Genomic DNA, 108,220 nt, shown 5'->3' on the forward strand with positions numbered 1-108,220 from the left:
TCCTGTCACACTGGTACTACAGGAACGTGACACAATATGACAACTGAATGAAGATGATGTTGGACTTCTGCAAATGGGTTTCAAAATGTCCTTCTATACGATTGATGAAGTAAACATTTATGTGTGCTGTGTCATTGAGGTCGCGTGTCTGATTGCGGCTACGTATTATATGCTCGATCACGTTTGGCCTTTGGAAAAATACCCTGGGTTGAAACATGGAGGAATCATCCTCCATGGTTGAAACGTGACAATTTCTGAGTTATCATCTTTTGATTGCAACAGCAAATTCTATAGTTTTCTTGCGTTTATATGGATATCAAGGAATGTAAAAAGAGTTGCCAATTGAACGGGAGGGTACACATTTTGGTAATTACTCCAGAAAAGTAATGGCCTTAGAAACGTACTTTGTAAGAAGCACTGTAATCTGTTGATAATAGGGCTAAAACATTTACACAAACTTTTTTTAACATTTGCTTGCCATTGGGGTTGACCATATAGTTCATGAAAACGTTTTTTTGGTAAAATGTCATTAACCAATTGCGAAACCCATGTTGTCATCCCCAACCATTTAGGCCTATGGCCCAATACTTTTGCCCGTTACATCCACGACTCTGGTTGCCTTACTGCTGTCTTAGAATAATCACTTCTCTCTCGCAACAATAAACAGAACAAACAGTCCCGCGAGATGATGTGTCAATTAAAGCATAGAGCAACCTTGCTCTATGATTAAAGCGATCCAAGACTTCAACAGGCACGGGGGGGGGGGGGGGGGGGGGGGGTTGCGACCCTCGTCGTAAAACCACTAGTACAAATACATTGTACGGACAATCTTGATGTTCAATGCAAACCACAAATTTACGATGTCAAAAAACTGACGGCGGAAATTACCGTTTTGGGGCCCCTGGCTAATCAGACATTCAACAGTTCGGTTCTTCGTGGAGTTTGTCACGATTCCCTAATATTTGACTATCAGCACCAATGCAAACTCGCCACCTTTCTCTTTTTGTATTTGCGGAAAATTTGAAGAAACGCATGATCGCTCGTTGACATTGCAATTAGTGGCCCCGACATTGTGTGTGCCCTAAAGACAGTGGACACTGTTGGTAATAATTGTCAAAGACCAGTCTTTTCACTTGGTGTATCTTAACATTATGCATAACAAACCTGTGAAAACTTGAGCTTATTGGTCGTCGAAGTTGCGAGATAATAATGAAAGAAAAAAAAACCCTGTCACACGAAGTTGTGTGCTTTCAGATGCTTGATTTCGTGACCTCAAATTCTAAATCTGAGGTCTCGAAATCAAATTCGAGGAAAATTCACTTCCTTCTCGAAAACTACGTCACTTCAGAGGGAGCCGTTTCTCACAATGTTTTATACTATCATCAACCTCTCCCCAGAATAGTGAAAAACCAATTACAAATGTTGCATTGCATCGATGCCAGAACAAAAATGAATAAAACGCTCACTGAGCGATAAACTCCACACATGAAATTATAATATTATTTATTTCTCATCAAATTAATATTAAATTTCAGACAGAAATGTTATCTCAAGGGATTTTTCCCACTTCTGTAACGTTCCTTTAAAGGCTGAAGTATTTTATTATTTGAGTGAGAAATTACCCGTTTCTCAAAAACTACCTCAGAGGAGCCGTTTCTCACAATATTTTAACAGCTCTCCGTTGCTCGTTATAGCCTATACCTGAGTTTTTATGCCAATAATAATTGATTTTGAGTAATTAACAATAATGTCCAGTGCCCTTAAAGGCGAAAAACCCAGTTCTTTTATCTTCACAACAGTTCGATTGGTGTACAAAATTATTTTTACCAGTGCCACAAAGATTGGACATGACTAAAAGGCAGTGACCACTAGTGGTAATTACTAACAAATAATCATGTCAGCATAAAAACTTACTTGGTAACAATCGAGAGCTATTGACAGTAAAAACATTGTGGGAAACGGCTCCCTCTGAATAACGCTATTTTCGAGAAAGAAGTAATTTTCCACTAAAATAAATTTGATTTTGAGACCTCAAAAATTAGATTTTGAGGTCCCGAAATCACTTAGCATCTGAAAGCACAACTTCGTTTGACAATGGTGTTTTTCTGCCATTATTATTTCGCAACTTCGACAAATTGAGTTCAAATTTTCACAGGTTTGTTATTTTATGCATAATTTTATGTTGAGATACTACCGAGTGAGAAGACTGGTCTTTGACAGTTATCAATGGTGCCCATTGTCTTTAAATGCAAAGATTCAGTCACGATGGGGAAACCGTATATTATAGGTTGGAGTCAGAGTGGTTATGGCACTCAGGAGCGTTGTTACTACTGTCATCATCATGAAGCAGGGTTGAAATTATTATCCTCCGGACTTCACGTCACGTATGCAAAAAGTCAATAAAGAGAAAGTGTCTGGAAATTGAACCCTCCCCGCCCCCTCCAACGACAATTGTAACAACGTGATACTATCCCTGCATCTCATGTTTTTTTCAGTCTTTTTTTTTAAAAAAATCTCTCTTGGAATTATTTTGTCGAGTTCAAAACAGTGTTATTTTGGGGGTACATTCTGTATTATACTTCTGAGCCCGTATTCAAGTGACCACGGCTTCAGTTTACCTCCACCTATTAAAAGTTCCTGTCTGTCCGATTCTGGCCCTTTTCGAAACCACGGCTTCGGCTTTGGATTCAGCTTGAGGTTCCGTCCTCTCGTGTGAAGCCCTGAGTGCAAACGCAAAGCAAGCTTTTAATTATATTGTCAAAACAACCGCGGGCCAGGCTTGCCTGAGCCGAATCCAAAGACGAAGCAATGGTTTCGAAAAGGGCCTAATATTGAACGAGGAATTTTCAATAGAGGGAGCTATCACTATCAAAAGTATTTTCAAGATGGCAGCCCACATGGTTCGTCAAGTCCGTGGACTCTGCAGAATTTTTAACGTTTTAAAAGGAAACTGCGATGTTCCACTACAAAGAATTCGCCCCCATCGCTTGGTAGCTAATATTTTAAGTAAGTAAACATTTGAAGTCGGTACTTTTTCATTTATTTTGCATAAAAAACTCTTTAAAATCCTCCTTTACATGCCACCAGGGCACAATTTCATAGCGCTGCTTTAATTTAAAGGCAGTGCCAGTGGACACTACTATTGCCATTGGTAATTACTCAAAATATTTATTAATTAGCATAAATCCTTACTTGGTAACAAGTAATTGGGAGAGGTTGGTAGTATAAAACATTGTGAGAAACAGCGGACGAAACAGCTCCCTCTGAAGTGAAGTGGAGTAGTTTTCGAGAAACGAAAGAAGTAATTTTCAACGAATTTGAGGATATTCTTCCGTATGGTGCCACCACTTTTTCATTCGATATGAAACAATATAATATATAATTCTAATTTACCTCGGTGTGATATCCCTTTTTGTAAAAATTAGTGAAAAAGTGGTGGCGCCATACGGAAAGTTATCCAAAGTTTCCATGTCACGCCACCACTTTTTCATTCGATATGAAATAGTATATTATCTAATTTACCTCGATGAGATATCCCTTTTTGTTAAAATAAGGGAATTGAAAAAGTGGTGGCGTAATACGGAAAGTTATCCAATAATGGTCCAAAGACTGTTGCTTTGATAATTATTAATGGCTAGTCAGGTCCTTGTTATTGTTATTTTTGTTCCTTGTCGTGTCCAAGTCCTCGTCTGTCACAGGGAAATGTAGAAAAGCAGTATGCTTTGAAACCTTTGTAGTTATACCTGCATCCATGTTGGCTAGCATGTTATTTACACTCGATATTATCTTTGAAATTTCTATACATGTTATTGTTGAATTATGTGGCATCCATCTTTCCATAATTATACTCATTGTTATTTGTTTCAACTGTATGTTTCATAGTGAGAAATAAATGTGGATTGAATTGAATAATACTACTAAATAGGAAATATTTTGTTATCCTGCCACCAACTTTTCACTAAATTTTAGTACCAGAAGCAAAAGAAAAGAAAACGAATAGGCCTAGCTAGATGTTGTTTTTTTTTTTTAGAGCTACCGCTAGATACTAAATTTGTTTCATAACATTTAATAAAAATTGAAGAATTTGATCAAGCCAAATTTCTTGTTTTGTTGTAATGTAGGGTCAGGTGTTTCAGTTGAGTCCAGAAGTGGAATCCCATCTCTTACCTGTTTATCATCAAGAGGTTTGCATACGGATCCAGCCAAACAAGAACAGGAACCAGACCAAGTGCAGAGGTCCGATCATGTAAGTTAGGCTGTACCTAGTGTCTTAATATTACCCCCCGCACTAAAATAAGAAATGCCACCTTGTCCTCATTTTAACGATATTATGTTTACACTTCTAAATGGTTGTTACGCGTCTATGTACTCACACCTTCTAAGAACGTGTACCGGTACTTGTGTTACCAAAGGCAACATCAAAGAGGTGAGTTCCTGGCAAATTTTCTGAGGTGTCCAGGCATCGACCTAGCGGGCACACAATATTTTGCGAACAGTGTAGCTGTGTTCTGCTGACCGAGTGCTGATGATGCAACTGTAGAGGATTTCACCATATACGGCATGTGACTGTGTTAACAATGAAGTTCATTCATTCATTTTAATTCAGTTCTTTTTTTTGTCTCAGATCATTGCCCGGAGAGGCCCAATTCCAAATTACATTAAAAACAATATCATCTAAAAACTTGTAGGCGAGTCTGCGGCTAATGCAAAATTTTGTTTGCGCGCTAAGTCGATGAATGGACACCTCAGAGTTTGTTGAGGAAATTTACCAGTAATCCTGAAACGAAAGTAATTGGGGTTGCATTTTTTCTTATCTTCTCTAAACAGCCTGTAGCTGATCTAGATGATCCTTTCAAGGAGCCAGTTCAACCATGTATCCTCTGTCAGAATCAAGTTCCTCTTTCCTACAAGGTAATGTCAAACCATTGCTCAAAACTCGTTTATTCCGCCAGGCTTTTTACTAGACTTTTACGTGGCCTTTTGCCGACTGGTTTTATTTCTGTTAATTGATTTTAACTATTGTTCTCAGAATTTTCAGTGTAATCACCAGTTTTAAATCTGTTTAAATTATTGTTAATTTATCTGTATATTGTTGTAATGTGCATCTGTACATATTTTTTATGAAACTTGCGCATAATAAATGAATAAATTATTATTATTATTATTAACGTCAAAAAATCATCCAGTTAAGCCCGATTCGTACTTCCTGCGAATGCGAGGGCGATATACAAATTTTCATCACAAAAAAAAACCCAGTTGAAATGTGTTCAACTCTTGCTAAACATTCACAGCAAAAACTGGGCTGTGACATCAAAATGTACTTTGCATTCGCATTCGCAGGAAGTATGAACCGGGCTTAGCTGTTTACATTCTAGCAATAAGTTGTGTTTATCTTTTACAACGACCAACATATTACAAATGTTGGGCGACAGATTTCTTTTCATCGGCTGCCCCCAAACTATCGAATGAACTGCCATCTGACATTCAACACTCTCAATCCATTGATATTTTTAAGCGAAAAGTAAAGACTTTTCTTTTTAATCTTGCTCTCAATTGTGCTCTTGGTTTAAAGACACTGGACACTATTGGTAATTGTCAAAGACCAATCTTCTCACTTGGTGTATCTCAACATATGCATAACAAAGCAAACCTGTGAAAATTTGAGCACAATTGGTCGTCGAAGTTGCAAGATAACAATGGAAGAAAAAACGCCCTTGCTTTATTTTGGGACCTCAAAATCTAATTCTGAGGTTTTGAAATCAAATTAAATATTTTAGTGGAAAATTACTTTTTTCTTGAAAACTATGTTACTTCAGAGGGAGCCATTTCTCACAATGTTTTATACTATCAACAGCTCTTCATTGCTTGTTACCAAGTAAGTTTTTATGCCAGCAATTATTTTGAGTCATTACCAATAGTGTCCACTGTCTTTAGTAAAGACTAGTCTTGCTTTTAGTAGTGCTCATGGTTTAAAAAATTAAAATGGTACCTCAAATCTGCAGTTTGTCCAATCACCACTTTGTTTGTTTCCTCAGAATGTACAGTTACTTTCACAGTTTGTATCTCCGAACACTGGTAAGATTTATGGTCGACATATCACTAAACTGTGCTCCTATCAGCAGAAACAGGTGTCTAAGGCCATCAAGAGAGCCAAACAGATGGGCAAGTACCATTTTAATATATTATTATTATATAATTATTTTGGTTTTACCCATATACACCGATGTGTATTTAGCCCTGTATACTCGGTACTTTCTCGAGCTCTGTCGGAAAAAAAGCACAGGCAGATTTCTGAGTATACAGTGCTAACACACACCGGTGTTTATGGGTAAAACCAAAATTATTATTCCTTATCGCCAATGTAAATTTCAATCTCTTAAATCGTTGCGGTACCCGCTGCTAAAATGAAGGATTCAAACTAGATGACCCGTTCAAGGAGCCAGTTCAGCCATGTATCCTCCGTCAGAAACAAGGGCCACAACCATGACTTGAACTTTCGCGCATTATGGCGCTTGTAGGAGGCTTAGTACACCCGTGTTAAAGTATTTTGATGCAATTCCATTTCAAATGCATCTTGTTTTTACATTATCACCTTCAACTGCTTACTGCGTAATTTAAGAGCATCGATGTGTGACGTCAGATTTTCAGTCTAGGTTTTTGCTAACAATCTAAAGAATGCTTGCACCAAGACTAACAAAATATAATAAGTGCACAAGCTTGAACTGTCTTCTTTCTTTCCCCTCCAGGTTTTATGCCATACATGTACAGAGAGACAGTCTTTCTCAAAGATCCCAACCTGTTTGATATCAGATACACCGGGAACGTAGATATTGCGATGCAAGAACCCTCGGATCTCATCCAGCCCGAGATGCAAGATGCAGATAAAGAAAGTGATGATAAGAAGTGATGGCTTTGGGGAGGAGGGGAGAGGGGGACGTTGTGAGCTGAGCCCAATTTCATAGATATGCTTAAGCAGAGGATTATGCTTAGCAATTTTCTGCTAAGTGAAAATAAGCAGAATACCAGTCACATTTTGTACGTTTAAAATGGTATTTTAGCTGGTGACCTTATTCCAATAATAAGCTTAGTTTTGTTTTGTGCTTAAACAGATGAAATTGGAGCCAATGAAAAAATAACTGGAATCTTTGTGTTTAATACAAAGAATGACGATCTTATGCCTGCTGTCTGGTGAATTAAAAATGGAGCACCTAAATTGTTCATGTGACAATCCTTTTACAAACAGGCCTCGACCAATCCCACTGAACCCTCCACTGGGCCAGCTCTCTTGACAGAGAAACAGAGTGAACTGATACTATAAACTATAGGCAGGAAATACCACATACTTTGTACAAAATTGTAAAGGAGGATTTATTGTTATTATTACCAATGTAAGACATTCTGTGTATCCTTAAAACCAATGAAATTCATTAGTTTTTAATGAACCTTCATTTGACAGAAAAACCATGGGAAATAATACTTTAGTCTACTAATAGACTAGGGCAAGTTCTTTGTACAAAATTGTAAAGGAGGATTAAATTTTACTAATGTAAGAGATTATACTGTTTGGTCTTTAAATTGTTTTTTAAAAAACCGGTGTAAATATTGACTGTAGGCGAAAAACCTGGATGAATTTTTTTTTTATTATGAATTTTTATCAATGGGACAGGCCTAGGGAGCTACTAGAAGCAGAAACCACTGGACACTTTTGGTACTCAAAATATAATCAGCATAAAACTAAACTTGGTAACAATTAGCAATGGAGAGCTGTTGATAGTATAAAACATTGTGAAAACAGACTCCCTCCGGTGTAGCGTAGTTTTTGAGAAAGAGGTAATATCTCTCCTAAAAAAAAATTGAATCTAAAAGAGACTTCAGGCCTCAGGAGCCTTTTGTTCAGGCATCTAAAAGCAAACACAATGTGCAACAAGGTTTTTGTTTTCCTTTAAATATTTTCTTGCAAATTTTATGACCAATCGAACCCCAAAATTTGTTATTTTACGCAAACTGAGAAACACCAAGTTAGAAATTGGTCTTTGACAATTACATGTACAAAAAGGTGTCCAGTGCCTTTAGGGCGAGGAACTATGTGCATGGACAAGAAAAAATTACTATTTCTTTTGTGATACCAAGTGTAGATGGATTGCACAAGACGACATTGACCACCATCTTTGATGAAACTTGCATGCCTGAAAGGCTTTCATTGGCTGAGAGTTGTGTAATGAGTGTAGACGCGTGCACTATTGTTTATCTTCAAGTATGGCATTCCATGATGCTGTGTGCAATCCATCTATTATAGCCCTACTTAATTTCTCCTAACCAAAATTGGACTGCTCAAAATATTGATATTTAAATTTATGCCTAGGCAATTTTCAAAACCACAACATACAGATAGGAACAGCGGTCGATTTCCCAAAACTCTTCCTAACTTGAGACTAATCTTAGGAATTATGACGAGTCCCAACCCTGCACTGTAGCATGCAGACCTTAAGATTAATCCCAAGTTGGGACGAGTTACTCATCCTAACTTGAGATAAGACGAGTCCTAACTCTGTGAAATCGACCTCAGGTGACTTAGGCGATTTTGACACCCCCCCCCAGTGTTTTCGTCCTCCATTGTAAATTAACATCACCATATTGTGGGGGGGGGGGGTTCAGAATCACATCAACACTGGTTTGGGTCCCAAGCGCCTGATGAAAAATACCCCTAAATATTACTGATGGAGCCCAAGCTGAACCCGTGGTTTTGAAAAGAGGTGCTCGGAAGTTTTAACCATAAAAGAATGCACACCACTTCAAAAATATTACTTTGTATAATAAAAGAAAGAATAGTTTTTTTAACTCAACAAATTCCAGTTTGAAAAAGACATTTACATCTGATGCAGTGTCACAATGTCAATATAAGGTTGAATAAGTTCAAAGCTATTCAGTCAAGGTTTTCCAGGAATTTTATCATTTGACTTTCTGTAACTTTAAGACCCAAGCCCACTGGCATGGCATCTGAGTTGGATTCAGCACAGGAAAAGTTATGTTCATTCCAACACCCTTGGGCCCCACCTTCCACTGCAGTTGGGTCTTCACTCCAAGCATCGATACCGTACTCAGTTTATTCGGAATCGGTGCTCCAAGAAACAGACGGTTGTCCACTGGCCATTCAAGAACTATAGCATAGACCGACTCTACGAGAGACCCATTCAGTTGAGAGGTGTACCATATGTCAGTGGTGTTGGTGTCGTTCTGTGCACGCCATGGTTTGGACTTGTAGATGGCCTCGCCATTCACTTTCAACCAAGAGCCGACCTGCCGCAGACGCTCCTCAAAGATTGGGATGATCCGCCCATCATGAGTTGGTCCGACATTTAAGAGCATGTTTCCTCCACAGCTTATTGTCTTGGCCATTGAATGAAGCAGTTGTTGTGTGCTTAAGAAGTCGGAGAGATGGACGTTTCGACGATAGCCCCAAGATCCCTTGTCCACCGTCATCGCATTCTCCCACTTGTGTTTCTGCAAGGTGCCGGGGTTGTAGCGATCATGACAAGTGAAGAACCCGCCATGTTTGCAGACAGTTCCGTTTCCCCAGCGATCGTTAACAACCACTTTGTCTTTGATAGGGCTGTCGTTGTAAAGCCATGCTAGGAACCCAGTGCTGTTCCAGTACTCCCAGCCTGTGATCACCTGAAATCCATCGGACCAGATGAGATCAGGCTCATAGTTGTTCACAAGCTCGTGTAACATCGGTGTTGAGATCTGTTCGGGGTACAATCGTGTCGAGAACTTATTTGCCACGTCTTGAAGATACAGAGGATGATACCACGCGAAGAGGGAGTGATACAGCCCAAAGTGGATTTGAGTCGTGCGTTTACGGATGGCAGTCGCCATCTCCCCAATCAGATCTCTCTTCGGACCCACATCCATCGAGTTCCAGTTCCATGAATACTTAGATGGCCACATTGCATACCCCTCATGATGTTTACTGGTGAGCACAAAGTAACGCGCCCCTGAGGCTTCGACGATCTCTGCAAACTTGTCTGCATCAAAGAGTTCAGCTCGGAAAGACTTCGCGAAATCGGCGTACGTGAAACCCGGAGGATAATTCTGCTTCATGAAATTCACGTAAGCCGCCACGTCATTTGTCCAGTAACGCCAGAACCACTCCGAGCCGAAACTTGGTACGGAGTAGAGGCCCCAGTGCATGAAAATGCCGAATTTAGATTCATCATACCAGGCAGGAAGGGGTCTTGAATCCAAAGATTGCCAGTTGGGCTGATACTGCTGGTCAGAAGAATAGACGAGCAAAACTTGGGAGAGTAAACTGCAGAAGAACAGTGCCAGGAATAACCCTCTGGATTTCATGACTGAGGGCAACTGAGCGGCCATTACTAAATTTAGCAAACACCCCTTTAGCATATAAGTATCAGACGGTTGTGTCCTTCATGAAGCTACGTTGTCACTTTGCAGTTACAGTTTTGTTACACTATACTTAATACACCCCATCCCGGTATGACAAGGCGCAATGTGGAAAATAATCGAATACAGCACTATGTTGTGCTGCATTATTCAATAGAAATAATTCACCCCGCAGTCATTCTATGAACAATATTATAACCAACTCACAGTCCCGTTCACTAGCACCCCAGATACCCATTGTTTACCTGTTCAGCGTTCACGCTTCAGTGAATTCCTACTTCCTTACACTTACTTCTGCACGACCAACACATTTTTATTGAAGGCGTAGTAGTTGCACCGCGCCACCAACGTCAAGCCCAAGCCAGGGTCACCTGTTGTCGGTCCTATCCGATCCAATGACAGTCTTGTAGTCTTGGGCTTGACGTGGGGGCGCGGTGCAACTAATACAGGCTTTGGATTACAGTGTTTTATTATACTTTTGTAGATCCTGGCCATCACATTATGGTTGGTTGTAATTTCCTGTGCCCTTATTGTTAGTCTTACTTAGTATTTTTGTAATTGTTCAATGGCAAAAAAAAAATAAAGAATAAGAATAATATAAATATAGAAAAATATAATAGTGGACACTATTGGTAATTACTCAAAATAATTATTAGCATAAAACCTTACTTGGTAACGAGTAATGGGGAGAGGTTGGTAGTATAAAACATTGTGAGAAACGGCTCCCTCTGAAGTGGAGTAGTTTTCGAGAAAGAAGTAATTTTCCACGAATTTGATTTCGAGACCTCAATTTAGAATTGTTGTGTTGGTGGTGCATGGTGCAAGTATAAGGAAGTAGGTATTCACTGAAGCGTGAACAGGTAAACAATGGGTCTCTGGCGGGCACACACGGGATTGTGAGGTATATATTATGGAGCTATAATATCATTCATTAGAATGACTGCGGGTAGATTTTTTTCTTTTGAATAATACAGCACAACAATGCATTTAAGCTGTTTTCATATATTTTCCACATTGTCTATTGTCATGTGCCCAGCCAACCGTGATGGGGGCTGAACTGTGTACGGTAGTGTAACTGTCAAATGAAAACAATTTTGTACTATAGCTTCATCAAGGACACAACCGTCTGTCAAAGACAGAACCGTCTGTCTAAAGCATAAAGGGGTGTTTGCTAAATTTAGTAATGGCCGCTCAGTTGCACTCAATCATGGAATCCAGAGGGTTATTCCTGGCGCTGTTTTTAGGCAGTTTACTCTCCCAAGTTTTGCTCGTCTATTCTGCTGACCAGCAGTATCAGCCCAACTGGAAATCTTTAGATTCAAGACCCCTTCCTGCCTGGTATGATGAATCTAAATTCGGCATTTTCATGCACTGGGGCCTCTACTCCGTGCCAAGTTTCGGTTCGGCCCGGTTCTGGCAATACTGGAAAAACAACGTGACTGCTTATGTGAATTTCATGAAGCAGAATTATCCTCCGGATTTCACGTACGCCGATTTCGCCAAGTCATTCCGAGCTGAACTCTTTGATGCAGACAAGTTTGCAGAGATCGTCGAAGCTTCAGGGGCGCGTTACTTTGTGCTCACCAGTAAACATCATGAGGGGTATGCAATGTGGCCGTCTAAGTATTCATGGAACTGGAACTCGATGGATGTGGGTCCGAAGAGAGATCTGGTTGGGGAGATGGCGACTGCCATCCGTAAACGCACGACTCAAATCCACTTCGGGCTGTATCACTCCCTCTTCGCGTTTTACCATCCTCTGTATCTACAAGACGTGGCAAATAAGTTAACGACACGATTGTACCCCGAACAGATCTCAACACCGATGTTACACGAGCTTGTGAACAACTATGAGCCTGATCTCATCTGGTCCGATGGATTTCAGGTGATCACAGGCTGGGAGTACTGGAACAGCACTGGGTTCCTAGCATGGCTTTACAACAACAGCCCAATCAAAGACAAGGTGGTTGTTAACGATCGCTGGGGAGATGGAACTGTCTGCAAACACGGCGGGTTCTACACTTGTGGAGATCGCTACAACCCCGGCACCTTGAAGAAACACAAGTGGGAGAATGCGATGACGGTGGACAAGGGATCTTGGGGCTATCGTCGAAACGTCCATCTCTCCGACTTCTTAAGCACACAACAACTGCTTCATTCAATGGCCAAGACAATAAGCTGTGGAGGAAACATGCTCTTAAATGTCGGACCAACTCATGATGGGCGGATCATCCCAATCTTTGAGGAGCGTCTGCGGCAAGTCGGCTCTTGGTTGAAAGTAAATGGGGAGGCCATCTACAAGTCCAAACCATGGCGTGCACAGAACGACACCAACACCACTGACATATGGTACACCTCTCAACTGAATGGGTCTCTCGTAGAGTCGGTCTATGCTATAGTTCTTGAATGGCCAGTGGACAACCGTCTGTTTCTTGGAGCACCGATTCCGAATAAACTGAGTACGGTATCGATGCTTGGAGTGAAGACCCAACTGCAGTGGAAGGTGGGGCCCAAGGGTGTTGGAATGAACATAACTTTTCCTGTGCTGAATCCAACTCAGATGCCATGCCAGTGGGCATGGGTCTTAAAGTTACAGAAAGTCAAATGAGAAAATTCCTGGAAAATCTTGACTGAATAGCGTTGAACTTATTCAATCTTCTATTAGCATTGTGACACTGCATCAGATGTAGGCCTAAATGTCTTTTTCGTACTTAAGAGAATATGTCTTGAAATTGGTTGACTTTAAAAACTATTCTTTCTTTTATACAAAGCTAGATTTTTGTAGTGGTGTGCATTCTTTATGGTTAAAATTTCCGAGCCCCCTCTTTTCAAAGTCACGGCTTCAGTTTGGGCTCCATAGGTACCATTTGAAAAACTTTTTGGGGGTATTTTTCTTCAGGTGCGCGGGTCTGCATGACCCCAAACAATATGATACTCTCTTTTGCATCAGTTTCATTCAGCTGATGTTAAAGGGGCACACCGGCTGAATTGGGCTATTTTGGGCTAGAAAATAAACTAAGATATGACTTCAGATGTCTTCCAGGATTGGAGAAGAGCAGTCCCTAACAAAAAAATCATCAAATTTATTCGGTTTTGAACATTTAAAAAAAAAAACCGTGTAGAGTCGCGTGATAGTTTGTTCCAAAAAGTGGTTAGACTAATCACGTGACCTTCCGAGTTAGTTTTACTTCCAGCCGTATAAAAGCTAATTCGCTGAACCATTTTAAATACTTTTGTTTACAACTATTCATGAGTATATGACAAAAAAGGCTACGTATTAAGATTATGGATACAAATCGTTAATAATGGTCAAAAATCGAACGTAAGATGAACATTCCTAGGGACAAAAACGCTCAGAAGGGGAGTGGGCGACAAAATCGCCTAAGTCACCTATTACTATAATATGTGTATGCCGTTGTTTTGAAAATGGCCGTGGCATAAATTTGAATATAAATATTTTGAGCAATCCAATTTTGGTTAGAAAAACTAAGTAGGGCTAAATACTATAGATGGAATGCACATAGTGTCATCTACTGCTATGATGATAAACAATGGAAAAGTGCACGCGTCTACACTCTTTTGCACAACTCTCAGCCAATGATTCCTATTCGTGAACGCGTGCACGTTTCATCGAAGATGGTGGGCAATGACGTCGTGTAGTGCAATCCATGTATACATCCTTGGTAATCACAAATAGGTGATTGCCTCAGTTTCTAACATGCAATCTTTAGACCGCAATGTTAGTATTTTTGTAATTTTTCTTGTACATACCCTTAAGGCACTGCACACTTGCTAGTTGTCAAAGACCAGTTTTCTAATGTTGGTGTTAATACTCATACATTCATAGAATATCAAACCTGTGAAAGTTTGTGCTAACTTGGTCATAAAATATGCAAGAAAACAAATGTTCTTTCAGTTGTCTGAATAAAAGGCTTCATGCCTGATTTTTTTCAACCTATATGGACGAAGACTCGGGCTGTAACTTTGTATGTCAATCCCCGTCCATTATGTACCTTTGACCTCGAGTCCTCGCATTCATTTCACATGGAGACTCGCAAGCAAATCTCACGTTTATGTATACAAACCAAGTTCACGTTGCTGGGCGCATGCGACCTGATCATACGACCAAAAGTGCAGCTGCCAAAAGTTACCTCAACAAACTTACTGTGTGCTTAAACCAATCAAATCATAGATGTAAAGCTTACGTCACTGCACGTTTATCCAATGAAATAATAATTGTCCTGTCCAATGAAATCACTTCAGTGTTATATTGCGGATTCACCGGGTTAAACGTGCAGTGACGTATAGTACTCTCTTAAAGGAACACGTTGCCTTGGATCGGACGAGTTGGTCTATAAAAAAGCGTTTGAAACCGTTTGTTATGAAATGTATATGGTTGGAAAGATGTTTTAAAAGTAGAATATAATAATTCACACAAGTATCACTCAAAATTGCACGATTTTCATTTTACGTCGCGAATCAACACGGTCGGCCATTAATGGGAGTCAACTTTTTGACTCCCATAAATGGCCGACCGTGTTAGTCGACGAGGTTAAACGTAAACCACGCAATTTTGAGGCATATTTGTGTAGATCATTGTATTCTACTTTTACAACAGCTTTCTAACCATATCAATTTTATAACAAACGGTAACAAACGCTTTTTAAAGACCAACTCGACCGATCCAAGGCAACGTGTTCCTTTAATGTATAAAAGAATGAAAAAGCACTCTTTCAAGAGCCATATGAAGGACAACTATTTTTTGAGTGGTCTTCCACTCTTTTAGATTGAAGTTTGCATCTGTTTGAATGATTTTTTACTCTGTCCTGGAGTGAAACCCCTCTAAAAAGTAAACAAAAAACACCACTCTTTTTAAAGAGGCGTAATCTGAGGGACAGCTCGAAGTGTAAAGAGTGGCGTTTTTCACTCATGAGTGTTTCAGATATAGCTCGGTAATTTACTAACTTTAACTGTTCTACAATTTAAACACTGGCTTGCATGAAATACTATTTGTCCATACACTTTACTTTTTGGTATCGTTTTGACTTCAATCCTAACCTCAAATCAGCTGTTAAAATTACTCACTGAAAGTGATATTCAAATTAATTTTTTCTTCGCTTGAGTGTTTGTTCACTTAACTCTTTCAACGTTTAACACTAAGTTAAATGCGCAATTCAATGTATATACAATTATATCAATGTTCCGCCAGTTATATTAACTTTCCTCTATATCCTGGAGGTTTCTCTCATTGAAAAATCTTGCTTCGGGTACCCTTCCGTATAAGGGGCCAAGAAAAGGTTTTCCAGACTGCCCGGTCAATATGGGTTGCCACTCTAATGCTCTCGCTCTTAACACGCACCCGGTTCTAGTGCCGGTGTACTTCATCGGGTTGTCTCGCGGACTGTTACCCGGTCTCTGCGGCAATCTATTAGATGGCCGTAGAGACCGGGTAAAAAGCATATGAAATAATAACCAAAACTATGCCAATATACATGTACATATAATCTTAACTTCTGCCACAAAATATTACGTTGAATCAGTTTGCTAAAACCATCAACCTAATTCAATTATAAATACATGTACAGAGTTAAAAAAAACCGAAGCACTGAGCAAATTGTAAATTCCACGTTCTACTTGGTGGTTAAGAGAAAACAATCTCTTTCTTGAACATGTAGGCTCTTATCATGTTAAGACAGTGAACTTACGGCCATTAGCTGGAGACGTACTCTGGAGGCTAAGCGTTGCAAACGGAGGTGTTGGATATTAATTGGAGGCGGAATTTTGGCACTGTAATTTGCAAACTAGAAAATCTTGGGATAACATTTCACCCCAAAAATAGCCTACTGCTACTGGTCTGTCTGATATTTTCAATCATGTAAAGCTATGAAATTGACACATTATCAATTAACAATTTCTAAGTTATGCTAATACATGTATTTCAGAATTCATTCGAATAAAACAGATCTTCTTGTTTGCTTCGCCATCTAGCAGTGCAACTTCTTATCTCGTTGTTTGTTTTCATACACATTTTCAGATGTGCCTTTGAAGGTTAAGAAGAGTCGTGAGCTCCAAGGCCTACAGTCTAACATCAACAAGTCAGGGCACCCTACACTTGATAAGGTATAGTAATGTTTTGCAAAATATACTTCACCTTTTAGTTTGCCTTTAGAGACAATTCATTTTTGTATAAATTTGACAAGTATGAAATTGGTAATTTTATTACTCTAATTTTTCAGTGAAAAATATGCATTTGCTGTCACCTGTCCATAGCTGCTTGGTGTTGTTTTAAAAGATGCTGTACTGGTAATGGTCGATTCCTGTCAAACATGCTCGGGATAGGCTTGATTTGATTACAAGTCCAGCCTGTAAATTTAGAGTTGCCCTCCATATAGCTATTCACAATTTTTACAGTTGCTCTTTGCTGCTGCCGAAAGAGCTTTTCTCTCTTCAGTGAATGTATCATAAGGTGGCCAATAACACCTGTCACATGCACGGTACAAATTGGAGACGGCGGAGACCTTTAGATGAGCTTTTCCCATTTATTTGCACTCAGTGTATAACATAACACAGGTGAAACTATAATTAACAAATACATAAATAGCTTATTAAATAACACGAAAAATGCACATTATTAAACAATTAAGGGAGGGGAGACAAAGGCGAACCATATCAGCCTAACAAAAAACAACTTTAAATGCAGAACGAGATACAGATTGGTTTTGTACAAAACTATATTTTTTGTGAGTTAATCTGTAATTACTTCTGCTGAAAGACACTACATAAAATTCTGGATGTGCACATTACACAATGAATACTAATTATAAAACTCATTACGAAATAGAAAGCAAGCAATTTACAAAGTACACAATTATTCTTGTAAGTGTTATTATAAGTTAAACATTCAACTCGATTCTTAAATTGAATGTGAAACTTTTTGAATCGCATGACGTAAAAGTTTTTGCGTACAATGGACGCTGTTTTAAGGAGCTGTTAATTTGGCTGAACCATGGTTGAACTACGTAATGATCAGACTCCCATTTGTTTCAACAGCCCTAAACCTAACCTTAAACTTGAATAACACTAACCCACTCTGCCGGTCTATATGGTTATTGGATGGAGAAATTCTGGGAGAATTGTTTTTTCTTTTTTACATTGAATAAAGAGTCATTCTCAATATTGTACTTCAAATTAAGAAGTCACAAGTGTTTGTTTTTTTGTTTTTTTAATTGGAGACGCAATTTTTAACTGGAGACGCAAAATTTAATTGGAGACGCAAATTATTAGTAATGTGGGACACTAGATGACGGTCAATTCGTGCACACTGCGACAAACCCACCCGTACTCAGCGACCGACACTGACTGACGTTCGTTGACGATTATTTGTAATTTTGTGTTTTCTGCCGTGCGCACGCGCACGCGCACGCAGCTGTCAGAGAGCCACACACACACAGCTCCGTTAGCTTGCTTGCTGCATGTGTGTGTGTGTGTGGAGAGTCGGTGTCCAGTCTTCTTTTGAGTTGTTGTTGTGCACTATGACCTACCCAAAACATCGCACGACCTCCACACAAACCATAGCCATATAAACTTATAATAAGATGGAATTTGGAGAAGGAATAACATGCAACCATGTATAATCAAGTTGAAAGAGCTTGCAGGGATTCGCCTGCCATTCTGCTCCTTGTGTGTGTTATTCTCCTGCTATCCACACCTGCCATTGCCGACATTCACCGTGCAAAAACTCACACGGGAAAAGTTTCACCGTACCCTTCGAGTCAACTGAGATCCAACCGTGAAAAGTCTGGCACGGACGGTGTCGTCGTTGGCGATGACTCGGTCGAGTTGGAAGATGGCTCGATAGCAATTGATGAAGGATACGAGGCATGGGTTTTCGCCTTGTTAGCGACTACACTAGTTGGGATGACGGGGATTTTTCCGTTGTTATTACCCATAGATGTTGGACCAGCCACCACTAACAAAGGTGATTAATTAAGTTTCTAAGATTATTTATATTTTTATACCAAATAAGTTAATAACTTTGATTTTATTACCACAAAAAAACAAACAAACAAACAAACAAACAAACAAACAAACATACTAAAAAACTTACTTATTTTCCTTTCCCCATTTTTTAGTACTATAGTATTTTTTTAGTAGTACATTTAGATCTTGTTCATGTTCACTTTAGTTTAAATACTTTATAGCTAGAGCATAGCTCAAACTTGGGGCAGGGTAAAGTGTACAACCTTTTGTAAGTTAACAATTCGGACACCCAGTTTTTAAATTTCCAGCAAATCTGGAAACCCTTTTTTTAATAATCCTGTCCAAAACCTTGTCTTTAGTTAAATGCTTTTAGGTAAGTGAGGCTGGGACTTGAGTTTAATTACTTCTATAAAACTAACTAAGGTTATGGGGAGCCTTATATTTTTGAAGAATCAATATGGTATTTAAGAACAAATTGTGTACCCTATTTCCCAGTTCCACTTTTTCACTCATTGCTACATCGAACATGAACCAAAAGCAATCTCCTTAAAATATTAAACAAAAAAGTGGCAGTCAGATTACACAATTTATCGGGTAATATTGTAGCAGCATGTTCTATAATGACGTTTAATAATGCATTGGTAACTTATGATATGGAATATTTAATTCTAATCTGTACAAATCTAAGTTAAATATTTTAAAATGTTAAATTTTTAATTTAAAATGTTATAAATAAATGAATTGTAAACTAGGACAAGAGTATTTACTGATGTCTGTTTAGTCATTCATGAACTACTAAACTAGCCAAGGAGAAAGAGCATCAATCGTAATTGTACATAAATTGTAGTTTTCTTGAAATTGTTTTTGTATTCATGTATAGAGATAAGGAATTGAGATTTTGAGACCCTCAAGTTTTTGACATTTGAGTTGACATTTGACATTATTTCACAGCTACACAGTGTGGGCCCTATCTGTTCTTAGTCATAGGCCTGTGTACATTATTTCAGCAAACACATGCCATGATTTTTGTATTGCGTTGTACTGCAAATCATTTGCATACACACTGGCAGTATGTACATGTAGAGAAAGAAAGAAGCTCAGTGCTTTTGAGTGTTTCCCTATTGGAATACAGAACATTCATAAAATATACCCCAGACAGTTTCTCTAACTCCTATTGGTGGAGAGCGTGTCACGTGGGGGTGTTTAAGCGGTTGATAATGACCTGCTGGAGCTGTTTATAACTGACTGGCTTCCGCGTGTCGGGCGCGCAAGATTATCACGCGAAACGCAGTTCATAGCAATTATTAGTAACAGTGTGTAATCTATTTCTAAGCGCGCACGCGTACACACAACCCACGGCCATTAAACAGAATCATTCTTCACAAGGTTCTTGAAAAAAATAAATTCAAACCTTGAATTTTCAATTGTCAAAGTGTCTATAATTATATATTTTTAAACGTTTTTTAACGAAAGGGCATGGATGGGAATAAAAGAGTAGTGACTCGTTCTTAAACGTCCGTTTAAAACCTTGCAAGGTCATTGCTGTGCGATTAAGGCCCTCGCCTTCGGCTCGGGCCTTTTATTTATCACACGGCAACAACCCTGCCGGTTTTAAACGGCCGTTTAAGAACTCGTCGCTACCCTTTTATTTCCTTATTTAACAACTTAGACAGACAAAACTACAAAAAGACAATAATTGCAAAATACACAGAGTGAGTAGGCCTACTGGATGGCAGCAGAGTTTAGGCACTCTTTATTCCTTATTTTGACTGCTGTCATGGCTGTGATCAATATGATTTTGTGGCGAAAAACCTCATTAATTGATAAGATTTGTACAGCTGGGCTGTATTAAAGTGCCCTTAAATGACCTTGCCCTCTCAATGATAAAATTCCAGGCCTGCCCCTGCCCTCCCTTTTTCAATTCAGATCTCATCCAAGAATGTGAAGTCTGAAAGTGACACTACATTACAGTGCACAATGTTTAATCGCTGGTTGAGTCGTAGACAAAGTTTATAAAGTTGTGAATTCATGCTTTTTCTGCTGTGTGATTTCTGACACTCTCTCGCTCTATTCATGTATTTCCACTTCACTGCTTGTGTTACACTTAGGTACCTGTTCATGTTTGTTGTCACTTGGCCTTCGAGAAAGACTGTGCTAGCTAGAGATGGTTGAAATGTCAGGGCATTGACTCTTTTTTTTTGCAGTTAAATACCATCTAGGTCCTTTTTGTTGGTAAGCAGTTTGCAACAGCTAATTGACATTATTTTGGTCTCCAAATTTATAAAGAGTGGACTTTGGCAGATTGTTTTGGTTCTAGCGAACAATTTGAGTAGGCCCTATGTGTACACAATGTGTTTTCATACAGATGGGTCATCCTTTTTAACACAATAACACTTCCTTTGTTTGTTTAGATGATCTTCCCTGTAGAGGGGAATTCGGCAAACTTCCACAAGGGGTTACAAATGTACATCATGCATCATAGCATTGTCCTTTCTCTATGGTACGTGTACATGTAACTGCCAAACTATCAGCAGCCAAAATCTCTCCCAGTCTCTCATAGAGCAAGCTGGCTCTATGACACAAAGATTGGTTTAACATCTATGATTATGAATTGCATAATTGTGATTCAGTTAAACTAGACGACTAAATACCTATCTAGTCATTGTGAAACCAGTGGTATGCATGCGTATACACCAGTACACTTTTAAAACTATGTAGTAACAGTGTACAGTTTCAGGCCTCAAGATCCCACAGCACCCACATCATTTTCCGCGGTAACCTATATAAAACAGATGCTAAATGCTATGGTGCCCTACTGCAAGGTTCCAACATTAGTACATGCCATAAACCATGAGAAAACCTTAAAAAATTACAGTTTCTGATAGAACTTTAGAATTGCCTGCACTACATAGTACAAGAGCAACATTTTTTGTGCCACTTCAAGAATGAAACTCAAGGCATCGGGTATTACACTTTTTTCATGACTGTAGGCCTGTAGGCCTAAACTGTACGGTGTACAGTTTGGCTGGTTTGATGACAATTGACATTTAAAACAAAATACATTTGATTTTCTCTGTCTTCAAACCCTGGTCTGTATCACATAAATATGTCCAGTATGTCACATACACAGTACACAGGTCCTTTCTCTATGCTCCACCATAGAGGTGCCTTTCTCCGTGCTTGTGTGTATGATACATTAAAATCAAACTATGCCATGTCAGCATTTTGATGAAGTCTGTTCCTTGACGGCCAAACAACCACTAAATAACCCAGCACAGATTTCCACTGCACATCACTATAGCCATATAATATCCACACAGGCACACACATCTTCTACAACAAAACAAAAGGTCAGAGATCTACTTCTTGCGCTGCAAGTTGTCCACCTAGTTTTAAAAACTGTAAATTGAATTTACAGATGTTGCTAATTCCATACTTGAATGAGAGGTCAACGCTGAGGGTCAAAACTCAGGAAGGACTTACTGTTGTTTGGTCTTTGGGAATATGTTTCATGAGGACTGCATACCATTGGTGGTAGCAGTGTGGCAGTTGGCCTGGTGTTGATCTCATGTGTCAAGGACATGGTGTGAATCTCGGAGCGAGGCCACCATTGTTGGACTTTTTCCAAGCTTGAACTTGCGTTCATAAATGCAAAATGCAATATCTGCAACTTGGCAGCTTGTGGGTATTGTGTGTTTGGTTAAAGCCATTGGACCCTTTCGGTAAACAGTATTATCCAAGGCCCACACTTCTTGTATCACAACTTCTATAAAATAACAAACATGTGAAAATTTAGGCTCAATCGGTCATCGGAGTCGTGAGAAAATAACGGGAAAACCCACTCTTGTTTCCGCGCGTTTCGCCGTGTCATGACATGTGTTTAAAATAAATCCGTAAGTAAAGCATTTCACCATTACCCTCTGTAAACCCTGTAAGTTATTTGTAAATCTATGAACTTTTATTTTTTTTTCTGTACCGAAAGTGTCCAATGGCTTTAAATGTCTACGTGTGTTTTAATGCAAAATGCGACAATTTTAGATTTCCTTGGAGCTTTAGAGGACTTCCATGTAGACTAGCTTGAATTTCGCCGGACCTCAGGCCAGTGATTTTAGCGTTGGGCTAGTATTCCTTCCTCCATGGTAAACTCATGCTGGCGGTCTTTTGGTATACCCAAACTTGGAGTCTCACAAATATTGTTAAATTCTGTTGATAATAGAAAGTGTACTGTAAACCTACCATTAAAACAGTTGAAGTAAATTTTCTCTTACTGCTTTATCATAGGGCCTGAAACAGTTTAAGGCCTAGACAATGTTAAACTCTGTAGAATGGTTTTGATCTTCTGGTCTTTCCTTTTATGTAAATCTGGTCCTGAAAATGTTGAACTTCTGTACAGGCCTTGGTGTCTTGTGGATTTCCCCCCCCCCCCCCCCCCCATTGCCCCAACCTCAAATTCAAGCCCGGGACTAACCACTACCAGCCTGTGGACTACCCATGGCATTTTTAGCAGTTTTTCTGTAGTGGCTTTTCGAAGGTGACAAAACCTGCTGTACGACCAAACACTTGAAACCTGCATCTCTTGACCCATGCACACTATCCACCCACAGTAGCGCCAGTTGTCAATGCCAATCTGTTTAATGAACCATCAACCTTTGAGATGCCCTCTTGTTCTGTTTTTTTTTTCCACGGGCGCACCCCACTAAATGAGGAGAAAACTGAATGTCAAGCTCATTAATTTGTTGTTTGTATGCCTTCAAACTATTCTATTAGACAGATTTGAGAATCCAAGAAAAGGGATAGGCCCTTATTGTACAATTGTGACCTGGCGTATTGACTTTCAACTTGAGGCCTGAAATAAATGGTCAGACTGTTAGGCAAGAGGTGTTGGGACATTCTTGAAGATCGATGCTCGGATGTTTGAGAAATTGCTTGTTTAGTGTTGTTTTTATTTGGAGGGTAGGGTAAATAACTCGTCAGGCACTGGGACACCCTTTATTCCATTGAGCAGAGGATTAAAGTTCAAGAGTCAATGAATAATTTCCCCTTTACTGTAAAAGGTGCGAGACTTCTTAGTAATTTTCGTGTATTTATAAATGTTTAGCATTTTGCACTGTAAGCTATGTATGGGAGTTTATTTAGTGGCGTTCACCCTTACTGGACAGTCTTCCCAGTCAGTGAAGGATTTCCTTGTATAGCAGAGCAAAATGCTATGCAAAATGTGTCAGGTGCTTCTCAAAAAATTATCATTTGCTACTCTATATTAGCATTCTGTGTGCACACAATTTGTACTCGGTTGTACTTTGTTAATGAAAAAGTGTTGGATGAAATCTTTCCCTGCAAGTACATCTTTTCTGATGACTTGGCAAACAAACTTTGAGTTTCTGCCCATCAATTACCCTAATCAGATTCCTCCCCCTTCTCTAATCAAGTTCAGTTCTTGCTCATTTAGGATCTTGATCCATGGCACACTCTCAGCATCCGTCTAATCTAAAGCACCACATTCCCATCCCTTCTAGTTTTGTAAATTCTGATTATTGTAAAGTTATTACCCAGAATTTACAGCAAATTAATTAAATTAAACAAACACCCCAGACAACTGGGCCTATGTACATTGTACATGTTTAAAAACAAATAAACACCCCAATTAAACCCATCACACATCACTTTATGGACTAAATAGTGTTTTTTTGAGCATTTTTTGATGGTAGTTTAACAGGTAGTTTAACTTAATGGAGAGAACACTCTGGTCATGATTCAAGCACTCTGTGATACCTCACCCCCTATACCCCAACCCAACCCAGATCTTTGCTGGGAACATCTCCCCCCTTATTCTTTGCTGTGTAGATTGAATTCAGTGGTACAAGAAAACCTTCAGGAACATTCTTATCGGCTTCGGAGGGTAACTGTTTATGCCTGGGTTTTTTTAAGAAGAATTCTTGAAAGTTTTGATTAAACTTCAAGAATTTTGCAAGTCAAGATGTTCGTGCTGGGTCACAGCATCGACCTCCATGGTCACAGCACCATCACAACAGAGGTAGTTACAAGATCTGTGGTGCTCCGCAGCTGTTTTTGGCCCAATTGTAATAAGACACCTTGAGTTGTCACGTAGGCCAAATCTATTTATGTGCACGTCAGACATCTGCTAGTGCACAGTGGTGGTGTGTACATTTGTACATGGACATGACTTACAAATGGTACACAAATATTTTTTATATTATAAACCACAAGGGAAACTGATGGTAAATTTTGAAATGATTTTGGGGGTTATGAAATATTTTTTTAATGAGATATCGCCCCACAAGGACAAATGGCCACTTCCAGGTGAGGGCTGTGATTAAATCGGATTTGCGTTATCGACCCAAATAAACGGTCACCAGGGACACGTTGCCATCCTACTCCTGGAGCTGAAACAGGGTTACCCCCTTCACAGAAGGTAGTTATAAGGGTACAAATGTTATGTAGGCATGGGTATTCCACAATAGGAGCCTGGTTGGAAGAGCAGATTGAACAACCTTTCCAACTTTTTACCAAGCAGTTATGGTTAAGTGCCTCGCTCAAGGGCACAAGTGTCATGACTGGGAATCGAACCCACACTCTGCTGCTGAGTTTGGGTGCAATGAACTATATGTAGACGGCTCGGCAATGGTGATATACATATTGTTTACACAGCCACCTTTTGATTTCCCCATTTCCCTAAGTATTTCCACTATTCATGTGGACCTGCTTCCTACTTGTTGATGTTCATATTTGGAAGAAGCTGTGGCGAACAATGTTCATGTCAATCGCCTACATGAACATTGTACATTGATAGATATTGGAAGCAGTTTACAGTAAGTTGTTTTGGAAAAAAAAGGAAATGGCTATTGGACCAAGGGAATTAAGGTTAGATAAGAAAGTACGTGTACATGTATGTATCCACTGATTGAGCTACCTAACCACATAAATTGAGTAACAACACCTTTGGTAATTGTCAAAGAACAGTATGTCTCATTTGGTGTATCCCAACATACAGCATAAAATAACAAACCTGTGAAAATTTTGGCTCTTTTGGTCATCGAAGTTGCAACTTGTGTGCTTTCAGATACATAATGAAAGCCTTTTTTTTTTAGTGAGAAATTACCTTTTTATTAAAAACCATGTTAATGCTTAATGTTACTTCAGAGGGAGCCTTTTCTCACAATATTACTATCAACAGCTCTCCATTGCTCGTTACTAAGTAACCAAGTTTGTTTTTATGCCAACAATTGTTTGAGTAATTACCAATAGTGTCCAGTGCCAAATAATGCATGGATGTTGGTGAAAGTGCAGTGTTCTGGAGTCCAGACAGTTCGATGATGGCTTATATAAACAGTGACTAGACTCTAGAAACCCATCCAGGAAGTTCAGCTGTGACTAGTTTGTTCCATGTTGAGACTTGAATCCTCATGCTCCGATGCATTTTTGCACTTTAGTGCCATGTCTTGTACAATTATGACAAACTTTACAGACTTGTATAATCTTGTTATGGAACAATAACCAGTGCAAGAGATTATAAAACAGGTCTTGTCCTAGTCTTGGTTTCAGGTCTGAAGTCATGATTAGTCATACAAAATGTCTCGACTAGAGTCTCGTTTCAGTCAGGTTGGCTCAGTGGTTTCTGTCCCTGCCTTTCACCTGTGTGGACCCCGGTTCGACACCCGGACTGGAGCCTTGCTCTAAAATTTAGTATGTTTTTTATCCTGGCCAATCGTGTATTTTAATACCTTCCGATTGAAACTAAGAGTGAGCCACAGTTGGTTTTGTGAATTTGATATTAAAGCAACACGTTGCCTTGGATCGTTTAAGTTGGTCTTTGAAAAGCGTTTATGCATATGTTTAGAAAGATATTTTAAAAGTAGAATATAATGATCCACACAAGTATCACTCGAAATTGCGTGGTTTTCCTTTTACCTCGTCGACTAACACGGTCGGCCATTTATTGGAGTAAAAAATTTGACTCCCACAAATGGCTGACCGTGTTAGTCGACGAAGTAAAAGGAAAATTGGAAATTTTGAGGCGTGTTTTTTTTTTGTGTGGATCATTGTATTATACTTTTACAACATCTTTCTACCCCCATGCATTTTATAACAAATGGTTCCAAACGCTTTTCAAAGACCAACTCGAAACCGATCCAAGGCAATGTGTTCCTTTAATTGCCACAAGGTATATATGGTACAGTAATGCTTCCTACTGTATGTCAACGAACTAGACATACAGGTGTATATCTATTGTTGTACACTACACGTGTATATAACCTTGCTGTGGTTTTTAAAATCACTATTAAGGTTGGCACAAAGATAAAACCACAAAAACAAACATTGCTAACCCCTGGGATAAAGTAAAACTTCAGATAAGGTGTAAACTCACTCTGCCTATTGTATTTAAAATTTAGTCATTGTGATTATGTAAACATTAAAGACTTGCTATTCAGTATAAGTTTGACTTACTATTTCACTCAATCAATAATCAGTATTCAGTAGGGAAAGATTTTGTCAAGAAATTTTAATAGATTGTAACCAGGGAGAGTTTAAGGAAAGGCCTTGGAACAATTTTATGCAGGTCTGATCAAATATTGTTTTATTTCTTAGAACAACAAATAACAATTTGTTACACTAATTTGACTCATGTATAGTTTAAACCCGATTCTTAAGGCTACCAGATAATAGGGGCAGTCTGTAAAACACAATAATTATAGAGAAAACATTATTACTGATTAATAAAAAAACCTTAACTACAACTGGTTCAGCGGAATATTAAATCTTCGTCTTCGTCTAATATTAACGATCTTTTGACCACGAAGATCACTGCATTACAATCAAACAGTTATAATCCGTACAACTATAGATACTTTAAATGGGAGTCAACCATTTCTTAGTAAACCAATACGTGTACGGGAGTATTAACTGCAATTCTAAACATTGTAAATCTAGTACATGCACGAGAATTTCTAGGACCACAAGTTGCCTCATTATAACTTATAGTTTACATAAAACTCTCCACATACTGATAGTTAAATATTCCGTACCTTCAATAAATAACAGTGTCGTAACGTTGGTGGAATAACCTTGTCTATATGAGCTTCACGTCACGGTGGTCGGCATTTTAACTGAAGACAAAAATATATGCCAAACATTCTGATAATATTGTGAAGTTTGTGGAAAATGTGGAACATGGAAAATAGTAATTTGCCGAATAAATATTTATCTGAAGTCTTTTAATGTTCTAGAAATTACCGGTATGGCCTACATCATTTGTAACTGGAAATAGCTTGACTGGTATTCGATACAAATCCTACAAGCGGGTCATGAATTTGAATTTACTTAATAAATGCACAAAAGAATATGTTCAGTGCTAACTAGATGCAATCTTAAACATGTGAAACAAATAATGCCGTATTTCTCTAGCATTTCCACTATTTGGACATTCTAATATTAACAAATTTATGGCAATTAAACATTACACATTGTATTTTCATTGCAGCGTTTCTGAAGGTTTGTTACAATAATTATTTTCTACACTTTAACTCACCAATTCATCGCTTGAACACTATACTGTTACAGGTGGTAGGAGCATTTATTTAAACTCAGTCCCCAGAAGTCGCAACTCATAAAACGTACTTGGCTAACTTAACAACTAAGGAAACGGAAACATACACTTTTCTACACTCACCGCAACTTAGCCTAGTATTTAATTGACGGGAGTGGCATTAACGAACAACTTAAAATACTTCAAGTAAGTAATCAATGACCGCAGCTTGAGGTCAGCTGGTTACAAGATGTTAAATTTGCATCGGGGATAAAGAATACTAATTTGGGTGTTTACCCATAGACAGATGTGTGTTAGCAACTGTATACCCCATACTTACCCGATTCCTGTGGAAAAAATACAACCGGAATACTACTACTTGGGTGGGATTCGAACCCAAGACCCTTGCAATTCAGTCTTACCAACTACACTACCAAGATTGCCCGGTATCTTGAGGCAGTTCGAAACCTATGTTTTGCCAGAGGGTACTGCGATGATCCAGCAATTTTGTTCAGGCATAGAATTTTATTGTTGAGAGGCAAAAAAATGAAATTGACCATCACTTTGATTCTTGTATTTTGTTATAAATTTGTATACTCTTAAAGGGTTTTCCATTTTGGTCAGCTTTCTCTTTGTATTATTTTACTGGTAATATTCTCAATCTGTGCTGTTTGAATAATGGTTCTTATCTACTGATTATAATATTATTACTGCTTTTATACACAGTTAGTCTTAATCTAAAATCTGAGACTTAAAGTACAAAGGCCATGATGCATGCCTTCATGCACAGTGATGTTCTGTGGATTCCACACTGTCCGACCATGGAGGTAGAAATACCTCCATGGTCCGAGTCTATATAAGTCTCGATTCCCAGTGGTCTAAGTCTGAATATGACTCGTGAGTCATAAAATAGAACGATTTCGTCCAGTAGTTTTGCAAAGCAAAAGTTTTAGACTCAACTAATTTTCTGCACACTCAATGCTAATATTGACTCAAATTGAGTAGGAAGTGATGACTTTTGAGTAGCAACTGACACAGTTTAGGTAGCATTTTGCTTTGCTATACAAGGGAAATCTTTTGTTGCATGGTATACCAAGTCTGAGTCTACAAACAACTAATAGAATTCTCAAGTCCTTCAGTTAAGTCTTGGTGAAAAATGTTCTTTTTCCTTTTCACTAATTATTGCAATTCCCCCATTCTGCACACAATATAAACATGAACCACCAAACAATGGCGGGCACATTACACTTGCACTAGTCTTGCTCAAGACTAGTCTATCTGCGATTTTTTACAACAAAATTAAACTCTTAAAATCAGGCCTGGAGTTACACAGAGGCCATGGTCGATTTTGCCCCAGGTCTAATGGCCTTGGTGCCCCAACAAAAGGTACCATAGACTTCAAGATTTACCAACGAAAATGTCCGTGAAGAATACAAATGGTGTGGATGCTCTCCCAAAGATTAAATTCTAGGCCTGTAAAATATGCATGGATAGAGTTGGGGCTGCAATGATTTGTCTCCCCACACATGTGAGAATGTTTTTAATTTGTCACGTCACAAGCACAGAAAAACCTTTGTTTCCTAATTGCAGGAAATTACAATCCGTTTATTTCTGTGTATTGTTATAAACTTTTGCACAATGTGTCTGGTGAGGCAATTATCGATTGACAAAACAATCCCCTTACACATATTTTTACACTAGATCAATTGTGTGGTATTGAAAGTCAACAAAAATATTTATGACATTGATGCTGTTATTTTTAGAACAAATTTGATTAATATTTTTTGTCTAAAATAAATCCTATTGTTAAAAAATCAATAACACAAAACTGTTTTTGATATCTACAGTAGTACAAGGTTATATCATATGCTTTTTTATTGTCACTCAGAAAAACATTGTATTCAAAACAGTCAAATGCCTCATCATATAAATAAATATTTCATCATATAAATCAATATTTATACTAAGAATTTTTCTTTTTTGTTTACAAGCTTTGTAATTCAACAGCAGTTACAAATTTTACAGAACTAGGTCAATTCTTTGCTAAGCTAAGTTTTGCTGGGAACCAGTTGTGCACAGCATACACCTTATTACATTTTAGCTTGTAACATGTTTCCCCTAGGAAACCATATTCTGTGCTGATCAATTTGTTGACTTGTGCAAGCACAAAAAAATGCTGGTTAGCAAGTTCAAGTTTGCAAAAATTTTGTTTTTATTATCATCATCCTTTGGCCTTTGAAGGAAAAGTAGAAGCAGCTGTGATGCCAGGTTGCTCTATTCCTAATGAGTTGTTGGGTTTCAGTTAGATTGAGATTTGTGCCTTTTGTGATGGTTTTCATAAACTTGTTAATATCCGGTATCCTTCTCATTTTTTAGTAAGCTGTGTATTTTATGTCCTCATAAAGATGAGTAAGATAAATCTTCTCTTTCATGACTTGGTGTTTCTTCAAATGAAAAAAGTTCAGTTTTTCTGGCCTTTATGCTTCGTTTTGAAAGGGCAGGGGTAAGGCACCGAGGCATTTTCTTCTCGGTAAAGGGCACCCGATGAGGAAAATGTAATATTTTACTGGAGCATTTCAAGGGCACCAAGGCAATGACCAGGGGGCATTTCAAGGGCAAAAGGCCCCCTAGTCTCCATGAAGTATCAGGCCTGGTTTACATGTACATTGTTAATTTGTTTCAGGACGTTTTTTGTCGTTTTGACTCAGGCGGTCAATTTTACAAAGAGTTAGGACTAATCCTAACTTAGGACTAGTCCTAGGAGATATTAAATTAATTAAATTTCCGACCTCGATATATAAAGACTAGTCTTAACTCTTTGTGTAATCCACCCCATGTCTGTTAAAACAAATTCTGGTCCAATAAACATTTTGAGCAACAAGCCCTGTGGTCTTGTGGGTTTTTCCCTGAATTAGTTCACCAATGTGCGTTTTTGTAAGAGCAGTTGTAAACGAGATGTTCTTATCATTTGTATCTTGCAGAAGGAGCAGCCAAATTTAAGTGTCTACTAAGCTTTGCAGTAGGAGGGCTTCTTGGGGATGTTTTCTTTCATCTGTTACCGGAGGCTTGGTCTCACGTGTCACCAGGTAATAAGAATATGATGCATTATAGAAGAGCAATTTGTTTTCTCTTTCTTAAAGTGTTCATCCAAAAAGGGTTTGGGGTCTGGGTACTTTTTGTAGAATTGCCAGTATTTAGCGTTATTTAAAGGAACACGTTGCCTTGGATCAGTCGAGTTGGTCTTTGAAAAGCGTTTGTAAAACTTTGTTATAAAATGCATATGATTAGAAAGATATTTTAAAAGTAAAGTACATTATAATGATCCACACAAGTATCACTCGAAATTGCGTGGTTTTCCTTTTAAATACCTCTTCAACAAACATGGTCGGCCATTTTATGGGAGTCAAATTTTTGACTCCCATAAATGACTGACAGTGTTAGTTCGCAAAGTAAAGATTAAAATCACGCAATTTCGAGGCAAATGCGTGTGGATCATTTTATTCTACTTTTAAAACATCTTTCTAACCAAATGCATTTTATAACAAGCGGTTACAAACGCTTTTCAAAAACCAACTCGAACGATCCAAGGCAACGTGTTCCCTTTTTAAAAACTTGTTAAATTCTCTACCAATGTATGTTGGCGGTCTACTTATTTTTGTCAATATCTTTGAGCGCCGGCCTTTTAATCAGGAGGTCATTGGTTCAAATCCGCTTTAGTAAATTTGTCTTTGTTCGACCCAAATTCATTTAAAATTTACCCAGTCAGTTTCCTTTGATGTTTACTATTTATTATTATCAAATGTCCGATTTGCAGATGATCATGCTGGCCAGGTCAGCATTGGACTTTGGGTCATCTTTGGCGTATTTGCTTTCCTCGTCTTGGAAATGATGTTTGGAGACAACGAAGCTGAAAAGCAAAATACAGAAGTAAAATTTAAAATAATAGGAATTTTAATATCAAAGAACTTTTTTAGGGACATTGATGTTTCTTTTACTGTTACCTTTATTAGGACTGTTACTTTATTCTTGAAGAGGGGGGAGGGGTTTACTACAACATTGACACCGGGGTCGTGGGCCTCGGCTTCGAGACGAAGCCCAAGCCAAGGTTTGAGAAAGGCCCCACGTATGGTCTCATTCCTACTTCAACCTGACATTTCTTTTTTGGCCCTCAGAAAATCAGCGAGGTTGTTTTTTTAATTGCCAGGGGGAAAAAAGTATGTAAAAGCCCACAAACATGTACTATACATGTAGGGAGGCCCTTGTACTCAATAAAATGTCCTTCTTAAAAGGCCAAGTTTCTTTTTGATTATGTAGCCTAGCTTAGTAAACTCTTTGTTTTACTTGCACCAAAGGAAGTTTTAGTTGCCAAAGTTTCAAACATGTATTGTCCAAACGTTGAGATTTTATAAGAGTTTATTTCCTGTTGCGTTAGGCATACATTTTCAATGAGTTTCACTTGAATTTGGGAACATGTACACGCACTCTAGTTCCACCATACCAAACAGGCTTGTGCAATTTTAAACCAACTTTTCTCCTCAAAATACACAGAACGCAAACCCTCAGGGAGAGAAGCCTAAAACTCACGACCCAGAAACATACCCACTTCCAAATAAGTCAGCATCGACCTCTGCTCCAGCCCTGGGGAACGGCCACATCATGCCGAAGAACAATAGCAAGTCCCGAAAACGAAGGAAAACGCAGGAAAATGGAGACGTCAGGAGCAAGGAAAGTGAGAGCAATGGGTGGAATGCTTCGAACAGACACGCCCTCAAACATGATAACAACAATCACAATGGATATATGCAGTCGGTGGAGGATCATCAAAAAGTAGAATGCAAAGAGTCCAAAGTCAAGGTAAGATGTTAATAATATTTTTTTTTTTTTGCCCTCAAATAGGCCTATATATATATTTTTTTATTTCTTGTTTAAACCGACATTCAGGCTTCATTTGTTTATTTTTCTAACACTGATGTGATTTAAGCACTGTATATAAAATATAGCGAGACAGTTCTCTAAAGAATAAACTCTACCTGGCAAAGAGATACACACACGGTGTTAATGCAAACATATTAAGCACTGTATGCTCAATCCTTTAAGAGTTTTGTGAAAAAAATCCACAGGCAAATCACTTGGGTGGGATTCGAACCCCTGACCTTTGCATTGCTAGAGCAGATGTCTTACCACTATAGTGCACTCGACCACTGAGCTAAGCAGGTGGCTAGAGTCAGCGTGAACCCCAAGTTTAAAGGCACTGTACACGTTTGGTAGTTGTCAAAGACCAGTGTTCTCACTTGGTGTATCCCATCATAAGCATCAAATAACAAGCCTGTGAAAATTTGGGCTCAATCGGTCATCGAATGTGCGAGAAAATGATGACAAAAAAAACACCCTTGTTGGAGGAATTTGTGTGCTTTCAGATAGGAATAAAAGATTTCTAGCTAGAAGTCTTTTATTATTTTAGTGAGAAAATACCTCTTTCTCAAAAACTACAATCCTTCAGAGGGAGTCGTTTCCCACAATGTTTTATACTCTAAAAAGCTCTCTAATGCTTGTTACCAAGTCAGTTTTTAAGTTAATATTTGTTTTAAGTAATTACCAAACGTGTACCTTCCCTTTAAGCAGCGGGTAGTGCAATGATATACCTGGCAAACTGATTGCGCGAGTATTGGAACTTCCAGGACCAATTTAGGCCCTGAAATGCATTTTAAATCAGAGATCACCCAGTAGTATACATTGTCTGGTAAAAACAACTACAGGCTAGTAAATGTCATTTCCCAACTTTGCCCTGTGGCTACTAAAAACTGTGCAACCTTCTTGTTTATACACTCATCTGTCTTCCTTTTCAGATGTGAATAAATACATTTTTAAAATGTATTAATTTATTTTTGAGTGTGTTAATGTAATTCCTTTGTACATTAAAATGGTTCATCAGAAAGACACATGACAATACATGTTTAAAATCTGGGTTACTGAAACTTCCTGGGGGCAAGTAAAACGCGTAGTTGACTAGCCCCGTGAGCTGCATTGTAACAAGCTTTGAGCTTGAAATATTACGTTACAAAGCTTCCTGAAGTTGGTCTGAGGAGCAGAAAAGGGAACAAGGCTTCAGGCTAACGGCTTCACTAAGTGTTGTTTCACTTGTTACCTCTGTAATAATATGATCATCTTCAGCGAACGAAGGAACCTCATAGATTTTAACAATAACTGGAAATTTACTTACAGTTACGCCTTTTTGACATTTTGAGATCCGAAAGGTTACCGTGCCCTTTAAAAGAACAGTGTGCCCTAATGTGAATTCAGGATGGCTCGACACCCTCGGAGATTGCAAGTCATCCATCATTAATCAATACAAACTCAAGAGTAATAATCGAGCATCTGGGTAGAAGGAAGGGGTTTGATAATGATGTTGGCTGAGCCTCGTTGACTACGCGATGGCAGAGTTGGCCTCAAACCTCTAATTTACGCAGGAATTATGGGCTCTGCTGCATTATGTTTGCCCGCGAGTTATTGCGCATTTGCCTGTTGTCCCTCTGTGTTACGCTTGTTCTCGTTGAGCAGACATCTTGTCGTTATGGTGGGTGCATTATGTTTTTTTCATACATGTCAATTTGTCAAACAGAATTAAACCTGCCTTTGACGAGAAATGTAATAAAGAGAATCACCTTGCATCAAGCACCTTAGAGTAAAGTATTTTTAACGTGTGAATGAACATACTTAAAATAGTTTGAGTTTGTTGGTATATTTTTAAAATCACTTTTTGTTTTGTACCTTTTACAGCAGTTTTTACAATGCTGTTAAGTACCTCAAACCAAACAATCTGAAAATATTTTGAGTTGATTCATTTGTTAATGATTTTGGGGTTGAACAAAGAATTGACTAGAGTGGGATTCGAACCAACAACCTCCGGATTAACGTGCCAGCGCTCTACCAACTGAGCTATTCATTTGTTGGTACATTTTGTTTAAAGGCAGTGGACACTATTGGTAATTACTCAAAATAATTATTAGAATAAAACCTTTCTTGGTTACGAGTAATGGGGAGAGGTTGATGGTATGTATAAAACATTGTGAGAAACGACTCCCTCTGAAGTGAAATAGTTTTCGAGAAAGAAGTAATTTTCCATGAATTTGATTTCGAGACCTCACATTTAGAATTTGAGGTCTCGAAATCAACCATCTAAGCGCACACAAGTTTGTGTGACAAGGGTGTTTTTTATTTCATTATTATCTCACAACTTTGACGACCAATTGAGCTCAAATTTTCACAGGTTTTTTATTTTATGTTTATAAATGTTGATATGTGTTTACACCAAGTGAGAAGACTGATCTTTGACAATTACCAATAGTGTCCAGTGTCTTTAAGTCATTTTGCATTTGCACTTTTAAAGGTTTTTTCCAATGGTTGTCATTTCTATTAAGTACCTCACACCGGACAGAAAGTATTGTTTAACATGTGAACGGAAAATATTTTTTAATTAACCTTTCAAGCCTTACATTTTCGTCAAAAATTTCTGCAAAAAAGGTTACCTAATTTTCCTGTGCATTATTTTAGTGAAATTTAATGGTTATTAAAAAAAAAATACAATATTAATCAACTCAAATAAATGTATTTTTTAAAGCCTTTATGTCCATTCAAATGTTTTCTGCTTGGTGCACTTAAAAAGTTACAACTATTGGAAAATCTGCTAAGGTGATGGATGCAAAGTGGACCTCTTTATTGTTGTTTGAATTTAAGTTTGTACCTTGGATGGTATTTGTATTCTTTTCATTCAAACAGTGTAATTGTTTTATTCTTTAATATTATTTAAATAGTTTCTTCCCATCAAGAATAAGTGAAAAACATTTGGGGAGGTGGGTGGTCATTGAAGGCATTTAAAATTTAATCACCCAAAATCTTAACTGGAAACAACTTCCACAAAACAAGGCCAACATTCCCCCCACGCATTTTTGTTCATGAATAAAATTTGGTAAAATTGTTGAGAGAAAAAAAGCTTTGTGCAATCAAAACTACTTGACTCCAAATATATATATTTTTTAACAGCAGAGTAAAATTTGAATGGCTGTTCCAATCCTCCCCTTAAAGCCATTGGACACTTTCGGAACTGAAACAAAATTAAAAGTTCACAGATTTACAAATAACTTACAGGGTTTACAGAAGGTAATGGTGAAAGACTAATCTCTTGAAATATTATTCCATGAAATGCTTTACTTTTTGAGAAAACATTAAAACAATATCAATTCTCGATATCAAGAATTACAGATTTATTTTAAACACATGTCATGAGTGACGGCGAAAACGTGCGGAAACAAGGGTGGATTTTCCTGTTATTTTCTCCCGACTCCGATTACCAATTGAGCCTAAATTTTCACAGGTTTGTTATTTTATATATAAGTTGTGATACACGAAGTGTGGGCCTTGGACAATACTGTTTACCGAAAGTGTCCAATGGCTTTAAAGGGATGCTGCAGTGAGTTCAACTAAAACAGTTAATTTTGCTGTCATTTATTTCTGATGTATTGAACATCAATAAAATGTGTTTTGTTTATTCCCGACATATCTGACTTGCGTAATTAGCGAATAAGTCACCCCCCCCCTTTTGTGGATTGTTACCGCCCCCCTACCATCGACGTCACGTCGGGAATTCAAACGTATCGTCGGCAAAAAGAGTCTGGTCCCTAACTACATGCGCCTAGGTACCAGGCCACACAGTGCACACGTCTCTATATGCACGGGGGCCCGACGGCTTGGGTTACCGACATGACGTCACGTTTATGCAAATGAAGGCTCCCTTTTAGGGGCGGGTTGGGTTCCCCTAATATCTTGAAAACCATTTTTAAAATACTAGCGCATTTAATTTTAATCGTTTAAATGAATAAAAAAAACACTGCAGCCACCCTTTAAGAAAGAACACTCATCAGTTCTATTGGATTGAAAGGATTGAAAGAAAGAAATCCAAATAAAATTCCATTCCAAGAGGAGTTCCTCTAACACGCCTTTAAAACAGAAAGCTTCTAGAAGCGTGATAACATCTTGTTTGCTCGAAGCTGAACGTCTTCTCACACCCCCTCCCCTCCGTCCTCCTTACTCCTGCTAAATCAAACACCATATCACTAGACAATCTCTCTGCTTTTTTCTTCTCTTCATTTTCATTAAAGACACTGGAGACACCTTTGGTAATTGTCAAAGACCAGTCTTCTCTCCTGGTGTATCTCAACATATAATGCATATAATATAAACCTGTGAAAATTTGAGCTTGATTGCTCATCGAAGTTGCGAGATAATAATGAAAGAAAAAACACCCTTATCACACAAAGTTGTGTGCTTTCAGATGCTTGATTACGAGACCTCAAAATCTAATTCTGAGGTCTTAAAAATCAAATTTGTGGAAAAATATGTCTTTCTCGAAAACTGCGTTACTTCAGGGGAAGCTGTTTCACACAATGTTTTATACCATCAACAGCTCCCCAATACTCGTTACCAAGTAAGGTTTTTATACTAATAATTATTTAGAGTAATTACCAATAATGTCCAGTGCCTTTAAGGCTTCATATTCTGCCTCCCTGATTCACCTCACGTTTCCCAAAGCTTCCATTTGTTATACCCCAATGATGCTTCCATTTCTTATACCCCAACGACGCTTCCATTTCTTATCCCCCAACGCATCTCTGCACAGACAGATCGTGACTACACACAAATGGCCTCAACTATTCAAACAAACAGGAAAAGGTCGAGCGATCGATTTTTCCATTTGGAGAGGTGCGGGGACGGCGGTGTGTGCAGGTCGTCACTTGTTCATTCTGAGTTTATTCAGGATTCTGGATTGAGGGCATGAGGTTGTTTGAGCGTGCTTTCATGCTCTAAATCACGCTCTAATTGTTTTTGGACGATGTCCATGCTTTGAATTTAAGGAGACGGTTTAGGTGTCTTTCCTTTTGACTGATTCTACTGATTTTAGGAAATGTACACAGCCAGAAATTAGGGGGGAAAATCTTAAGTTATTTTTGCTGACGTGCCTGTTTTGAATTTAAAAGAGATTGTATTTCCATTTGACTAGTAAATGTCATTAGTAGTTTTTGGAAATGTGTACAGCCAGAAATTATAGACAAAATAATGTTTTCTTACGTGTCTACTTTTGTTATACCTTTGGTAGTTACTCCAAAGATTAATGACCATAGAAAACTTTCTTTGTAAGAAGCGCTGCAGCTGTTGAAAATGTGTACCATTTTTGAGAAACAGTTCCCTGTACCTCTGTTGCCCACTGGTCATTTCCTTGCTGCCCTTCTTCATAGAGGTGCCTATTACCAAGGCAAACATCAGCCTTGGTGCCCTTGCCCCTTCAAAAGCTTTACGCCTGTTACAGCCCAAAATTATAACAAAATTGATACAAGCTAAAACAAATCAACAATTGTGATAAGGTTTTTGCCTGCCTCTATGAAAACATAATCTGCATAAAAAAAACACTAATTTATGATTTTTTAGTATTGAAATATTCATGGAGGTTTGCTTTCATTATACAATACTGGGCCGCGGCAGAAAAGGCGTGGTCACCCCAACTGTGTTTGCTCTCATATATGAATAACGCCATATATAATATTTATATGCTATCAGTCATCTGACTCACCGTCTGTTGTCTCTTTTCACTCATCTACTCACACAGGTCACAGGGTACTTGAATCTTCTTGCCAACTTCATTGACAACTTCACACATGGCCTGGCCATCGCAGGAAGCTTTCTCATCAGTAAAAAGGTAAGGAAACTGAGATCCAGCCAGACAAAAAGGTGTTGCAGACAATCCCGGCCCTATCTCGCTCGGACCCGCCCCCCAGTTCAATGTTGGCTCTCATTTTTAATCATGCTGATGTTAAAGGCACTGGGGTTGGATTTCACAAAGTGAAAGACTAGTCTTATCTTGAGTTAGGGCGAGTTACTCGTCCTAACTTAGGACTAGCCTTAAGTTTTTAATATCTCCTAGGACTAGTCTTTAGTTAGGACTAGTCCTAACTCTTGGTGAAATCGACCCCTGGACACCTTTGGTTATTATCAAAGACCAGGGTCCAATTTCATAGAGCTGCTAAGCACAAAAATGTGCTTAGCATGAAATGTTTGCCTTGATAAAAACAGGATTTCCCATCCAGATTCTTACGTGATTGTCAAGATAAGCATACCAGCTGAATACCAGTTACTAGGAAAAGCAACAAAATGGCAATTCAGTTGGTAATCCTATTTTTATCAAGGAAGAAATTTCATGCTAAGCAAATTTTCGTGCTTAGCAGCTCTATGAAATTGGGCCCACGGCCTAATTTCATAGAGCACTTACGCACAACAAGTTGCTATGCACAATCAAGTTACAATGTATGCTTACCAGAACATGGTTACCGGCCAATATGACATTTGGCATAGTACATGTACAATCTGTGACTGGTATCCTGCACATATTTGCTTAGCACAAACTTGTTAAGCAACATTGCCTGATTAAGCAGCTCCATGAAGTTCGGCCCAGTATTCAAACTCCCATCATATACATGTATGCATAAAATAATAAATTTTTGAAAATTTCTACTCGATTGGTCATCAAAGTTGCAAGGGAAAAATGAAAGAGAAAATACCCTTGTTGCACAATTTTGAGTGCTTTCAGATGCCTAAATAAATACTAATGGACTTCAGTCAGGCCTGAAGCCTTTTATTATTTGAGTAAGAAATTACCTCTTTCTCAAAAACTACATTACTTCAGAAAGAGTTGTTTCTCACAATGTTGTATACTATCAACAGCTCTCCATTGCTTGTTACCAAATAAGTTTTTATGCTAACAAATATCCAACAGTGTCCAGTGCCTTTAACAATATTGAAGGGGGGGGGGGGCAGAACGGGAATGTTAAGTTTCACATGGCCGAAGCATTTCGGCTGTGATTGCACCGAGAGAAGAAGGTGTTGCTCGGCTGATGCAGACAAAACAACTGCCATCTCAGACTTGAGATCAAGTCTAATCGACACTCTGCATCCATGTGGACTTCCCTTTTGCCTGGGGATTGTTTTGATTCATCCTATTTATCTAATGCTGTTTCAAATGGAATGTCAATTTCTACCCTTGGCTGCTTGCTTTCAATGCAGACTTCGTTGTGGATTCTCTCTGGGGCCCAGTTTCATGAAGCTGTTATAAAAACAGAAAATACTGCTCAGCAAATTTCTCTGCTGAGAAAATGGGGACCAGTCACAACAGTGTAAAACTTGATGCAATTTTGTCTGGTAACCTATTTCTGTTAAGTAATACTTGTCTTCCCCAGCCGTGACACTTGTGTCCTTAAGCAATACACTTAACCATTGCTTCGTCCTTCGGATGGGACGTAAAGCCGTTGGTCCCGTGTGTTGTGTAACGCATGTAAAAGAACCCAGTACACACTTATCGAAAAGAGAAGGGGTTTGCCCTGGTGTTTACATGTATATGCGACGTAGCACCTTGTAAACCCTTATAAGGTGCTAAATAGTTGGGTCTCAGAATTCATCACTGTAATAGCCTATCTTTCTGGAAGTTTGTATTTATTTACTCAGCGCTTGAGTACTTGTTTGGTAGATACATGCGCTGTATAAGACTTTGATGATATTGTCTGTGCATAGCAAGTTTTTGTGCGTACTTACAGGCTTTTTAAAATTTGACCCTGCATACAATGTTAACACTGCTAATGTAGTTCATGTTATATTTGGGTTTTTTTCCTGTAATACACGTTTTTTTATTAAGTGCAGCCAACAGTTTTTCTCTTGATACTACAACTCTTTCAATGTTTTAATTGTGAATGTTTTCAAATTTTCTTGTATAATGATTCCCTGAACTTTTCACAAATATCTTTAATTAAAGGGTCTATGTACTTTTTCTAACACAAAACACAATGTCCACAGATTTACATTAAACTTACACAGTTTGAAGATTACGATAGTAGAAAGCTTCCCTTGAAATTTTACTTACTGAGTTGCAATAGTTTTTGAGAAATGAGTAAAACAAATAATTTTCATCTCAGTTTTAGCATGTAAAAACGTATAACCAGTTATGCTATGATTATGGTATAATATCATAACTGGTTTATGGGATTTTACATGTTAAAATAATTTTCGTCTTCCTGAGACAAAAGTATTTTGTGACTTGTTTTACTCATTTCTCAAAAACTACGCAACTTCAGTTAGTAATATTTGAAGGGAAGCTTTCCACTATCATTATCTTCAAACCCTGTAAGTTTAATGTAAATCTGTGGACATTTCGAAGAAGTACCCAAATCCTTTAACGGCAGACTGAACCTTTTGGTTATACACTTTCATTTTATCGTGGTCCTCAGTCTAGGTTTCTCAACTTGTTATTCAAGGTTTTTAGTGTTTTCTTTTCACCTATCAATTATTTTCAAATTTGTCAACATTTTAGTGCGTAGGCCTAATTTATCAAATTTTGTGGAGAAAACTAACTGATAATAAAAAAAAATATTTTATTAAAATTTCAAAATATTGTTCAGACCCCTGTACTGTAGGTATTACAAATGTAAACATTTATTCATTCTAGCAGATGTTTCATAAATGGTTTAGATTTCTAATATCTGAATATTTTGATCCCTCTACAGTGTGGAATTTTGACAACTGCTGCAATACTGCTACATGAGGTTCCACATGAGGTAAGCCTCTAGTCACATAATGGTTGCTAAGGCCTCTTCTGTATATAGGGTGCGTTCGTTAAGCTTCCCTGGGTCTACCCCGCGGTGCTCACTCAGGTGAGCCCCTGACAAGAGCTAATCGAACGACCACTTACCGCTCTCGTAGTGATGCCGTTTACCTGGGTCCAGCCCCCAAGTGACCCCCTCCACAAGCAGGGCACTGGGGGCTGACCGGGTGAGCCCCTGGAATGACGTCAAAAGCTATTCGAACGCACCTGGGCAGACAGGGGAGGACCCAGGGAAGCTAAACGAACGCACCCTTAATAGTGGATGTACATATGGCTAGATCACCATGTTAACATGCATTGAAGCATAGGTTGTCATTAGCAACAGCCATAGCTGCCAATCCCTTCATGTTGCTTATTTTACAAGCAAGCAACTTTTCAGCTGGGCCAAATTTCGAGGCTCTGCTTTAATACCATTTAAGCAAGAGAATCGGATGCAGGGAATTCTATGTTATGTCAAGGGTATTTCACATGTTAGCTGGGAATTTTGGCTTGTGCGCGTGCATGCTCCACGTTAGCAGTCATTCTTTGCTTTACAGCTAGCGCAGACATTTGATGCTACCCTCCTGCAAGCGGAGAATGGCGATCGTAAGCATAGAATTCGGCGTTAAGCAGAGCCCTCTCTTTGTAAAAACTGCTGCAGAAACCTGAAAAACAAAGTCCACAGTTATAGACATTGGACACTGTTGGTAATTGTCTAAGACCAGTCTTCTCACTTGGTGTATCTCAACATAATGGATATATATGCATAAAATAACAAACCTGTTATTTTATCTGAGATCAATCGGTCGTCAAAGTTGCGAGATAATAATGTTGTCCAGTGCCTTTTCACAGATTTGTTTGTTATTAATACTGGCTGATCACATAACACATCAACATTGCTATTTAGTCAGCTCTACCAATCCTGTATAGTACCTTTAAAGGCAGTGGACACTATTGGTAATTACTCAAAATAATTATTAGCATAAAACCTTAATTGGTAACAAGTAATGAGGAGCTGTTGATAGTATATTAAAACATTGTGAGAAAGGGCTCCCTCTGAAGTAACATAGTTTTCGAGAAAAAAGTAATTTTCCTCGAATTTGATTTTGAGACCTCAGATTTAGAATTTGAGGTCTCAGGTCTAGAAATCAAATTCAAATATTTTAGTGGAAAAAATTACTTCTGTCACAAAAACTCTGTTACTTCAGATACACCAAGTGAGAAGACTGGTCTTTGACAATTACACAAGGTATCCAGTGTCTTTAATCTGTTGTGTGAGATCAAAGCACCTTGAAGCATTTTTATTAATTAATTTGGAGCCAAATAAAGATATTATCGTTTTCATTCTTTTTATTCTTTCACAGATTGGCGATTTTGCAATCCTTTTACGATCTGGATTTGACAGATGGCGTGCAGCTAAGGCCCAAGTCTGTACAGCCACCGGGGGTCTATGTGGGGCCTTGCTGGCCCTCATGTCTGAGTCTGCTGAGAAGGCAGGTAAGAGTCAGGGTTGTCAGTTAACCTACAAACTGATATAAACATTCACCTATACATGGTAAATGATAATGGCCTGTCTGTAAACGTTCTTTTTAGATGGATTTTGCGTGGAGCAAGTTTTAGCAGGGGACTTAAGTTAACTATAGTTGACCATTGGGCGATTTTGCCTAGTACCCGGGGGTCGATTTCACAAAGAGTTAGGACTCATCCTAACTTAGGACTAGTCGTACATGTATGAGATATTAGAAGCGTATGACTAGTCCTAAGTTAGGACCAGTAACTCGTCGTAACTCGAGCTAAGACTAGTCTTAACTCTTTGTGAAAACCCACCCCTGAACATATTTCATGCATAGGTAACCATGGAACATTGATAAGTGGTTGACAAAATGGTCGCTGCTGGAACTTGTCCATTGTTCTAGACTGGTCCCCTGTTCCTATCAGCAAGAATAAAGACAGGCACTGGTCTTATAGGCACAATGATTTCATTGGATACAATGATTTATTTTGGATAAACGTGCTGTGACATAAGCTTTCCTTACATCAGGGTTATGATTGGTTCAAGGTGATGTTGTGTCGGCTTAATACACTTTCGATCGTCTGCATCCAGCAATGGCAAGGCTCCTCACTATATTTCTGAACTGCTTCAAGTTTACACTCCATCAAGGAATCTTCGATCAAGTTCCATGCTGCTCCTCATTGAACCCAAGTCTCGACACTCATGGGGTGACAGGTCTTTTTCTTCAGCCGCGCCACGCATCTGGAACTCTCTACCACTTAATCTCCGATCTTGTCTTTGTACCGCAAAATTCAAGTCTCCTCTCAAAACTTATCTTATGTCACAGGTTTTCAATGACTAATTTTGTTGTGTCTGTTTTCCTATGTGTTGTGTTTTTGTTTTGTTTTTGGTTTTACTGCGCCTTGAACACCCAGCAGGGTGGATATAGTGCGCATTACAAGTCTTATTATTATTATTGTTATTATTATTATTCATTATTATTTTTATTATTATTATTATAATTATTAGCGTGTACATCATGTAGTGTTGTTTTATACACTTAGTAATGAATTGAGTGTGAATTGAATGCAAATCTTGATGTGAAAATAATGCGAGGTCAAAGGTTCTTCATAAAGATCCAGAAATTCCATCAGGTTGGGTGGCTGATCGTCTGCATGCAGCGAACGTGTGCATAATAATGTGTACATCATATAGTGTTGTTTTATACACTTTGTAATACATGTATGTTTACTAGTACGTGTGAATTGAATGTAAATCTCGATGTGAAATTAATGCGAGGTCAAAGGTACTTCATACAGATCCATAAATTCGGTCAGACTGGTTGGTACCTGGAATAATTCACGAGCCTCAAAGTGTGACACCAGATGTTCAGGCTAGGTTTATGCCCTCTGTCATTCAGGCTTGTACAGCTTTACATTCAGGTTTAACCACATAAGGGCAGCTGACAGTGCCACAACAGTTAATGTTGCATGAATTTCAAACATTAAATAAACCTTGATATCAAAAATAATAATAATAATAATAATAATACAAATTTATACCGCGCTTAATACTACGTTTCTACATATTTTGCTATCTGCACTACCGTTCTACAAATGAAACGTTTTGTACATTTTTTGTATCTGGCCTATACGCTTCTTCCTTCGAAACAGAATAGAGTTGACTTTTCCGTTTTATTGCATCACAGGAGACAGTGCAGCTTGGATTCTACCATTTACCTCAGGGGGGTTTCTGAACATTGCCCTAGTGACTGTTCTACCTGATCTACTTGAGGAAACAAACCCAAGGTAAGAAACCTTATTAGCATAATGAATTTACATGACAAGATGTAGATTGGTCAATTTTGGTCATGTGATGTAATACCACTGTAAGCCATGCCCACTTCACACAAACTGGTTCCAGTGATTAGGCCCTACCTGAAGCCCATAGGAATTGCATTTAGCTACAATGTCGATTTTGGACCTAAGAGTTTACATTAGTTTTTCAAAGACTTGATTTTTTTCCAGAATTATTCGTTTCCGTCATAAAGAAATGCCTTTGAACGATGACAAGCGTGAAATTGGTCAAGTTACAAACAATTGTATGCCAGCTTTGGAGCCTGTGTCCAAGGGAGTCCCCCATATGGGAAGTTAACATGGGCTGAAGCAGGGTGATTCAAAAGAGGGCGCTATCACAAGGATTGTACACAAGTAGGACACAATCTCCTGCCATACAGGCAGGATAGGGGATTGTCCTCAGCGTGTGTGCTCTATTGAAAATATTAGTATAGGCTGAAAGAAGTTGTATATTTGGTTTGCGGTAACACCATGTTTGTATCTACTTGCCAGGTAGAGTTTGTTCTTAGAAAACTGTCTTGCTTTATTCTACTGCCGCGGAGTAGATAATCGGAGGTTCGGGAGACTTCTCAGTTCTGAAAAGAACTGTCCTGCTTTTTAACTATTACCAGGGCGGATGGTGTAGAAAATAGACTGGACTACTACTTTAGCTTATAGGATCGTAATTAACTGTACTGCCGTGGGTCAGTTCTGAATTGGTCTCAACGTTTCGACTAGCTTGCTCTAGTCATCGTCAGGAGACTGGAAAGACTGAGAGAAGTTGTTTCAAAAGAGGGCGCTTTTAGACAGAATCTCCAGGGGGGGGGGGGTGCTGAATCTACTGCCACAACAAAAGAAGTGAAAACTTTGGGTGTCCTGCAGGTCATAAAGAAAGAACCCTTTCTAGATGAGCAGATACATATAGCATGGAGGAAGAAAACCTCCATGCATATGGGCAATTCCAAGCAAACATGGACAGGAAACCAAAAAATAAACTTTTTGTCACAACTTTCTTTCCACTTAGAAGTTATAGCAAACATATGAAACCAATTTATCTTTAGCTGTTGACAAGGAATGAACCCAATTTTTCCAAATAAGAACTCAGCTTGGGCTCCATGTAGGCGTGGCTACATTGTCTGGAAAACTGTAATGCGACTGACCGTAATGCGACTGACCATGGTTTTACCATGTATACCTATAAGTTCAAGTTGCTGACCATTTATAAGTATCCTGTTGGATACTCATGTATAAGAGTTGTGTGTTACATATAGGAACACTTTCGCAAGCTCCAGAAATGCGACTGATCGTAGAGGTGCCCATATAGTTAATAGAAATGTTTGTAGAGTTTATAACTTGACCTTTTGATTGACATGATTGTGTTATTTTATAATTTACATTCTTTCTTTTCAATAATTGGTGATCCTTTTGTTTTTATTTTCCAGAGAGACTGTGAAACAAATCCTGTGTCTTCTTGTTGGTATTGGCATCATGGGAGCTGTTAATCTAGTGGTCGATTGAACAACTTGGTTTAAGGCGTCATTTTAACCCTGGTTAGTAGCAGTTTAGTGAGGTTTACTGTTTATGATTCTAGTTTTATGTTAAAGTTAGTATCGACAGAGTATTCTTTTTTAACCAAGCTGTCCTTGCCATAATTTAGTATGCTTATAAGAACCTACTAACCAATTAAGTCTAAACCTGATTGTCATAACTAATTATCTTCTTTACATTGTCATTCTAAAAAAGTTCGAGTGACTAACTGCGGAATTATTTTGCAAAACTATTTTGGAGCTTTTTGAACAATCATTGTCCTTTAAAAATTTCAGTGACAGACTAAGAAAGTGATTTACGTGATTTGAAATTTTCGTGTGGAAAATTAAATAGACATTTATCGTGATTTGCAAAACCTGGGCAGTGAGCCGCGGCTGAAAGTATGCCATCGAATGCTTGAACCGCGGAACGCTTAGACTTGCCTCCATTTGAGCTGAATATGCCTCAAAAAGTTGAGACTTCAACACTAGTCACAACTAATTTTTAGTTCCAAAGATGCATTACGGCAATCGTTGCCGCAGACACAATATAGCAAAATTCCTTCTGAGAAGATTGAAGGATTTATCACTGATGTCTGATTGCGTGTTTCGTAAGTAAATTATGTTGTCGTGAATAGTTGCGAGCGACACAATTGGCTAGTCAAACAGGTAGTCGCGACTTTTTTGATAGTAGTCGATGAGTTTTTTTTGTAGTAGAGGTGGCGCACGATTAACCGAGTAGTTGTGGCTCGACTAGACAATGGCCTCTGTAACCATCATTTAATTCCAGAAAATCAAATGAAAATCAGGAAGTTCAGGCCGATGTCGCATGCAATTATGTCCTCTATGCAATACTATCTGGAGGACACTATTGCATATGCAATAATGTCTGCCGAACGGTTTTGCATATGCAATCGTGTCTGCCCGGACGCTGCTGCATAATGCAATTGTGTCCACCCAGACACATTTGCATATGCAGTTGTGTCCGCCCCATGCAAATCTGCCTTGCAGTAAATTAAACACCCTTGGTCGACGGAACACGTTCGCCATTTTTTTTACAAGCTAAGTGCATGTTGACATGGGAAATGTTCGGCCGTTGGGTATTCCCTGCAATCATAAAATACGTGAATATTCATGCTGCATATACGTAGGTTCAGTGCATGCACCCTCGCTTGTACATGTACATTAATGTACATGTCCATCGGACGATGTTTGCATAGCCCCGGACACGATTGCATATGCAAAAGTGTCCAGTATTGCATGGCAGACATAATTGCATCTGACACCGGCCATCAGTCATTTTTAAAGTATAAATCTTAAAACATGTTTTCTTGCTCTTATCAATGAGGGCCATCCACTGGATTTGTACAAACATGTTTTATATTTTTGTTTTTTGTTTTTTTTTGATAAATAGGAGAAATTTCACAATTGATGCAAACTGCCACAATGAAATAAACTAATAAAGGTTAACACTAATTTAATGTAATATATCACTACTTCTGCGACAACCTCTTTTTTGTAAAAACTTTAAGTTTGTTTTTGTATCTTATACAAGTTTACCCAAAAGAAGGCTTAAAACCCCCCTTGGTAAGAGGCTGCAACAATAAGACAAATATTTGAGATTCAAATTATTAGGTGGAGTTGAGGGTACATAGGTATTGGTTTTTCTCTTTAAATAGTCTAGATTGTAGGATTGAGGGAAACATGCAACCAGCAAGGCTTTAAAAAAAAAATGCAGTAAAAAGCTGTTGGAATGGCTTTTAATTCTACATAATCTGCAAAACAAGAGTGTATGGTGGGAAGGACCAGGAAGTTTAGTTTAATTGCGCGAATAACTTAGGATTTACTACTTTTTTAAATATAAATATTTTCTATTTGCCATAACCACATTTGTTTTTGCTACAATCTTGTTGTGTAAAAAGTTTTAGTTGCCACAAAGACTTTAAAAAGCCATTATACACTTTCGGAACAGAAAAAAAAATAAAAGTTCACAGATTTACAAATAACTTAGAGGGTTTACCGAAGGTAATGGTGAAAGACTTCTCTTGAAATATTAGTCCATGAAATGCTTTTCATTTTTCAATTATCAATTCTCGTTATCGAGAATTACAGATTTATTTTAAACACATGTCATGACATGGCAAAACGTGCAGAAACAAGGGTGGGTTTTCCCGTTATTCTCTCCCGACTCCGATGACCGATTGAGCCTAAATTTTCACAGGTTTGTTATTTTATATATAAGTTGTGATACACGAAGTGTGGGCCTTTGGACAATACTGTTTATCGAAAGTGTCACAATATTTTTGTATATTTACATTTGCCTTAAAATGTCTGGGTTTTTTGTGGAGGTTTTATTAATCATGTCCAAAAAAATTATTTTGTCTTAACTCGCAAGTATAAATAACAATGATAACAGTGTGATTTAAAGTTTAAACTTGAATTTATAATTTTCTTTACAAAAATCAACCATAACAAAATTGTAGAATATACAATTAAAATCCAATCTTCATATTAAAATTAGTTGCTCGGTAATACATTTTGTGTTTTGAATAATGGAACAATTTAAGTCTCTCAAAAACAGTTTTAGAAATTTCATGGAGCTGCTCACGCAGAAATTATTGCTTACAACCAAATTTCTGCTAAGCACCAATAAGCAAGATACCAGTTACAGATGCTGCATGTAAAATGGTAATTTAGCTGGCAACTTATGCTGGACAGCATAATTTTGTTGTGCTTAGCAAATTTTTATGCTAAGGCAGATCTATGAAATTGGGCACAGATCTTTAAAAATATGTTAACTTAAGAGTTGGCTGGCTAGACTTATTGAATACAGAATATTTTACTGCAACTGTGTATTGTTGATTTTAGTTTTTTGTGTACTTACAATAACACGCTGTGTGTATGGGTTTTTTTCGGTGCCTTATTGTAAAAGTATGGGGGCTTTCAAATTTGTTGGTGGTTTGAGGATTAATTGTTCATGTAATTAGTAATGTACTTAACCTCAAATAAGTCGTTTACACGTTTTTCATGCACAAATAATGGAGATTGGAAAGATTGTTGTGTGTCAAGTTTAATAATAATGATAATAACCAGTTTTGCTTTTCACACCCGGAGGGCATTCCAAAGCGCTTCACATTATTACCCCTGGTCACTGGGTTTTAAATCACTCCTTAAACCATCTCAGCTCCCTCTCAGCTCCCTGGTGGGGAGTATGCAGCCTGTGCAACATTAATATGGGCTACTCGGGTAATTCAATCACAAGAACCATCTCTGCCCTCACAGATACCCATTTACCCCTGGGTGGAGAGAAGCAATTGTAGTTAAGTGTCTTGCTCAGATAAACAAGTGTCACGACCGGGTTTCGAACCCACACTCTGGAAAACAGAAGCACCAGAGCTCGAGTTCAGTGCTCTTATCTGCTCGGCCACGACACCCTACGTTTACCAGATAATATTGGTTGTAACATGATGTAACTATTCACTCTAACCCTCCTACTGTTGGTGTCATTTTTCAGGGCTTTGACCAACCATTCAACTGCATGGGTTGTGTATAAAAAGGTAGAACTGCGCACAGAACTATAACTTTGATTAAGTGTTACATATGAAGCGTGGAAGTGGGTTCCAGTTTCACAGAGCTGCTTAAGCACGAAAAGTTGCGCAATAAACATATTCTTACCTGGGGCCAATTTCATAGAGCTGCTTAAGCAAAAAAAATGCTTAAGCACAAAAATAGCTCGCTTATTTTACACATGTTACTGGCCAAAATTTCATGCCATATACATGTACATTCCTTGTGACTGGTATTTAGCTGTTGTTTACATAGCATAACAATTGAGTGGACTCTTGGCCGGTAATCTGATTTTAGTAAGCAAGGTTTTTTTTTGCTTGAGCAATCTTTTGTGCTAAAGCAGCTCTATGAAATTGGGCCCAGAATAAGGTTATCAGCCAAAATACCTTGACACATATACACTCTGTGATGGGTAACCTGTTTATTTTTGCTAAGCTCAAAATTGTGACCCTGCTTATTTTTGCTAAGCACAATATTGTTAAGCATGATTTTCTACTTAAGAAGCTGTAAGAAATTGGGCTCTGTGAACAATGAGGTCCACACAATGCAGAGACTTGAAACACTATGTGGACTTACACACATCCACACAGTGTTTTTAACTCGTTGAAAAATGTGGGGTGTTTTTTTTCATTAGGTTCACAGAACAAATGAATGTCAACATAATGTACACAACAAAGATGTGGGTGTACATTAATGTGTAATGCACTCATCACATGATTGGTTGCGGATTATCAGTTTATCTATGGTTCCAAACCATAGTGAATGATATTAAATGATCAGACAGTAGGAGGGTTGTAGTGAGTTGAAAAAAACCAATGGTGTCCGAAGAAGAGAATATACATTTGGCGTAAACTTAAAAGTAGACAATGATTTCAACAAACGGGGTAGGCCACAGAATAATAAGACAAATGATATCTTGCTAAATTACTTAACTTTTATTTGCGATTAACAATGTAAATATAAATAATAAATAAATAAATTATATATTTTGTATAGATACAATGCAAATAAATGCTATTGTTACAATAATTGCAGTGTTGCCTATAGCCTTCATTGAAAATTGAAATATTAACCCTTATGAATATGAAATCTATACTACTTACTCTTACTACAATTGGGTAATTGTTATAGCCTTTATTAAAAATTTAAGTACTTTTTTATATTAACCCTGATGAATATGAAACCTATAATATTCTGTTACTACAATGGGGGGGGGGGGGGGGATTCAATACTGGGGGGGGGGGGGGGTTCCATCCTTGGATGCCTGATACACCATGTTCTGTAGTTACCCTCCAATCGTAATTGATCATGGTTGAAAATAAATTTATTTATACACATTGCATAAGTGGATGCATGTGAGCGTTTTGTCTCAAAATAGAATCGCGGGTGAAATTTGGACCATTCCATTTCTAATCTGGACTATTCCATTTTACTTATTTGTCAAAACCCGTTGAGCCTTTGAAAGAGTCCAAACACAAATTAAAGACTCTAAATAATTTTTGTATACAAATTGCTTAGGATATTAGCATATTGGTGTTTGTTACCCGCCAATTTTGACGCACGTGATCATTACAGCACTTTTAGAAACAGTATGAAATAGTTATTGCACGATTTAACTTAAAAATTAGTATAGTATCATTAGTCGAAATAATATCATTTATATTTCCCAGTTAACCAGTGCTATTATAGGCCCACACCCAATGTAAATATCTTTACAAAATATAAACATATTTTTTTGGTATAAAAGGCTTTCCAAAATTACACCAACTTGGTAAATTGGCTAGAAGGGTGTATTTTCATAAAAACCACGGTTATTCAATTTTAAATATAAGATTTATTTATACGTACCTTTTGTAAAAAGTACTCTCTTTTAAAAATCTATATCAAAATTAATTTACCCTGTGAGCTTTTCAAAGCCACGTCATTTCTGCAGTTAGACTCGTTTCATGTATCTTGAAATCTTCAAACCAATGCCTGATCTCAAATAAATGTAGGACTAGGAGCCTTTAGCGCGTAGAATTAGCTGAAGTCTCTTTTGACGACTGCATCGAGACTTGCGACAGCCAGACGCATTTCATCCAAAATGGCGACCACCCGCAATGGATTGTCGTTTAGGTCATCAGATGGCGGTTGAATGTACTGTGGTTTAAAAAAAATCAAAGTGAAAACCATCTAAATATTTGTGATGCAAATTTATGCACAAACATAAGAATGAATCGCAGTCCAACTTAATTTTGTTTTACTTTTACGGTAAGCTTTTTAGAGCTACACCGCAAAAACTGAGTCCATTAAAAAAAAAAACATAGGTTTGTGAAATAAAATTAATTTCCGCAAAACAATTGAATTTGTTTTATTTACTCAAAATAATTATTAGCATAAAAACTTATTTGGTAAACAGCAATGGAGAGCTGTTGATAGTATAAAACATTGTGAGAAACGGCTCCCTCTGATATAACGCAGTTTTCGGGAGAGAATTAACTTTCCACGAATTTGATTTCGAGACCTCAGAATTCGATTTTGCGGTTTCGAAATCAAGCATCTGAAACTTCGTGTGACAATGGTGTTGTTTTCTTTCATTAATATCTCACAACAAGACCAATTGAGCTCAAATTTTCACAGGTTTGCAAGTGGGAAGACTGGTCTTTTACAGTTACCAATAGTGTTTAGTGTCTTTAAAAACCAAATGATGATTCTTTCTTCGGTATCAATATGTGACAACACCATGCTGTCTATATTTTAAACACCGCAGTTTTGCAGTGTGGGCTTCATAGAAGAAGTTTCCGAGAGGATGGTGTTTTATAGGCCTACCTTTTGGTTTGCCGAGGAGCATGGTGAGTCCGTGCTCGGTGCCTCGGTAGGGCTGCCAGGGCTGGTCGTTGGTTTGAAAGTCTCACATGTTTCGAGGTCCACTATCTAAAATTTTAACAAGATTCTGAGTCCACATTATAATGTTTTGGTTGTTCACACGTTTATATAAATCTGCTTTGCTCAATGTTTGGATTGGAAATATTGAGCTGTCGCGACAGTTTAGTATGTCGGTCCTGGAGTCAATTTGTGTGTGAACTCCTCCCAATCTTCAAGGATGCAGCCGTCGATTTCATAAAACTCTTCCTAACTTAAGATTAATCTTAGGACTTAGGACGAGTCCCAACCCTGCACTGTACCATGCAGACCTTAAGATTAATCCTAAGTTAGGATGAGTTACTCGTCCTATAACTCGTCCTAACTCGAGATAAGACGAGTCCTATCTCTTTGTGAAACCGACGGCGGGATTGGTAAGGATGAAAAATATTGCTGTTTATTTTTGATCTGAAATCTTGTTGATTGCGAAGTTCATATAATGAGAACCATTTTTTCTTTTCTTTGAAGTATTTCCTTCTGTGATGGAATCACACTTGATCAAACTGTATCTGAAAAGCCTACACAAAACATGCAACAGCCAGCCGATCTCGGTTGTTGCAACCCAAAGTAAGGCAATGTGTTTACATGCTGAAAATAAGTTGATGAGTCCCACAACGTGTTTAGGCCCAATTTTCACAGATTTGTAATGTCATGTATATTTCGGTTTGATCACACACACAATTAAACTGTTGGTGACTTTTTTTGTTGGCTCCATCATTCCTAAGAAAAAAACCTCCTACCCTTCTCACTCGACTAAACTGCGTCAACGTGGGCAGTCCGGTTTCCCAGTGGTTTCTCTCCATGCCTTTCACCTCTGTGTACGTTTGAGCCCGGACCAGGGCGAAATTTCATAGAGCTGCTAAGCACACAAATTTGCTTAGCCTGAAAAATGTTCCTTGATAAAAACAGGATTAGGCCTACCAACAAAATTTCAATTTGTTGCATATTGCTTGTTACTGGTATTCAGCTGTTGTTTGCTTAACTTAAAACAACATGGACATTTGGTTGGTAGGCCTATATTGTTTTTATCAAGGAAGAAATACAATGCTTAGAAATTTTAGTTGTGCTTAGCAGCTCTATGAAATTGGGCCCAGATCCTTGCATGTGGGTTAGGCTTTTCACTCCCTAACTCTGACTACTTTGGTTTTCCCTATGATAGTAGTTTTTTCCTCCCACGTTTGTCTCCTTTACAAAAAGTGTGTGTGATGTTTTCATTATAATGCTTTGCCGACTATATAATACAGATTCAGAAAGTATTTGCGAAAAAGTTTAGCATTCGTACTTTGCTATGCAAGGCTGTCACTGAGGCGTCTGTTAGTTGCACGAGGAACGAGCCACCGTCGGCTATCTCATCCAACTCGTTCACGCCGTCTGCAAGCTCCAACCAACGGCCAAGGGTCGCCACATCGCACACAGCACTCCGCAGTTGTGTCAACGCCTGTTAAAACAGAGAGAAAGTGGTTTATCGATATAATGTACATCAAGTAATGTATCACACGGGAAACTGACTGATATGTTTTAAGTAGTTTTGGGTTTGAGCAATATGGAGTTGACCGGAGCGGGACATGAACCAACGACCTCCGGATTAACGTATAGCCCACAGTTTCTTTAACAATAGAGGCACGTGCAAAATATTAACATGCAACAACACTGGTACAATAAAAGAACACTTTGGGAACTTTGGTAAGTTTGGTAAATTGGTTTTCAACGTGAACAGGGTTTCGGCTTGTTTGAGTTATTGATTAGTTATACAAAATAAGTGTCTTACGCCAATGGATTCCGTCAGATTGGTAGCAGAAGATCGAAAAGTTTCTTGAAATTCTGAGATGGACTCGTAACTGTATTCATAAACTTCCTGAAAGGGTAAAACAAGGTGTTTTAAATATCAACAATTTATAACAATATCAAAAATACATCTGTTAGATTTTTATTTTTTAGACTATAAAAGTAATGGAACAATGCTCACAATTTAACTTTTTGTCCAGTGAATTTATCTATAGGCTTAAGCTGTCCAGGTCTTGCTATCATGTTATTTATTTTATTTATTTATTTATTTTAAATCTTGAGACATACACAATAGTTACAAGTTGTACAGGAGAAAATGATGGCTTCGCCATCACGAGAAGGGTCTAGTCAAATTTTTGACTCCCATAAATGGCCGACCGTGTTAGTTCGCAAATCAAAAGGAAAACCACGCAAATAATTGTGAGGCAAGTTTGTGTGGATCATTGTATTCTACTTTTAAAACATCTTTCAAACCATGTATTTCATAACAAACGGTTACAAAACGCTTTTTATAGACCAACTCGTCCGATCCAAGGCATTTTTCCCCCTTATTATACACATGTATATGCAGGGCTCGTCCTTTTTTTTAGCCAGACGTATCCAGTCTAGTAAAAACTGATGCTGGCTTCCATCTTAACTTGCCTTAACTTTTTCCCTTTTTTTAAGATGTGAATAAAACAACTTTCTGATGTGAATGATAAAACTTTTAACATTCAATCTGTGGATTTATACTCAAACCGGCTCAACTTACTTGTTTAGATGTGAATAAAAAACGCATTAATTTGTTTTTGAGTGCGTAATGTCACTTCATTCGACCCAACTGGTTGTGATGTCTCATTCTTCCACACAAGATACATTGATGACAAGTTATGTTTACAATTTAGGCTACTCAAACCTTTTGGGCCAAGATCACAGAGTTGACTATCCTGACTACTGTATAAAAACCTGAAGGGCAATGTCTGACCAAACCCCCCCCCCCCCCCATCTTAGTATCGCCTTAATTGTTACCTGACACTCCGTGTATATTTCGTTGACGAGATCACCCAAACCTACGACGTAATCGCTGTACAATTTATCATCGATTACGCAATGTGCGTCAGCAGCGGGGCTTGGCGTTTGCCCGACGGGGTTCCCGAGCACATTTGCCCCGGTCTGAATCAGCACTGCTAGGGTAAGACATGCCGGAATGATGCCAGCAAACAAGCAACCGAATTGCTTGGGGAGATCTTTGTTTCTACTGATGTGCATTCTGAAGAAATCGAGCTGAACAAAATATCAAATTATTGATAATTATTTTTGGGGAGTTCACATATAAAATCATGTTAAATTTTGAATATTTTCACTTGTTTTCAAATGACATAATAATTGCTCTTTTCAGATCCATGATAGGCCTACCTACAAGAGATATATTTAAATGGTGTTACCGCAAACCTCTCTTGGTTATACTTCCACCATGCAAAGTTTCAAATCCTATCTGATATAAAGGTTGGTTATCAGTGACAATCTTTATAAAGGTGTTAAAACAATTAAACATACAATCATTACACAAAAGTTACATCAATGATAACAAAAAGTTTCAAATGTGTCTCTCCCTCTCCCTAATCGACCGAGGTTGGAATCATGATCATGATGAGCTTTTCCCGTTCTTCTCTATCCCTCTTTTAAGTTGGGAGATCAGTTTGAAGCACCCCGAGTCAGTGTCCCTTGCAACATGTTTCTTCCCTATTTCTCCTTCCATGTTTTGGTGACCTGTGCCCAGTTTCATTGTGCCAGTTTCATGGTGCCCCGATCATTTTTTTTCTTAGCAAAGAAATTTGTCAAGCTGTGTTTTCTGCTTTTAAACAGCTTTGAAATTGGGTCCAGGTGATAAGCTGAGCGACAGATTCTTTGATGTTTCTGTATGAGTGCCCTATGCTGTTGTATTTATCTCTTTCTCTTTTGTCTTCGGATTAACAAAAAATAATGTGCTTTTGATCGCTGTAACCTTTTTGATAACTTTTAATTTATAAATTTGGAAGAAGATGGTTAGGTACTTTACCTTTCAGACGGGTTGATTCGTTTTCTCAAGATGTAACGTTGGCGCACTCTGGTTCTTTTCTCAATTCAAAATTGAATTCTCGTTCAAAAGTTTTATCTTTCTTAGTTTGTCAATAATTTTGTTATGCAGAATAAGTATGTTGTTCTTCAAGGTTGTTCTCTGGGCGTTTGAAGGATGTATGCTGAACTCCAAAAAGATCTGGACTTTTATAAGGTTGAACTTGTCCCTAAATAAGGAACTTGGTTTCGTCACATCATTCCCAGAAGAAGGTTGCAATACCTCACGGAAGATGGTTCGTTACCTGGTGCTATTTCATTGGACCAGGAAAAATTCCAAGCCTTTGTTTCAAAACTATTTTTTTATAAAGTAAACCACAAATCAACACGCGGTCTTTTGAAACAATCTGTTACATGTGGAAATGCCATCATTGTGTGTGTTTAGATGAGTAAACTAAGTCCATCCTTTGGTTTTAAAAGATGATAAAAGTCAGTTTTTGCCTATTTGACCACAAAATTAAAGTTCAAATTGTCAAAGGTTTGGACCATTATTCTCTCGCAACATCGACGACCAATTGAGTTGAAATTGCCAAAGTTTTGTATTTTATGCATGTTGAGATACACACCAAGTGAGAAGACTGGTCTCTGACAATTACCAAATGTCCAGTGTCTTTAAAGGGAAGGTTACCAATCGTAATGACAATACAAACATTTGGTTATAAGTCTGCAGCAGATTTTGATAGTATAGTTATAGCAATTTGAGAAACATTTAATTCAAAGCATATGATGTTGTTATGTGACAAAATTATATAGGTTTATGGCCCAAATTAATTTGAATCTGAGAAGCGTTTACTGCTGCAGTAACGACTCTCAGGTTTTATATTCCTATTACTTTTAGGGGGAATATTCGCTCCAGATCTTCGGCGATGTCTCACAAACGCCCTTGAAATTTTCACATGTTAAATATTTTCTGTTAAAATTTCTCAAAATAATTATTAGCATAAAACCTTACTTGGTAACAAGTAATGGGGAGAGGTTGATAGTATAAAACATTGTGAGAAACGGCTCCCTCTGAAGTGACGTAGTTTTCCGAGAAAGAAGTAATATTTTCCGCAAATTTGATTTCGAGACCTCAGATTTAGAATTTTGAGGTCTCGGAATCAAGCATCCGAAAGCACAAACATTCGTCTGACAAGGGTGTTTTCTTCTTTCATTATTATCTCGCAACTTCGACGACCAATTGAGCTCAAATTTTCACAGGTTTGTTATTTTATGCATATTTTAAGATACACGAAGTGAGAAGACTGGTCTTTGACAATTACCAATAGTGTCCAGTGTCTTTAAACAACTGTATATAATTAGGCACTGGCCTGTGTGTTAGTTGCCTTTTCGAAACTGCCTTTCATTTTCTGTGGAAAGTGTGGAAATCATTATACAGCATATTATTTTGATGACCAATTGAGTCAACAATTTCACAGTTTTGTTATGCATGTGTTGGCGGGATATAGGCCTACATCAAGTGAGAATACATGGCCCAATTTCATGGCTCTGCTTACCGCCGAATTTTGCGCTTATGATCGCGATTCCCCGCTTACGTGCAAGCGCCGAATTTCTGTGCTAGCCCCGTAATGGCGTAGAATGCCTGGTAACATGAAGTACGCCACCACGCGCAGAAGCCCAAATTCGCTGCTAACCCGTGAAATACGCTTGCCGTAAGCACGGAATTCCCTGCTTCCGTAAGCACCGATTCTGTGCTTACGGTAAGCAGAGCCATGAAATTGGGCCCTGGTCTTTGACAATTCTTAAAGGTGTACAGGACCTTTAACTTTGATGGAGTTTCGGAATGAGTTTTCTTCCACTGCTCAAGTCATTAATCATTTTTTAAGATGGATGTGAAAACCATCTTGTCTCATCAATGCTTTCAATTTCTCCCTACCCGAGTCCCTCAAAGTTGTTTTTTAGATACACTTCCAGAATAATTGTAAACACAGTTTTTAGTTTTGTGAATATTAAAACTATTAAAGAGAATAACAAAGTGTTCTTTCGTTTATACAACAACGGTCATATATCAGCCTATATTTAGCCCGTCTAATCAGAACTAAGAACCCCAAATACCGTTGTAAGTTATACTGTAATTGTGTCGTACGTGTTATTAGATCAAAATCCTTTTATTGAACCTTGTTTAACCATGGTTAAACCTTTATGTAGTTATCTACCGTAATAGTTAGTATTTATTTATTCATCTATTTAGTGCTGTTATCCTGTTTTGTTTTGTATTGTTGTAACGGGCACATCCACCACAAGACTCGGCTTTTAGGATGATGCATCCATGTGAATGTGGAAATAAATGTTATATTGATTTATTGATTGAGTGATTGACTGATTGATTGATTGATTGATTGATTGATTGATTGATTGATTGATTGATTGAATGATTGATTGATAAAGGTTGTAATCGTTTTATTATAGGAGATCCAGTCATCAAAATAGGTTGAATGGTAATAGACACTGCACGTGCACGTTTCAAATCCATAGAGACGTTTCAAAATAAACTGTAATAAACTTGTGTGGAAGAAATCCTGTTGCGAAATCTTCAATTGATGTGAATTAAGGAAAACTTTCCGTATCTTGCCACCACTATTTCATTCGTTATGAAGAAAAATTGTATCTTATTTTACTCAAAATTTCTGTTTGTTAATTGAAAAAGTGTTGGCACGGACGACGATTGATACGGAAAGTTTTTTCTTAAAACGAGTGGTGGCGCCCTAGGCCCCGTAGTTTGTTATTCGACTGGTCGACATGTCTAAAATAATGAGAAAGTTTGTGTGTGTGTTGAATTAGATAGAAGATCAATAATTACATAACAGCAGTAAACACAAAACAGAATAGAGTAGTGTGTACGGAAGATGGGGATAATTGCTCCGGATATGATGGTGAGTGACCGTTGTAACCTTGTAAATTCCGTGAATTTTATTTCAAAGTGTGGTCGAATGTTTATGATTATGATGAGGCTCCTATCTTCCTTTTTTAGCCGTGGGAGCCTAGTCGTGAAACAGTGACAGATTGCCTGGTGGGGTCTGTGGACAAGATGGAGTTTTAGAAACAAGGAATTGAAGACGGATTCCAACTAAAAAAGAGGGAGATTGTTACGTTGCACTGCGTGCGCGGATTGGAGGCAAGGAAGTTCTGCTGCACATCACAGTGACAATGGCAGCAAAGCTTGTGAAATGGTAACAATAACATGTTTTTTTTAATTTGCATGGATCGGCATCTTATTCTTAATCTTATTTTCTTCCTCCATGGTGGTCCAAAGTACTTCTAGAAACTATGGCTCTACCGTGAGGAGCTTTATTTATAGTTTCTAGAAGTAGGCCTAGGTCCAAAGAAGAGCCTGAATTGTAATAATAGGAATAATATATCATCATGGATGTTGGGTAGAATTAGAAGAAGAGAAAATTCAGGCTGATAAGTCAATTTGCAGGAATGTTTACACTCGTCAAATCTCATCACTGAAAAATTTGGAAAAGTTTCAGCTTTCAGTTGCGTGCCACCACTTTTTCTATCGATATGAAATAATATTATGCTGTTGTCAATGGGTTTTCAGTGGGATAACAACAGGAAAATTGTTCTTAGTAAAAAACTATATGATTTAAAAAAAAATCATCTATCCAAGTTGAATATGCAGAAGCTAGTATGGCGTGCAAAATAAATTTAAAAATCTCATTCGATAATAAAACAAATTTAATTACATTTTTGTCCAAAAACATATCGCTACTTGATTAGAATCCGGAGATATCACAAGGCATGTAAGAAAACACCGCAACCCCCTTGAAGCACAAACACTTCAAAAAAATCTGTTTTCCCCCATTTCAGACCAGCAATGTTTGGTTTCAGGAGTAAGAAATCAATCTGTTATATTTTCTCTCTAATGTGGACATTATTTATTACGTTTATCAGAATTTATTATAGTCTGCCGTTAGGCCTAATAAAACAAATTAAAAAATCATTTTCATTTAAAATATTTTAATTTTTTCCCCATATTGGCACACCATGGAATCCCAAAAAGCAACCACATCACGTGACCTATCGACAATGTAGTGACTTAAGGATAATGAAACTCAATCTAGCAGATGATAATTTTGTTTCTATTTTCCAGGTTGGATGATGTTTTTTAGACTCATTTGATTGTCGGCATAATAATGCACTTAGTGATTTATGCCCCAAATCAATTATTTTATTATGTTTGAGCATTCTCTGACAGGAAACTTTATTCTCAGCATGATTAAGCCTGACAAAAATACTGTATACAGACTGTAAATAAACAGCAGAGCTTCTATCACTGGTGGAGCTTGCACAGTCTCGAGGGATCACAGTTTGAGTTCGAAAACATATGAGGGTCAGTAACATATGACCTATGATAGTATCTAATTGACCTCAATGAGATATCCTTTTTTGTAAAAATGGGTGAAAAATTGGTGGCAGGATATGGAAAATTTAATCGAGAAATTCCACAATAATATTATTCTGCAGTTTGAATTTCCAGAATAACAATTGATTTATACATGGTGGAAGTAATAAACTCAGTAACTGCTGGCAGCAAGGGCGCTGTTTTACTCTGGGGTTTTTTCAAACCTTTTGAAATTGCATATCATCATTTGAAAGGAGTACAGCGCCCCAGTTTACTGGAAGTAAAGTAGGCCTAAATATATCCAGAATAACAATCAAGACCCATTTTCATAAAATCAGTTAGCACAAAATGTTTCTAAGCACAGAAAGATCTAGGCCACCGTGTTGAGCTTTAAAATGGCTCTCTTTTAACATCCACCTCATTATGACGACTGTGATGGGACCGATGTTAAAAGAGAGCCATTAACAGCTCTTGAAACAAGGTGGGCTAAGAAAAATCGTTCTTAGCATTTAAGCAGGTTTTTGTGACCCAACATTCCCAACTCAATTCTTGCTCAGCAAAAAAATTTTTTTTTTATTAAATTAAGTCCTTGACTCTGTGCTTTTGAATTTGACAATTTACAGAATAAATATATGCAACTGCCAGAGAAAAAGACAACAATGGCATCTATACCAATGAGGCAGCTACCTGAACGATCCAAAATCTATAAACCTGGAAACAACAACGAAGAAAGCGATGATGGATCGAGTGCCATGGAAGACTCGGGAAACGAGAGCGTAAAAGAACAAGGTTTCAGGAAAAAGGTTGGTATGCTTGATGTTCTCCCTTAAAGACACTGGACACTATTGGTATCTTTCTTGAAAACTGTGTTACTTCAGAGGGAGCCGTTTGTCACAATGTTTTATACTATCAACAGCTCTCCATTACTCGTCAGGCCTACCAAGTAAGGTTTTATGCTAATAATTGTTTTGAGTTATAATCAATAGTGTCCACTGACTTTAAACAGATAGCCTGCTGGCCAAAACATCCGAGGACCGGTCACAATTCACTCCAAGTGGTGGTCCTGCTAAATAGTTCAGTGTTGAAAAGCATCACTATTAAAGATGCTATGTCAGATTTTTGGCCCCAAACATTAAAAAATAGATTTTTTTTTTAATGAATGGTTTTTCACAGAGTATCACCCGCTCTAACGAAAACAAGTTTAACTTTTACTTTTAATGGTCAGGAACCATGACAAAAATTTAAAACGATTTCTATAAAACACATAAGAATTGGTCACGTGATATATTGTCGGGGTCCCAAATTTTGAGCCCTTTATTTCACTGCTACTAATAATTGGCGGACTTTTTCGAGCAATGGCTCAAATGAAAGCTTGTAACTTTCTCAACCCCCCCATCAAAATACCTATTGAATTTTAAATCAAAATTTTTGGGTCATTAATCGGCCAAAAATCTGACATAGGATCTCTAAAAGGGTCTGTATAGGCCTTTTACGTTTGGTAATTACTCTGAAAAATAATGGCAATCAAAACTTGGTAAGAAGTATTGACCCCTTGCACGCGCAACACACGCGGCGACTGATGCCACGCTCACCATGTTGGTGGTCAATAGGCTTACGTATAAACGCCGCGTCACCTAAAAATGCGCACTTCACTGAATAACACACGTTGACATTGACCACCAAAATGGCGCATCCAAGATTATTCTGATGATGGCGTCAGGTGAAATGGGTCAATACAGCAGCTTTGGATAGTACGTACAATGCATTTTGAAAAAAACTTTTTACTTCGGAGTTCTGGGGTTATGTAAACAAGATATCACTTAATTTGTTATCCCCCAAAATTTGAATCTGAGAAGCGCTGCTGAGTTACTGACAGTTAGGCCCTATGTTTCTCAGATTGTGTATACATGTACTGTAGTCCAACTGCAGTTTTTTTTTCCTTCGTGGACATAAGCGCTCCAGATTTTTGGAAAAATTTCCAATATTGCGATCATCTTTTGAAATGAATTTTTATGTTGTATTTACATATTAGGATTAATACAATCAAATGGTTCCACAAACCGAAGCCTTGTAAGGTATAGACGATGTGACCTATGTTTACATTTAAACTGCCCTCTATTGACAAAACACTGTATACGTCATGTTTCACCAGGCAAAAAGACGCGTAGTCATGGTAAGATTGCATACACTTTCTACTGTTCTAGCTGGCTGCCAAAACACAAAGGTTTTGCCCGGCGGTATGTGCGCGAATAATGTTATTGTTTTCGAGTGACATCAGAGGTCACATCATCTATACTTTGCCTTCAACACACTGGCCAAAACATCACAGGCGATGTCACAATTCTATCCTTGTGGTCCAGCTGGCTAGTTCAGTGTTGAAAAGCGTCCCTATTTTATGAAACAATAAACATTGTAATTAATAACTTGAATTGTGTTGTTCAGGTAAGAATGCCTTTAAAGTGCTTAATTGTGCCAAACATCTTTGTATTTGAATGTAATTCTACCAAAACACATGATTTTTCATGAGAATAAATTTCTTATAGGCCTAAAGGCTGCTTAAAAATCACAAGCTGTGACAAAGTGACCTTGAAACAGGAAGTTTCCCTCCAAATTTACCAAACTCATTGGCCGACACCAGTGTGTCAAGAAGCGCCGGCTGCCGCATTTCGCCGGCTACATGGACTCTGACTTTTGCTGCCGGCTATTTTTTTTGTTTTTTTGTTATTATTTTCCCCAATTTTGTTTTGCCTCCTCCAATTTTCCCTTGTTAAATTACTGTCAACGACTGGAAAACTAATAAAAAGTACAAGCAACATCCTTTAGCAGGTTCAGGAATCAAATATGTACCCCAACAAACTGATGATTTAAAGAAAAAATTGGTTCACTGAATTAAGCCAGGGTTGCTCAACTCGAACCATAGAGCATCTCTTGCCATAAGGGGGGGGCAATGTGTTTCGTGCTCACTCACTTAATTTGGTTTCACCTGCTACATCAAAAAACTGTGGCCAACCCTGCTGACAGTGACGTATCTCACTTACATGTACGACCAATCAAGTCACTTGCCCCACTACTCCATGTTGATTGGTTGATGGCTCAATCCTTTGGATCTGCCAAACCAGTATAAATAGAGCAACACGCATCAAAATTGCCATAACGAGCCTGCGGTTTAAGACGACAACACAATGCGCCGTTACACGGATATAAGCCTTTCCCATCATGTACGTACGGCGACCGCTGAGCGAAGTCTGCGACGCACAAAGGAGAATTGTGATATGGTATGCCGAGTATAAAAGCTTTTGATCCTAAAATTGATGAACTGAATTAATTATGATCATTGACAAATTCAAGGGGGGTGCAAATAGGGGTATTAGTTTTAACCTTGGTTGAAAAGAAGCAATTATAGTTAAGTGTCTTGCTCAAGGACACAAGTGTCACCCTAATTAGATTGCTACCATAACTCGAGTCTGATGCACTTAACCGCTCGGACATGACACACAATATAAACTGTATTTTGTTGTTGGCACTGAAACAAAACCAATAATTTGATTAAATATGCTATATGTCAGATTTTTGGCTAATTTGACCCAAAATTTTTGATTTAAAATTCAATAGGTATTTTGATGGGGATCGAGAAAGTTACAAGCTTTCATTTGAGCCATTGCTCGAAAAAGTCCGCCAATTATTAGTAGCAGTAAAATTAGTCTTTGTCGGGATCCCGACAATATATCACGTGACCAATTCTTATGTTTTCAAATTGTTGTTGTCATGGTTCCCTGACCATCAAAAGTAAAAGTCAAACTTTTTTTCGTTAGAGCGGGTGATACTCTTTGAAATACCCTTCACTCAAAAAAATCAATTTTTTAATGTTTGGGGCTAAAAATCTGACATAGCATCGTTAAATATTTCCAGGTTGGCCGTATTTATTGACACCAACCAGTGAATGAAAATGAGTTCGTTTGTCCAAAAACAAATAATGTAATCTATATATAATACGTGCTAATCCGGAGGTCGTTGGTTCGAATCCCACTCTAGTCAATTTTTTTTTCAACCCCCAAAATCAGTAAAATACATCACAAGAAAAGTGAGTGACTGTAATAAGATTGTAATAATAATATTATAATACAATTGTATTTTTCAGAGAAAGAAAAGAGGGACTTGGCTGGCAACAACCTTCAAGAAGAAACACTGCGTCCAATATGTCGCAGATCCTGGGAGTTCAGTCAGAGCGTAAGTTGCAAGTTTATTTATCAAATAATAAACCACTGGGGAGGCTAACTGGTTACGCTTTTAAACACTTCTAGTTTGAACAAAGCAAAACCGCCTAAAGCCTGGATAAATACTCCCTGCGAATGCGCATGCGATGCGAACTTTGACGTCACAAATTCACAAGGAGTAATTCGCACATGAAAGTCGACTTGTGCTCAGTTCCTGCTAAACATTTGCTATGAATAACAGCCCTGTGATCCCAAAATTTTTTATCGCATCTGCATTCGCAGGACGTATGAACGGGGCTTAACTGAGTAGTCCTCGTACTGCATCTCTTTGGAACTCCTTGCCTGGTGCATGTTTCCCTTCATCCTATGATCTTCCATCTTTTAAGAGGAATGTCAATTCCTACCTTCAGCTCCACTGAGTTTCTGCATGTCTATGTTTTCTTCCTTGTAGCCCTTAACCTAGAGTGGCTTTTAGCCTTGTTTTGGGCGACTTGGATTTAAAAAAAAAAAAAAAAAAAAAAAACCTTGTTAGTCCATTGACTAGAAAAAAGTTCTTATTTCAAGGTACTGAGGTTATAAAGAGACACTGGTTGAGGGCTTAGGGATCACCATTTTATTTTTAACCAAAATTATTTAAAACTGACTCAGTCAGTTTCCTTTGTGATTTGTTACGTGTACTTAATATTTGACCTTAACTGACTTTGTAAATTGTAACCTTGATATATTACTGACGTATCGGCAGTTTGTTTCCTGGCATTCCACATCCTGGGACATCCTGTTTGACTGAGTAATATTTAAGGTTTATTTTTTTCATTGCTATGTAATTGTTTTTATGTCCCTCATATCTGGACATTTTTTGCTTATAGAGACTTCTGAGTCTATAGAGCCAAACTCTGGAACAAACTTCCAAATCACATCAGTAACACAACATCCTTCAACACATATAAGGCACTTCTGAAAGCCCACTTGTTTCAGGAGGCCTACCATCAATGACTTATTTATTTCTTCTGTCGCTCAGCGCCTTTGAGCAAACCTTTGATTTAGGCGCCTGTGTATTGATTGATTGATTGATTGATTGATTGATTGATTGATTGATTGATTGAGTGATTGATTGACTTTTGTTATAGGCCGTGCAAGTCTCTTATGTAAACTGCTCACAAAAAGTAAGGAAACTTTTTTAATCCAGTATATTTGTTATTATTTAATACACTTTGTGTATATGGTATATATCAATGCAAAGCTGAACTGTTCCTCTTTAAAATGATACCACATTTGCAATGATTACATTTTGCTGAACTTGGCTACACGAATAACAATGAGGCAAGTCACAAATCAAATGTGCCAAAATTACCGTTGTCTGTGAATGGTCAATAGGTAATGCTCAATAATCAAACCGATCAAGCTTTTCAGAACCATCAATGGTTTACACAAGGATTTGCACCAGTGAGCTCATCAGACACATGCAACCCTCATCTCTTGAAAAACACATTGTTTGATGGGTATTTGCAAGACGATATTCTACAGCCGATTGCAGTCCCATACTTGCAGACTCTTGGACCAAATGCCATCTTTCAAGATGGCAACGCTCGCCCCCATCGGGCCCGACTGGTGACTGACTACCTGAACAATGTTGGGGTGCACTGGATGGATTGGCCCACTAACAGTCCAGACCTGAATCCCATTGAACATCTGTGGGACCAGCTTGTTGGGCTGGCTGGCCGCGCCAGAATCACCAACACATCAACTGTGGCTGACCAAACCAGGTTCCTTAATAAAGAATGGAACGCCATCCCTCATCATCAGCTCATCACAAGACTTTTGTGCAGCATGAGAAGGTGCCATGCTGTCATCAACGCCTTCGGATCATCCACTTGTTACTGAACTTTTTGTATCAATAAAGTGTATTAAGATCAGTAAGTTGTCTTGCTCTATACCAAACCTCTTGTCTCAATAATGTGCATTAAGATCAGTAAGTTGTCTTGCTTGTTTGAATTACAGTGTCAATTTGATTGTTCACACAGTATTAAAAAACACAAAATTGCTAATTTTGGCACATTTGATTTGTGACTTTGTCTCATTCTCATTAACGTGGTCAAGTCCAGCATTGTGTAATCATTGCAACTGTGGTATCATTTTGACGAGGAACAGTTCAGCTTTGCATTGATATATACCATATACAAGGAGAGTATTAAATAATAACAAATACACTGGATTGAAAAAAGTTTCCTTACTTTTTGTGAGCAGTTTATTAAAAAGAAGAAAAAAAAAAAGTACAATTGTGCTATATTGTCTATGAATTCAAATCTTTCAACGTTATATTGGCGTCTCTTTGTAATGAAGTGATCCCCACACTCTCTGTGTGGGTTTGTATCGCTGTCTGTATCGCCCTTCTATCTTGATGTCTCTGTGTATATATTATTAGTCCACAGTGAGTGTATGAGTGATCCCCACGCTGTCTGTGTGGGCTCGTATCGCTGTCTATATCGCCCTTCTATCTTGATGTCTCTGTGTATATTAGTCCACAGTGAGTGTATGAGTGATCCCCACACTCTCTGTGTGGGTTTGTATCTCTGTCTATATCGCCCTTCTATCTTGATGTCTCTGTGTATATTAGTCCACGGTGAGTGTATGAGTGATCCCCACGCTGTCTGTGTGGGTTTGTATTGCTGTCTATATCACCCTTCTATCTTGGTGTCTCTGTGTGTATTAGTCCACGGTGAGTGTATGAGTGATCCCCACGCTGTCTGTGTGGGTTTGTATCGCTGTCTATATCACCCTTCTATCTTGGTGTCTCTGTGTGTATTAGTCCACAGTGAGTGTATGAGTGATCCCCACGCTGTCTGTGTGGGTTTGTATCGCTGTCTATATCACCCTCTGTGTATATTAGTCCACAGTGAGTGTATGAGTGATCCCCACACTCTCTGTGTGGGTTTGTATCTCTGTCTATATCACCCTTCTATCTTGATGTCTCTGTGTAGAGTCTACAGTGAGTGTATGAGTTTTCCCCACACTGTCTGTGTGGGTTCGTATCGCTGTCTATATCACCCTTAACTATCTTGATGTCTCTGTGTATCCACAGTTAGTGTATGAGTATAAGTGTCCACAGTGAGTGTATGAGTGATCCCCACACTCTCTGTGTGGGCTCGTATCGCTGTCTATATCACCCTTCTATCTTGGTGTCTCTGTGTTAGTCTACAGTAAAAGAATGAGTTTTCCCCACACTGGGGAATTTTTGCGATAAAACATTTGTTTTGAAACAAATTCAGTTGGAAAGATGCTTTTAAAATAGAATTGGACGGTTCACACCAATATCCCTTGAAACTGTTTGGTTTTACTTGATGAACTAACAACTTTCGAAATTTTGTGGAGTCAAATTTTTTTTTATGATGAACTAACAAATGTTTGTAATTTTGTGGAGTCAAATTTTGGTTTTGATGAACTAACTATGTTCGTAATTTTTGGAGTCAAATTTTTGGTTTTGATGAACTTACAATGTTCGTAATTTTGTGGAGTCAATTTTGGGGTTTTGATGAATTAACAATGTTCGTAATTATGTGGAGTCAAATTTTTGGTTTTGATGAACTTGCAATGTTCGTAATTATGTGGAGTCAAATTTTTGGTTTTGATGAGCTTACAATGTCCGTAATTATGTGGAGTCAAATTTTTGGTTTTGATGAACTAACAATGTTCGTAATTTTGTGGAGTCAAATGTTTGGTTTTGATGAACTAACAAGTGTATAGTTTTTTTGGAGACACCCTCCCTGTATGTAAAAACTATTTGTATTTGAACAGGCAGAATCGCGTGCATGTAAAACTCAATATTAGGGTTAGGACCAACTTGGTCTCGGAGTTCTGAATATATGCACAAGACTTGTTCAGATGTGCAATTATATTTTCTAAATTTCAGTTCGAATGCGAAGCAAATTTTGACATCACAGGACTGTTTTTACGCAGGAGTTGAGCATGTTTCAACTGTTGCGAATTGTTTGTGCAAATTTGTGAGGTCAAAGTTTGTATCGCATTCGCATTCGCAGGATGTTTTTGAACCGTGCTTTCTTCACTTAGCGCAGAGCGCAGCAACGAGGCTTTGAAAACTTCAAAACTAAAGCTGTGAAACTTTCCAAGTTAGCTCACATTTAAGTGAGTAAAAAAACTCAACTTCCTAGAGAAGCATTTTGTTAAGTTTTTTTTCTTGACCGGTAGCTAGAGGCAGTTTGAATCCTATGTTTTGGCAGCAGGTACCGCAACGATTATAAGAGATGTTAATTTGCATCGGGATAAAGAATATTAATTTTGGTTTTTACCCATACACCGATGTGTGTTAGCACTGTGTACTTTCCTGAGTCCTGTGAACAAATTTCACAGGCATGTTATTTTTGTTATTAGTTTATGCTACTTTCATTGCTTGTTGGTTGTTTTTTGTAGAGCAGCGCCATGAGCGCCGCTTGCAGAGGATACTGTCGCTTAACAAGTTTCCATTATTATTAAAAAAAATCATACTGCAGATGTTTCTGCGGCCGACCACGAGGTCTGCACATCAGACGTCCCCAGCCTCAAACCCTAGACAGAAACTCCGGAAGTAAGAATCTCCTTGTCTCACAAGCTAACATCTCAAGTAGCAGGGTTGATCTTGAGAGTGAGGAGGTCACGCATTGGAATGAGGAGGAGCATCTCGTAGAGACGCCAACAGACGCCTACGGAGAAATCCATTTTAAGGAGGCAGTCAACCGACTTAGTACATCTAAAGTGAGTTAGACTTTACTCGTAAATATATTAAGGTTTGCGGTAACACAATGTAAATCGAGTTAGGGCGTGGTTCTGAAAAGAAGCAAAGGTTTCAACTCGACGTTTTGATCAGTATTCGCCAGAAGACGATCAGAGCATACTGATCGAAATGCCGAGTTGAAACTTACAGTTCTTTTCTTTTACCGAACCACCCCAACTCATTAAAAGAGTTATCATAACATGGTGTTAGCGCAAACCTTACTACAATATTTTCACCATACAAAGTTTCAAAACTTACTTAAATACTCATAAACCAAATTGGCTACATTTTAAGGTACTAGCCTTTTTTAGATTATATGGTGGACAAGATAAAGGAGTGCACTGTTTAGTTTGGGTGTATACAAACAAGGTGTCTGCCATACTGGCTTATGGGTGCATCTGGTAGTTGTTTTTTTTTCAATTGAAAGATAAACCACCTAGCAGAGTCTTTTTCAAATATGAACAGGTTTACAACTAAGTGTAACATAAGCAGTGAAGTGGAGAGTCAGAAAGCACAAAGAAAAAAAGCAAGGGGTAAACGAATCGCAGGTTTTCATCTATGATTCTCTTTTGTTTTTCCCTGTCATCAGTTTGTCCGTCTGTCAGATCGCACTGATATGTCAATGGTGCTGAAGCTTATGACGAAGTACTGGTCACTGCACACGCCCCAGCTCGTTATCTCCCTGACCGGTGGGGGGCGGAGCTTCAAACTTAACGAGCAAGACAAGGAAACATTCAGCAGAGGAGTAATTAAGGTGAGAAAAAAAACACTAAAATATAAAAATACCAGTGTTACCATTTAGATGCTAATATCTGTGTGTTCCTACTCTCTGATGGTCACAGATCTTAAGTATATTATTGTTCTGTACTGCCCCCCTGCAGTTGACCGGTCAATATTTTTTGTCATGGTCAAGCCATTATCGCCCCCCCCCCTCTGCTAATGACCAGTCAATATTTGTTCAGGGTCAATCCACTACTGCCCCCTGCTGTTGACCTGTCAGTACTATTTCATGGTCAAGCCATTATCGCCCCCTGCTAATGACCAGTCAATACTTTTCAGGGTCTAGCCAATACTGCCCCCTGCTGTTGACCTGTCAATACTTTTCAGGGTCAAGCCTATCTAGACTGGTCCCCTGTCTTTATCGGCAAAGGTAGACCTTTGCGTCGCAGCCCAAGTTTTTCCCAGCCAAGGGTGGAAAACTAGGGAAGCCATAAATGCCAAGTAAAAACAGGTAGCTACATTTTGTAACAATGTTACATAAATAATTTAAAATAGTGATGGATTGGTCATAACAGGTCATAACAGCATCCTTAAAAGTCCTCCTGGATATTCTGAAAACTGTGCGGCCAGGCAATCTGGTTTTTTTTTGTGTTACAACTGTTTCTTTGATTGGATTTAAACCACTAGCGACCTGTCAGTGCTTGAAAGAGTCAAACTTTTTGAAAGAGTTCAATTTGTTGAAAACAAATCTTCTGAAACAATTTTTGTCTTCAGGCTGCATTTACAACCAAAGCTTGGATCATCACCAGTGGCTCCAACGCGGGCGTGCCAAAGATCGTCGGAAGTGCCGTTCAGTCCACTTACATCCGGGACTGGATCTCCGATAACAAAAATGTCAAGAAAGGGGCAGGGAGACCCAAACTGGTCTGCCTTGGGCTTGCCCCGTGGGGATACGTAGACGGCAGTCATCAGCTCCTGACCAGGAGAGGCACGGTAAGAAGAGGGTAAACTATGGCCATAAATTACCTACATAGGTGTGTAAATCCAGATATGTGGAGATTGTGCAGTATATCAACAGAACCAGAATCAGCGTGGGATTTGGCTTTCGAGGTAAAAAGGGAGCAAGAGTATTTGGGGTGTAATATATCAACACTAGAGGGCGCTGTTCTTCCAACTCTGTTTGCCAAGACATGCTATATAGTAGAACAAATTAAAGTGTCTTTCGGATGGAGGTGTTTATTCTGTGTGAAGTTATCCACTCATTTCAGGGGATGGGGATGGGGGGCATGTTGAGATAATGGGACAACAGAGAAACACATGGAAGGTAACGATCAACAGATCAAAGCCAAGGTCGACATTTCATTCATTCATTCAGTCGACGCATCGTTGGTCCTCCATTGCTGTACGCAGCTCTTCCCAACGCAGTCCAGAGTCCCGGCACAAGGTGTCCACATCTATAGGTGGTTTGTGGTCTGCCTCGGGAACAGTGACCTTGAGTAGGGGCTCACTGCCAGCTCAGCACGTCTGAGACAGTGACCTGCTAATCTCAGCCTTCTTGCCCTAATCTTGGGGTTTTACATTTAAACATAATTTGATACAGCTTCATTTATAATGAGTAGGGTAGATGGCCATGGCTTTCAATCAAAACCGGACCTTCTTCAGAGGCATAAACAAGTACAAACAAATACATATCCATTTATAGAAGAAAAAAATAGCGGGAATGGGATTAAGGGAAGGATCCAGAAAAAAGTGGGAAAATTATAGCCAATCAAAGTTTCAAATTTTTTGGTGGCTGTGAACCAATAGGAGTAAAGTGGTGAGGACAATGGATGATCAGTATGAAAGGATAGATTACTGGACTGTAAAAGTGGTAAATGCATTGTATGTATAACAATGCAGGGAAACATGAAAGGGTAGGGAGTAAGTTGACATGTATATTTTTTAATTAAACATTTTACTACAGTGAAAAACACAACCACGGGCTTGTCCAGTCGTGAGTTTTCTAGCCCGATCCTAAGATCACTATCAAGTCTTTAACAGCACTAAACCTTTTTATCACAGACATGATATTGTTCCTACTTAAAGGCACTGGACACTATTGGTAATTACTCAAAATTAATATGAGCATAAAACCTTACTTGTTGATGAGGAGTAATGGGGAGAGGTTGATGGTATAAAACATTGTGAGAAACGGCTCCCTTGAAGTGGCATAGTTTATGAGAAAGAAGCAATTTGCCACGAATTTGATTTCAAGACCTCTGATTTAGAATTTGAGGTCTCAAAATCAACCATCTACACGAACATGACTTCGTCTGACAAGGGTGTTTTTTCTTTCATTATTATTTCGCAACTTTGCTGACCAATTGAGCTCAAATTTTCACAGGTTTCTTATTTCATAATAATAATAATAATAATAATAAACCGTATTTATATAGCGCATATCACTAAAAAAAAGTCCCTATGCGCTTTAAGGAAAACAAAAATAAAGGAAGAATGAGCCATCAAAGAAAGTTACTGAAAAGCGTTGAAAAGATGAGTTTTAAGGCGTTTTTTGAATGTGTCAACTGTGGAAGCATCCTTGACAGACTCGGGTAGGCCATTCCACAGTTCAGCTGCAGCTACTTGGAAAGAGCGAGCACCATAAGATTTTGTAACAGGGGTGGAAATGACAAGAAGAGACTTTGACTTAGAACGTAAATTTCTCGAAGGAATGTATTTGTGAACTAGGTCCTGGAGATAAATCGGGGCTGTGCCTTGCAAACATTGAAAAGTTAAAAGGAGAATTTTAAATTTGATTCTAGCTTGAACAGCTTCATGCATATGTTGAGATACACCAAGTGGGAAGACTAGTTTTTGACAATTACCAAAGGTTTCCAGTGCCTTTGCATGTAAGTCTGTTTTGTTGCCCTTAACAAAAATCTGAAAGACTATGGTTATATACCCTGCATTGTATATTAGAATCTTCACCATGTGCTCACACATGCCAGTCCTTTACTCAATGAAATATTCCTACTTTTTTTCCCAAGGACTAAATATCATGCAGCCTGTATGTTCTTTTTTGTACGCAGGGCTCGTATCCAGCGGAATACAAAGTCAACCCAGTTGTGATGAAGGGGCGTCGTGTACCCCTGAACCCAGACCACACCCACTTTATCCTAATAGATAATGGGCTAATGGGAGAACCGGCCTACGGTGGTGAGATTGTGATGAGAGCAATGATTGAAGAGGCAATAGCAGCCCCAAAGGAGGGTAAGGAAGAATGACTGAGACTTTCTCCCCCAAAAGAGGGTAAGGGAAGATTGACTGAGACTTTCCCCCCAAAAGAGGGTAACGAAGAATGACTGAGACTTTCTCCCCCAAAAGAGGGTAAGGAAGAATGACTGAGACTTTCTCCCCCAAAAGAGGGTAAGGGAAGAATGACTAAGACTTCCCCCCAAAAGAGGGTAACGAAGAATGACTGAGACTTTCCCCCCAAAAGAGGGTAAGGAAGAATGACTGAGACTTTCCCCCCAAAAGAGGGTAAGGAAGAATGACTGAGACTTTCCCCCCAAAAAGAGGGTAAGGAAGAATGACTGAGACTTTCCCCCCAAAAGAGGGTAAGGAAGAATGACTTTATTTAGGTCTTTTTGTTTCGTTTTAACCCTACCCCCACCAATTGATTTACGTTACATCTTGGACACAATGACAAATAATTCATACTGATACAGAGAATGGTCTGGGCCTACCGGTGGTTCTTGTGGTGCTTGAGGGCGGTGTGGACACGTTACTCAACGTGAAGAATGCCGTCTTGCGCGAGATTCCTACAGTGCTTTGTGACGGTAGTGGGAGGGCAGCAGACATCCTGGCATTCGCCCATAACAGAGCTGAAGGAGATCCGTAAGTGCAATATTTATTTATTTATTTATTTATTTCCAGGCAAGTAAAACATACAAAGAATAGGGAATAAAAATATGACCATCTTAAGGTGATCCAGACAATAAAAATAACAAAGGCACAAAAGGGTACAAAGACAAAAACGTCATAAAAATTTGGAAAATAGCACATCAAATACCAGATGAAATATATATATATATAAAATCTATAGAATATTCATTAAAATTCCCCAAAAGGGCCTGGCAGCAAATTTTGTATAAAAAATGGATCAACCAGAAAGACCACACATCCTCGCTCCTTTCAAAAAGGTAAGATGCCAATCATGGCATTAGATTTACCCCCAGTCCACCCCAGACCCCATTTTTTAAAAATTTTTTCTCGATGCGTCATAATTACACAATTCTTTACCTTTTGATTTGTGGTTGAACTATTAGAAACATTTACTAGAGCAGGATTTAAATCATGGGACTGAGCTATCCGTCTAGCCCTAGGTTGGCAGGCGCCCTTTATTTTCTCTATCTTTGTTCCCAGGTTTTATCGTAAAACTTGGGTGTAATCCCTGGCTACATGGCAGTTAAAGACACTGGACACCTTTGGTAATTGTCAAAGACCAGTCTCTCACTTGGTGTATCTCAACATATGCATAAAATGACATACCTGTGAATATTTGACAATTCGTCGTTGAATTTAAGGAATCGGTAAAAAAAAAAACACCCTTGTCACACGAAGTTGTGTGTTTTCAGATGCTTGATTTCGGGACCTCAAAATCTAATTCTGAGTTTTCAAAATCAAATTAAAATATTTTAGTGGAAAACTACTTTCTCAAAAACTATGATACTTCAGAGGGAGCTGTTTCTCACAATGTTTTATACTATCAACACCTCTCCATTGCTCGTTACAAAGTAAGTTTCAATGGTACCAATTATTTTGAGTAATTACCAATAGTGTCCAATGCCTTTAAGGGTTGTATATGGATTCAAATCAATTCAAATTTACCCAGACAGTTTCCCTTTGGTTTATTATTATATTCATCTTTTATTAAAAAAAGCACAAACCACAATAATGTTAATTTCATTCAAGTTGATCTTGAAGTTTCTTATTTAAAGTGATGGTTTTTGCTGATTATAATTTATTTATTTTTCTGTACAGAGAATCCAGAACATTGAATGAGGAAAACATTGAGATACTTCGTGAGAAACTCAGCAATTCCTTCAACGTCAATCTTTACTGCAACAACATGACCCAACTGATTGCGGATGTCATCGAATGCATCAAGGTCAAGAAATTGGTAAGAGCGTCTTCTTCTTGTTTTCGCTAGCGTTGCTTCCCAAAAAACATGAAGTTAAAGTAAGATGTGTACCTAGCTAATTTTTGGCCGGTTTGCTCAGACCAAGTTGGTATCTGGTGTACAGTTTTCATTTATTGACATGTTTTTGGGCGGTGACATTGTTTCACAATAATGTTTCAAATAATCTTTTGGCTTTGGCATTTAGTCCCAAAACCTCAAGGTAGGAGCCGTGTTTGTTTTTCTAGGAAGTCTGAGTATAACCTTGAATTTGGTGTGCTTTATCCCTCAGCCACGACACACCGTGGGCAATCAAAAATCTCTTGAGATTCCCAATCAATGAACACAACCATTATGACGTTGTTCATTACTTAACATTGTTCAAGTATTAATAAGGCCCTAACTTCAAGGTTTGGAAAAAAAACTAGCTACACTTCAGCCGTTGACGGTGTGCGTCAATATGACAATACTTTGACATTATCTGTGGGATGTTGTTCTGTATATTCTACAAGACAGTTTTTCATATTGAGCTTTCACAAATGATGTTACATGAGTGATGACTTTACAGGGATTTTTCAGGAACCTTTTTGAAGAACACTGGAGAAGGGTATTCAGAACGATTGTTTTTGACAATTAAAATCGTGCTTACTTTCATGTTGACTCAATTTCCTTCTTGAATGATTTAAAAAAAAAGTTAATCTCAGCCAAGATCAACTGTTTCATTTAAGCTGGTCTTTGAAAATATTTTTATTATAAATACTCTGAAGAAATACTACGAAGAAATAACATACCACATGGTTGATCTTCATTATCTATCCCAACCATGGATATTTTCTCTTTACATTTTTCAAAATTGAAATTGTCTTTCTGAACACCACTGAAATAAAGGCAGTGGACACTACTGGTAATTTTCAAAGACTAGTCTTCACAGTTGGTGTATCTCAACATATACATAAAATAACAAACCTGTGAAAATTTGAGCTCAATTGGTCATCGAACTTGCGAGATATGAATGAAAGAAAAAGCACCCTTGTCACACGAAGGTGTGTGCGTTTAGATGGTTGATTTCGAGACCTCAAGTTCTAAATCTGAGGTCTCAAAATCAAATCTAGGAAAATTACTTCTTTCTCGGAAACTATGGCACTTCAGAGGGTGCCGTTTCTCACAATGTTTTATACCATCAACCTCTCCCTATTACTTGTCACCAAGAAAAGTTTTATGCTAATAATTATTTTGAGTAATTACCAATAATGTCCACTGCCTTTAAAACATTTTTGTAAAACTTGTCTTTTTAGCTGACTGTGTTTCAAATGGACAAAGGAGAGAACGCCGACTTGGATCTTGCCATCTTAATTGCTTTATTAAAAGGTACGTCATATTCGAGGCGCTAACATTTTTATTCGTTTATTAAGAAGAATTTGAAATATTTATGCTAATCCCTGTCAGGGCTCAAATTTGTTGGGGAAATCTACTAGTCCAAAGGGCTTGTGACTCATAATGTGTACTAGCCCAGATTTGTTTAAAACAACACCAAAACAGTTGTTTGCTTAGCCAGGCACTAAGACATGGTATACAAGAAGATCTGTTTGATATCTTTTTATGGGGACACATACTTCATTACTCAACAGATCTGAAGGGTGTTAGTCAGACGGTTAGTAAAAAAGTTAACAACAATCGTTTCTGTTTAAATAACACACAGTGTGGTTTTATTATTTAAAGGCAGTGGACACTATTGGTAATCAGTCATAAAACCTTACTTGGTAACGAGTAATGGGGAGAGGTTGATAGTATTATGGTGTGGGAATTCAGCTCCCTCTGAAATGACGTAGTTTTCGAGAAAGAAGCAATGTTCCCTGAATTTGATTTCAAGACCTCAGTTTTAGAATTTGAGGTCACAAAATTAAGCATCTGAATGCACACAACTTCGTGTGACAAAGGTGTTTTTTTTTTTCATTATTATCTCAAAATTTCGACACCCAATTGAGCTCAATTTTTTACAGGTTTGTTATTTTATGCATATATATTGAGATACACCAAGTGAGGAGACTGGTCTTTGACAATTACCAAAAGTGTCCTGTGTCTTTAATTGAAAAAAACACAAGACCCCCCGGACTTGTCCAGTCAGAGTTTACTGGCCTGACACCTAAACTACTGGCCTCGGCCTGTGGTCATTTGTCAAGTTCAAGTAATGCCTGTATATCTTTCTGCTTCTGAGGTTGTACTGTAAACTTTGGCGTGGTCCCCAGATATGACAGTTTAATGATATTGGACACTATTGGTAATTGTCAAAGACCAGTCTTCTCACTTGGTGTATCTCAACATATGCATACAAAAAATTGAGCTCAATTGGTGGTCGAAGTTGTGAGATAATAATGGAAGAAAACAATCTTAGCCCCTTGTCACAGGAAGATGGAAGATGCTTGATTTTCAAGACCTCAAATTCTAAATCTAAGGTCTCAAAATAAATTACGTGGAAAATTACTTCTGTCTCAAAAACTACATTACTTCAGAGGGAGCCGTTTCTCACAATGTTTTATACTATCAACCTCTCCCCATTACTCGTTACATAGTAAGGATTTATGCTAAACAATATTTTGAGTAATTACCAATAGCCTTTAAGGTTGAATGCCTTTTGACTGGCACCCGAACAAAGATATTGATAAAATATCGAGACAGCAACTTAGGGCTAGATACATGTACCTCAATTGGTAGAGCGCTGACACTCTAATTGCAAGTTCAAATCTTGTTCTACTGAATTTATTCTCTGTATACCCAAAATCAGCCAGTCAGTTTCTCTTTTGGTTTATCTCGAAAGCTTGGTTACTGTTTAGCAGTGCTATGAAATTTCCTCTAGGGTTCAGATTTGGGAGGTTCTGTCTTTTAGGAATAGTGTAACTTTATCTTTTATGTCCCCCCCCCCCCCTTGTTTCTTAATGTCAGCCCAAGCGGCCACTCCCACCTACAAATTAGCGTTGGCGTTGTCATGGAATCGGGTTGACATGGCAGAGAGGAAGATCTTTGTAGATGATCAGTATTGGGCGGTGAGTAAATTAGAAAGTCATTAATAATTATTATAATTATATAGATTACTAATTCGCTCTTCTCCAAAAACACAGATTAAGGCTCCAGTATACATGTAGTAGCTACCGTCGTATTCGACGATGACATCTTTACACAATCAGTGCGTCCGCAAGTCACTGTACAGTCCAACTTTGTTTTTACCATTGCATTTTAAGCACTGTATACTCAGTACTTTCCGAGTTTTTTTTCTTTGGTAAAACAAAGGGTGTGGGTTCGAATCCCAGCCAAGTTTTTTTCCTGTGGAATTCTTTTCACAGAACTCGGGAAAGTACTCACAAAGTGTGATACCTAGGAGTAGAAGGCAGGACAATAATAAGTGGATCGTCACACGAGTCACAATTTGGGGTGTCGTGGTCCAGCGGATAAGAGCACCAAACACAAGCTCTTGTGTTTCTGTTCAGCAGAGTGTGGTTTCAAGTCCTTGTCCTTGTGTGCGTTGTGCAACACACTAAACTATACATGTAATTGCTTCTCTCCACCCAGTAGTAAATGGGTACCCGTGAGGGCATAGCATGGTTCTTGTGATTGATTTAGCGTAGCATATTTTTTGCACAGGCTATATACTAGAGTGTCACGGCCGAGTGGTTAAGAGCATCGAATTCAAGTTCTGGTGCTAATTCACCGGAGTGTGGGTTCGAATCCCGGTCGTGACACTTGGGTCCTTGAGCAAGATACTTTACTATAATTGTTTCTCTTCACCCAGGGGTATAAATGGGTACCTGCGAGGGTAGAGGTTGATATTGTGAATGACAAGCTTTCGGAGCGCCACGGCAGCTCGGGCTGTATACTCCCTAATGGGAGCTGAGAAAGATTAAAGGGATGTTTATTGGCCCAATGACCAGGGGACTAATGTAAAGCGCATTGATACGGTTTATTGTGAAATGCGCTATATAAGAATTTGTTATTTATTTTGTTTTTATTTACTCGCCGAAGGGAGCTGAGATTAATTAAATGGCCCAGTGACCAGAGGTAATAATTTTGGAAGCGCTTTGAGACGTCCTACATGTGCACCGTGCCATGGAAAAGGCGATTATTATTAATGGTTTGATTTTTTGACAGCCTGGTAGTTTGGATCCATTCATCATGCAAGCTCTGATGCAAAACCAGGTGGACTTCTTGAGGCTGTTCCTAGAGCAGGGTGTCATTATGAAGGACTTCCTGACCGTATCCAGACTACGTAGACTCTACAATTCAGTAAGAATTTCCCTTTCTCTCTCTGGCCATGTTTGTTCTGTGTACCATACGACCCCCTCCATTGCTAAACAGCCTAAAGCCTGGTTCATACTTGTGAATGCAACTGCAATATGAATGTTGACGTCACAAATTCGCAATGAATAATTCGCTGAAATGTGCTCAACACCTGTGAAATATTCGCAGCAAAAACAGGGCTGTGACGCTTAAATTCATATCGCATTCGCAGGAAGCATGAACCGGGCTTAAAATTACTTTTTGAAATAAGTACAGAGATAACATGTTTTGCCATAAGAACCAAACCGAGACGAAATTGTAAAAAGAGGCTGAGATAGGACATGTTATATTTATATCCATACATAGTATGCCTTTGAAACGGGAGAAAATGGGAGAAGGGACCGCAATTTACCAATAAATGATCTTTTACCACAACTTTGGAGTTGGGCTGTTTTTCCATGAGAGGGTTGCATATCCAGTGACAGTTAAAGCATGTTATCCAATTTCGACCCTTACATCGATGTGTATTAAGCACTGTTTATTTCAAACTTTCCCAAGTTCTGTGAAAAAATCCACAGGCTAATCACATGGGTGGGATTCCAACCCATTAGCTTTGCATTGCTAGACCATCGAGCTAGCCCAGTGGCTAGAGGCAGTTTGTCTCTTTTAACAGTAAACTCTTACTCAAACCCAGGCTGGTCCACCATTGGTTAGCTACATGTACTGTGGTCGACTAGTCGGAACCAGCCTCAGGACCATTGTTTCTTTCTTACCAGGGTCCATATTCATAAAGCCTGTAAGCACAACAATTTGCTTAGCATGAAATTTCTTCCTTAATAAAAACAGGATTACCAACCAAATTTCCTTGTGACTTTCAGGATAAGCAAACAACAGCTGAATGCCCGTAACAAGCAATATGCAGCAACTTAATATTTATAGAAGGGTTTGCGGTAACACCATGTAATGACTATCTCTAAATGAGTTGGGGTGGTTCTGAAAAGAACCGTTGGTTAACTCGACGTTTCGATCAGTATGCTCTGATCGTCTTCTGGAGAAGAGCATACTGATCGAAACGTCGGGTTAACTAACGGTACTTTTCAGAACTACCCCAACTCATTTAGAGATAGTCATTACATGGTGTTACCGCAAACCCTTCTATATCTTATTTCCACCATGCAAAGTTTCAAATCCTACTTAACTTAATATTTGGTTGGTAATCTTGTTTTTATCATGAAAGAAATTTCATGCTAAGCAAATTTTCGTGCTTACAGGCTTTATGAAACTGGGCCCTGGTCTCAGTAGTCTTGTTTCATGCTAACTTGTGTGCAGTGATACTATTAGTGAAATGGCGGAAGGCAATAGTAGTGTTGAATACTGTACCGATGGTTCACTAGACTTTTAATAAACAGGTCGTTCGAGTGAGTTCATCACTGCGCGTGTGTGTTGCTATAATCAGTGGTCAACCACGGGTCTACAAGTTCTTCCCAAAACATTCATGCCCTCTGTTATACTAAGAGCATTCTCTGCATTTTCTGTCTGTGTGTATTGCAGGTCAGTGAGCAGCATTCCCTGAGGAGCTATGTGTCATTGATTAACAACACCAAGGTAAGAGGTCCAACCGTCGATTTCACCAAACTCTTCCTAACTAAGGATTAATCTTAGGACTTATCTCGTATCCAAATACGTAGGACGCATTGAACCCGTCCTAAGTTAGGACGGGTTACTCGTCCTAACTCAGGACGGGTTACTCGTCCTAACTCAGGACGGGTTACTCGTCCTAACTCAGGACGGGTTACTCGTCCTAACTCAGGACGGGTTACTCGTCCTAACTCGAGTTTATAATCCTAGCGTTTCGTGAAATCGGCTGCAGGTCCTGTACTTGGTGATGAGACTGGCCTGTGATTACACACCCCAGTTAAGTCTCACGATTTACAAGCCTGGAATTTCGTCTTTGAGAAGGCTAGGCCATGTACGCTTTGCTATTATTTTGAGTTTTAGAATTTTAACAAATGTCCTTATTTCAAGATAATATTTAAGCAATTGTGTAATGAAATTAATAGACAACCCTAATGTCAACTGTAGAACATTAGTAAAATTAACCCCCCTTGCGAAAAAAAAAATCAATCAATCAATCAATAAAAAACAATATAAAATCCCAAATCAAAACAACAAATTGATTAAAGGCAAAGTATGTTTTTGGAACTGTCGATCGTTTTAATCGCATATAAATGTAGATGTATAAAATAAAACTAACATGGGAAATTTCATTTCCAAAAGTGGTTGTGTTTTTGTGATTTTTCCGAAATTCCGGAGCGGTTTTGTCCACGCAGGAAGAATAATCCCGAATAGGAATACACAATCTGAGAAATGTTAATCATAGTAAAGCCCGGTTCATACTTCCTGCGAATGCGAAGCGAATGTTGACGTCACAAATTCGCAACGAATAATTCGCAGCAGTTGAGCTCTGCTCGACTCACTTGCTAATATTGCTGCGAAAGGAGGGTTGTGACTTCAAATTCACGTCAAAATCGCTTCGCATTCGCAGGAAGTTTGAACCGGGCTTTACGCTTCTCAGAGTCCATATTGGAATATAAAAACTGATGTATGTTTACATCACCACACTACTTGGAAGTGACATGTTTCTCATAATTCTTTATATTATCGAAAGCTAACTACTGCAGGTTTTTCTTACCAAAAGTTGTTATTGCCATTTATAATAAGAGTGATTACCCACTGTGTGCCTTCACTTTAAACATAATTGTCAAAGACCAGTATTCTCACTTGGTGTATCCCAACATATGCGTAAAATAACAAACCTGTGAAACTTTGGGATCAATTGGTCATCAAATTTGCAAGAGACTAATGACAGATAAAGCACCCTTGTTCACTGCCATTGCTCTTCTTGTCGTCTGTAATTGTCAGTCCCGCCTTAAAGCGCTCCCTCTTTTTTTTTTTCTTTTTTGTGGGTTGGGTGGTTTTTTGCTATGGGGTGGGTTTCAGGGGACATTTCTTGTGACAGGACGGCTTTGTAGAGGTGCTGGTCACCTGTTCCTCCTCGTCACTCACTGGCTTGGTATTTTTTATAGCTAATTTGATTCTTTATTTCTTTATGTATCGATTTGTATTTCTTTATTTTTATGCCAGTGTAAAGTCTAATAAAACTAAACTAAATATTGTTGCATTACTTGATGTGCTTTCAGATGCATAATAAAAGGCTTTGGCTGAAGTATTTTATTATTTGAGTGAGACATTTCCTCTTTCTCAAAAACGATGTTACTTCAGAGGGAGCTGTTTCTCACAATGTTTTATACTATCAACAGCTCTCCATTGCTTGTTACCGAAGACATTTTTATGCTAACAATTTGAGTGATAACCAATAGTGTCAAGCGCCTTTTAAAGATTCCTTGTATATTTTCTAGGCCAGTCAGCCGATCTTCTTATATCACATCAGTCGTCTTGTAAGGCACCTGTTAGGTTTCCATAGCAACTGGCTGTACTCAAACGACAAACCCTTTACCAGCAACCAAGGGGCATGCTTGGCACTCTGGTCTCTGTCCAGCTTCATGGCAGGTGAGTCTATATCATCAGGGATCAATTTCATAGAGCTGCTTACCAGAAAAAGGTTACCAGCCAAGCAACCATGTCATGTGTACAGTTTGTGACTGGTATCCTGCTCGTTTCTGCTAAGCAGAAAATTGTTAAGCAATATTTTCTTCTAAAGCAGCTCTATGGAATTGGTCTCAGACCAGTCTTCTCACTTGGTGTATCCCAACATATGCATAAAATATTACAAACCTGTGAAAATTTTGGCTCAATTAGTCATCAAAGTTGCAAGAGAATAATGACAGAAAAAAACACACCCATTTTGCACACCTTTGTGTGTTTTGAGATGGCTGATAAAAGGCTTCAGGCATGAAGTCTTTGTTGAGTGAGAAATTACCTCTTCCTCAAAAACTATGTTACTGCAGAGGGAGCCGTTACTCACAATGTTTTATACTAGTATATACTTAAATTACAAGTAAGTTTGTATGCGAACAATTATTTTGAGTAGTTACCAATAGTGTGCACTGCCTTTAATACACGTCTCTCTCTGATGATTTGTTCTGAATAGGAAGTCACTTGTTACAACAATCCCAAGAGGAGTACATCCGATCGGAAAACGGCTATTTAGACTCAACCTCCTCTTCCATGTGCCTCATGGCTAACTCTGGAATGCACTTCATGCATCCGTTTAAGGAGCTGTTTCTATGCGCTGTGCTGATGGGCAGGTGAGTGGTGCAGAGGTACTCGATATTGGGGAGGTTTAGCAGCAAGTTCCGCGTGAACGTGAACGTCAGAAAATTGTGTCGTTAAAATCTCTCGTTTTTAGAATACATGAAGTTACCATTTTTCACGTCGGGTACGTACGTGCGTGCAGTTGTCATGCGTGAGCATGCGTGAGCACGCAACTTCACCCAGAAACAACACAATTTTCTGACGTCCACGTTCACGTGGTAATTGTTCAAAATAATTGTTTGCATAAACTTTGTTTGTAACGGACAATGGAGAGCTGTCGATAGTATAAAACATTGTGAGAAATGGCCCCCCGTGAAGTAACAAAGTAATTTCTCACTCAAATATTAAATAACTTCAAGCCTGTAGTCTTTTTTTAGGCATCTGAAAGCACACATAATTGAGCAACAAGGGTGTTTTTCTTTCATTATTCTCTTGCAACTTCAATGACCAATTAAACATTTTCACAGATTTGTTATTTTGTGCATATTATGTTGGGTTACACCAAATGAGAATACCAGTCTTTTACAATTACCAAAGGTGTTCAGTGCCTTTAAAGCCATTGGACCCTTTCAGTGCAGAAAAAAAAAAAGATTTACAAATAACTTACAGGGTTTACAGAAGGTAGTGGTGCAATACTTCTCTTGAAATATTATTCCATAAAATGCTTTACTTTTTGAGAAAACAGTAAAACAATATCAATTCTCGTTAACAAGAATTACGGATTTATTTTAAACACATGTCATGACACGGCGAAACGCGCGGATACAAGGATGGGCCTGTTATTTTCTCCCGACTCCGATGACCGATTAAGCCCAAATTTTCACAGGTTTGTTATTTGATATAGAAGTTGTGATACACGAAGTGTGGGCCTTGGACAATACTGTTTACCGAAAGGGTCCAATGGCTTTAATCCCACTGACTGTGGTAATCATGTGGATGGGCCTTCTTTGGCCCTATCCTCCCTCCATAAACTCAATTTGATTACCCGAGTAGCATGCCTGTGATATTTTTCACAGGACTCGGGAAAGTACTGAGTATACAGTGCTAACACACATCGGTGTATGGGTAAAAACCAAAATTAATATTCTTTATCCCCGATGCAAATTTAACATCTCTTATATCATTGCGGTACCCGCTGCCAAAACATAGGATTCGAACTGCCTCTAGCTACCGGGCAACCTCGGTAGTCTAGTTGGTAGGACACTGCTCTAGAATTGCAAGGGTCGTGGGTTCGAATCCAACCCGAGTAACATGCCCGTGATATTTTTTTACAGGACTTAGGAAAGTACTGAGTATACAGTGCTAACACACATCGGTGTATGGGTAAAAACCAAAATTAATATTGATTTATTGTGTTAATCGTAGAATGGAAATGGCCGAGTTCTTTTGGGAACGTCTTGATGACTCAATCAGTGCAGGAATAGCTGCAAGTACAATGCTCAAAGGAATTGCTGCAATATCCACTGACTCTGATGACATCCTAAAAGCACAAAGAGATGCCGGGTAAACATTTGTTATTATTTGTTCTGTTTTGTTTGTTTCACAAATACTTGGACCAAGGCAATGGTTTGTCAGGTTAATTTCTACCGGGCAATCTCGGTAGTCTAGTTGGTAAGACACTGCTCTAGAATTGCAAGGGTCGTGGGTTCCAATCCAACCCTAGTTGTGCCTGTGACTTTTTTTCACAGAGCTCTGGAAAGTACCGAGTATACTATGCTAAACACATATTGGTGTATATGGGTCAAACCAAAAATGAATGTTCTTTATCCCGATGCAAATTTCTATCAGGTAAATTCCAAGAATTTGGGGGTTTGTGTTTTCAGATTTTTGCTTTGCTGCTAAACATTTGTTAAAAGTTGTAAAGTGAAGAAAGAAGTGGCCTCACTCTTTGTATTCTTTTGATGTAGAAGGTTCAAACTTTTTCCCATAGTTTTTGCTTTATTACACACAGATGCAAGTCTTTTATTTGATTCTAAACCACTTCGCGACAGATGACAAGTAGATCTGCCAAATATTACATCCCAATGCTCATTCTGAGAATGGTGGTTGTCTTTCCTATTTGAAGTTATGGTTTTAATGTGTCAAGAACAGTTTTGCAAAATTGCAAAAATAAAACCACGCTTGGGTCTCTTGAATTCATTCTTAAAAGTCTCCACCAAATTTGTTTTAATTCGGCACCAAGAGGGTCGTTCATGACGGCGCACTATGTACAGAATTATTATTACTTATGCAACCAGTATGTAAACATTGTCACCCTCTGGATTCCTGCAGAACGTTTGAACAGCTGGCCATCAATGTGATGGACGAGTGTTTCAAAACGGACGAGACGTTCACTGAGAAGCTGATAATGTGCCCAATCAAAACTATGTCTGGTAAGAGTGTCCTGACGATGGCCTCAGAGGCAGACAACAGGGTGAGTGGAAAGGCAAAGTTTTAATTAATTTTATTTTGTTTATTTCCTCAAAACATCAAAAAATGGCTGTACATCCCGTCCGAAGACGAAGCAATGGTTAAGTGTCTTGCTTAAGGACACAAGTGTCACGGCTGGGTTGTGAGAAATGGCTCCCTCTGAAGTAGCATAGATTTTGAGAAAGAGGTAATTTCTAACTGAAATAATAAAATACTAGCCAGAAGACTTTTGTTCCTATCTGAAAGCACACAACTTCGTGTGACAAGGGTGTTTTTTTCTTTCATTATTATCTCGCAACTTCGATGACCAATCGAGCTCAAAACTTTCACAGGTTCGTTATTTTATGCTTATGTTGGGATACACCAAGTGAGACGACTGGTCTCTGACAATTTCCGAATGTGTTCAGTGCCTTTAATTTGAGGTTAGAGACTTGTAACCTTTTCTCCACTTAAATGAGGACTAAATATTTTATTTCATTTCATCTCAAATTATTCTAGTTATGAAGCCTAGGATTCTTAAAAAATTTAATCACTGTATTTTCCAAGAACCAACCCCATGGAGAGAGGACAATGAAGGAAGTTTCAGTTTAAGATGTTGGAGAAAAACCCCAGATGGGACTGAAACCCAATCCTCATAGTGCCCCCTACGTGATTTGAACCGGGGAGGAAAGATACCACTGTCAACCCGACCACCCCTAAAAGAAATCTGAAGGGTTAATTAAATAAGTTGGGGATGTACAAAGAAAAATTTACGAGAGTGGGACTTGAACCAACGACCTCCAAATTAACTTGCAGCCGCTCTACCAACTGAGCTATCTAGCCCTTTGTTGGCGGTTTCCCTATTTTGTCAATAACTTTGTTCCGGGGTGCCAGTCAGGAGTCATACAATCGTTAACTGCCGTGTAGGGTTAAAGAAATAAACACATTTTGGTTTTTTTATCTCTTCAGCAATTCATAGCTCATCCTTGTGCCCAGAGTGTCGTCGCCAAGACGTGGTTGGCAGGCGTGAAGGCCAGCAATCTTTTCATCATACTGGGCATCTTATGTCCTCTCTTCATCTTCAGGTTAAAGTTCAACGTCCGGGGCGAGAAGAGACCCAGCAGACTTAAGAAACTCCAGCTGTTCTTCATGTCGCCAGCCACCAAATTCTGGTCGTTTGTGGTGAGTATATCTTTGAAGAACTTGTGGTGAGATGAGCCTCGTTGTTTCAAACAGTATGCTCTGTTCAACGTCACGAGAACGTCTAAACTTTCCTCACATCTGGTTCTTATATTAGAAGAACTTGTGGTGAGATGAGCCTCGTTGTTTCAAACAGTATGCTCTGTTCAACGTCACGAGAACGTCTAAACTTTCCTCCCATCTGGTTCTTATATTAGAAGAACTTGTGGTGAGATGAGCCTCGTTGTTTCAAACAATATGCTCTGTTCAACGTCACGAGAACGTCTAAACTTTCCTCACATCTGGTTCTTATATTAGAAGAACTTGTGGTGAGATGAGCCTCCTTGTTTCAAACAGTATGCTCTGTTCAACGTCACGAGAACGTCTAACTTTCCTCACATCTGGTTCTTATATTAGAAGAACTGAAGGTGAGATGAGCCTCGTTGTTTCAAACAATATGCTCTGTTGATCTTCAGGAGACTGCCTGAACTTTCCTCACCTCTGGTTCTTAGTGGTGAGATAAATCTCATTGTTGCAAACTGTATGCTCTATGTCAGCACTTGCCTAACCTCTGGTTCTTAAAAAACCCAGATGATGAAAGTCTCGTTGTTTAAAACAGTATGTGTTGTTCATTTTCAGGGACTGTCAAAACTTACCTCACCTCCAGCTCTTAGAAGAACTGGAGGTAAGATGAGGCTCATTGTTGCAAACTGTGCGCTGTGTATGTATGGAACTTACCTCACCTCTAGTTCTTAGAAGAAACAGAGATGATGAAAGAATCGTTGTTTCAAACAGTACGCTCTGTTTATTTTCAGGTGACAGTCAAAACTTAGCTCTCTTCTGGTTCTTAGAATAACCGGAGGTTCAAACATTACACTGTTGATCTGTTCATCTTCAGGAGAGCTTTAAAATGTACCTCAACTTCGTCTCTTTAAAGAACTTTTCTTAGAAGAACCAGTGGTGAAATAAGTCTTGTTGTAGCAATCGGTACGCTGTGTATTTCAGAATTTAACTCACCTCTGGTGCTGAGATGGACCATAGATGAGATAAGTCTCATTGATTCAAACAGTATGTTACATATGCACCTTCAGGAGACTGTCAAAACTGACCGCACCTCTGGTTGTTTGAAGAACCAGTGGTGAAGTAGGTTTCTTTGTTTCAAAAAGTATGCTCTGTTCACCTTCAGGAGAATGTTACAGCAGAACTTAGCAGAACTGTTCTTAGCAGAACCGGTGGTGAAATAACTTACCTCACCTCTGGTTCTGAGAAGAAACAAGAGGTGATGAAAGTCTCGTTGTTTCAAACAGTACGCGCTGTTCATCTTCAGGAGACTGTCAAAACTTAGCTCTCTTCTGGTTCTAGTGAGAAAGTCTTGTTGTTACTTACACTCTCTTCATCTTTAGGAGACTATCAGAACTTAAGATCATCTCAGGTTCTTAATAGAGTTCTTAAAGAACCACCTCTGGTTCTTAAGAAGAATCAGAGGTGTGATAAGTCTTGTTGTTTCGAACAGTGCGCTATGTTTATCACCAGGAGAGTGTCTGGTTCACCTTCTCAGAACCACCACCACCCACCTCTTTCATGACGGGATTACTACATGGTTCTCTCCAGCAAACTAGTACTCTCTCACTTTCAGTGGGGTGGGGTGTCGTGGCCGAGCGTATTAGAACACCAAACTCAAACTCTAGTGTTTCTGTTCAGCAGAGTGTGGGCTCGAATCTCGGTCGTGACACTTGTGTCCCTGAGCAAGACACTTAACTATAATTGCTTCTCTCCACCCAGGGGTGAATGGGTACCTGTGAGGGCAGAGATGGTTCTTGTGCTACATATTTGGCAGCACAGGCTGTATACTCCCAGGGAGCTGGGTGGTTTAAGGAATGATTTAAGGCCCAGTGACCAGGGGTAATAATGTGCAAGTGCTTTGAGACATGGTGTATAAAGCGCTAAATAAAAACCGACTATTATTGTTATTATTATTTCAGCACATACATGTACACCAATCCTTAGATCCAACTTCATTTTGTATTTCCTTCAACATTGCAGTTATCCTACACTGCATTTCTACTGCTGTACACCTACGTGATGTTAGAAACCTTCGGTCCAGAGCCGTCTGTACCAGAGATGGTTCTCTTCGGATGGATCCTTACCATGATCGTTGAGGAAATACGACAGGTACTAATTCAAACATTTCCAAATCACATAAACCTTCAGTGAAACCCTTTGGAATCTACGCACATCATACTGTTCTCAAGGGTCTGTTTCTAATAGCGTTTCATATTTATTTCCATTCAGTTTCCCTTTTGGTTTATTACTTGATATTTAATATACAAAAGGTTGCATCCCCTTAAGGTGATCCCCTGGCTGCTGCTTCCCGGGTTGTATCGTAAACTTGGGTGTGATCCCTTTAAACAAAGATATTGACAAAATAGTGAGACTACCAACATAAGACTGACTGACTCAGTTGGTAGAGCGTTGGTACGTTAAAGATGCTTTGTCAGATTTTTGGCCCCAAACATTAAAAAATAGATTTTTTTTGAGTGAATGGTATTTCAAAGAGTATCACCCGCTCTAACGAAAAAAGTTTAACTTTTACTTTTAATGGTCAGGAACCATGACAAAAATTTAAAACGTTTCTTATAAAACACATAACAATTGGTCACGTGATATATTGTCGGGATCGCGACAAAAACTAATTTTGAGCACTGTATTTCACTGCTACTAATAATTGGCAGACTTTTTCGAGCAATGGCTCAATGAAAGCTTGTAACTTTCTCGACCCCCATCAAAATACCTATTGAATTTTAAATCAAAACTTTGGGGTCCAATCGGCCAAAAGTATGACATAGCATCTTTAATAATAATAATAATACAAATAATAATAATAATAATAATAGTAATAATAATAGTAATAATAATAATAATAATAATAATAATAATACCAACACTTATAGCGCCTTAATCATGTTGACATGCTCTAGGGCGCTGAACATGGCATTAGTTTGGACAAATAAAAACATAAGTACAAATTCTTAAAAACATTCAACCTGTTAATCCGGAGGTCGTTGGTTCAAGTCCGGGCTCCAGTCAATTCTTCTTTGTTCCAACCCAAACCATTTAAAAACATAGCCAGTCAGTTTCCCTTGTGGGTTATTACTTGATATTTGTTTTACACAATTTCATTTAACTAGTCTACATGTAAACCATCTGACAGCTCTCCATTGCTTGTTACCAAGTGAGGGTTTATGCTGACAATTATTTTGAGTAATTACAAATAGAGTGCAGTGCCTTTAACAGTTTGCATGGCTTTTGACCGCCACCCAAACAAAGATATTGATATATATAGGGAAACCACCAACCATAGGGCTAGATTGCTCAGCTGGTAGAGCACCGACAGGGTAATCCGGAGGTTGCAGGTCCAAATCCTGCTATAGTCCATTTTTCTGTGTTCAGCAGTACATTATATTAAATATTTTACCCAGTAAGTTTTCCCTTGTGGTTTATTATTTATAAAAAATATCAACATTGAAATGATTTTGTGTTCCAGTCGTTGATACCCAACAGTAACCAAACCATGAAGCAACGCTTCCGAGAGTGGCACTCCAGCGAATGGAACATCATGGACCTGATCACAGCGGTCAACGGACTGGCGGCGTTCATCCTTCACTGGTTCCCGGCAGCCTACAAATGGTCGCAGGCCTTTTACGCCCTCAACTGTTTCTTGTACTACACTAGAGTCTTGAGACTGTTCTCGTTTAGTGAGAAGCTCGGCCCAATAATGGTCATGATCAGAAAGATGGTAAGACATCAAACTGTAATAACAGGCTCAAAAACTTGGTTCTGCATGCTGCGCCTTCATTATGGAGCGACCGGATCAAATTAAACTGTCTCCATCACTAGCTTTGTTCAAAACTTCCCTTAGAGGGTCTATGTACTTTTTTGTAGGACAAAAACACAATATGTATAGATTTACACTAAACTTACACAGTTTGAAGATAATGATAGTAGAAAGCTTCCCTGAGAATATTACTTGCTGAGGTGTTGTAGTTTTTGAGAAATGAGTAAAATAATGTCATGAAAATAATTTTCGTGTATAATTTTCGACTTAATTGCTTCTCTCTCTCCACCCAGGGGTAATTGGGTACCTTTGTGAGGGCAGAGATGGTTCTTGTGATTGATTAGTTTAGTACGCTACATATTGGGCAGCACGGGCTGTATACTCCATAAGGAGCTGAGATGGTTAGAGAAATGATTTAAGGCCCAGTGACCAGGGGTAATAATGTGGAAGCGCTTTGAGACATGGTGTATAAAGCGTTACATAAAAACCAAATATTATTATTACCTTATTATATACATTTCCTTCTTCTAATGTGTAGCTGTGCTATGAGCATCTTAAAGGCACTGGACACTATTGGTAATTACTTGAAGCCTTTAGGCATATGAAAGCACACAGCCGCTTAAACACCCCCACGTGACGCGCTCTCCACCAATAGGAATAGCGAAACTGTCTGAGGTGTTTATGAATTACATTTTAATGGTGACCAAACGCATTATAAACAAGGTAAAATAGCAATTCTGTTAAAAACATTCCACTCAAGTAGCTGTTTAAGACGGATACCTCTTAGATGTCTTGATCTTTTTTGATTGCAGGTGTTTGAGATGATCTTATTCCTGTGTATTCTGTTTGTGTTTCTGATGGGATACGGTGTGGCCAGTAACGTATTGATCTACCCACATCTAGGTTTCGGCATTGACTCCATCAAGAACATCTTCTTCATGCCTTATTTCCAGATCTATGGCAACCTCTTCCTGGAGGTTCTCATCAGCGATGGTAAAGAGTTCTCATTGTCTGTAGTTTGTCCATCCTGGTTTTGTTTTCTTCTTCATCCAAACATGATTCAGTCTCCATATCATACATGTGTTGTACACATGAGCATTAAAGGCAGTGGACACTATTGGTAATTACTCAAAATAATTATTAGCATAAAACCTTACTTGGTAACGAGTAATGGGGAGAGGTTGATGGTATAAAACATTGTGAGAAACGGCTCCCTCTGAAGTGCCATAGTTTTCGAGAAAGAAGTAATTTTCCACCAATTTGATTTCGAGACCTCAAGTTTAGAAATCAACCATCTAAACGCACACAACTTTGTGTGAAAAGGGTTACTTTTCTTTCATTATTATCTCGCAACTTCGATGACCGATTGAGCTCAAATTATCACAGGTTTATTATTTTATGCATATGTTGAGATACACCAACTTTGAAGGCTAGTCTTTGACAATTACCAATAGTGTCCACTGGCTTTAAAAAAAGAAGAAGTTATGTTGGCATAACAGGCCCCCCAAAATAGGGTAGGTAGGTAGGGATTTCTTTTGGTTTCCCTCCTAGCAACGATAACAAAAGAAACAAAAGAAAACAAGGCACACACTATGTCTTTTAATAGATTTTAATCATTAAATTTCTTCCCTTGAAAAAATCAAAATATCCAGGGTCGGCCGCATTTTTAGGGTAGGTCGGGTTACGCCAACATAGCATTTTTTTTTGTATGCCTTATGCAATAGACCTTTATCACAGTGCAGCCATCTTGATTTTTTCCCAATGATATCAATGTAACCAAACCGAGGCTGGAAGAACAAAATAGTCTGGTTCCTAGTTGCAAAATGATTATTAGCATTCATTATTGTTAGTTGATACAAGGAACATGACCAAGATGGAGACAGCATGATAAAGGTATATCACTTCATCATCGGCACGCCAAACTGCATACGTAGTTTACTCAGTTCTCGAAAGTAAACATAAAGACTTGTTTTCATCTCATGCTTTCCATCATTCAGGCGAACCGACCCCAGACTGTGATCCCTCACAAACCAGCTGCATCCAGCACCACGATCTCCTCCCCTTCAACCTAACATGTTTTTCTAGTTTTTCTAAAACCTGCCGTCGATTTCACCAAGAGTTGGGACTACTCTTATCTTGAGTTACATGTAGGACGAGTAACTCGTCCTAACTTAGGATTCATCTTAAGGTCTACGTGCTACAGTGCAAGGCTGGGACTTGTCCTATGTCTTAAGATTAATCCTAAGTTAGGAAGAGTTTGGTGAAATCGACAGCTGGGTACTTTAGCTTTTATGTTTAGCAGAAGTGCGTAAAGGGTCACTATTAAGTATTACTATACCTCATACATATTCATGACAGAGAGTCGAGTTCTCATTGGTCCATTCATCATCACGTGCCAGGTGTTAATTTTGCTAACTACCAAGCGCGCACATGAGTATTCACGCAAGTGGTAAATGCGCATGACAAGTAATAGTTCCCCGGGAGCTATTCTACTTGTCATGCGCACTACCATTGCGCGACGTCATCCCCAGGCGCTATTGATCTTGGCACCGTTTTGTATACACACACGAACAGCGCTCTCTAAGCGACATCCAACACATGAACATACTTATCATGTGCATTTTGTTTCACATAAATCATTTTCTCTTGCTCAAAACTCATGTTCCGGTAACTGAATATGTATGAAGTATAGTAAAACAAATATAACATGGTTTATTTTGGGTGACTAGTCGATGAGCTCCCCTCGGTATTGGAAGTTGACAAGCCAGTTCCCTCGGCTTCACCTCGGGAACTAGTTTGTCAACTTCCAATACCTCGCGGAGCTAATATCGACCAGTCACCCTCAAACCATGTTATATTTGTATAGTATTACATGGTGTTATCACATAGCAAGTACACTACATATCAAACAGGGCGTCTAGTATTTGTTCATTTTGTGTTTTCATCTCGTGCTTCCCATCCATCATTCAGGCGAACCACCCCCGGACTGTGAGCCCTCACAACCCAGCTGCATCCAACAGCACGTTCTCCTCCCCTTCATGCTCGGTGCTTACCTGTTGCTAGGCAACGTCCTGCTCCTCAACCTGCTCATTGCTATATTTAGGTATGATGTCATGGTCATCCCATGGGAGGTGAAGCAAAACCTGGGGGAAATGCCATGAGCAAGTTCAGCTGAGCGACTAGATTTGACCAGAAACTGTGACGTCCGGAGGTAGCTCTTGAATATTGACCATATCCAGTGCATGGTTTGATATAGTCAATCTCCCTATGCTCTATGGTTTCTGGTTTAGTCTAGTCGATCTAGTCAAGTCTAGTTGCCACCAGGGCCCAATTTCATAGAGTTGCTAAGCACACAAATTTGCTAAGCATGAAATTTTTTCCTTGATAAATAAAGGATTACCAACCAAATTTTCACGGTGTTTTCAGGATCTGCAAACAACAGCTGAATACCAGTAACTAGCAATATGCAACAATTGGAAATTTGGTTGGTAGTCCTGTTTTTATCAAGGAAGAAAATTCATGCTAAGCAAATTTTTGTGCTTAGCAGCTCTATGAAATTGGGCCCCGAATTAGCCCCATACTGTACGCTGATTTTTTTAACAGTATGTGTAGCAATTGATACCCTTATTGTGGTGTGATCATGCTATTACATGTATGTATGGTGTTCCAAAGACGACAGGTCGCGTCACTGTCGCCGTCGCCGTTGCCTCCGAACTCTTGAGGGCGCTATTTCAATATCCTGCACAAACCAATCATTTAAGATGTAAGGGTGCCTTATATCCAGCAATATAATCGGAGTAAAATGTACTGTTGCGTCCTCAAGAGTTCAGAAATGTTTCCGTCGCCGTCGACGCGGAACACCATAATTATGAGTTGTTTGTTGGTTATATCAGTTTGACATTTTCAAAACATACTGGTTTTGTGAATTTAAATGCAAAAATAAGTAATATTTCTTATTGGCAACTTCCTTTCTGAAAAATTACATCGGAAAGGGGTTAAAGTATGCCAATGTATATTCAATAAGCAACTCAACATAAAGCGCCTTATTCTCAGTTTCATTCTGTTGCATTTCTTGGTGTTTCTACTCTCACAACGTTTGAACCAAAGGCAGTATCAGCATGGGGTTTTAACAGCATTAAAGGCAGTGGACACTATTGGTAATTACTCAAAATAATTATACTCGGCATAAAACCGTACTTAGTTACATACGAGTAATGGGGAGAGGTTGATAGTCTCTGAAGTGAAGTCGTTTTTTAGAAATAAGTACTTTTCCGCGAATTTGATTCAAGACCTCAGATTTAGAATTTGAGGTCTCGAAATCAAGCATCTGAAAGCACACCACTTCGAGTGTCGTGGTCGTTTTTTCTTTCATTATTATCTCGAAACTTCCAAGACCGATTGAGCTCAAATTTTCACCGGTTTGTTATTTTATGTATATGTTGAGATACACCAAGTGAGAAGACTGGTCTGACAATTACCATTAGTGTCCAGTGTCTTTAAAGCATAGAGTAAGCTCTATATTTGAAAAAAAAAGACGGGGGTTGCGATTGACATGTATTGGTTGATTGCATCATGGTTGAAGTAATAATGCTACCTCATTGGTTGAAGCATTGGTTCAATGAGATTCTTATTGGCCAATGAGATAGCAGACACAAACATGGTAAATGGCTGTGCATGCTTCCACTGGCAAAGCTTATACCTAAAGCACCCTGCATTCCCTGGTTTTCTATTTTTGTGACAACTAAACTTTCAAGGAATCTGCAAACAAACTATAGCCATGGTCTAATTTGACAGCACTGCTTATCGGCCGCTATTTTGCTTACTTTTCGAGTTTCAATTTCTTAGCGCTGCTAAGCGTAAGCACATGAAAAGGTATGATAAACCTTCCGTTGCTTACTGTACGAAAATGAATGATGTAACAATGCGAATCCATGGTGAACGTGCAAACGGCTGCCTAATTTTCTTGCTAACCTGTGGAATTTGCTTATGCTTAAGCAAATTTTTCTGCTAGCACAAAAATTTACTTACCGACCGAGTTAAAGTCAGTCGCGCGATGGTCGCGCGGTTAAAATCTTGACGCGCGATCATAAAAAGTATAGCTTTTAGGCCTCAGTCTTAGGATTGCGTGTAAGATTTCCATCGTGCGACCATCGTGCGACCGACTATAAACCGGCCTTTAGGCAGCTCTATGAAATTGGGCCCTTGGAAGTGTTGATATTCCAAAGAACGCATCTGATTCTGAAGATAGTTTCTGAAGACCTAGTTTTTAGCTGCAGGGTAAGTGCGCTATACTTGGTGTCTAAAAAAAAAACCTACATACTTTTGAAATGGCTGCCGAATAAAGAAATATGATTCTGGGGGAACAGGTTTAAATGTATGGATATAGCTTTGGGATTCAACTTTCATATGACACAAAAAAGTGCGAAAATAATTCATGATTGGGTGAGCACTGCTCACTTTTGTAAAGGGTATGAAAATTAGGTTGTGCAGTAATTAGCCTTCCAATCTGTGAGTGTTTGTAAGTACTTTTGAGCTTACAAAATTCACTCCAAGATGTCGGCTACTTTTTATTAAGTGAGTAGCGCATAAATTATTTCAGACTTTTTTGTGTCATATGAAAGTTGTATCCATAAGCTGTCCATACATCTAAACTTCTTCCCCCAGAATCGTATATTTTTTATTCGACAGCCATTTCAAAAGTGTATAGTGTTTTTTTTTAGACACACAGTATAATTACCCAGTATTGTTATTAAATGACTTTATTGGTATGATATGATTTAGCTCCGTCTATGATGAGGTACAAACAAACTCTCTTGAAGTCTGGAAGTTTGAGCTGTACTTCCTGGTGATCGAGTTTGAGGATCGGCCCACTCTACCGCCGCCCTTCACTATACTGGAACACGCCTTCTACTCCCTCAGGTGGGCATGGAGAAAAGTATGCGCCAATGTCTGCATGAAAAGTGGCAAAGACGGTGAGGGAGATTTTGTTCTCAACTTTTAAAAGGTTTTGGGGTGTTTTTAAAGACACTGGACACTAGATAATGATAGTAGAAAGCTTACCTGAAAATATTACAAGCTGAATAAACTCTATAAAAATGAGTAAAACAATGTCACAAAAATACGTTTTAAATGCTAAAATAATTTTCATCTTTAGAGAAGGAAAATATTTATGTGACTTGTTTTACTTATTTCTCAAAAACTACAGCACCTCAGCAAAGTGATATTTTAAGGGAAGCTTTCTACCATCCTTATTTTCAAACTTTTAGTGTTAAATGTAAATCTGTGGCCATTTGGCCTACAAAAAGTACCAAGACCTTTTAAATACATGCTACATTGCATTCCTACTTTTCAAATCTAAATATTCATCTTTGTATATTATTTGGGTCATAGTGAGTTTTTCACACATAATTCAAACAATTATTTCATATATCTACTCAATTAATATTGTGCACTTTTGTTGACTGATTTATTAAATACTCTCTAATGTTCCACCTTTTCATAGTCCTACTTACATTCATAAGTACCTTTTTGTTAAAAACACCCCAAAACCTTTTAAAGGCAGTGGACACTATTGGTGAATTCTCAAAACAATTATTAGCATAAAACCTCACTTGGTAACGAGTAATGGGGAGAGGTTGATAGTATTAAAACATTCTGAGAAACGGCTCCCTCTGAAGTGAGGTAGTTTTCGAGAAAGAAGTAATTTTCCACGAATTTGATTTCGAGACCTCAGAATTAGATTTTGAGGTCTCGAAATCAAGCATCTGAAAGCACACCAGCAACTTCGTGTGACAATGTTTTTTCTTTCGTTATTATCTCGCAACTTCGACGACCAATTGAGCTCAAATTTTCACAGGTTTGTTATTTTATGCATATGTTGAGATACACAAAGTGAGAAGACTGGTCTTTGGCAATTACCAATAGTGTCCAGTGTCTTTAAGGCCCAGTCATGAGGGGTAATAATGTAAGAAGCGCTTTGAGACGCCCTTCAGGTGTGAGAAACTAACTATTATTATTATTATTTTTATAATCTATAAGTGCTGTACCTCAGCAAGAAGATGACAAACACACTGAGAAACTTTGAGAAGGACTGCTCCGCCAACTACCGAAGGCAGAAAACAGACAAGAAGAGCATGGAGGTACCTGAACGCCTCACTCAACTTGAGAATAGGTGAGTATACTGTGTCAAGTGGTTAGACTGCAGGACTTGCAATCACAAGGTTGTGGGTTTCAAATCCCCCAGCTAACCGCTGATTTCACAATGACTCGTACAGGAGTGCACCTACATGTACTGGCAGCACCTAGCCCTATATAGGACTCTTCCTCTGTGCACAGATACGGAGTCCTAAATATTAAGGCCCGTTTCTGGGGCGGAAAATTTTCAAGCTTCACAACTCAAATCTTACCTGCATTAAGCCACTAATTTCAACAGATTCACATTCCATGGCGGCATACATTTTTCTGCGGTGGGTTTTGGTCCTCATATACATGTATTCCTCACAAATACGTCATTTTCGTGAAATAATGCAGCTCCCAACATTCAAAAAATTCCCGTTTTGATAGTTTTCTCACAGTGTTGTCTGTTGCCGTGCGTACGCGTATACATTCGCGTACAGACGCATGATGCAAGACGCAAGAATTCTTGGTCACTGTATCTTGACTGCACAGCGTTAGCACGCAACCACAACGCAAGATTTGCGCGTTGTGCGTTTTGTCTTGCGTAAACACCGCAGACTGTGAGAATACGAAAAAAAATTTGAATTTCTTGACTTGACCGATTGTTTTTTACTTGTCTTCCAGCTTGAAGGAGTTAGACAAGCTAACGGAGAAAACTAACGACCAGCTTCAGGTGAAACTCCAAAAGATTCAGAATTCTCTTAAAGACATTCTGCACTCGTCCTCACCTCCTAAAGTTTCTCCATCTCCACGCACTTCTAACCTCTCAATGATAGGTATGTTCCGTAAAGACACTGGACACTTTTGGTAGTTGTCAAAGACCAGTTTTTTTCACTTGCTGTATCTCAACATATGCATAAAATAATAAACCTGTGAGAGTTTGAGCTCAATTGGTCGTCGAAGTTGCGAGATAATAATGAAAGCAAAACACCCTTGTCACACGAAGTTGTGTGCTTTCAGATGCTTGATTTTGGGACCTCAAATTCTGATTTGGAGGTCTTGAAATCAAATTCGTGGAAAATTACTTCTTTCTCGAAAACTACCTTACTTCGGAAGGAGCTGTTTCTCACAATGTTTTATACTATCTCTCCGTTACTTGGTACCAAGTAAGGTTTTATGCTAATACTTATTTTGAGTAATTACGAATAGTTTCCACTTCCTTTAAAAATCCTGTTCAAGAATTCATCAGTAACACCTTGAAGTAGAGGGCTTGTGTGTACCAGTAAAAACTACCAATCAAACCAGCATCTAGCGTGAATGCCTTTGAAATTGTCCAAAGGGAAGTTATATGTTTGGTAAACCACTTTTAAAATTATTGACATAAAAAAATGTGGTGTGGAAAACTATTCTGCACTTTCCCTGCAGTAACTAAGAATGATCGAACGTGCTCCCCAGGTGTTTTTTTCTGAAACAACGTCGTCATTTGAAAACTCTTCTTAAGACTCAACTGTGGAAATGTTGACCAGTGATATTAAACATACACATTTTTGTCCCTCTTTGTGAACCGTTTTGTTTTGTCTCATGAGCGAGCGCCAAGAGCACCTTTTTTTGGCAGACATCAGCGCTTTACAAGACTCTGTTATTTCTATTATTATTGTCTATTATTATTGTAATAAACATAATTATAATGATATAGGGTGTCGCGGCCGAGCGGATAAGAGCACCGACCTCAAGCTCTGGTGCTTTTGTTCAGCAGAGTGTGGGTTCAAATCCCGGTCGTGACACTTGTGTCCCTGAGCAAGACACTTAACTATAATTGCTTCTCTCCAATGGTAACCTGTGAGGGCAGAGCTAGTTCTTGTGATTGATTTAGCAGAGTAGCGCATATTAATGTTGCACAGGCTGCATACTCCCCACCAGGGAGCTGAGATGGTTTAAGAAGGCCCAGTGACCAGGGGTAATAATGTGAAGCGCTTTGGGATGCCCTCCGGGTGTGAAAAGCGCTATATAAAAACGGGTTGTTATTATTATTATTATTATTATTATTATTTCATTTTATCACAGCATGCAATAGAAAGATCTCATTTTCCTTTGTGCCGGTAACTCCTCGAGCCGGGCTACGTCCCGTAGCCTTAGATCTCAAGGGTCTTTCTCAGGATCCTCGCTGTTCCCAAAAGCGCTGCCTTCTGTAATAGATCTACCCTCACATTTGTCCCACATTATTATTATTATTATTATTATTATTATTATTATTATTATTATTATTGCTTCTTTCTCCAGCTGAGACCAGCGGGGACAAAGATTACTCTGGTGCCCGACAGCGCCTTCAGTCCCTAGAGCGGCGGAGGAGTAAGCTTTCCCTTCACACCGCCTCTGCTGTGAATGCCAAGCAACGGGAGGCATCATTGCTATGCCAACTGAATGAAGAGATGGTACACACGTCCCCTAACAGTCTGATGATCTTGGAGTCCGGTAGTGATAGGAGTAGTATAAGCTCCGGGCACATTAGTAAGAAGAAGAACTTATCCAAGATGCAAGCCAGTGTACACCCTAAAGACAAACTGGAAGCCTCTGGGAAAGAGGACTTGATGTAGGTCGAAGGTCATACAAACCAGAGCTTCTGGTTGTCAGGTTGGTGTCTACCTCTTGGACCCCTGCCTTATCTTGGAGTCCGGTAGTGAGATGAGTAGTATAAGCTCCGGGCATAGTAGTAAGAAGAAGAAATCATCCAAGAAGCCAGACAGTGTACACCCTAAAGACAAACTGGAAGCCTCTAGGAAAGAGGTCTTGATTTAGGTCGAAGGTCATACAAACCAGAGCTTCGGGTTGTCAGGTTGGTGTCTACCTCTTGGACCCGGTTCATTCAGAACAACACAAGGCTGCCTGATCTCGGAGTCTGGTAGTGATAGGAGTAGTATAATCTCTGGACACAGTAAGAAGAAGAAATCATCCAAGAAGCAAGCCAGTGTACACCCTAAAGACAAACTGGAAGCCTCTGGGAAAGAGGTATTGATTTAGGTCGAAGGTCCTACAAACCAGAGCTTCGGGTTGCCGGGTTGGCATAAGGGTTTCTGTCATGGCCTCCAACCTCTATGATCCTGTGAATCCTGCCAAGGGCACTATGTGGATTGGGTTTTCAGTCCCTTCCTAATGGGGGAACCACAGTTGCATCACAACCTCCTGATGAGATGGGAAAATAAACTTACATGAATTCAGGGCAACACTTGCCTGATCTCGGAGACCAGTAGTGATAGGAAAAGTATAAGCTCTGGGCACAGTAAGAAGAAAAAAAGGCATCAAAAGGAGCAGTCGAGTGTACATCCTAAAGACAATCTGGAAACCTCTGGGAAAGAGGTCATGTTTTAGGTCAAAGGTCATACAAACCAGGGCCCAATTTCATAGATGTTTAAGTGAAAAAAGCAGCTAAGCGCAACAAAATTGTGCTTACTTGAAAATGGTTACCAGCCAAATTAACATGTCACATGTACAATTTCTGACTGGTATCCTGCCGTCGATTTCACAAAGAGTTAGGACTCGTCTTATCTCCAGTTAGGACGAGTAACTCGTCCTAACTTAGGATTAATCTTAAGGTCTGCATGCTACAGTGCAAGGTTGGGACTCGTCCTAAGTCCTAAGATTAGTATTAAGTTAAGAAGAGTTTTGTGAAATCAACGGCAGCTCATTTTTGCTTCGCAGAAAATTTTGTAGTAATTTTGTCTGCTTAAGCAACTCTGTGAAATTGGGCCCAGAGATTCGGATTGTCAGGTTGGTGTAGTGGTATTGGACCCCGGTTTGAATCCCACTGGGGGCACTGTGTGGATTGGGTTGTCCTCCTTCTTTTCCCTGTGGTCGTCATCAGAGTCTTCCAGCGTTTCGGCCGCACCCTCAGATTGAGGAACATTACAGAAGGCCAACTTCTCTGCAATCTTTCACCTTGTCTAAGGAGTGCGATAAAAAGAACTAAAAGTTTAACAGACTCAATCTTTTTTTTTTGGCAGCGAGAACTAACGGCAGGGCGAATTATTGTCGCATAATTTTATCCACTTGTGAATATTTGTGTCAAAGCAGTATTATCTATGCAAATTTGTATCATAGTCAGTGCAAAAATCTTTTATCTCCTAAAATAGCAGTTATGATATGCGCCAGTTTGATATTGTAAAATAAAATGTATCTAATTGCGTTAATTTATAGCCCAGATGTACACTCGAAATACATGTAAGTACACCCTAAGATACAACATTTTTGCACTGAGGACTTCCAGGCGAGATACATTTTTGCTATAAATAGAGATATAACATTTCTGATCTGACGCAATGATATATAATGTGTAATATTTCTTGTTTAATGTACGTATGTGACAATTCCACAAAAATCATCATGACAAAGGTTATTTTTGTAAAAAATGTGTTTGTAATATTTGTAAAAAGACTTTTTTAATCAAAACTATCATGACAAAGAAAAACAATTTGTACAATATTTGATATCAGAAAAAACAAACCATGGTGATGGGATTATGAAAATCTCTATGTAGCTTCTGATATCTGTTTCTATCTCTTTTTACTTGACATAAACGTAAGATCTGGGCCCAATGTCATAGAGCTGCTTAAGCTCAACATTTTGCTTAAGCAAATAAATCCTTGCTTAGTAAAATCAGATTACTGGCCAAGACTCCACTCAATTGTTATGCAAAGTAAACAACAGCTAAAAACCAGTCACAAGCAATGTATATGGCATGAAATTTTTGCCAGTAACCATGGTAACATGTGAAAAATAAGCAAGCTGTTTTTGTGCTTAAGCAATTTTTTCGCTTCTGAGCAGCTCTATGAAATTGGCCCCTGGGCTCACATAACTGCTTATTACAACAAACAAGGAGCTGATTACAACAAAATTATGCTTAAAAACATGCCATATATGTAAAATTTGTGACTGGTATCCTGCTCGTTTACACTTAGCAGCAAATTGTTAAACAATTTTGTTTCTGCTTAAAGAGCTTTTTTTAATTTTTGGCCCGGTGCTAGAATGACAGGGGTCATGGGTTCGAATCCCACCTATATTTTTCTCCTTCTAAACTAAGGGGGGGAGGGGTGATGAGGAGGATTTGAAAACACCAAAAACACAGTAATGTGTGTAGGATCTTAGTTTAATTTAAACAAAAATGTGATTTCCAAGTAAAATCTAGTTTTGTTTGTTTCTCAGGTATTTTAACAATTTGTGTGTTAAAAAAATAGTTTTATATTTTTACAAATGTGATGCAGTATTTCAAGTTGTTCCGTTAATGCAAGAAACTTTTTATATATTTTGTTTTTCCTTTTTCCAGTGCTTGCAATTATTATTGTTTCAAGAGAATTCGGTAACAACTACAATTTTACAAGAATGAATTTTATAATGAATTGTTTTTAAATTAAGGATTTTATACTTAGAGTCCCCGAAATGCTGATTCTGACTGGCATTTTAACCTTTTTTTATGACAACCACAATTTTAGCTTGGGGTAAATATGATTCTCCTTTTGGTCATAATAATCTGAAAAAGTAGTAGCTTATGTTTATCAGATTTGTATTATTATTTTAAAAGACTGTTAAATAAACATTAATTTGGCTCCTACCCTAAAAAAAATTATTTAAAAATGCTTTGGGTGGTCTTTTTAGATGGATTGTTGCAATATGCAAGTATAAACTGTTATGTTTCTATTTTTTATTTATTTTTTGTATCACAGCTGGTTGTTTCTTTCGTCTAAGCGTTGCCATCAAAGGAATTTGCCAAGGGTACAGATTTTGTAGTTCTTCTATGCAATCAGAAATGATAAGAAATAACAGATTCTTGTTTTTTACAACACAAATTATGCAATATATCAAAATAATTGTACTGAATGGTGTTTGCCCTCCAAAGCTTTGTTTTATTTCCATTTGTGTACAGATCATCCATTATTTCTTTTCTGACTTTAAAGAATTAAAATTTTATTTTCTTCTAAACTTTTTGTATTTTTGAATATTAATTGTTTTATTTGTCTTCTCAGTGTAATTTTTGTATTTTTATATCTGGACTATGTATTTTTTTTAAATGATATTTGCCATGTTCATTCTGTGCTATTATGTCAGATTTTTTTTCTTCTCTGTAATTTTTGTATTTCACATTTCCATCTGGACTATTTATTTTTGAAATATTTTTCCTGGTTTTTTTTCTGTGCTATTATGTAAGATCATTATTGAATTATTTCTTATTCTCAATGAAACTTCTTTTTAACGTTTTTTTTTATCTCCAGTATTTTTCAAAAAAATGTTTGGTTGAACTATAACAAACTTTGATTAATGCGGGACTTGAACCAGTAACATGTGGATTAATAGGCAGCACTTTACCAACTGACTAATTTATTTATGTATTTTTTGTATTATATATATTTTGTTACTGTGGTGGGGGGTGCCAGTCAGAAGCCATTCAACCTGTAACTGTAATATACCAAGGTATCATACCAAAGCTGACGATACAACCTGGGCCCAATTTCATGGAGCTGCTAAAGCAGACAGAAATGACCAGGATACAAGTCACCAATTGTACTTGTGGCATGGTATTTTATTATTATTTTGGCTGGTAACCTTGCTTTCATACTTGTGACATGGTATTTTATTATTATTTTGGCTGGTAACCTTGCTTTCATACTTGTGACATGGTATTTTATTATTATTTTGGCTGGTAACCTTGCTTTCATACTTGTGACATGGAATTTTATTATTTATTTTGGCTGGTAACCTTGCTTTCATACTTGTGACATGGTATTTTATTATTATTTTGGCTGGTAACCTTGCTTTCATACTTGTGACATGGAATTTTATTATTTATTTTGGCTGGTAACCTTGCTTTCATGTTGTAATGCTCAGCCTATTTTTGTCGGTACTTAGAGACACTGGACACTATTGTCAAACACCAGTCTTCTCACATATGTATCTCAACATATGCATAAAATAACAAACCTGTGAGAATTTGAGTTCAATTGGTCGTCGATGTTGCAAGATAATAATGAAAGACAAAAACACCCTTGTCTCACGAAGTTGTGTGCTTTCTGATGCTTGATTTTGAGACCTCAAATTCTAAATCTGAGGTCTCATAATCATTTTTTTATTTATTTTTATATGTTCAACCCAAAATGAATTATTTAGTTTCCCTTGTGTTTTTATTTTATAAACTGAACACTTCAAATTCTCATTTATAATTTTTGAGTTCTTGTGCTGATTTTACAATGCACTAAAATTCATCGTACGATACTATTGTCAGTATTACCATCGTATGGAAAGGTTTGCGGTAACACCGTCTAATAAATATCTCTAAATGAGTTGGGGTGGTTCCGAAAAGAACCGTAGGTTTCCACTCAACGTTTGCTCTGATCGTCTTCTATTTGTATTTTAACATCACACTTTACTTAGCAACTACGATTGATTTGCAGTTAAGATCAATCTTAGCTCTTCGTGAAATCGTCGCCAGCTCGTTAAATTTAAATAGTTTTTTTGCTATTTATGAAATCAATGTAAATAATTAAGTGTAACATTTCACTGATAAACCATATACATGTACATTGCAATAAGGTAATTGCCATAGTCATCCTCTTAAAATATACCTAAAGGCACTAGACACTATTAGCATAAAACGAGCAACGGGGAGCTGTTGATAGTATAAAAAGTGAAAAAGGTTTTGAGAAAGTTAGTAATTTCTTAGTAAAATATTTGTTTTGATTTCGAGAGCTGAGGGTGTTTTTTTTAAATTATTCGTTGGTTCGAATCCCACTCTAGTCAATTCATTGTTCAACCCAAAACATCTTTTTATTATTCTCTCGCAACTTTGACGACCAATTTAGTTCAAATTCAGGTTTGTTTTTGTGTGTGTATGTTGAGATACACCAAGTTAGAAGACTGGTCTTTGACAATTACCAAAGGTGTCCAGTGTTTAAAGCGTTGCATGTAAATATAGAGTTTTTGCAATAAGTTAAATGGTTTTGTCCTCTGAAAATACACTCAAATGTTTTAGAATGTTTAAGGTTGAAGTAAACTAGGCGAGACATTTTGATTACATTGCGTCCAAACAAGGGTTTTTTCGTGCCAAGAATGGAGCATAAACTGTGTGGAGTTTTCTTTCAGTATTGTTTATATTAATTATACAATTTCTGCTTTTTAAATTTGTTTACTGGTAGCCAAAAAAACCTGTCAGTATTAAAAGTATAATTTTTACATGTAATATAGTAATAGGATGCTTTTCATAAAAAAAAAGTGTTCGTAGGGAAACTTGATACGATATTTTGAGGTGTGCTTTTGGGTGAATTTTTGATATTATTTATACATATGCAAATAACAGAGTACCTGTTTTGTTATTATAAAGTGTGAATGTATGTGAATAAACCTTGTTTCTAATTTAAAACACATGATAATGATGATATTGTTTTATTCTTTCCACTTTAAATATTGTATATATTTCATAATTTAATATGTTTGTATTTTTATTATTGAGAATGCCTTATAATAATATTGGTGCGAAAAAAAAAACATGATAAAAGCATAAACCCTAACCCACTGACTTATAAATAATTGTAATGCAATTGCAGCTCCGTCAACACCCGTCATTCTGAAGAATATCATTAAGAAATGACCTTTGCCCACATTAATGCACAAGATTTCTAATACAGGAGATTATTTCTAGTTTCTTACATCCAACCAGCGCATCTTGGGCCAAAGCATTTTTGTAAGCAAGCATTTCAAAGAGAGTTTTTTTTTTTTTCCTTTTGCAGTTCTTGTTTACTATGGAAATAGATTGTTTTACTTTCAGTGTTTCTTTAACTGTTTTTAATTATCTTATTTCTTGGGGTAGTTTTTTCTTTCTTATTTTTGTTCAAGAGCTTTGTGCTAAAAACGTTTTTTTGATGGTAAATGTTTTTGAACATTGATTCTTTTAGGTACAAGAGTTTGATTACGGTACCACATGCTCTCTCATGTGTTTGTTTTTGTTTGCACTCCTATATTATATCTTTTTTTTCACTGGAGTTGTTCTGTCTTTTTTTCTGGTTTGATTAATTATCAGTTGTCTTTTTTTTAAAGGAAATTAAGCTCTTTTGTTGTGGTTAGTGTTTTGATTTGGTTTGCTTTTGGGCAAACCCTAATACCATGTTCGGATTT

General features: G+C 38.3%; 5 protein-coding genes across 5 annotated transcripts; 4 read left to right on the forward strand and 1 right to left on the reverse strand.

Annotated features, from left to right (window-relative positions):
- Positions 1-2,885: 2,885 nt before the first annotated feature.
- LOC117294447 (28S ribosomal protein S18c, mitochondrial-like) lies at positions 2,886-7,554 on the forward strand. Its single transcript, XM_033776850.1, has 5 exons — positions 2,886-3,006; positions 4,122-4,246; positions 4,828-4,911; positions 6,036-6,162; positions 6,747-7,554. The coding sequence occupies exons 1-5, from the start codon at positions 2,886-2,888 to the stop codon at positions 6,905-6,907; spliced, it is 618 nt and encodes a 205-aa protein (XP_033632741.1). The 3' UTR covers positions 6,908-7,554.
- A 933-nt stretch (positions 7,555-8,487) lies between these two features.
- Positions 8,488-10,698, reverse strand: LOC117294448 (alpha-L-fucosidase-like). Its single transcript, XM_033776851.1, has one exon. The coding sequence runs from the start codon at positions 10,402-10,404 to the stop codon at positions 8,950-8,952; it is 1,455 nt and encodes a 484-aa protein (XP_033632742.1). The 5' UTR covers positions 10,405-10,698; the 3' UTR covers positions 8,488-8,949.
- Positions 10,699-11,483: 785 nt separating this feature from the next.
- Positions 11,484-14,362, forward strand: LOC117294450 (alpha-L-fucosidase-like). The gene has a single exon (XM_033776852.1). It carries the CDS (start codon positions 11,588-11,590, stop codon positions 13,010-13,012), a length of 1,425 nt encoding a protein of 474 aa, XP_033632743.1. The 5' UTR covers positions 11,484-11,587; the 3' UTR covers positions 13,013-14,362.
- A 3,515-nt stretch (positions 14,363-17,877) lies between these two features.
- LOC117295112 (zinc transporter ZIP13-like) lies at positions 17,878-47,345 on the forward strand. Its single transcript, XM_033777679.1, has 9 exons — positions 17,878-18,382; positions 30,907-31,011; positions 31,740-31,852; positions 32,474-32,779; positions 38,583-38,672; positions 41,524-41,574; positions 42,965-43,097; positions 44,801-44,900; positions 46,370-47,345. The coding sequence occupies exons 1-9, from the start codon at positions 18,031-18,033 to the stop codon at positions 46,443-46,445; spliced, it is 1,326 nt and encodes a 441-aa protein (XP_033633570.1). The 5' UTR covers positions 17,878-18,030; the 3' UTR covers positions 46,446-47,345.
- A 12,204-nt stretch (positions 47,346-59,549) lies between these two features.
- LOC117295124 (transient receptor potential cation channel subfamily M member 3-like) lies at positions 59,550-102,488 on the forward strand. The gene is made up of 27 exons (XM_033777689.1): positions 59,550-59,673; positions 59,772-59,970; positions 61,772-61,951; positions 65,287-65,375; positions 69,868-70,108; positions 70,717-70,881; positions 71,622-71,840; positions 73,916-74,096; positions 74,555-74,723; positions 75,870-76,008; positions 77,301-77,373; positions 78,946-79,046; positions 80,146-80,280; positions 81,826-81,879; positions 83,694-83,844; positions 84,386-84,542; positions 85,915-86,052; positions 86,821-86,962; positions 87,907-88,119; positions 90,160-90,288; positions 91,661-91,912; positions 92,764-92,944; positions 94,922-95,054; positions 97,733-97,923; positions 98,990-99,122; positions 99,752-99,903; positions 101,348-102,488. The coding sequence occupies exons 2-27, from the start codon at positions 59,968-59,970 to the stop codon at positions 101,659-101,661; spliced, it is 4,035 nt and encodes a 1,344-aa protein (XP_033633580.1). The 5' UTR covers positions 59,550-59,673; positions 59,772-59,967; the 3' UTR covers positions 101,662-102,488.
- Positions 102,489-108,220: the final 5,732 nt, after the last annotated feature.

This window comes from Asterias rubens, chromosome 9 (genome assembly GCF_902459465.1).
Source record: "Asterias rubens chromosome 9, eAstRub1.3, whole genome shotgun sequence".
Taxonomy (NCBI): domain Eukaryota; kingdom Metazoa; phylum Echinodermata; class Asteroidea; order Forcipulatida; family Asteriidae; genus Asterias; species Asterias rubens.

Bases quoted from the DNA above. Each gene is read 5' to 3' on its own strand.
- LOC117294447 (XM_033776850.1), top strand. From the start codon at position 2,886: ATGGCAGCCCACATGGTTCGTCAAGTCCGTGGACTCTGCAGAATTTTT. The intron at 4,912-6,035 runs GTAATGTCAAAC...TTGTTTCCTCAG, and splicing joins AAGTTCCTCTTTCCTACAAG to AATGTACAGTTACTTTCACA. The intron at 6,163-6,746 runs GCAAGTACCATT...TTTCCCCTCCAG, and splicing joins CAAGAGAGCCAAACAGATGG to GTTTTATGCCATACATGTAC.
- LOC117294450 (XM_033776852.1), top strand. From the start codon at position 11,588: ATGGCCGCTCAGTTGCACTCAATCATGGAATCCAGAGGGTTATTCCTG.
- LOC117295124 (XM_033777689.1), top strand. The intron at 80,281-81,825 runs GTAAGAATTTCC...TGTGTATTGCAG, and splicing joins TACGTAGACTCTACAATTCA to GTCAGTGAGCAGCATTCCCT. The intron at 99,123-99,751 runs GTGAGTATACTG...CTTGTCTTCCAG, and splicing joins CTCACTCAACTTGAGAATAG to CTTGAAGGAGTTAGACAAGC.
- LOC117295112 (XM_033777679.1), top strand. From the start codon at position 18,031: ATGTATAATCAAGTTGAAAGAGCTTGCAGGGATTCGCCTGCCATTCTG. The intron at 31,012-31,739 runs GTAATAAGAATA...TCCGATTTGCAG, and splicing joins TTGGTCTCACGTGTCACCAG to ATGATCATGCTGGCCAGGTC. The intron at 32,780-38,582 runs GTAAGATGTTAA...CTACTCACACAG, and splicing joins GCAAAGAGTCCAAAGTCAAG to GTCACAGGGTACTTGAATCT.
- LOC117294448 (XM_033776851.1), bottom strand. From the start codon at position 10,404: ATGCTAAAGGGGTGTTTGCTAAATTTAGTAATGGCCGCTCAGTTGCCC.